The sequence below is a fragment of the Dendrobates tinctorius genome, unplaced genomic scaffold (assembly GCF_039654945.1).
Source record: "Dendrobates tinctorius isolate UK_male_01 unplaced genomic scaffold, ASM3965494v1 ptg000060l, whole genome shotgun sequence".
Classification (NCBI taxonomy): domain Eukaryota; kingdom Metazoa; phylum Chordata; class Amphibia; order Anura; family Dendrobatidae; genus Dendrobates; species Dendrobates tinctorius.
Genome location: NW_027361728.1, coordinates 62,803,392 through 62,947,570, shown reverse-complemented (window position 1 = coordinate 62,947,570; position 144,179 = coordinate 62,803,392). Strand labels below are relative to the sequence as shown.

Sequence of the window (144,179 nt, the reverse complement as noted above, 5' to 3'; positions counted from 1 at the left end):
TGAAGGGGTTAAAGACTCTTTGCAGAAACTTGACGTCTGATTTCATGTGCTTATTCCAAACTCTTTAGTGAATTAATCTGGTCACTTTACTTTTAAAACTACTTAAACTACTATTCTAAAAATGCCTAATGCCTTTTGGTTCATTCTATCACGTACTCTGGTCCTCAACTAATGCTCTACTACAGCCAAGACAGGTTTTGCTTCTGCCTCTGATTCAGACACAAAGTTTGAAAAGCAATTAAATTCTGGACTGTAAGGTTTGTGGGAATCTCTTCTAATTGATAGACTGGAATGAATATGGTCCTTAAGAGACATGCTGAGTACCTAAAATGGAAATTAACACCAATTTTGTTCAAGTGTGTTCATCCTCTTTCTTCTATTAGTTACTCTTCAGGGAGGGGTCCTAAAGGAAGGGGGACACATCTTTCTTGGCTGGGACGAGCTGCACTTTATTCCCTTATGGGTGCAATCTTGTGCTGTGCTCCACACTGGGTTTTCCAAGTTGCCCAGGTTGTCTCAGTGACATTATCTCTTCAGGCCTCTTAAGGCCCAGTAGGACACACCCTTGTGTCTGATTGTAAGACAGTACTGTGTTCAGCTGCTGGCTGTTTGGACTCTGTCAAAATTCAACTTCTATTGCTTCTATTTCATCAGACTTCTGTGATTCTGCATTTAGCACCTTTTTATCCACAATACCAGCTAGTTAACCCAGTGTGTGCAGTAAGCACAATGAGCTGACATTTAATGACTAATACTTATGCTGCATTTTATCTTGGCAAACTCCTGTGATTTCTGCAAACCCTCAGATATGTTTCTTAACCCTCTCCTTTTGTTTGCTGTGAACATCACAAACTGCTATTACATTTAGCAATTCTGACACTTAAATTTGTGCACTGCTTCAGACCTGCCATTATCATCTTTGACCCGGTGCTAACATTACTGGTACGGCCGGTGTCGGACTGGGGTGCCAAGGGCCCACCAGTAACATTGACTTTGGGGGCCCACTATTCATCTGCATACAAATATTACTCGACCCTCGTTCACAAATGTACCTATATCTCTACATAATCATAAAGTGGGTAGTTTGGGTAATAAATGATGATATGCTGCTTTTTTCTGAACAGAGTGAATCAAGTGAATTATGACAAGTACTGCCCATACAGTAAGGTTGGGGGCCCTGATTTGCACAGGGGCCCACCGGGGGATTCCCCTGTTCCCCTATGGGCCAGTCTGAGCCTGAGTACAGCGCTGCTGCTAGAGGCGAGTATAAGTTTTTCATTTTACTCTGGAGACTTTAAGAAAGGGTTGTCCAAGTAGTGGATAAACAAAACTAATTTTCCACTTCTCTACTCTAACTCCTAATTATCCAGATCATCTGTGATTTATTAATGCCCTCTCTTTTGAAGGTTACCTTAGTCCTCATTCATATTACTTTGTTAAAATGAAACGGAGGCCAGGGGGGTAGTCGTGGCTGAGGGTGGCAGTACTGGCACACCCTGGCTCCCCAACACATTAACACATTGTAGTCCACTTGTAAGTCAGGGTCTGTTGCAAACTGCCGGGGCTTCTTTTCTCTTAGCACCACACAATGATAGTCAGAGTCCAAGATCATTTTCAGCAAAACAATTTTACTCAGCTCGTCCAGTTTAGTCACAGAAACGGCACAAGATTCTACGCAGAATATAACCATTCCGTTCCCTGTACTGTCCCTCACTCCTCCAGGAATATCACATTTCCACACCATATCTGCCGCTACCGCAGCTTCCTGACTGGTCAGACTAACTAGCTTCAGGAGTTCCCCACTCGCTTCTCTCTTTGAAGGTGAAGTTGAAGGATGGCTCTTCCATTCCTTTCCAGGCCGTAGGCCTTCGACGTTGAGGGTTGTTCCCACGAAGATAGCTGCTACCATTCTTATGCTGCCCTGATATTACTCCACCACCGTGTGACTGTCAGCTCTTAGGCCCTGGACCGCTGGGCTCCTCTGCTTAAATGTTCCCCTGGACACGACTGTGCTGTCCTTGCGCAAGGTTCACACTAACTAACTGTTAGGGCTGGCGGAACGAACCAATTTATAAAATAACAGTAGGTGCGTTCGCAGCCCGTGGTCCACCGTTCAGAGGTGGTACACTGCTGCTAGGTAATGGCGGAAGAATAGAGCGGCGTAAAAACAGTCACACGTGGGTTACGTCACCCAATGTGAATGGGTGCAAAATCTGTTAGTGCACAGAGTCGCACAACCGCTGAACGTAGATGCCGGAGCCTGTTTAGCTCACAGAGCCTGGCCAAAAGAGCGCACAGTGTACGGCCACAGAACTCTACCCCAAGGACATGGGGTTAGAGTCCTTCTAGGCCCACTGAGCGCGCGGCGTCGCTACCGCGAGCGTCGCTATAGACGCTGGCTATGAAGTGGAGCACGTGCACTGAGGCGTGCCGAGTCCCTGGTGAGGACTGATGCCTGACTCAACCTCTGTCCTACCTACACCTAAGCCTGGGCGCTAGCAGGCTAGGCTGTGCAACACATGCGTACCAAGGGTAGGGGTTTCTTAATGAGTCATTCACCAGAGACATTCATACGTGCATACATTCCTCACTTCATATAGTCTGTAAATACAGTCTATCCTAGCGCATGGCCGAGCGGCCATGCGAACCTTTTATAGCCGTGAGCTTCCGTGACCTTCCTGGCTTCTCGGATGGGCCAATCCGAACAGGAGCAGGACCTGAGCACGTGACCGTCAATCTCCAATGGGAGATCAATCCACGGGCATGCTCAGTGGCTCAACATGGAGACTTAGTCCCTGGAGAATCTTGCTGCTGAGCAGCATCTATTGCCATAGCTGTGCCAGAGGTGGCAGCAGCAAGCAAACCCACGGAGCTGGTCTGGGCAGAGCGCCTGGACCGACAAGTTTGCTGAGCAACCTCCTCTGCAGCTGGAGAGGAATGGGAGACCGCTGGAAGCAAGGCTCGGGATTCCCGCTGTGCAGCGACAGGAACCCGATGCCTAACACTAACTCTGGGAAGCTCCCCAACTACTCTTTTTTAGCCACTCCTAACCAGACAAATCCTATTTGTCTAACTAATCCCTATCCTATTCTATGGTGCTCCCCTTACTGGTTTAAGTCCTACGCTATCCCTATATCTTTACAACACATAAACATAGGTACAATGCAATACACAATATATCAACATTACATGACATATAGAATATACCACTTTTACCAGGAACATATGCAAGGAGTGCAGGGCATTAAACTAGCATCCTGTACCCCTTAGGCTACTTTCACACATCAGTTTTTTGCAGTCAGGCAGGATCCGGCTATTTTTAGAAAAAAAGGATCCGGCATAAATTTTGGAGAACTGTAGAAACGGATCCGTTTTTCTGCTGGATCCGTCTAGCAGGTTATATCTGTTTCCTGGGGGCTGGCCAATTGGATCTGAGCATGCGCAGACTTAAAAAAACGGATCCGGTGGCTGGATCCGTCTTTTTCTGGATCTGGCGCATTCCGGCGCCCATAGACTTTCATTGTGGCAAAAAGCCGGAAGCGTCGGATCCGGCACTTCCGGCTTTTTCGCCGGAGACAAAAAACGTTACAGTAGCCGTTTTTTCCAGACGCCGGAATGAGACAAGTAGCCGGATCCGGCAAAAAACGGATGAAACGCAATGCCATCCGGCGCGATCCGGCGCTAATGCAAGTCAATGGGGAAAAACTGGATCCGGCATTGCATTTCGCCGGATTCGGTTTTACAAAAAAAAGCCGGATCGCGCCTGACGGCAAAAAACTGATGTGTGAAAGAGGCCTTACAAAAACAAGTACGTGGAAAAAAAAGTACCTGTGTCATCAGTGTTGTGCATAAGTGTGTCTGTTTTTACCAGTGTTTTTATGGATAAAGAAATAAATAAATTACAAAGCTTCTATACTATACTTTGCAATGATAAATTCAGACAGAACACGAATGGCATCCGTGTGCTATACATGTATTCATGCACCCATAGACTTGTACTGGACCTTGTCATCATTGTGAGAAGAGTGTTTTGCACAGACAAATGGTCCATGTAAAAACACAGACATGTGCATGGCATAAGTTTTATTATGTACGTGTGGCATCCGTGAAAAAAAAAAATGGATTCCACACATGCTGGAAACACAGACATGTGAATGAGGCCCTTACACAGACTAGTATCGCTTTCAAAGCAGTGTGGTTACAATATGTGGACAATGTTCTAGAACATGTTGAGCAATGGGAAACAAGCAGTTGTAATTGCTGCCTTCAGTTACTGTCACCTTTAAACCTCTTGTCACATACCAACTCTTAATAGGAAACTACAGAATATATGTGAAGTGAGACCAATGAAGAAAAGTGTCAAGCTGCAACTATCCAGTATCTTTTCATCTCTTGGACGTGTGGATTGCCTTTTTTCATTTTATTTATTTTTTATGATAAATCTGTTGTTATCAAATAATACTGTAGTTAACCTAACAGACCGGACATTCAGCGTCTCCCACTCACACACCACCTCCTCACCTCGCCCCCTATCTGTCGGAGTCCCACAAGGTTCAGTCCTTGGGCCCCTGCTGTTCTCTATTTACACCTTTGGCCTGGGACAGCTCATAGAATCTCATGGCTTTCAGTATCATCTTTACGCTGATGACACACAGATCTACATCTCTGGACCAGATATCACCTCCCTACTAAACAGAATCCCTCAATGTCTGTCCACTATTTCATCCTTCTTCTCCGCTAGATTTCTGAAACTCAACATGGACAAAACAGAATTCATCATCTTTCCCCCATCTCACCTGACCCACCCTACGAACCTATCAGTTACAGTAAATGACTGCCCACTCTCCCCAGTCCCACAAGCTCGCTGCCTCGGAGTAATCCTTGACGCTGATCTCTCCTTCAAACCACATATCCAAGTCTTTACCACTTCCTGCCGACTTCAACTCAAAAATATTTCATGAATCCGTTCATTCCTCACCCAAGAATCTGCAAAAACCCTAGTCCATGCCCTCATCATCTCTCGCCTTGACTACTGCAACCTCATGCTCTGTGGCCTCCCCTCAAACACTCTCGCACCCCTCCAATCTATTCTAAACTCTGCTGCCTGACTAATCCACCTGTCCCCCCGCTATTCCCCAGCTTCTCCCCTCTGTCAATCCCTTCACTGGCTCCCAATTGCCCAGAGACTCCATTACAAAACCCTAACCATGACATACAAAGCCATCCACAACCTGTCTCCTCCATACATCTGTGACCTCGTCTCCCGGTACTTTCCCGCACGCAACCTCCGATCCTCACAAGATCTCCTTCTCTACTCCCCTCTTATCTCCTCTTCCCACAATCGCATACAAGATTTCTCTCGCGCATCACCCCTACTCTGGAACTCTCTACCACAACATATCAGACTCTCACCTACCATCGAAACCTTCAAAAAGAGCCTGAAGACCCACCTCTTCCGACAAGCCTACAACCTGCAGTACCCACCGATCGACCAAACCGCTGCACGACCAGCTCTACCCTCGCCTACTGTATTATCACCCATCCCTTGAAGATTGTGAGCCCTCGCGGGCAGGGTCCTCTCTCCTCCTGTACCAGTTATGACTTGTATTGTTTAAGATTATTGTACTTGTTTTTATGTATACTCCTCCTTACATGTAAAGAGCCATGGAATAAATGGTGCTATAACAATAAATAATAATAATAATAATAATAATAATAATAGTTTCAGTAGACCTCACAGTGGTGACCTATAGATTTTGAGATTCAGCCACAATTTGGTTCTCCTGCAAAATTACGAAGTTACGTCATCATAAGCTTATGTTTTAGGTTTAATTCAGATGTCAGTTTTTCTTGTATCAGTTCTATCAGTGTTTTTCACAGATAGAAGTCTTGCCTAGTACAGTCTATAGAGCTATGTGTATTGATTCAAATTCAATGGTCATCAGAAAGTCAAAGAGAGTCAAATTTTGATCCAAGTTTAAGCTCAAACTCGCCAATGCAAGTCTATGGGTCTGTGAAAAAATAAAATCAAACAACACTCAGATGTCATACGTGTGTTATCTGTTTATTATGGACAGTTTTATTAGAAACTTGGAGATTTTTCATCAGCTTTTGTTTTTTTCCATCCGAGAAAAACTGATAAACCTGACCAAATATTGATGGCAAAAACTGACACTAACCAAACTCTGATGACACTCTGATCAAAAGCAAGGCGCTGATGAAGCACGAAACGTTTTTTGCACCTTAAGGCTTATTCACATCTCAGTGATTTTGCTGACCCAAAACAGAACCAAATTTCATCAGTGTTTTTGATTGGTTTCATCAGAATTTGGTCAATGAGTCAGTTTTTACCATCAGAGTCAGAGTTTCATCAGTTTTTTCCAGGATGAAAAAAAAATTAATGGAGGTTTCTCACGCTTCTACAATCAAACAATCCATGAAAAACAGATGGCATTTGAGTGCTCTCTGTTTTTTTTTTTTAATTTTTCCAGGACGTCCACCTGACAGCACTATGGAGGACGTCCTCCTCCTCCTTACAGGGACAGGAAAGCACACGAGAGGTTAAAAGGCCATGTCCCACCCCCTTTCCCTCAGTGTTTTTCCTGTCCCTGCACGGAGGGACACGCGAGAGCTTACCGGAGGGACCCAGGGGATCGTGCGGCCGGTCCAATCCTTCCCCTGTCAAGAGGTCCCGGGGCCGAAACTTCCCGGTGGGGAGTCCCTCGGCTCCAAAGGCCAGGAGCAGGACGGCGCTCCTGGAGGGAGCCGTTCCTCCCGGTGGGGGGGCTCTCGGCTCCAGGACGGGTCGGCTCCCCGCAGGCGGCTGGCCATGCGGGCACCGACAGAAGTGGGGCGGCGGGCCGAGTACCCGCAGGACAACGCTGACGCTGGGCAGTGGAGGCCGGAGGGCTCGCGCCGAGCGCGGTCGCGCACAGATGCCCGGCAGGAAGTGGAGGCGCGGCTTACCAGCGTCACATCCGGTGACGTCAGACGCCGGTTTCAAATCCAGGGCGCGCGCGCTCCTGGACCAAAGCGTTCTCCAGAGTCGTCACAGGTGGTTCCAGGCTGTGTGACTGCATCGGACGCCAGGGGATGGAAGGCAACACTGCATCTGGTGGAGGGGTAAGTGCGCATAGCGCAGACCACCTCCCCACCCGTCCCCACAGCCCAGATCTGATGAGGTGCCCCTTATATTATCAGGAAAAGGGAACCCCGGCTGAGTCCCCCTCGGGGAAGGACCCGGCGAAAGCCACCGCCAAATCAGTCAGATGTCCGGTGTGCAGAGTAAAGCTGCCAGACACCTATAGCAAGACCCTATGCGGTCCCTGTACCTCCAGGGTCATAGGCGAGGAACAGCCATCTCTGCTTTCCGAAATGAGGTCGCTGATAAGGGAAGAGATTCAGGCCTCTACGTCCCGGCGTCGATCCCCCAGCCCTGGGCCAAGTCGCAAGCGTCCGAGGTGGGAACCAGTCCCAGAATCAGAGGCGAGCCCTAGCGAGGAATCCGATTTCCAGAACTCAGATCAGGAGGAAGAAGGCGAGATCCTGGGGGATAGTCAGGAACAGAACAGAAAGTACCTGTTCAGACTGGAGGATACGGACGAGCTGGTACACGCGGTCAGAAATACCATGCAGATGGAAGAAGTCCCTAAGCCACAGTCCAGACAGGACTTAATGTTTGGAGGACTGGTGTCCCGCAAACAGGTGGTGTTCCCTGTGAGCGAGCACATCAAAGCAATGATCCAGGAGGAGTGGAAAGAAGCAGAGCGTCGGTTGACACTCTCCCGAAACTTTAAAAATAGACTGCCCTTCGATCCCGAGGAAACTCGGGCGTGGGAAGAGGTCCCTAAGATCGACGTCCCGGTTGCCAAGGTTACGAAGAAATCGGCTATCCCAGCCGAGGACTCATCCGGTCTTCGAGACCCAATGGATAGAAAGGCGGACGTCTTGTTAAAAAGAACATGGGAGACGTCGGCGGCCCTGATTAGAGCCAACATAGCAGCCACCTCGGTGGCCAGGTCTATGTTCCTGTGGTTGGGGCAGTTGGAGGAAAACCTAACCAACAAGACCCCGAGGTCAGAGATACTAGCATCTCTTCCTCTTTTGAAATCAGCCACGGCGTTCCTGTCGGATACGTCGGCGGAATCAGTTAGGTTTGCGGCCAGAAACAGCTCCCTCTCTAATGCGGCCCGGAGAGCAGTCTGGCTTAGATCCTGGTCGGGGGATAACCCTTCTAAGGCCAAGTTATGTGCCATCCCTTTCTCGGGTCTGAGGGTGTTTGGTCCAGCCCTGGATAATATCCTTGAGCTGGTGTCTGATAAGAATAAGGGATTCCCGGAAGAAAAGCCCAGGCGGTCCCAGTCCTTTCGGAGAGGCTCCTTCTTCAGAGGACAGTCAGAGTTTAGGGGCCGGGCGAGGTCTAATAGAAGCTCCTACAGAGGCTCCTTCAGCCAAAGTGGGAAGAACAGAGATCCCCCATTTGCATCGACATCTAGGTCGAGGAGACAATGACGCCATAGGCATTGGGGGGAGACTTCGCCACTTTGCAGCAAACTGGTCGCGAGTCACCAACAATCAGTGGGTCCTCAGAACCATCAGAGAAGGTTACAGGATAGAGCTCTATTCTCCTCCCCCCGACAGATATATTGCCCCCACTGTCGTCCAGGAGGACTCCGCAATGTGGTCGGATCTTCAGGACATGTTAGACTCAGGGGTCATAATACCAGTTTCACCATCAGAAAGAGGGAAAGGTCACTACTCTTCCCTGTTTGCAATTACAAAGAAATCCGGCGAGGCCCGCACCATCATAAACCTGAAGCCACTAAATGCTTGGGTCAGATACAGGAGGTTCCGGATGGAGTCAATCCGATCCGCAATTCCTCTGATAGACAGGGACGCAGTTATGTGCACCCTAGACCTAAAAAAGGCATATTATCAGGTTCCTATTCATCCCTCATCCCAAAGCCTACTAAGGTTCGCGATCAGTTCACCAGCCCGGACCTGCCATTTCCAGTTCCAGGGTCTTCCATTCGGGCTGGCCTCAGCTCCCAGGATCTTTACAAAGCTGGTGGTAGAGGTGGTGGCCTACCTGAGAGATCAGGGTATTGTGATTGTGCCGTACCTGGACGACTTCTTACTGGTGGCAAGATCCAAAGAAGCGCTCATCCGAGACAGGATCCGAACAACTACCGTGTTGGAGTTCCTGGGCTGGGTGATCAACTGGGAGAAGTCGGACCTCACTCCAAACACCAGAAAGGTATTCCTGGGAGTCCTCCTAGACTCAGCCGACAGAATATCCTGGCTACCCGAGCAGAAGCAGAAGTCCATTCAGGCCAGAACCAGAGGTCTGTTGAAGCGTCAATGCTCCATAAGGGAAGCAATGGAGGTCCTGGGCCTCATGACGGCCTGCATCCAGTGTGTCCGTTGGGCCCAATTCCACTCGCGGTTGTTACAAAGAGAAATTCTCGCGAGGTGGGACAGGAGTCAGGCGTCGCTAGACAAACCCCTAAGACTCTCAGGACGAGTAAAGGAGTCCCTTCGCTGGTGGTTACAGGCCAGGAACCTTCAGGTGGGCGTGCATTGGACAACCTCTCCATACGTGGTAGTCACCACAGACGCAAGTGCGTGGGGATGGGGAGCCCACATAGAAGGGAAGATCTTCCAGGGGAAGTGGCCAGCAAGCATCAAGGCCAGATCCTCCAATTTCAAGGAACTCTTCGCGGTCTGGGAAGCGTTGCGGAGAAACCGGTCGGTACTAAAGAGTCGTCATGTTCGCATTTTATCCGACAATACAACGACAGTGGCATTCCTGAAACACCAAGGAGGAACCAGGCATCAACCACTACAGGCACTGGCGGAAAAGATATTCACGTGGGCAGAACGGACAGTTCGATCCGTGACCGCGGTACATCTAGAGGGTTCCCAAAACGAAGTGGCGGACTACCTGAGCAGACAACAGATCCACCCGACAGAGTGGGAATTGAACATAGAGATCTTCAACCAGCTTTGTCAGCGCTGGGGGAACCCTAGTATAGATCTCTTCGCAAGCCGCAAGAACTCGAAGGTTCCCAGATTCTACTCCCTAAATCCGATGGACCATCCAGAGGGCGTAGACGCCCTGAGTCAGACTTGGGGAGAATCCCTCTCTTATGCGTTCCCACCACTGGCCCTCATACCGGCAGTGCTCAGAAAGATACGCGAGGACCACGCAAGAGTGATATTGATAGTGCCATACTGGCCGAGGAGAAGCTGGTTTTCCCTTCTGGGAGCCATGGCAGTAGAAGATCCAGTCGAGCTGCCCTTGTGGGAGAACATCATCCACCAGGGCCCGATCCACCACCCGGACCCAGCAAGACTCCATCTATCGGCTTGGATCCTGAGAGGGACATCCTGAAGGCAAAAGGATTGTCGGAGCAGGTCATATCCACCCTACAGGCCAGCAGGAAGCCGGTGACGTCGGCAATTTATCGGAAGATATGGAGGAGATTCTGTCTGGAGGGTGGCAGGTCCGAGCTCGTGGCAGGTACCCCGGATCTCCCTAACATACTAGGGTTCCTGCAGGCAGGTTTTAATAAAGGCCTCAAGCCCAGCACTCTAAAAGTCCAGGTTTCGGCTTTGAGCGCCTTCTTTGATTATCAGTTAGCTGCACATCCCTGGGTGATAAGGTTTATAAAAGCCACACAGCGCCTGCATCCCACGATTAGGCAGCTCACCCCGCCATGGGACCTGGGCCTGGTACTTCGGTTCCTCTGCTCGGACACTTTCGCCCTTAGTGAGAAGATACCCATCCCTGCTCTCACTCGTAAAACGGCCTTTCTAGTAGCCATTACCACGGCCAAAAGAATAGGGGAGATCCAGGCCCTATCCACTAAGGATCCATACCTCCAGATAAGAGAGGATAGTATAATCCTAAGGTTAGACCCGGCATTTACCCCGAAGGTAGCCTCTACAAGAAATCTGAACCAGGAGGTAGTGTTACCCTCTTTCTGTGATAATCCCCGAAATGAGAAGGAGCGGCGGCTCCACTCGCTAGACGTGAGGCGCGCAGTTATAGAATACCTAGAGGCCACCAATAGTTGGCGTATCGACCCGAACCTGTTCGTTCTCTTTGGTGGTAGGAATAAAGGGAAGAAGGCCTCTAAGGCGTCCATAGCGCGTTGGATTACCTCAGTAATCTCGGACGCCTACCAGGCTGAAGGCGCCAGCCCGCCTGATTCCTTAAAAGCCCACTCTACAAGGGCGGTATCGGCCTCATGGGCCGAGCGGGCGGGGGCGTCAGTTGATCAAATTTGTCGAGCGGCAACCTGGGCTAGTCTTAATACATTCTGCAAACACTACAAACTAGATGTGTTAGCTGGCCAACAAACCGCATTCGGGAGAAAAGTTCTCCAAGCAGTAATCCCACCCTGAGGAGGTGCTTTGGTACTCTCCATAGTGCTGTCAGGTGGACGTCCTGGAAAATAGGTATTAGACCTACCGGTAATGATGTTTCCAGGAGTCCATCCTGACAGCACGGGTAGTTCCCTCCCTGTTATGTTATACTATGTTGTATTATGTTATGTCATATGCTGTAATATGACTGTTTCATTAAACTGTTACTAGCATCATCCACCTTGTGGTACTTGTCAAATCACTGAGGGAAAGGGGGTGGGACATGGCCTTTTAACCTCTCGTGTGCTTTCCTGTCCCTGTAAGGAGGAGGAGGACGTCCTCCATAGTGCTGTCAGGATGGACTCCTGGAAACATCATTACCGGTAGGTCTAATACCTATTTTCATACCCATAGACTTCCATTGGCAATTTTGAGCTGACTCACAGGACACGTCTCTGTGCTTTTGTGCAGACCACTCAGTCTGAGGAAAAACAGATTTGTGAACTAATCCACAGACTATCATAGATACTTGCGCAAAACTTGGATAGTACTCATATGAGAAAAAGTGATGTTTGAATAAGCCCTTAGTCTTTATGCTGCCACATTTCACCAGTGAAATAAAGAAACCATATAAGGTTATGAGTAGAGTTGAGCGAAACGGGTCGAAAAATTTCAAAAGTCGCCGACTTTTGGTAAAGTCTGGTTTCATGAAACGAAACCCGACCCTAGGGTGAGGTCGGCCATGAGCTTGGCGACTTTAGTGCCAAAGTCGCGTTTCAAAAGTTTGTTTTCCGCCCTTTTTCAGCCAATCAGGATCCACGGACACTGTGGGCAATGTGATGACATAGGCAGGGGTCACCACCATCTTTGAGAAGGGCATGCAAGTGACTGGCTTGCTTTGGGGGGCGTCACAGGGGGTATAAAAGGGCGTGCACGCCGACCGCCTTGTTACTCATGCTGATCTCAGAATAGGGAGAGCTGCTGCTGCTGATGATGATTCTGTAGGGAGAGCGTTAGGCAGGGAAGAAGACACCAAAAACTGCTTCTGCTGCTAGCGATTTTGCCTGTACAACACACCAGTCACTGTGTGTGCAGTGCAAGTGGAGGCTATATTTTGCTGGATCAGCTGTGTTGGTTGTTAGGCTGCCTTATAAGGCTTCCTGATAGCTGCATTGCTGTTTTCCCACTGCTCTGCAAACTGCTTTTTTAAAAGCAATCAAAATTTTTTTTTTTTAAGGTACTGAGCGTGCATTTTTTCACACCATACAGTGGAGTACGCTCCTCACACAGTACTGTGTAATGGCTGTTATCACGGCCACAGTGAAGCTATCTGTGTGTCACTCTGTAAGAATAAGTCAAGGACATGTTCCGTTCTTACAGACCTACACCTTCTAGTTTTGTCTGCTTTTCAAACAGTTAAGTATATTTGCTGTTTGATCACATTCAAAACTATAGAGAGACAGCGTGTGTCAGTCCGTATTCTTAAAAAACACGGAGCTTGACAATTTTACGGACACCGGACAGCGGTGTACGTGCACGCTCCTCTCTCAGTACCGTGTAACGGCTGTTATCACGGCCACAGCGAAGCTATCTGTGTGTCACTCTGTAAGAATAAGTCGAGGACATGTTCCGTTCTTACAGACCTACACATTCTAGTTTTGTCTGCTTTTCAAACAGTTAAGTATATTTGCTGTTTGATCACATTCAAAACTATAGAGAGACAGTGTGTGTCAGTCCGTATACTTAAAAAACACAGAGCATGACAATTTTACGGACACCGGACAGCGGTGTACGTGCACGCTCCTCTCTCAGTACCGTGTAACGGCTGTTATCACGGCCACAGTGAAGCTATCTGTGTGTCACTCTGTAAGGATAAGTCGAGGACATGTTCCATTCTTACAGACCTACACTCTAGGAAGATTCCTATTCTGCCCAATTCTATATACACCTTGTAGTTTGTCATACACTAGTCAATTTCTGCCTGTGACATAGCGGTGTGATATTCACTGGGCCTCACACAATCCAACAGTGTTCACAAGTGTGTTCAGAAATTCTACATCTCCCCTGTCCTATAGTGACATTTTTCACACCTGCGACATTGAGCCTGTGACATAGCAGTGTGTTATTCACTGGGCCTCACACAATCCAACAGTGTCCACAAGTGTGTTCAGAAATTCTACATCTCCCCTGTCCTATAGTGACATTTTTCACACCTGCGACATTGAGCCTGTGACATAGCGGTGTGATATTAACTGGGCCTCACACAACAGTGTCCACAAGTGTGTTCAGAAATTCTACATCTCCCCTGTCCTATAGTGACATTTTTCACACCTGCGACATTGAGCCTATGACATAGCGGTGTGATACTAACTGGGCTTCACACAACAGTGTCCACAAGTGTGTTCAGAAATTCTACATCTCCCCTGTCCTATAGTGACATTTTTCACACCTGCGACATTGAGCCTGTGACATAGCGGTGTGATATTAACTGGGCCTCACACAATTCAACAGTGTCCACAAGTGTGTTCAGAAATTCGACGTCTCCCCTGTCCTATATACACCTTGTACCTTGTTTTACATTACTATATAGTTTGTGGGATTTTGTGTACATTTTTACCAAAAATGAGGAAGGCTGGAGGAAGAGGCCGTGGAATTGGGCGGGGGTTGCCAGCTGGTAATGATGGTGTTGGTGGTGGATCTGATGGTAGTGGCAAAAGCAAAATAGGACAGAATGCAGGAGGTGTTGAGCCTGCGTCATCGTCTGGCTCCACAAGGCCTCGAAGGCTTAGTTTTCTAGGAGTTGGCAAACCGCTTTTAAAGCCAGAGCATCAGGAAAAAGTTTTGGCTTACATTGCTGACTCAGCCTCCAGCTCTATCGCCTCCTCTTCTGAAGCTGTAAAAAATAAAAGCACTGAGTTGTCATTGGAGGGTCGTGTTCATGAACCACACCTTTCCTTGTGTCCTTCACCCCAACCAAGATTGAAGGATGACACGGGCCATACAACTGATTACTCCATGGAGCTGTTTTCACATACCATGCCTGGGTTATCAAGTGAAATGGTGAATTACCCAGGCCAAGCTGAATCTTACATGGAGTGCACTGATGCACAGCCACTGATAGATGATTCTGCTGGTACATTCAGTCAGAGCACTACATTGTCATCGCAGTGTAATGAGCCAGATTCTGACCCTGATGAGACTCAGGTGCCCCTTCCCGCATACTATACCACCATACACGGTGACACAGAGGAAGGTGCACATGACAATGAAGAGGAGGTGATGGATGACCCAGTTGTTGACCCAGATTGGCATCCATTGGGGGAAGAGGGTGCTGCTTCCAATAGATGAGGAGGAGGAGCATCCACAGCAGACATCGACATCGCAACAGCTGTTATCTGGCAGGCCCAGAGCACTCCAAAGACAGGTTCCAAAAATCAAAAGAGTTGCTGGACAGCTTGTCCAGACGGTCAAAATAGCACAGCGTGCTAGGCCGCAAAATGTCTTCCAAAGTAGGAAGAGTGCAGTGTTGCACTTTTTTGAACAAAATCCTAATGATCAGGCCAAGGTTATCTGTAAGAAGTGCGCAAAGACCTTTAGCCGAGGGAAAAATCTGAAAAATTTGAATACCAGTTGCATGCTTAGACATTTAACCAGCATGCACTTGCAAGCGTGGACACAACACCAAACCTCAAGTACCACATGTGCAACTGATCACAAAGAAGGAAGTCAGCAACGCTACATTGTTTCCCCCACTGTAAGCCCACCAGTTAGCACAGCAGCAAATGTTGAGGTGTCGTTGCAAGGCCAAAGCAGTCAGGGAATCCCATTGTTATATCAACGAAAGACTGAATCTAGGCCATCAGAAAGAACACCAACTCCATCACCATCATCAACCCTCTCTCAGTCCGCCCTGTCCACCACTACTTCCACCATATGCAGCTCTCAAGTCCAGCTCACCCTCCCAGAGACTATGAGTAGGTCAAGAAAGTACTCAGTCTCTCATCCGCGTACACTGGGTTTGAACGCCCACATTGCCAAACTAATCTCGTTAGAGATGATGCCCTATCGGTTGGTGCAAAGCGCAGCTTTCCGCAAACTCACGGCCTATGCAGTGCCACGCTATGACCTACCCAGTCGCCACTTCTTCTCTCGCAAAGCCATCCCAGCCCTCCACCATCATGTGAAACACCGCACTGTCCATGCACTCAAGCAGTCAGTGAGTGGAAAGGTGCACCTCACAACAGATGCATGGTCCAGTCGGCATGGCCAGGGCCATTACGTGTCCATCACTGCGCACTGGGTTAATGCGGTGGATGCAGGGTCCACAGGGGACAGCGGTGGGGGGACAGTGCTGCCTAGCCCACGGTATAGGAAACAGTTGGCTGTAGGCGTTCGACCCTCCTCCTCCTCCTCCTCCAGAAGCGAAAGCTCGTCCACAGAGCGCAGTCGTACGAGCACTCCATCTGCAGCTGCCACTGTTGCACACGAGGTGTCCCCCTATCGAGCAGCTAGTGGAAAGTGTCAGCAGGCTGTGTTGCAGATGATGTGTTTGGGCGACAGACACACCGCGGAGGTGCTGGCCGAGTACTTTCAGCGACAAACTGAGTCATGGCTGGGCAATATACATCTTGAGGCAGGCAAGGTAGTTAGTGATAACGGCAGTAATTTTGTGGCAGCCATAGCCCTTTCAAAACTCAGCCACATACCTTGCTTGGCTCACACCTTGAACCTGGTGGTGCAGTGCTTCCTCAACAATTATCCGTTAACAGCCCTGCTCCAGAAGGTGCGAAGACTGTGCGCGCACATCCGCCGGTCGCCTGTACACTCCATTCTTATGCAGAAGCTGCAGCGATTGCTCCACCTTCCCAACCACCGCCTCATTATTGACATTGCAACAAGGTGGAACTCCACCCTGCACATGGTTGAGCGGCTGTGCGAACAGAGGCAGGCCATAATGCATTTGTGGGAGGATACACGGACAGGGACTTTGAGAGCAGACATGGAGTTGACAGGTGTGCAGTGGTCGAAGCTGAAAGACCTCTGTAAAGTCCTTCAGTGTTTTGAGGAATGCACACGGCTGGTAAGCGCAGACGACGCCATCCTAAGCATGAGCATCCCACTTATGCATCTACTCATGCAAACTTTGACGTACCTTAAGGAGCAGGCGTCTGCAGCCAATGTTGACGAGGAGGAAGAGGAGGAGGGAATCCTTGATGACATTCAGCCATTGTCTGCTCAGGGACCTCTCCTGGATGAGGTGGAGGAAGAATAGGATGAGGAGGATGATGATGGGGATGATTACTTAGGGGAGGAGGATGCATCTCGTGGGGCAAGTGAAAATGTTGGCGTGGCAAGGTCTGGTACAGGGTTTGTGCGTGACTGGAGGGATGTGGATTTGCCATAAAGTGATCCTCCAACCAGCACTCGCAGTGCATCATTGACACCGGGAACATTGGCCCACATGTCAGATTATGCCTTGCAGATCCTAAAAAGGGACCCCCGCATTGCCAAAATGATGAACGATGACGACTACTGGTTGGCCAGCATCCTGGATCCACGCTATAAAGGCAAATTCCAAAACACCATGCCACAGGAGAACCTTGACCTAATATTGGCTAATAAACAAGCAACTCTGGTAAACCGGTTGGTTGAGGCATTCCCAGCACACAGCAGCGGTGATGGTTCTCACACGAGCCGTACGGGCCGGGGGCAGCTTGGCAGAGGTGTTCATGGTGCACACAGCAGAAGTGGCGTTGGAGACAGGGGTTTCATGACAATGTTGTGGACTGATTTTTCAAGTACCGCTCACACAACTGGTAATACTGCATCGATGGAAAGTGACAGGAGACAGCAGTTGTCAACTATGGTTACAAACTACTTTTCCTCCCATATCGATGTTCTCCCGCACAGGTCATTCCCCTTTGACTATTGGGCTGCTAAACTGGACACCTGACCTGAATTGGCACAATATGCCTTACAGGAGCTCGCTTGCCCAGCTACAAGTGTGCTATCGGAAAGAGTCTTCAGTGCAGCTGGATCAATCCTGACAGAAAAAAGGACCCATCTGTCAACCCAAAATGTGGATGATCTAACCTTCATTAAAATGAACCATGCATGGGTTTCCAATGATTTTGTCCCACCTTCCCCTGGTGACAAATAGGGTGACAGAAAAATGGCTTGCTTTGGTCCTCCTCTTCCTGGGACTTGAACAATTTCGCCTTTTGCATCAGCTGAATGTCCAACATCAACATATGCCTCTTTCAAAAACTCCCTAACTGTGCTGCCCCCCCCCATGGCCAGGGTCACCACCTAGCGCATGAAACCGTGCGAGTGCCGTTGCCCTGGACAGGTGGGTAGGCCGACTCTTGGGCGCGTGCACTGGCACAGTGTCCCTCATACTGCAATCAAATGTCTCTGACGGTGGTGGTGCACACCTGCCGTCAGACACACCGCCGTACTATGAGGGGCCCAGTGCCAGTACCGACGCCCACGAGCGGGCCCCCCTTGCTTGGGCAGGGCCCCAGCATTTGCAATCTTTACCTCTCCCTGCTCCTCCTCTGTGTAGTCTGGGCCGTCAAATCCATACTGGGCCTGACACCGTCTGAGCCTGCCTCCTGATCTATAGACATATATTTTGAATGTGTACACTATGCTATCCATACATGTTATCCGGGGATACGGTACCCTTTCTCACCTTTGTGCAATCACGTGTAATCCATACTGGGCCTGACACCGTTTGAGCCTGCCTCCTGATCTATACACATATATTTTGAATGTGTACACTATGCTATCCATACATATTATCTGGGGATACGGTACCCTTTCTCACCTTTGTGCAATCACGTGTAATCCATACTGGGCCTGACACCGTCTGAGCCTGCCTCCTGATCTATAGACATATATTTTGAATTTGTACACCATGCTATCCATACATGTTATCCGGGGATACGGTACCCTTTCTCACCTTTGTGCAATCACGTGTAATCCATACTGGGCCTGACACCGTTTGAGCCTGCCTCCTGATCTATACACATATATTTTGAATGTGTACCCTATGCTATCCATACATGTTATCCGGGGATACGGTACCTTTTCTCACCTTTGTGCAATCACGTGTAATCCATACTGGGCCTGACACCGTCTGAGCCTGCCTCCTGATCTATAGACATATATTTTGAATGTGTACACTATGCTATCCATACATGTTATCCGGGGATACGGTACCCTTTCTCACCTTTGTGCAATCACGTGTAATCCATACTGGGCCTGAGAACGGCTGGCGAGCTGTTAAGCAAGCTACAGCACCTGTGGTTTGCACACGTAAGTTTTTCATTTTTTCAGGAATGACGGTTAGGTCTAATTCCGGAACTGCGGTTGACCTGCACTTACTGGGAAATCATCGTTCGCGGGTAATAATTGTAATCCCAGATCCCCATCACTAACGTTGTTCAGCGGGTTATCTGCACCTGTAAGCGACAAACGCTGGCCTTTTCAGTGTAGCGCACATGCAGCCACGGACATGTAAGGGCATGACACACCAGTTATTGGCCAATCTCACGTGCCAGAGCCTCGCGTGTCCCTCTAGTAAGCCGGACTCGGACCACGGGGCATGACGGTGTCTCGTTCGTTAACGGAATTAAGTTTGCAATGTGTGCATCTTTTTTGTGGCTGGATGGTTGAGGTTGCCCATGTTGAGTCAAATTACGCCGTAGGCTCCACTCCTGGTGGTGCCCTTCTGGACATTCCTTTAAGGTTCAGCTTTGCAACCATACTGCCCACGTAAAACAAACACGTTGCCTTCATGAACGCTGTTTGGAGGGTCATGACTCGTGGGAATAATGCCGCCCAATAAGTTAACCTGCTAGAGAGATCCTTCGTTGCTCCCAAGCATGACATCACACTCCCTAGGAGGAAGGTAATGCCACTGCGGCGACCGTACTCCTGGGGGCGACACAAGTGCACTGATGCCCAGCCACTGCTCGATGAATCTGCTGGTACATTGACCCAGACCACTACATTCCCCTCGCACGCTACACGGCCTGAATCTGACCCTGATGAAACTCAGGTTACCCTTCCCATATACAGTTCCATCTTACACGGTGACAAAGAGGAAGCTGCAGATGAAAGTGCAGGTTCGGCACAAACGCCGTCAGACACACCACCGTACTCTCAGGGGCCATGTGCCACTGCCGTCGCCAACGAGTGGGCCCCCCCTGCTTGCTCAGGATCACAGTACTTGCAAGGTTGAAATACTGTGCAGTGAGATGGAAGATGGGGACGACGAGGAGTCCAGACTAGTACAGGGATTCCCTAGCAAGGAGACTTATTTCATTGTTTTCAATGTTGGGACAGCAATTTTTGGGGAGCACTATACTCTGGAGAATGATAGATGGGGCCCACCATACACTGGAACATTCCAAAGGTGGACATCAGACACTGGAGCAGCATTTACAGGGCCCATTATACACTAGAGGATTAGAAATGGGGCCCATTATGTTTGGAGCATTATTTGGGCCCATAAGACAGTGGAGCTTCATCCATGGGGACCAACATATACTGTAGCATTATGGAGAGCTCATCATATACTGTTTCAAACATTATGTGGGACCAATGATTCTGTATGGAGAAATAGATGGGCCTCGTCATGAGACGTAAAAAGTGAAGTATTTTTCATTGTACTATACCGCTATTTCTCTGCCGTATCGGAGCATCATGAGTTGTGGTATGTGTTAAAGGGGCGCTCTTTTGCCCAGGGCTCATGAAAACCTGGAGCCAGCCCTACCCGACCACAACTTTAGCCAAATAACCCCCATTTTTCAGTGCGTAACTAGTATTATGAAGTTAATTAAGGTTGACAAGCTTAAGTAAGAAGAATTTATGCTTTTGGCATTCAAATGGGCACTGTAGGTGTGTTTCCTGTCCTCATCTCACTGCCCACTTTAATTCCCCATTGACTTACATTGGGTTTCATGTTTCGGTCGGACCCCCGACTTTTCCCTATAGTCGGCCGATTTTGCTCGACCCGACTTTTGGAAATGTCGGGTTTCATGAAACGAAACTCGACCCTAAAAAAACAAAAGTCACTCAACTTTAGTTATGAGTCTTGACAAGTGGTACTTTGCGCTTTTTCACTCCATGCCTCTTGCAATTTTTTAACTCTATTCGTTTAATTTTCCATACGTCATTACCAACAAAAACGTAGAAACAGAAAGAAGCAGCACCAACTTACGTATGAACCCCACAACTATTTCTATAACAGATCTATATAGGAACGTTAACATGACCACAAATTGTTTCTTCTAAACAAATAGAAAATGGATTACAGCACCACTACTGCGCTGAAATCAAAAAATAAAAACCGCTGGAGTGGAGCTTTAGGGTGTGTGCGGATTTGGCCGCTGCGTTACAGTACCATAATATCCTATGGATATTAAAAACCGCAGTGCAGACGGTGCGGATTTTTCCGCGCGGATTTGCTGCGGTTTATAAACCGCAGAAAGAATTGACATGTCAATTCTTTCTGCGGATTCCGCTGCCGTTTACCATCTCCTCCATTATAGAGATGATAAACCGCAGGGCAAATCCGTAAGCTAATCAGCAGGTCTTTTGACCTGCAGATTTACCTGCGGATTTTACAAAATCCGCGTGGCCAAATCCGCAGAGCATTCCGCCACGTGTGCACGTACCCTTAGAAAAAAAAATGCTCCAACCCATCTTTGTGTTTCAGGCTGTACCCAGTGGTTTTCCTTTTGTTCCTTTTTGACACATCGGTGGTTACCAGATCTTTGGTCAGTGATAACACTAGTAACAATGTTAAGGCCCTGTCACACTAAGCGATATCGCCAGCAATATCACTATAACATCACTGGTTTTTTTGACGTTATAGCGATATCGCTAGCGATATCGCTGTCTGATACTTACCTCCGACCTCTCCCCCGCTGGTTATCGCTGATCGCGCGAGAATGTCCTGGACCGTTTCTCGTCGTCAGCTTCCTGCTGGGCTTCCTGTGGCGCCGACGAGGGACGCGGGCGGGAGGACATCAGGATCGCCTAGTGTGACAGGTAAGTAGCGACCCCCGACCCCTGCGATGTCGCTGGTGAGATCTGCCTGTGTGGCAGCTCACTAGCGACCACTTAGCGATGCACCAGCGATCCTGACCGCGTCATATCGCTGGTCGGGATCGCTGGTGCATCGCTAAGTGTGACAGTACCTTTAGAGTTGTCTGTGTGTGTACACTGTGTCAGGAACAGGAAGGATGTTTGTAATCATTTTGTTTCTTTACTTCATACATTTATAGTGCTTATTTTCATTTCTTGTTATGAGAATTTGCAGGCTTATGACTAATGTCAGCAAAATCACTGTTTTTATCTCCCAACGAAAATGAATCCTCCTGACCATGTAGCTCCGATACATCCAACTCTATTCAGTTCCGTTGCATAAATCTCCCATTACCTATCTTAGTAAATAAACACATTTATTAGTGAAATTTCTATTTATTGAAAAGCATGGTTGGCTATAAAAGGTTAGTAAAAAAGGTATGGTATTGCATATCAGCAATATAAATATGGCAAAATGACACTGTTTTGGCATAAAATAGGTACATAAAAGTCCATAAAATCTTTGATGTATGCATTGGTAGGTCCTTCCATCACATAAGGATATGATAAATATTTAACATCTCTACAAACATTTTTCAACATTTTGGAAAATGATTAGGGATGAGAAAGCGTGCTCAGTGATACTCAGATATCACTCGAGTATCTGGTGCTCGGATGTGATCAGCAGTCGCCGAGCATTGTCGGGTTCTCGGATGTATTGCTCGAATCCCCACCCTGCATGTTTAACGCCTGTTACACAGAAAATAAACACGCGTGGATTGCCTACCCGTCACTGTAATTCCGTAGCCATCTTGGTAGTGCCAATACTTTGATTGGCTGGCTGCCTTACCTCATCAGAGATTATAAAAGGATAAAAAGTAAGGCGCCGCCGTGTTCGGCACACTGACACCATTGCACAGCTCAGGGATCCCCTGTATTGGCGGGAGAGAGTGCTTGTCCAGGGCTGTGTGTGCACAGTTGAATTAATCAGAGTGCTCTAGTGTTGATACTGGTGCTAACAGCCCTTCTAAGGGCTAATCCAGTGCCTTTCTGTTTGTATCAGATACATTCTGCATTTAGCCTAGGGACAGTTGCAGGAGCAGGGAGAGTGGTAAACTAAAGGCTCTAGGCATGGCTGAGGGATTCACAGTCCATTGCAAAAATATGTAGCAGCTGCATGTGACCAGATTGGTTTTTTTTGGGGAGGGGGGATTTACTATATTATGACCCATATAGTAACGTGATTTGTCTTACAATTTTGTGTTATAAAACACTCCAAAAAAGCATAGATAAATGTGTCTGGAATCAATTATTCATCCATATAGTATTATGTGTAATGGATCATCAATAGATGCTACTGCAAAATCACAGCAGGTGCCAACTTGGTGGAGAGAAATTTTTTTTCCTCTGCCAAAATGCACAGTAGAATCTATCGCGTTCCGAATTCCGGTGCCATTTTGACGAAGAATTTTTTTTTCTAAAGAAATTTATATAACTAAATAAAATCAAAATATAGATATTATAGATCCAATCGTGCCACAGCACAGGTACCGCCGCCTGCATGATGAATGTAATCTTTTTTTCAAAACAATAAGATATACGGTATGTGAAATAGGGGTCGGGTCACTGAGGGATCAGTGAACTGTCAGAAGCAATACAAATATGTAATCAGAGCACCACATGAAGATCCATCATAGCTGCCCAAAGTACGAGCATATCATTAATTGAAAATTGAAAATAAAGATTAAACAATAGCCACAAGACGGATTTCATCAACCAAGGTATCATTTTGATCAGTAAAACGGCGCCAACCTGACACTGTCTGTAGGTTACTGTGCACAATTCTGCTGACAGGTTCCCTTTAAGCATGAGCAATGACCAATTTAATATGAAAAACAACAATAGACAGAATAAAGGGAATGTATACAAATGGATGATGGTAATATACGGTATATAATGAATAGGGTTGGAAACAGTAGAATTTAGATATGGTACTGTAGATAGAACTAGAGGTTTAATAAAAAATAATGTGCAATCAATGTGCAAAAAAGTGAGCCAAGTGATAATACATGTGAAAAATATACATGATGTATAATAAATATATATACATATAAAATATATTAAAATATTGAACAAAAACATGAATAATTAAAAATGAAGAGCCAGGAAAAGCAGCATGGGCTAGTCTTCATGAAAGGTCTCACATACATGGTACCTTACACTAATGGATTCAAATCAAAGTTGCAAACTCCGAAGAAAAAAGAAAGTACGGTAAGTCCACACAAGCCAATTACTATTTGTAAAAAAAAAAAAAAACAGTGAAGAGGAACTCTTCATTCATTAGAGTGAGAGAATCCAAAATTTAAATCCTTTTGAACTCATATTAGAATAATTTAGGTGCAATATTAACACTCCTGAGTTACTGGTGGTTGGGCTATAGGTTATCCATACCAACATCTATAGACTTACCTTGGTGCGCGTCGAGAAAATATGAAATCAGAGGGATGAGAGTCTTTCCTTTTTGTAGATAACTTCTCACCTGGACAGTGTTAGAAATGCGCTGCTGTATTCCTCTACAGAATTATTGCATGGTTTCACCTACATAAACCAAGAGACAGTTGCAGGTAAATGTGTAAACCACATTGCTTGTTTGACAGTTCATGTATGACAGTGAAAGTATGGCCAGTAACGGAAAAATAAAATGATCAAGATTTTTTGGTGCAGTCAATAAAGGGAAAATAGTACAACCACCTATATGAAAAGAACCATGTAATTTAATACCTTTCTCAATATTTTGAGTGGGTCATCTCGCATGGCTATTAGAAAAGGAATCCTTGACAATCTGAGACAATATTCTGTAGTCTTGGTTCACTCAAAAGGATTTTCCACTTTGTGTAAAAATTGAATGTCCCTCTAAAGGTGGTAATGAAGTTAATTACAGGATGTTCTTTTTAAGGTCTCAGTTTTAATAGTTCCCTTCAGTTCCTGCCCAAAGACTGTTGCAAATGTGTCGCCCCTGAGGGTTCAGTCGCCACAGAGGTACTGCACCTCCTCCTGAGGTGTGGTACCCCACCATCCAGGTAAGGTGGAGACACCTGACCACACTCCAACACCTGCATCCCACACAACATAGTAGTGTAGCAAAGCACCCTTTGGTGGCTCCCTGCTTGGAACACGAAGCGTGCTGGGAGGCGGGTGGAGTTTAGTCTGCACTAAAAGAGCGGGAAGAGTGTAGGATTTAGTCAGTTTTGTCACAGGAGTCTGACGAGGTCAGTCTGTGTGAGAAGATCCCCTGAGTGGGATGGATGAAGGAAGTGCTGCAGCCGACCTCAGTGACCTGGGTCCGCTGGCACAGGAAAGGAACATTGATAGAGAGCCTGACTCTCCATAAGAAGGAAAGGATTAGTACGGATCATGAGAAGAGAACCAAGGATTAGGGTTAGAGGAGAACCCTTCCCAAGTTCCAAGCACAAGGCCGGGGTCCGGTCCCCGAGGTTGTATGGATACTAATCGTCCTGCAGCAGACAGCAGAGGAATAGACGTTGTCACCACTTTATTCCCACACAAGACTTGGGGGCACAACAGCAACATGAGTGAGCCGGGACTTGGTAGCAGGGAGTCCCCGAAGCAGGCTACAGCTGTCTGTCGTAAAAGTAGAGTTGATAGGAACATCTGACAGGAGGAGCTCCAGTGTAACTCAGTACTGTGAGTACTTCACTAAAGGTGCTAAGAGGGAGACGTTCAGAAAAGGCACATACATTGGTGGAGTGTTGGAAAGGAGTACCTCATCTAGTCTGGAAGTTGGCTGAGCTCCTGACCCAGAGGACACTGCACGGATGCGGGCTCTTGTACCACTACAGACTGTGTGCAAAGCTTTGGAACTACATGCCCTGGTGTCCTCTACTTATTCCTGCGTCAACCTGCCCGGCACTGCTACATCCCCTGCGCCAGACACTACACCATCTACGTGTCACTTCACCTCACTGCCCTGGGACTACAGACCTGCCTGTGGAGGGCTATATCATCATTGCTGCACCACACCATCTGTCCCAGAGGATCTGTCTGCCGCGTCGGCTTAACATCTTCATTGCCGAACACCACAGGTGGCGTCACGGCTCATTCATTCATAAACTTTAATCATCATAAGCACACCGAACATTCCCCTTTGTTACAATGGGTGCCCAGGGCCACGGGCCGGGTCCCAGCTGCCGTGACATCTCCCAGTGAAGCTCATCGTGCCCGGTACCGAGTACCCCGCAGCCCTGGGAGGGCGACCCACAAAGCCTTCACTATAATTATGTGAGGATATCTCGGGGCCTTGAACCTTCCCGAGCCTGAAGCCAAAAATCATTATCAGTACTGAAGTACATCTCAAATGGAAGAAATGACTTTTAGGAGTACTGTTACATAGGTGACCTGGATGAAAACTGGATGTAATAGCGATGTAGACTTTTAACAGGCCATAGCTTTGTGAAAATGAATAGTATTAAGCCAGTCTTTTGTAATATAGAAGAAGTCGAAGATGAAGATGAAAAATGAGAGGAGATGTACAATTCCAAGGATTGGTGTTCAAATAAGAAATGAAAATCAATTAGACTCTGTACTCTTTCAGAAAAACAGGATGTCATCAATATAGCAAAACCATTTCATGACATGACTTTGAAATCGAGGCAATGTGTACACATACTGTATGATTCCTCCCACTAAACCAAAAAAATGTTGGTGTGGGAGGGAGTGCAATGATTAATGTACATGATGTCCCCGTTCTACATCAGCTGGACCCCCATTTTCCATCAAGTGCTCTAAAATGCACAAGAGGCCCTTAATAGACTAATCCCTCCAATTAAAAAAATATAAAGTAATCAAAACCTATCCATGCCGATAAAGAAGCTGCTATATAATATCACCACAAAGGCTGGCTGACAAAGATAGAGCTTAATGATAGGAGTACTTACTTAGATAAACAAGACAGGTTTGTTAACAGGATATATACCTTTAGGTTTGGGCCACTGTTTTTTTTTAAGACCTGTTAGGTTAATTCTTGTGCATTTTAGGAAATTCTTGACCAATCAAGGGTTCAGCTGATCTGTCTACCTTAACTAGGGGGCCAACCCCTATGGCTCAGGCAGTGAATGTAACTACCTAGGGCCTACTAGGGACTTTCTAGATGTTTTTCTTTTTTGGATTAGCTAAAACAAAAGAAAGGACTTACTGGAATCCATTCTCAAGTTTGACGCAGGAAAAATTAGATGCTGAAATGTTTTCAACATGAATAAGTAGAAAATCAATTTTGTAATTAGAAATGTAATGCTGTAAATGGACCGGTTAATGCTTTTGTGAATGTGAAGAGCGGACATATAATTACAGTTTTACGATAACATTACAGATCCCAGGGCAGACATCTGTCTTTTCTCCAGTGTTGTAGATTTACACTCATGTTCCATTTATTAGCTTTTGCAACTCCATCTTCATGAGATGTTTTGACAGTGACCTATAAAATACATGGCATGTTTTAGAAGCCATGCTCTGGTAAGGACTCTGGGTATGAAATGTCAGTTTGAACCGGCTAAAAGAGCAGATTTGACCTCAAACCAAAAGAATGCATTGTAATTCTTCACAGCCCAGAGACCTCTTTTATGTGACAATATTAACCCTCCGTACATAGGACCAATATTGTTTCTGTTGAAGAGATGTACAGACACAACGTTTTTGTGTATGGACAAATAAATGGACTCTATAATTATACGTTAGGAGGACTGTAATGACATTATATTATCTGCAGCTTTCAGAAAACTACAATAAATACTTTAGACTTTAGGCATTTTTCCTACACATGGGGGTTTTAAAGTGATTCAAGATAGAAATCTAAATAAATTCTTGCTCTCTTCCATTCCAGGTACCACATAGCCCTGTATAAAGCTGACCATACTATTAAGATGGCTGAGCGATTCTTTTGGACTCCACCATAAACATGCATGGTTATTTTAAAAGGGAGAATAGGAAAATGGAGATGCCAGACCCCTTTTTCAGACTCGGTCTATTGTACACTTACTTCTTGTTCTATTGTGCACTTACTTCTTGTTCTTTCAGGAAATCCACATGTACTGTTCATTCGCAACAATAAACTGACTAAAATATTATTTTTTGTACTAAAGCGTTAAATGAGAGTGTGCAAAGGTCATTATGAAGGGAGATACAGATATGAAAAATATGATATGAAAAATAAAAACTGCAAAAAATTTTAAAAATACATTCTATACAAAGACATTATTTAAAGTAATTTTTTGAGAATTCATTCCCTTTAGTGTAGGGTTTTAATTAAGGGAAACAAATATATGCTTATAATCACTTCATAGGAAACTTTCTTTGTGCACTACAATAGTTTTTGTGAACCTCTTAAATGCTGCTGTCAAGCTTTGATAGTGATTGTTAAGGTGCGCGGTTCCTGGGGCGCACTATTCTGAGGCTGCTGAAGACCCTCATGGTTGCCCTGTTGGTATTCCTGGGAATCCCAGTCATTGGTTATGTGTTAGAACAGTGCTGACGCCCCTGCACAAGTCCTCTTCCTCCTCTGAGCAGGGAGTGTTCACTTACCCTCCCGCGCTGCTCTGGACCCTGCAGCGTCTGCTTCCCTCCAGGACCTGCGCATGGCTCCCTGCCTCTTAACGGGGAAGTTCATGCACTTCTGAAAGTGTACCGAGCCAATAGCTGGGACACATCTGATATTTAAGGCACCCTCCCCTACTGAGAGGTGCCTTAGCAACATTAAAGGGGTTGTCTGGGCTTTTCACATAATCTCAGTGCATATCTGGGCTGCAGAATGCTGACAATAAGTAATTTACCTTCTGTGGCCAGTTTGCAGCATTTGCTAGATATCATCTCTTGCTTGTAAGAAAAACATTCAGGGGGGGGTGTTCTGGCATTGAAATGAGAACTGGTCATTTCCTCCTCACTAGTTTCACTTTCCATAGATCACTGTTCAGTGTGTGTCTGGGGGAGGAGCAGCTGCTCTCTGCACTGAGGCTGCTAGAGGGGGAGGTGTTGTGAGTTCATTCTCTGGTTCGCCAGTTGTGATTTCCCCTTCCAGACTCCCTCTGGTGGTAACAGGAGGTAGAGAGGCTGATTTGATCGGTGGAGATCTGCCACCTGAGAATGAGGATGACGATTGGATCTCAGGAGTCTCAGATTGGATTTAAGACAGCTGACACCCTATTCAATTGCTAGTGATTAATTCTGGCTTGTCAGCTCTTGCTTTTCAGCTCTGTTCCAGTCATCTAAAGCTAAGTTTTTCTGCTAATGTTCACACTTGATTTTGTTGGTCTATTCAGTTTTTTGATGTGGTCAGCCAGCTCCTGCTGGGGGCTGTGCTGAATTTCCACTCTTATTTATCAGTATTTTGCCAATTGGCTTTTTGTCCCTTACTAGTTCGGTCTCTTTTTGCTCTGTCTCAGAATATTTCAGAGTGCTGATATAGTGGGAGAAGTCTAGTGACTTCAGGGTTAATTTTGCTATCAGAAGTGTTGGACATGATTTTTGTAGGGTTTTTTGCAGGTTGCAGTGTCTTTCCTTTCCTTTCCTGTCTAGTTAGTTTGGGCCCCATCATTTGCTCAGCCTATTTTCCTGCCTGTGTTTGTGCCTTCATCTTGTTTCACTGTCAATACATGTGTGGGGGCTATCTATTCCTTTGGGGTCTGCTCTGGGGCAGTTAGTTTTCCCTTTTCTTGCCTTAGGCTTCTTTAGTCCTCCGGCCATGACGAGGCATCTAGGAACATCGTAGGCACGCTCCACGGCTACTGCTAGTTGTGTGGTAAGATCAGGAATCTGCAATCTGCATAGTTACCAACCTCTCTGGTTGTCTGACTTAGCTTGTTTTGCTTTTTTCTCCTCGGTGACCCATTCATAACAGAATCACCAGCCATACCGCAGATTCTAGGGTACTCAAAAGCAGGAAAACGTTTAAAAAAAAAAGGTCAGATTTTTTTTTATTTTTATATTTTTTCCTCTTTTTTCTTTGGGGCCGTAGGAGGATTTTTTTTTCTTTTTCCTAATGGAGATTAAGCAATTGTCTGATCGTGTGGAGCAGCTGGCTGTTGAAGTGCAGGGAATTTCCACCTACCTCATTCAGTTACATGCTGCTGAACCTAAGATCCCTACTCCTGATGTGTTTTCTGGGGATCGGTCTAAATTTCTGAATTTTAAGAATAATTGCAAATTATTTCTGGCCTTGAAGCCTAACTCATCGGGGAGCTCTGTGCAGCAGGTTAAAATTGTCATTTCCTTGCTGCGCGGCGATCCCCAGGATTGGGCTTTTTCTCTGACACCTGAAAATCCTATTCTGACTAATGTGGATGCATTTTTTCAAGCCTTGGGGTTGTTGTATGATGAACCTAATGCTGTTGATCAAGCTGAGAGAACCCTGTTGGCATTAAACCAGGGTCAGGATTCTGCAGAGTTATACTATCAAAAATTCCAAAAGTGGGCCGTCCTTACTACATGGAATGATAGTGCATTGGCAGCTCTCTTTCGGAAGGGTTTATCAGACACCATAAAAGATGTTATGGTGGGATTTCCTGTTCCCTCTGGTCTGGATGATTCTATGTCATTAGCCATTCAAGTTGATGGGCGTTTGCATGAATGTAAAACTACACGGGAGGCGCTGCCACCTTCTGAACAAATGTCTGAACTAGAGTTGAGCGAAACAGGTCGAAAAATTTCAAAAGTCGCCGACTTTTGGTAAAGTCGGGTTTCATGAAACGAAACCCGACCCTAGGGTGAGGTCAGCCACGAGCTCGGCGACTTTAGTGCCAAAGTCGCGTTTCAAAAGTTTGTTTTCCGCCCTTTTTCAGCCAATCAGGATCCACGGACACTGTGGGCAGCGTGATGACATAGGCAGGGGTCACCACCATCTTTGAGAAGGGCATGCAAGTGATTGGCTTGCTTTGGGGGGCGTCACAGGAGGTATAAAAGGGCGTGCACGCCGAACGCCATGCTACTCATGCTGATCTCAGAATAGGGAGAGCTGCTGCTGCTGCTGATTCTGTAGGGAGAGCATTAGGCAGGGAAGAAGACACCAAAAACTGCTTCTGCTGCTAGCGATTTTGCCTGTACAACACACCAGTCACTGTGTGTGCAGTGCAAGTGGAGGCTATATTTTGCTGGATCAGCTGTGTCGCTTGTTAGGCTGCCTTATAAGGCTTCCTGATAGCTGCATTGCTGTTTTCCCACTGCTCTGCAAACTGCTTTTTTAAAAGCAATTTTTTTTTTGTCCTGGTGAGGTACTGAGCGTGCATTTTTTCACACCATACAGCGGTGTACGCTCCTCACACAGTACCGTGTAACGGCTGTTATCACGGCCACAGCGAAGCTATCTGTGTGTCACTCTGTAAGAATAAGTCGAGGACATATTCCGTTCTTACAGACCTACACCTTCTAGTTTTGTCTGCTTTTCAAACAGTTAAGTATATTTGCTGTTTGATCACATTCAAAACTATAGAGAGACAGCATGTGTCAGTCCGTATACTTAAAAAACACGGAGCTTGACAATTTTACGGACACCGGACAGCGGTGTACATGCACGCTCCTCTCTCAGTACCGTGTAACGGCTGTTATCACGGCCACAGTGAAGCTATCTGTGTGTCACTCTGTAAGGATAAGTCGAGGACATGTTCCGTTCTTACAGACCTACACTCTAGGGAGATTCCTATTCTGCCCAATTCTATATACACCTTGTAGTTTGTCATACACTAGCCAATTTCTGCCTGTGACATAGCGATGTGATATTCACTGGGCCTCACACAACAGTGTCCACAAGTGTGTTCAGAAATTCTACATCTCCCCTGTCCTATAGTGACATTTTTCACACCTGCGACATTGAGCCTGTGACATAGCGGTGTGATATTAACTGGGCCTCACACAACAGTGTCCACAAGTGTGTTCAGAAATTCTACATCTCCCCGTCCTATAGTGACATTTTTCACACCTGCGACATTGAGCCTGTGACATAGCGGTGTGATATTAACTGGGCCTCACACAACAGTGTCCACAAGTGTGTTCAGAATTTCTACATCTCCCCTGTCCTATAGTGACATTTTTGACACCTGCGACATTAAGCCTGTGACATAGCGGTGTGATATTAACTGGGCCTCACACAACAGTGTCCACAAGTGTGTTAAGAAATTCTACATCTCCCCTGTCCTATAGTGACATTTTTCACACCTGCGACATTGAGCCTGTGACATAGCGGTGTGATATTAACTGGGCCTCACACAACAGTGTCCACAAGTGTGTTCAGAAATTCGACGTCTCCCCTGTCCTATATACACCTTGTACCTTGTTTTACATTACTATATAGTTTGTGGGATTTTGTGTACATTTTTACCAAAAATGAGGAAAGCTGGTGGAAGAGGCCATGGAATTGGGTGGGGGTTGCCAGCTGGTAATGATGGTGCTGGTGGTGGATCTGATGGTAGTGGCAAAAGCAAAATAGGACAGAATGCAGGAGGTGTTGAGCCTGCGTCATCATCTGGCTCCACAAGGCCTCAAAGGCTTAGTTTTCTAGGAGTTGGCAAACCGCTTTTAAAGCCAGAGCATCAGGAAAAAAGTTTTGGCTTACATTGCTGACTCAGCCTCCAGCTCTATCGCCTGCTCTTCTGAAGTTGTAAAAAATAAAAGCACTGAGTCGTCATTGGAGGGTCATGTTCATGAACCACACCTTTCCTTGTGTCCTTCACCCCAACCAAGATTGAAAGATGACTCCATGGAGCTGTTTTCACATACCATGCCTGGGTTATCAAGTGAAATGGTGAATTACCCAGGCCAAGATGAATCTGACATGGAGTGCACTGATGCACAGCCACTGATAGATGATTCTGCTGGTACATTCAGTCAGAGCACTACATTGTCATCGCAGTGTAATGAGCCAGATTCTGACCCTGATGAGACTCAGGTGCCCCTTCCCGCATACTATACCACCATACACGGTGACACAGAGGAAGGTGCACATGACATTGAAGAGGAGGTGATGGATGACCCAGTTGTTGACCCAGATTGGCATCCATTGGGGGAAGAGGGTGCTGCTTCCAATAGCTCAGATGAGGAGGAGGAGCATCCACAGCAGACATCGACATCGCAACAGCTGTTATCTGGCAGGCCCGGAGCACTCCAAAGACAGGTTCCAAAAATCAAAAGAGTTGCTGGACAGCTTGTCCAGACGGTCAAAATAGCACAGCGTGCTAGGCCGCAAAATGTCTTCCAAAGTAGGAAGAGTGCAGTGTGGCACTTTTTTGAACAAAATCCTCATGATCAGGCCAAGGTTATCTGTAAGAAGTGCGCAAAGACCTTTAGCCGAGGGAAAAATCTGAAAAATTTGAATACCAGTTGCATGCTTAGACGTTTAACCAGCATGCACTTGCAAGCGTGGACACAACACCAAACCTCAAGTATCACATGTGCAATTGATCACAAAGAAGGTAGTCAGCAACGCTACATTGTTTCCCCCACTGTAAGCCCACCAGTTAGCACAGCAGCAAATGTTGAGGTGTCGTTGCAAGGCCAAAGCAGTCAGGGAATCCCACTGTTATATCAACGAAAGACTGAATCTAGGCCATCAGAAAGAACACCAACTCCATCACCATCATCAACCCTCTCTCAGTCCGCCCTGTCCACCACTACTTCCACCATATGTAGCTCTCAAGTCCAGCTCACCCTCCCAGAGACTATGAGTAGGTCAAGAAAGTACTCAGTCTCTCATCCGCGTACACTGGGTTTGAACGCCCACATTGTCAAACTAATCTCGTTAGAGATGATGCCCTATCGGTTGGTGGAAAGCGCAGCTTTCCGCGAACTCATGGCCTATGCAGTACCACGATATGACCTACCCAGTCGCCACTTCTTCTCTCGCAAAGCCATCCCAGCCCTCCACCATCATGTGAAAGACCGCATTGTCCATGCACTCAAGCAGTCAGTGAGTGGAAAGGTGCACCTCACAACAGATGCATGGTCCAGTCGGCATGGCCAGGGCCGTTACGTGTCCATCACTGCGCAGTGGGTTAATGTGGTGGATGCAGGGTCCACAGGGGACAGCGGTGGTGGGACAGTGCTGCCTAGCCCACGTTATAGGAAACAGTTGGCTGTAGGCGTTCGACCCTCCTCCTCCTCCAGAAGCGAAAGCTCGTCCACAGAGCGCAGTCGTACGAGCACTCCATCTGCAGCTGCCACTGTTGCACACGAGGTGTCCCCCTATCGAGCAGCTAGTGGAAAGCGTCAGCAGGCTGTGTTGCAGATGATGTGTTTGGGCGACAGACACACCGCGGAGGTGATGGCCGAGTACTTTCAGCGACAAACTGAGTCATGGCTGGGCAGTATACATCTTGAGGCAGGCAAGGCAGTTAGTGATAACGACCGTAATTTTGTGGCAGCCATAGCCCTTTCAAAACTCAGCCACATACCTTGCTTGGCTCACACCTTGAACCTGGTGGTGCAGTGCTTCCTCAACAATTATCCGGAGTTAACAGCCCTGCTCTAGAAGATGCGAAGACTGTCGCCTGTACACTCCATTCGTATGCAGAAGCTGCAGCGATTGCTCCACCTTCCCAACCACCGCCTCATTATCGACATTGCAACAAGGTGGGACTCCACCCTGCACATGGTTGAGCGGCTGTGTGAACAGAGGCAGGCCATAATGCATTTGTGGGAGGATACACGGCCAGGCACTTTGAGAGCAGACATGGAGTTGATAGGTGTGCAGTGGTCGAAGCTGAAAGACCTTTGTAAAGTCCTTCAGTGTTTTGAGGAATGCACACGGCTGGTAAGCGCAGATGACGCCTTCCTATGCATGAGCACCCCACTTATGCGTCTGCTCATGCAAACTTTGACGCACCTTAAGGAGCAGGCATCTGCAGCCAATGTTGACGAGGAGGAAGAGGATGAGGGAATCCTTGATGACATTCAGCCATTGTCTGCTCAGGGACCTCTCCTGGATGAGGTGGAGGAAGAAGAGGATGAGGAGGATGATGATGGGGATGATTACTTAGGGGAGGAGGATGCATCTCGTGGGGCAAGTGAAAATGTTGGCGTGGCAAGGTCTGGTACAGGGTTTGTGCGTGACTGGAGGGATGTGGATTTGCCAGAAAGTGCTCCTCCAACCAGCACTCGCAGTGCATCATTGACACCGGGAACATTGGCCCACATGTCAGATTATGCCTTGCAGATCCTAAAAAGGGACCCCCGCATTGCCAAAATGATGAACAATGACGACTACTGGTTGGCCAGCATCCTGTATCCACGCTATAAAGGCAAATTACAAAACATCAAGCCACACGAGAACCTTGACCTAATATTGGCTAATAAACAAGCAACTCTGGTAAACCAGTTGGTTGAGGCATTCCCAGCACACAGCAGCGGTGATGGTTCTCACACGAGCCATACGGGCCAGGGGCAGCTTGGCAGAGGTGTTCGTGGTGCACACAGCAGAAGTGGCGTTGGAGACAGGGGTTTCATGACAATGTTGTGGACTGATTTATCAAGTACCGCTCACACAACTGGTAATACTGCATCGATGGAAAGTGACAGGAGACAGCAGTTGTCAACTATGGTTACAAACTACTTTTCCTCCCATATCGATGTTCTCCCGCACAGGTCATTCCCCTTTGACTATTGGGCCGCTAAACTGGACACCTGGCCTGAATTGGCACAATATGCCTTACAGGAGCTCGCTTGCCCAGCTGCAAGTGTGCTATCGGAAAGAGTCTTCAGTGCAGCTGGATCAATCCTGACAGAAAAAAGGACCCGTCTGTCAACCCAAAATGTGGATGATCTAACCTTCATTAAAATGACCAATGCATGGGTTTCCAATGATTTTGTCCCACCTTCCCCTGATGACACATAGGGTGACAGAAAAATGGCTTGCTTTGGTCCTCCTCTTCCTGGGACTTGAACAATTTCGCCTTTTGCATGAGCTGAATGTCCAACATCAACATATGCCACTTTCTAAAACTCCCTAACTGTGCTGCCTCCCCCCCATGGCCGGGGTCACCACCTAGCGCACAAAACCGTGCGAGTGCCGTTGCCCTGGACAGGTGGGTAGGCTGACTCTTGGGCGCGGGCACTGGCACAGGGTCCCTCATAGTGCAATCAAGTATCTCTGACGGTGGTGGTGCACTCCTGCCGTCAGACACACCACCATACTATGAGGGGCCTAGTGCCAGTACCGACGCCCATGAGTGGGCCCCCCTTGCTTGGGCAGGGCCCCAGCATTTGCAATCTTTACCTCTCCCTGCTCCTCCGCTGTGTAGTCTGGGCCGTCAAATCCATACTGGGCCTGACACCGTCTGAGCCTGCCTCCTGATCTGTAGACATATATTTTGAATGTGTACACTATGCTATCCATACATGTTATCCGGGGATATGGTACCCTTTCTCACCTTTGTGCAATCACGTGTAATCCATACTGGACCTGACACCGTTTGAGCCTGCCTCCTGATCTATACACATATATTTTGAATGTGTACACTATGCTATCCATACATGTTATCCGGGGATACGGTACCCTTTCTCACCTTTGTGCAATCACGTGTAATCCATACTGGGCCTGACACCGTCTGAGCCTGCCTCCTGATCTATAGACATATATTTTGAATGTGTACACTATGCTATCCATACATGTTATCCGGGGATACGGTACCATTTCTCACCTTTGTGCAATCACGTGTAATCCATACTGGGCCTGACACCATCTGAGCCTGCCTCCTGATCTATAAACATATATTTTGAAAGTGTACACTATGCTATCCATACATGTTATCCGGGGATACGGTACCATTTCTCACCTTTGTGCAATCACGTGTAATCCATACTGGGCCTGAGAACAGCTGGCGAGCTGTTAAGCAAGCTACAGCACCTGTGGTTTGCACACGTAAGTTTTTCATTTTTACAGGAATGACGATTAGGCCTAATTCCGGAACTGCGGTTGACCTGCACTTACTGGGAAATCATCGTTCGCGGGTAATAATTGTAATCCCAGATCCCCATCACAAACGTTGTTCAGCGGGTTATCTGCACCTGTAAGCGACAAACGCTGGCCTTTTCAGTGTAGCACACATGCAGCCACGGACATGTAAGGGCATGACACACCAGTTATTGGCCAATCTCACGTGCCAGAGCCTCGCGTGTCCCACTAGTAAGCCGGACTCGGACCGCGGGGCATGGCGGAGTCTCGTTCGTTAACGGAATTAAGCTTGCAATGTGTGCATCTTTTTTGTGGCTGGATGGTTGAGGTTGCCCATGTTGAGTCAAATTACGCCGTAGGCTCCACTCCTGGTGGTGCCCTTCTGGACATTCCTTTAAGGTTCAGCTTTGCAACCATAGTGCCCACGTAAAACAAACACTTTGCCTTCATGAACGCTGTTTGGAGGGTCGTGACTCGTGGGAATAACGCCGCCCAATAAGTTAACCTGCTAGAGAGATCCTTCGTTGCTCCCAAGCATGACATCACACTCCCTAGGAGGAAGGTAATGCAGACCACTACATTCCCCTCGCACGCTACACGGCCAGAATCTGACCCTGATGAAACTCAGGTTACCCTTCCCATATACAGTTCCATCTTACACGGTGACAAAGAGGAAGCTGCAGATGAAAGTGCAGGTTCGGCCCACCCGCCATCAGACACACCACCGTACTATCAGGGGCAGTGAGATGGAAGATGGGGACGACAAGGAGTCCAGACTAGTACAGGGATTCCCTAGTGAGGAGACTTATTTCATTGTTTTCAATGTTGGAACAGCAATTTTTGGGGAGCACTATACTCTGGAGAATGATAGATGGGGCCCACCATACGCTGGGTTTCAGGAAGTATCGCCCCAGCAGTTCGCCCCCAGCAGTTCGCCCCCCAGGTACACCTCGCCCCCGAACATTTCGCCCCCAGCATTTTGCCCCCAGGTTGTTTCGCCCCCGCACATTTCGCCCCCGCACATTTCGCCCCCAGCAGTTCGCCCCCAGATGTTTTGCCCCCAGCAGTGTTCGCCCCCAGCAGTTCGCCCCCGTATGTTTCCCCCCCAGATATTTCGCCCCCAGCAGTTTGCCCCCGGATGTTTCGCCCCCAGCAGTTCACCCCCGGATGTTTCGCCCCCAGCAGTTCGCCCCCAGCAGTTCGCCCCGGATGTTTCGCCCCCAGCAGTTCGTCCCCTGATGTTTCGCCCCCAGCAGTTCGCCCCCAGCAGTTTGCCCCCAGATGTTTCGCCCCCAGCAGTTCGCCCCAGCAGTTCGCCCCCGGATATTTCGCCCCCAGCAGTTCGCCCCCAGCAGTTCGCCCCCGGATGTTTCGCCCCAGATGTTTCACCCCCGGATGTTTCACCCCCTGCAGTTCGCCCCCGGATGTTTCGCCCCCAGATGTTTCGGCCCCAAATTAGGCAGGGAATTTCGGCCTTGTGTTTTAGCCCTAAGACCGCTTTCACAGTAGCCACTTTCCCAAGTGCTAAGCACTGGAAAATCGCTAAAAAGATTGCCAATTTTGAATATACTAGATGGTGGCCCAATTCTAACGTATCGGGTATTCTAGAAGGCACAGCCACGTGGTATGTTGCACAGGTTATGTAGTATATTGGACAGTCCACGTAGTACATTGCACAGGCCACGTAGTAAATTGCACAGCGCATGTAGTAAATTGCACAGTTCATGTAGTAAATTGCACAGTGCACGTAGTATATTGGCCAGCCAACGTAGTATATTGCACTGGTCACGTAGTATATTGCACTGTCCACGTAGTCTAGGAATGTGGGCACTATATTCGTGTTTAAAAAAAAAAAAATAAAGATATACTCACCTCAGCCACGGGCCCTAAAGTCCTCGCGCCTCTCTGCAGTGCTGGCGGTGGCTTCGGTCTGAGCGTAGGACCTGCGATGACATCACGGTCACATGACCGTGACATCATCACAGGTCCTGGACGCATACCATCGTTCGGACCGGAAGGCACGGCTTGCATCAGAGAGAGGCGCGGAGGACAGCGCGACGTTGGAGGGGGTGAGAATAACATTTTTGTATTATTATTATTATTTTTAACATTACATCTTTTCACTATTGATGCTGCATAGGCACCATCAATAGTGAAAAGTTGGTCACACAGGGTTAATAGCAGCGTTAACGGAGTGCGGTACACCGCGATCCTTAACGCTGGCATTAACCCTGTGTGAGCGGTCAGCGGTGAGTGCAGGGCAGTGAAGCAGCGGCCATTTTTATGGCAGACTGTGACCGTCGCTGATTGGTCGTGGGCGTTTTGCCACGACCAATCAGCGACTTGGATTTACATGACAGACAGACGCCGCGACCAATGAATATACGAATAAAACGTTACAGACAGAAAGACGAAAGTGACCCTTAGAGAATTATATAGTAGATAAGTCAATGGCTAGAAAAGCGAGGTGTTGTTTCGGCCAGCTCTTTTTATTTTATTACAGGAGCTATTTTTGAGCACTTAGCGTTCATCAATAGCCTGTATCTTATGGGTCATTCCCGAGAGCGCTCACAAAAGTGCTCTGAAAAATGCCAGTAAAGCACGTGCTTTGGAGTTCTAAAACAGTGGCAGCATAAGGGTGCTTTCACACTTCCGCTACATATGCACTACATGCCGCCCGTTCGCTTCTGTAATGCTGCATTCCGCTAACCTGCAGCGGAACGAAAAGAAGAAAATGCTCTTCTTTTTGTTCTGACACTGATAGCGGAATGCGGCATTCCGAAAGCGAACGGGCGGCTGCAGATCGCGGAACCCAGCCATTCACTTCTATGGGCAATGCAAGCGGAATGCCAGCATTCAGCCAGCATTGCCCCGGGGTCAGCTGGATGTCAGATCCAGAGCGGATCGACCTCTGGCGGGCACAAACACAAGTGTGAAACCACTCTAAAATTACAGTGTGCAAGAGGCCTAAAATCTAAACAATTTTGAACTTTTACCTGACCCAGCACTGACCTGCTTTGTTGCAAGTTTTGTTGCAGATGTAACAAGTAGCAGGTCACATGTCCTGCAAGTTACATTAGACTAGCTTTGATTCCATCTGTACATCAGAATATAGCAGTGTCTGAAATCTCCACAAAGAGAGACGTGTACTGCCACAAAAAATCAGTCAGCTTCCACAGCAATTCACTTTCTACAACTATGAATTCAGTTCTGTCCAAACGTGGAAGGAGGAAGTTGGTCCATGAGAATCACATTTACTTATTTTCCAAACGAACCGCTGATGATGTTCATTCCATCTGGGTATGTGAAAAACGGTCGACTTGCAAGGGACGTGTTTGGACCAATGAAGAATCTGGCGAAGTTGTGAAAATAGTCAATCTTCACAATCACACAGCACAAGCTGCAAGACCTGAAGCAATCCGACTTGTTAATGAGGCTGTGACCAGGGCAAGGACAACACAGGAGACACCACAACAGATTCTCACAGACGTCGTTTCAGGAGCCCATTCTAATGTTGCAGCACTTCTCCCAAGGAAAGCATCACTGAAGAGGACAATACGATTAGCAAGGCAACTTGGCAATATCCCAAGGTTACCTCAAACCCTTGATCAACTTGTTATCCCCCTGGAGTTCCAGGAGATCAGTATTGATGGTGTCCAGCAGCAGTTCCTTCTGCATGACTCTGGTAAGCTACTTAACCATTTAACATTGTATTAAAACAATTCCATTATGCATAATTATTGCAAAGTTTATTTTGCACAAATGTGAAAAATGCTACACTATAAGGTGCTGATATAAAATGCTATGTGATTTTTGCCTTCAAGGGAAACTTTGAGGGTAATATAATGTAGTGAGGCCCACTGATTCCAACTAGTGTTGGCCGATCACTGGAAAGATAGGATCAGATCGGGCTGATCATACCGAAAGATTGGAATTAATTCAGATCCAATCTCCAGAGCTAGATGTAGATATATACATATATATATATATATATATATATGCACTAGGGTTACCGGATCTCATATGGGGGGGAAAAAATGTCAGAATCTTGTTCGTCTGGACCCCACAAAACGATTCCCCTTTCCAGATATTGAGAGAGCCAAAATTTGAGCTCGATCAAACGACGTTAACCCGTGCTGCTCGTCGCTCAAAGTTTAAAAAAATCCAAATTGAGGTATTTTAAGATTTAGGTATTTTGCATAGTCTGTTAGACTATAAAGAATGTGACAACAACATTGCAGAAATAGCCCTGACCAAATTTTCGAACCATTTGTGGTATTTGAATGCAGAGTTGGTGGGATTATCGTTTTTTGATCCCACCATTACAGACAATGAAAAGTTGTTAATGGCTAATAAATTACTCAGTAGCACAGATGAACCATCAGAGCACGCTAACCTACATGAGTTGATAATTTTACATAGTTATCTAATCTATTCTAGAGCTTTTGTTAAAGTAGTTTTTGAAACGTCAGAATATAATGCTCGGCATTTGCTTACAACTTGCAGGACATATTGCTTTTGTTCTTCATCTTTTGTCAGAAGGTCGTTAAAGTCGGTTACTTCCTACCTCTTTTAATTTTTCTTTCCTAACTTTTGGATTTACAACCCTAGCGTGCTGTGATGGTTCATCTGTGCTACTGAGCAATTTATTAGCCATTAACAACTTTTCATTGTCTGTAATGGTGGGATCAAAAAACGATAATCCCACCAACTCTGCATTCAAATACCACAAATGGTTCGAACATTTGGTCAGGGCTATTTCTGCAATGTTGTTGTCACATTCTTTATAGTCTAACAGACTATGCAAAATACCTAAATCTTAAAATACCTCAATTTGGATTTTTTAAAACTTTGAGCGATGAGCGGCACGGGTTAACGTCGTTTGATCGAGCTCAAATTTTGGCTATCTCAATATCTGGAAAGGGGAATCGTTTTGTGGGATCCAGAAGGACAAAATTCCGACATTGATTTTTTGCGGTCACCCTAATATGCACACTGTACGCCCGAACAGTGTGTGTGTATATACAGTATATGTATATATGTGTGTGGGTGATGGTGGTCTGGCACTTTTGGAACTTTGAAATGCAATAAAGGATTTGTATAGGACTTCAGCAGCGCGGAGGTCTTTCTTCATGGATGCATGTTAAGTACGGGCGGAAGCCAACCCCTGCTCTAGCAGCACACTGAGTCCTCAGCAACAATCTCAGTTGAGCCACTCTTCTTCCAGCTTTCTTGCATATATATAATGGCCCCAAGCTGCGCTGTTAAAAACTAAACAAACCCAGTTATTCAACTCTCTCTCCAGTGTCCAGCGCTGTCTCCGGCGATGCAGGGAATTCTGAAATCCCAACGCTATGCATTCTGAGTTGTGGATCACCACCTCTGCACATGTGCCGGTCTGTTCTGTGACGTGATGTGGTGCTTTCCCTGGACCGTCTAGTGAGCGGTCCTGGGATCACTCTCCACTGTAGTTATAGTACGGCAGGCACAGAGGCGGCGATGCGCCACCCGGATTTCGGGATTCCCTGCACTGCTGGGCTAGGAGCCGGAGCCAGTACTGGACACTGGAGAAAGAGGTGAGTAACTGGGTTTGTTTATTTTTTAACAGCGCGCCTGGAGCCATTTACTAAAGCTAAATATGCACACACGCTGTACACCCGTATAGTGTGAGTGTGTGTGTGTGTGTGTATATGTACGCACACTGTTCGGGCGTGTATGCCCGGACAGTGTTTTCAGATTACGGAGGATTCCGATTTCTAATTCAGATCATCATCATGATCTGGCTTCAAATCAGATCGTAATTTAAAATAACGATCAGCCTGAAAATCGTAATAAATTACGATCTTCAGGGATCGGACCGGCCAACACTAATTCCAAATATGCAGCATTGTACTGGCCATACCTGTCCTGGATGCTGCCCCGGAGTTCAGCCTCGCCTGTCTGCGGCATGCACGGGCTGAACTGCCATCGCCGGCTGATTCCTCGGCTCTCGTAGTTCAGTCCTGCAGATCCGTGGACAGGTCGGGCTGAACTCCGGAGCTCAGGTGAGATACGCCAGGATTTGCAGATGCGTTTTGCCTGCTGCTTCCAAGCACTTTTTAAGCACTTTGCAAGCGCTTTGGCAAAACGCTTCTGCAAATAGGGGACGTGGCCAAGCTCTGCTATGGGCGTGGCCATGCCCTGCTATGGCCTAAACCGAGCGTATTTGGCGTGGTTTGCAGGCATTTTTCGGGAGGTTTCCCTCTTGCCCATTCCCATTCCTTCCGGGATCCGCCGGAAAATAGCTTTGAAGCTATTTTCTGGTGGGGCGTTTTCCGGCCCCGGACGGAATCCGCCCGTAACCTGCACCATAGACATGAAAGGGCGGGTTTCAGGCAGGAAACACAGCACAGAATACGCCTGTAAATCCAGCTTGTCTGGATAAAGCCTGAGGCCTCGTGCCCACGGACGGAAGGGGATTGCGGAGCGGCATCTCCGCAGCGGCTGTAATTGCGGTAGCAATTGCAGATCCCACAGGAATCTATTTGTGCCTGCAATTGTGGCCACTATTGTCGTACCCTAATTCTGTATCAAAATCTTCACTTAACTCTATGGATTTAGATGCAGGTTTTAGTGCAGGATTTCAGCCCCTTGTCTGAATGGCTGGAATTTTGTTTGTATAATGGCAGCATACATTGACATGCTGCACTGCATGGTTTTTTTTTGTAAACAAAATTTTTTCATCAGCATGTGGATGGGGATTTACACATTAATGCTGCATATGACCCCAGCCTAATGGACCATTCAGTTATACCTTAGGCCAAAAGCACACTGGTGATTTTACTGGTGTTTTTTGCGTCCTGCACAATCCTCTCAATGAGACAGCATAGGCAGCGCGGACGTCTCAAACGTCCGCGCTGCCCACCCGACTAGCGCGCCCATCCGCCTGAATGGAATGCCCCATTCAGGCGGGCGGCCCGCCCAGTCGTTCATTCAGACGTCCAGCCACACGCCGCGTCTGGATGCGGCTGTCAAGTAGACGGCCGTCCAGCATGGTGGCGATCGGCCGTGCTGAACGGCCGTCTAGTTGAAGGGTCTAAAGGTACCCTAAAAATGTGACCTATTTCAAGTTTGGAAGTAATTTTAATTTTAAACAAAAATATATAATTTTCCACTGGGACAATATATGTTGTAAAAAACTATTGGTTGGCCCCTTCACACTAGATTTTGCTTTAGTTTTTTTATTATGAAATCAGAAAATCTGGAGCAAAATGTGAGTATTTAATGTGAGATATGAACAGAGGCTTCTGATTAGGATATTTTTTTTGTGAATTTATCCCAAAAGTCTGTCTGCTGCTTGTTACACTTTTTCTGTTATTTCCTCTACTAATACTTTCATTTTAAATTAGGAAAAGGACACAGCCGTATGTTGATATTTGGAACAAGAGACAATCTCCATCTACTGGCACAAAGTAAAGTGTGGTTTGCTGATGGCATGTTTTTCACTACACCAGCCTTGTTTAAGCAACTTTACACAATCCATGTAGTCCACAGCGGCCTTGTTGTTCCGGTAGTGTACACCTTGCTAACAGACAAGAGCCGTTCTACATACCAGAGGTTGCTGCCAGAGCTGAAGAACTTGCAGCCTGGACTGCAGCCAGACAACCTGATGTTGGATTTTGAACTAGCTGCAATACAGGCATTTGAAAGTGAATTCCCCAATCTTGTGAAGACTGGTTGCTTTTTCCACCTATCACAGTCGGTTTGGTGTAAAGTTCAAAATGAAGGACTCAAGATGCAATACCAAGGTGACCATGAATTTGCCCGTTGGATACACATGATACCTGCCCTGGCCTTTCTACCACCACAGAATGTTGTGCAATCATTTGAAGAATTGGTGGAAGATCCTGACTTTCCACAAGAAGCAATACCTATTGCCAACTATTTTGAAGACAGCTATATCGGTCGAATGAATCGCAGAGGACGTCAAGCACCTTTGTTTCCAGTTCAATTCTGGAATGTGTATGAACGAACATTGAATGATCAACAGCGAACAAATAATGATGTCGAAGGATGGCACCGTAGCTTTTGAGAAACATGTGGTACTCTTTTCCAAAATATATACCAGTTCATTAACTGTCTGAAACATCAGCAAGAGCTCCATAGTTTTGAAATTATTCAGATAATAGCAGGAAATCCCATCGCTGCAAGAAACAAAAAGTATGCTGCAATTTCAGCAAGGGTTAAACGTATCGTGCAAGATTTCGATAATAGAAGCTTGATGGATTATCTGAGAGGCATTGCCTACAGCTTTGATTTTTAGTTCATGGTCACATATTGTATGTTTTGAGAGCAGTGTTTTTAGCTGTAAAATAATTCAAGCATTATAACCTGCAATTTGTATTTTCTCTTTTTCTCTAATCCTTCCCCTCTATACCTTTTTATGTTTCTTGTTAAAACAGTTTTGATATATACAGTTAAAGCATAACTCTACAAAAAACATGTTATGTTATAGTACCTGTGCCCATGATATTCATTTCCAAAGGAGACCTTCCAGCAGCTTCACTTCTGTGTGAAAAGTCTCATCCAAGTTAAAGCTCCATGTGCTGCAGGATTTCAGTGGTTGCTAAGGAGGTTGCTTCTCCTTAGTAGCAGTACTTGTGGATGGATTCTAGAGGGCGAGGCTGCACAGGAGCATGCTGCTAAAAAATTTATTCCTTATGATGTATAAAGGGCTGCTGGTCTACAGCCCTCTGCAAAGCCCCCCCTATGTGTTCCGTCCTGTAACGGCTTTACACAGGCAGGGGGGAGCCCTCCTCTTGTCCAGGACAGAGCACATGAGCGGAGGGTGAAGGAGAGCTTTGCAGAGGGCTGTGAACAAGCAGCCCTGAAGGTATCATAGGGAGCCAGGATCCGTTCTGCTCCCAAGGGGGCACGACCTCCTTAGTAACCAATGAAATCCTACTATTTTCCTGTCTATTTGTAAAATTACTCATCTAGAAAACAAAGTTTGAGAATAAAAAAACTAATTTGATCAGAATTCTATATCTTGGACTCATATGGTGTATTATTAGTGATAAGCAAACCTGCCAATGTTCAGTTCAGGCAGGTCTTTCCCGGATGCGAAAGATCCAGGAGCAAATTGCTAGAGGCAAAACATCCAGGGATGAACTGCTGGGGCGAAACATCTGGGGGCGAAACATCCGGGGGCGAACTGCTGGGGGCTAAACATCCGAGGGCAAACTGCTGGGGGCGAAACATCCAGGGGCGAACTGCGGGGGGCGAACTGCTGGGGGCGAAACATCCGGGGGCGAAATGTGCGTGTTATGATTGAGTCACCGTAGGAGGCAAAAACAGAAATGCTAGCTAAGTCCTGAAAACCAGAGAAGTTGGCAACTATCAGATTGCAGACCCCTGAACCTATCAACACAACTAGCAGTAGCCGTGGGAGGTTCCTACGATGACCTAGACCCCTCGATCACAGCCGGAGAGATACATAGACCTAAAGAAGGAAAGGGGAAATCTAACTGCCCCAGAGCAGACCCCAAAGCAATAGGCAGCCCCCCACATATAATGACGGTGAAGCAAGATGAAAACACTTAGACAGAAAGACAGGCTGAGCAAAGACGGGGCCCAAAAACTACCTAGATAGGAACGGATAGGAAGGCTTCTGTCTGCAATCTGCCAAAACCCTATCAGAGACAAAAGCCAACAAGCTGATATAAAAATGGCCCTGAAGCAACTAAGCTTCAAAAACTAAATCAGCACTCAGGTACATTCAGAAGACAGAGCTCAAGGAACACTGCACACTCCAGCAGGGAGTGGCAGAATCCAAAAAGCAAGAAAAACAAAAACAAATCTTAGATGCAAAAGGCAAAACAGAAAACTTAGCTTTAGGAGAGCAGGAATCAGACTGGTGTCCAAGAGTCCACAGAGAAATCACCCGTAGGGCAGAAAGGGCGTCGGCTGCCTTAAATCCAGTCAGTGACTCCACTCAGCCAATCGTCTTCATTAGTCCCAGGTGCCTGATAATCAGGCTCACTACCTTCCTTCACTAGAATAGGGAGTTCACCAGGCCTCAGTGACGGAGGGGAAAATGAACTCACAACAGTACCCCCCCCTTGAGGAGGGGTCACCGAACCCTCAACAACGCTACCAGGGCGATCAGGGTGAGCCCGATGAAAGGCACGCACCAATCTTTTGGCATGAATATAAGAGGCAGAGACCCAGGAATTATCCTCCTGACCATAACCCTTCCAATTAACCAAATACTGGAGTCTCCGTCTAGCCAGACGGGAATCCAGAATTTTCTCTACCTCATATTCCAAGTTACCTTCAACCAATACAGGGTCCGGAGGTGCCACCTCAGGCACAACTGGCTCAACAAACCTCTTCAACAAGGACTTATGGAACACATTATGGATCTTAAATGTGACAGGAAGAGCCAAACGAAAAGAGAGCGGATTAATAATCTCCAAAATCTTGTAAGGTCCAATAAATCTAGGCTTAAACTTAGGAGAAGCCACCTTCATAGCAATATTTTTTGATGATAACCACACCATATCACCAATCTTAAACTGGGGACCAATGGTCCTATGTCGATTGGAAAACCGCTGGGCCTTTTCCTGGAAGAGAGATAACTTATCCACCACTTGGTCCCTGATCTGGTGCATTCTCTCCACCACAGTGTCAACACCTGGGCAGGCAGAAGGCTCCACCTGCCCTGAAGAAAATCGAGGGTGAAAACCAAAGTTACAAAAAAAAGGTGACATCAAAGTGGCAGAACTAGCTCTATTATTTAAAGCAAATTCGGCCAAGGGCAAAAATGAAACCCAATCATCCTGATCAGCGGAAATAAAACATCTCAAATACGACTCCAAGGTCTGGTTTGTTCTCTCTGTCTGCCCATTGGTCTGCGGGTGAAAAGGAGAGGAGAAGGACAACTGAATTCCCAACTTGGAACAGAACGTCCTCCAAAATTTAGACACAAATTGAACTCTTCTGTCAGATACAATGTTCTCAGGAATCCCGTGCAAGCGAACCACCTGTTGCAAAAACAGAGGCACCAACTCAGAGGAAGATGGCAACTTAGGGAGTGGTACAAGATGAACCATCTTAGAGAACCTATCACAAATCACCCAAATAACAGTCATTCTTTGAGAGACCGGCATATCAGAGATGAAATCCATTGAAATATGGGTCCATGGCCTCCTGGGGACCGGCAAAGGCATCAACAACCCACTAGAGCGAGAACAAGATTTAGACCGGGAGCAAGTCCCACAGGACTGCACAAAATTCCTGACATCATGAGACAAGGTGGGCCACCAAAAAGAGTGACTCACCAGATCTCTAGTACCAAAAATACCTGGATGACCAGCCAATGCAGAGCAATGAACTTCAGACATCACTCTCTTCTTCCACTGGTCAGGAACATACAACTTTCCACTGGGGCAATGCTCAGGTTTGTCCTCCTGGAACTCTTGCAGAGCAAGTCTCAAATCGGGCGAGATGGCAGAAAGAACTACCCCTTCGCCTAAGATGGTGGCAGGCTTGGTCACCACAGGAGAATCAGCAAAGAAACTCCTAGAGAGGGCGTCTGCCTTGACATTCTTAGTTCCAGGAAGGAAAGAGACCACAAAATCAAAACGTGTAAAAAACAAGGCCCACCTAGCCTGTCTAGGGTTCAAGTGTTTAGCCGACTCTAGGTAAATCAAATTTTTGTGGTCGGTGAGGACCACAACTTGATGTTTGGCTCCCTCCAACCAATGTCTCCACTCCTCAAATGCCCATTTCATGGCCAACAGTTCCCGATTCCCCACATCATAGTTACGTTCAGATGAAGAGAACTTACGGGAAAAGAAAGCACAGGGATTCATTTTAGATGTTACCGGATCCTTTTGGGACAACACCGCTCCTGCACCAATCTCAGAAGCATCCACCTCTACCTGGAACGGGAGTGAGACATCAGGTTGCCGCAGAACCGGGGCGGAGGTAAATCTACGCTTCAGCTCCTGAAAGGAAGCAACCGCCTCCGGAGACCAATTCAACTCATCTGCACCCTTCCTGGTTAGGTCAGTCAATGGTTTGGCAATACTAGAAAATTTTGCTATAAATTTCCGATAAAAATTAGCAAAACCCAAAAACTTCTGGAGGGCCTTCAAAGAAGTGGGCTGAACCCAATCATAAATGGCCTGTACCTTGGCCGGGTCCATTTCAATAGCTGACGGAGACAAAATAAATCCCAAAAAAGAAATTCTCTGTACTCCAAAAAGGCATTTTGATCCTTTGACATGCAGAGAATTCTCTCTCAAGATCCGGAACACAGTCCGAATATGTTCCACATGAGAATCCCAATCCTTGGAGAAGATCAAAATATCATCCAGATAGATAATCAAAAATTTATCGACAAAGTCTCCGAAAATATCGTTCATGAAGCACTGGAAGACAGAAGGGGCATTAGTGAGCCCAAAAGGCATCACCAGGTACTCAAAATGTCCCTCCGGAGTATTAAACGCCGTCTTCCATTCATCCCCCTGCTTAATGCGGATAAGATTATACGCCCCCCTGAGGTCAAGCTTGGTAAACCAGTAAGCACCTCTGACTCTAGAGAATAGATCCGAAATCAGGGGTAACGGATACTGATATTTAATAGTAATTTTATTGAGGGCACGATAATCAATACAAGACCTTAAAGAACCATCCTTCTTGGCCACAAAAAAAAACCGGCACCTAAGGGTGAAGAGGATGGTCTAATATGACCCTTCTCCAACGCCTCCTTAATATAGGACCGCATAGCCTCGTGCTCGGGTACAGATAAATTGAAGAGCCGACCCTTAGGAAATTTACACCCCGGGTTTAGTTCAATTGCACAGTCATAACTCCTATGAGGAGGCAAGGACGCAGACTCATTCTCACTAAATACATCATAGTAGTCCGCCAAATAGTCAGGAACCTCATGCGACTGAGGAGAGGTGGAAAAAACCGGAGACTCACTAAAGGTACACCGGCAACCCCAACTCACCACAGACACAGACTTCCAATCCAAAATTGGATTATGAATCTGCAACCAGGGAAACCCCAGAACAACGGCATCATGCAGACCATGCAACACCAAAAATCTGCAATTTTCTTGGTGGTCTGGGGCGACCCGCATGACCAACTGGGTCAAAAACTGAGGTTTATTTTTAGCCAGAGGGGTAGCATCAATCCCCCTCAAAGGGATAGGCGTCTGCAGAGGTGTCAACGGAAATCCACAACGTTTAGCAAAATCCAAGTCCATTAGGTTTAGCGCTGCTCCCGAATCCACAAAAGCCTTGGGGGAAAATGTGGACAGGGAACAGAGCAGAGTAATCACCAAAAGAAACTTAGGCTGAACCCCACCAACAGAAAACGTGTGTGCAAAGCGTTTCTCACGTTTAGGACAAACAGAAATAACATGTGAGGCATCTCTACAGAAAAAACACAGCTTATTACGCCTTCTGAACTCCTGACGCTGAGCCCTAGACAAAACTCCATCACATTGCATAGGTTCAGACGTCTGTTCAACCGGTGGCAACACCTCTAGTGTAATCCTGCGTTCACGTAAACGCCGATCAACCTGAATGGCTAAAGACATAGAATCGTCCAGACCAGAGGGAACAGGAACTCCCACCATAGTATCTTTTACGGCTTCTGACAAACCCTTCCGAAAGAGAGCAGCCAAGGCACTATCATTCCAGGTAGTAAGGACCGCCCACTTTCGGAACTTTTGACAGTACAACTCTGCAGATTCTTGACCCTGGTTCAATGCTAACAGGGTCTTTTCAGCCTGATCAATAGCATTAGGTTCGTCGTACAGCAACCCCAAGGCTTGAAAAAATGCGTTCACATTAGTCAGAATAGGGTCATCTGGTTTCAAAGAAAACGCCCAATCCTGGGGATCGCCGCGCAGCAAAGAGATGACAATTTTAACCTGCTGCGCGGGGCTCCCTGACGAGTTAGGCTTGAAAGCAAAAAATAATTTACAATTATTTTTGAAACTCAAAAATTTAGATCGATCCCCAAAAAATACATCAGGTGTGGGGATCTTTGGTTCAACAGCATGTGAACGAGCAAGATAGGCGGAAATTCCTCGCACTTCAGCAGCGAGCTGCTCCACACGATCAGACACTTGCTTTATCTCCATTGAGAGAAAAAAAAATTCCCCCTACGGCCTCAGAGATATAGAGGAAAGAATATACACACACCTTTTTTTTTTTTTTTTTTTTTTAAACACAATTCTTTCCTGCTATTGAGTACCCCAGGATCTGCGGTTGGGTGGGTGATTCTGTTATGATTGAGTCACCGTAGGAGGCAAAAACAGAAATGCTAGCTAAGTCCTGAAAACCAGAGAAGTTGGCAACTATCAGATTGCAGACCCCTGAACCTATCAACACAACTAGCAGTAGCTGTGGGAGGTTCCTACGATGACCTAGACCCCTCGGTCACAGCCGGAGAGATACATAGGCCTAAAGAAGGAAAGGGGAAATCTAACTGCCCCAGAGCAGACCCCAAAGCAATAGGCAGCCCCCCACATATAATGACGGTGAAGCAAGATGAAAACACTTACACAGACAGAAAGACAGGCTGAGCAAAGACGGGGCCCAAAAACTACCTAGATAGGAACGGATAGGAAGGCTGCTGTCTGCAATCTGCCAAAACCCTATCAGAGACAAAAGCCAACAAGCTGATATAAAAATGGCCCTGAAGCAACTAAGCTTCAAAAACTAAATCAGCCCTCAGGTACATTCAGAAGACAGAGCTCACTGAACACTGCACACTCCAGCAGGGAGTGGCAGAATCCAAAAAGCAAGAAAAACAAAAACAAATCTTAGATGCAAAAGGCAAAACAGAAAACTTAGCTTTAGGAGAGCAGGAATCAGACTGGTGTCCAAGAGTCCACAGAGAAATCACCCGCAGGGCAGAAAGGGCGTCGGCTGCCTTAAATCCAGTCAGTGACTCCACTCAGCCAATCGTCTTCATTAGTCCCAGGTGCCTGATAATCAGGCTCACTACCTTCCTTCACTAGAATAGGGAGTTCACCAGGCCTCAGTGACGGAGGGGAAAATGAACTCACAACAGTGCGTGGGCGAAACAACCTGGGGGCGAAATGCTGGGGGCGAAATGTTCAGGGGCAAAGTGTACCTGGGGGCGAACTGCTGGGGGCGAAATGCTGGGGGCGAACTGCTGGGGGCAAAACTTCCAACTCCCGTGTATTTTACTGTGGGGACTTTTGTGGAAGTCATTATACTGTGTTTTAATCATAGAATCATAGAATCGTAGAGTTGGAAGGGACCTCCTGGGCCATCTGGTCCAACCCCCTGCTCAAAGCAGGATTCGCTAAATCATCCCAGTCAGATGTCTGTCCAGCCTCTGTTTGAAGACTTCCATTGAAGGAGACCTCACCACTTCTCGTGGCAGCCTGTTCCACTCATTGATCACTCTGTCAAAAAGTTTTTTCTAATATCTAATCTGTGTCTCCTCCCATTCAGTTTCATCCCATTGCTTTTAGTCTTTCCTTGTGCAAATGAGAATAAAGATGATCCTTCTACAATGTGACAGCCCTTTAGATATTTGTAGACAGCTATTAAGTCTCCTCTCAGTCTTCTCTTTTGCAAACTAAACATTCCCAAATCCTGCAACTTTTCCTCATAAGACAGGGTTTGCAGACCGGTCACCATTCTGGTCGCTCTTTTCTGAACTTGCTCCAGTTTGTTGATGTCTTTTTTAAAATGTGGTGCCCAAAACTGGACACAATATTCCAGATGAGGTCTGACCAAAGAGGAGTAGAGGGAAATAATGACTTCACGTGATCTAGACTGTATGCTTCTGTTAATACATCCTAGAATTGCATTTGCCTTTTTTGCTGCTGCATCACACTGTTGACTCATATTCAGTCTGTGATCTATTAGTATACCCAAATCTTTTTCACATGTGCTGTTGCTTAGCCCTATTCCTCCCATTCTGTATATGCTTTTTTTATTTTTATTGCCCAGATGTAGTACTTTGCATTTTTCCCTGTTAAAAACCATTCTGTTAGTTGCTGTCCACTGCTCCAGTTTATTTATATATTTTTGAATCCTCTCTCTCTCTTCTCTAGTATTAGCTATCCCTCCTGGCTTTGTGTCATCAGCAAATTTAATCAGTCTACCCTCAATTCCTTCATCTAAATCATTTTTAAAGATGTTGAACAATACAGGGCCCAGGACAGAGCCCTGTCGTGCCACACTTGAGACATTCTTCCAACTGGATGTGCAGCCATTTACAACCACTCTTTGGGTCCGATCACTAAGCCAGTTATGAATCCACCTAACAGTTGCCTTGTCCATTCCATACTTAGTCATTTTTTCAATAAGGATTGCATGAGACACTTTGTCAAATGCTTTGCTGAAGTCAAGATATACTATATCTACAGCATTTCCTTGATCCACCCAATCAGTGATTCCGTCATAGAAGGAAATTAAGTTAGTCTGACATGACTTATTAGTTACAAACCCATGCTGACTCTGTTTAATCACTTCATTCTTATCCAGGTACTGACATACATGTTGTTTAATAATTTGTTCAAAGATCTTTCCTGGTATAAAAGTCAGACTCACTGGCCTATAGTTGCCTGGGTCCACGTTCTTCCCCTTTTTGAAGATAGGAACAACATTTGCTCTACTCCAGTCTTCTGGGATTCTCCTGTTCTCCAAGAATTTTCAAAGATTATGGAGAGGGCTTCAAAAATTTCTTCTGCTATCTCCTTCAGTACTCTGGGGAGTAATTCATCTGGACCTGGAGACTTGAATTCATTTAGGTTAGCTAAGTGTTTCCTCACTATCTTTCTGTTTATAGATATCCTGGATTCTTCTGTTCCCTTAATAGGACAGTGAAGAACAGTTGATGTTACATTTCCTTTCTGAGAGAAAACAGATGCAAAATAGGAATTTAAAAGTTCGGCCTTCTCAACATCCTGTTTTACCATTTCATCATTTTCATCCTGTAAAAATCCTATTGCATCTTTGACTTTTCTTTTACATTTGACATATCCCCAAAATCCTTTATTATTGCTTTTGACATCTCTTGCAAGCCTCAATTCATTGTCAGCTTTAGTAATCTGATTTGTGCCCTGCAGGTTCTGCAGACAGCATTATATTCTTCTTTAGATATGCCTCCCTCTTTCCATTTTATAAGCATTTTTTTCTTCTTTTTTAGCATGTGCTTAAGTTCTGTGTTCATCCATCCTGGTTTCCTTAAATGCTTCCTATTCTTCCCTCTTTTCGGAATTGTTAACAATTGTGCTTTGAGAATTTCATTTTTCAAGATTTCCCATCCTTCCTGGACATTTTTGTCTTTAAGGATATCCAGCCATTGGATCCCTCCAATTCTCTTTCTGAATCCCTTAAAATCTGCCTTTCTGAAATCTAACCTTGATGTCTGAGTCTTCACAGGTCTTCCTCCTCTAGTTATCCAAAATTCTAAAATAGCATGGTCGCTACCTCCTAGGGTCCCAGCCACTTTTACCTCCTCAACCATTTCCTCCCTGTTTATAAGGATTAGATCCAAGTTAGCAGTTCCCCTTGTTTTCTCCCCTACCTTTTGGAAGATAAAGTTGTCAGCAAGAGAGGATAAGAATTTCCTTGACCTGTTAGTTTTGCCTGAGAGAGATTCCCAACAAATGTCTGGATAGTTGAAATCTCCCATGACAACTATGTCATATTTTTTGGAGAACTTGGCCATTTGATGCATAAAGAGTTCATCCATATCTTCAGCTTGCACAGGCGGCCTGTAGTAAATGCCTACAATGGTGTCCTTTCCATTGTTCTGTCCTTGTATTCTTACCCAAACAGTTTCCACAGAACTCCCAATCTCTGAAGCTTCAATCTCTGTGCAGATATACGCGTTTCTAACATACAATGCGACACCTCCTCCTCGTTTATCAAGTCTGTTTCTTGCAAATAAGTTGTATCCTTCTAGTCTTGTATTCCAATCATGTGTATTGTCCCACCAAGTTTTAGTAATTCCAATGACATCATATTTCTTTTCCTGTGTTAGTAGTTCCAATTCTCCTTGTTTGTTGCCCATGCTTTGTGCATTAGTATAGAAACATTTTAGTTTGTGATTGGTTTCTCTTTCTCCAATATTTTTATTATTTAGATTCTTTTGTCTTTGTCCTTCCTTTCCACTTCTAATAGCAGTGTTCTCAATAGCATTTGTCAGGTGTTTGGCTTGTTCTGGTCTTTTGCTTCTCTTCCCATGTTGTTCTAGTTTAAAGCTCTCCTTACAAGTGTAGCAAGGCGACTTCCAAATACATGTTTTCCAGTCTTCATAAGGTGCACCCCATCTCTAGCAAGTAGTCCATCGTATAGGTAATTCACTCCGTGATCCAGAAATCCAAATCGTTGCTGATGGCACCATCGACGTAGCCAGTTGTTCACCTGCAGAATCTTATTCTACCTCCTTGTTCCATGGCCATCCACTGGGAGGATGGAAGAGAAGACCACCTGCGCTCCCAGTTATTTCACTTTCTTGCCTACGTTTTCAAAGTCTCTGCAGATGGTTTCCAGGTCTTTCTTGCGGTGTCATTTGTCCCCACATGTAGTAGCAGGAATGGGTAGTCATCTGTAGGTCTGAAGAGCACATTTCTCTTGAAGGTATATCCGGTCTGCAGATAGCGGCCTCTGTTCCTCTCAACAGGGAATCCCCCATGACCACCAATCTTCGTTTCTTCTTCACAACATTTCTCTTTCTCCATCCAGGAGGATTCTGAAGGCGTACAAGGTTGCTGTTTGTTGGCAAAGTCTTATCCTGATGTATTTCTTCATCGTTTTCCTGCGTGAGAGCCTGGTACTGGTTCCTGAGAAGTGTGGGTGCTGACTGCCTCCTGATCCTCCTGCTTCTCTGGGTCACATGTTTCCATTCTTCTGTTTCTTCAGGTGCACTTCGAATTTCTTCTCTTTCTGTAACATGAAGAGATAATTTTGCTCTGTCTAAGAACTCTTCACCTTCCTTAATGATCTTCAACGTAGCTAACCTCTCCGAGATTTTGCAACATTTCCTCCAACAGGGACACAAGCTTGCATTTGTGGCATGTGAAGTTTGGCTTTTACACTGGTAAGTCTGTGAACATGTAGCAAGAAATGCAGCTCACCAAATGGCTCCAAAATTCGTGCTCCTATCGGCGCGCAGTTTTCCAATTTCCTCTTTTCAGCTGCAACGGCCAAAACCCAGTGATCGTTGAGCTAGCAGAGACTCTTCACTTATCCCAGAAGGCATTGGGAATATGCAAATGATCTCCTCAGGACTCTTCCCCTGGTTTTCCAATTTCCTCTTTTCAGCTGCAACGGCCAAAACCCAGTGATCGCTGAGCTCGCGGAGACTCTTCACTTATCCCAGAAGGCTCTGGGAATATGCAAATGATCTCCTCAGGACTCTTCCCCTGGTTTTACGATTTCCTCTTTTCAGCTGCAACGGCCAAAACCCAGTGATCGTTGAGCTTGCGGAGACTCTTCATTTATCCCAGAAGGCACTGGGAATATGCAAATGATCTCCTCAGGATTCTTCCCCTGGCTTTATGGGAGCAGTGGGGCATTACACTGTGTATAGTGGAGCTGTGGGCCCATCATACGGTGTAATAGGGGAGGTGTACATTGGGGGACTCAGTGGACATTATTAAATGTTAAGTGGGCACTTAAGAAGCATTTTTGTTATAGGGGCACTAAGATTATTGTGGTCATCAAAGGGGTAAAATGTAGACACGGTTTTCTACGGCATTAAAATTATATAATGGTCAATTTTACCAGCTAGAGGGCTCAATGGAAGCATTATTATCATGTAAGGGGCACAGTGGTGGGCATTATTATGTGGGGCACTAAGAGGAGCACTGTTGTGCCAAACACCAGGTGCAGTAATAGGGACACATATGGCAGCAGTGGCTCAGATGAGACGTTTGGGCAAGTTGGCAATAGATGGAGACAGTATGAGAGATATGAGATGTCAAATGTGTCTTTCCTGTAATCTCTGCAGATGAGTATTGTCCGGAGAAGCTGCCTTGTTGGTCTGAGGCAAATGAGATGTGAAAAATGAACAAATCCATCAGTAAGAATGTCACATGTGTAAATCACTATATATAACTGTTGTGCAATCACTTGTATGTTCAGCAGGACTGGTATGTCATCATAGGGCGGTAATATCACTGTGCCACCATAGTTGTAATCAGGGTTACTGGTTAGGAGCCAATTCAGATATTTTGATGGCCCTGGGCTGACCCCCCCCCTTGCTACAACTTTGTGTAGAGTTAATAAGGATAGGAGAAGGATGATCCAAGCAGTGTGACAAGTTGGGGTCAGACGGACCATTGGTGCACCCTGTGCTGCCGCACAGAGACCCAAAAAATAAGAGGCCCACTTCCACCTAAAAAGCAGCAAGCAGCTTTTGTTACAGACTCAAACAGGGGCTCATTTACGGTTCTTGCACAGGGGCCCTCTTCTGTTGGTCTGAGACCCTATGAAAAGGTGTGCTGAATAGTTTTCAATATGATTTCCTATAGTCCCTGTGAGCGGGGTTATCATTATATACATATAGTGGCTCTTGTGTACACGGTTCCTATGTTATCATCCAGTTCTGAAGAGGAAGGGTAGCATATGACCAGCAGACAGTTCATTATGATTAGTAATGCCACGCTTGGGTGACTTCTGGGTGACTTCATGTACAATATACCATGTCTGTGACGAGAATTCCCTGCAACTCTGGTATTACTCAGGAGAATAGGCAGAAAATGGCCATAACATGGATGAAACGTTAATGCTGATAGCATTGATATTCTGTAATTAGTCATACCCTATGGGTAATATATATGGAGTGTTGTCGAATTGTAGTCTATGCCGCTACGGTGACAAATGCACAGACATTGTGTCTACATATCCATGTTGTCTAATTGTATTTGGGAGCTCGAAGGAGATGTCCCCTGGAGATTATATGGTTGCCAGGATTCACGTAAACCGGAGCGAGATGACCTTTCTGACTATGTGTCAGCCCTGCAGCTGAGTGCTAGTCGGTGACCTTGTACCACACAGAGGAGCTGCTGAGGCAAGTTGGTTACAGAGAAGGATGTGACTGCAGTTCTCACACTGAGTACTAACCGTGTGAGGAAGACATCAGAGCTGTGCAGTTCCCAGTACAATGGCTTGCCTAATGCCAGTATTACTGAGTCATTGTGAATTTAAGAAGGAACTTCCAGTGTTATGTGACTAATGTACATCCGACAGCGCACTAGCAGCAGATCTGCAGGCCTTTCACCCACATGGACTGCCTATTTTTAACAAGTTAGTTATATCCTAAAGCAGAGATGTACAATGTTTTCCGGTCTGGCTGCCACATTGTCATACTAAACCAACCACCAGGCATATTACTATCTGAGACATTTGTGGAACATCGAAAAATATGCCATAAATGTCTGATAGGTGTCTTTTCAATTTTTAGGCATGTTAGGAGAATAGGGGTCTCCATCACCTTGATCCTCAGTTGCACTCCAGAGTAGAAGAGAGCCTCATGAATGAAATGGTCTCCACTGTAGTTTATCTGAACTTACTAAAACAGACGAGCATTTCACTACCACCATAAACCACAATGCAGATGCGGCATTCATCGACTTCTTTTTAGGATATGTGCACACAATGAATTTTTCGGGTGGGTCTGTTCTAATGCAGGCATTTCTGCATCAAGAATGTGTCTCTTGGTAGGAAAAATGCTGTATAAAAAATGTATATTTGTGAAGCATTTAAATGTGTTTTTCACTCATTAGAATGGGTGAAAAAGGCAAAAATGCTGTACGTATTAGCATACATATACATAGATATATATATAGTGACAGGGTCACTGACATGGTGTGTGAGGGGAGATATGTGTCATGGAGATTGCTTTCCTCCGTGATCTAGAAACCCCTAATTTTCTTTTCAGCATGCAATGTGCTGAAGGAGTTAAGCAGCCATGTTATGGATGGGTTTTTTATGTGAGTAGGTAAAGATGGGTGGGATGCCTACTCACCATATCTCCACCTCAAAGGTGTGGCTGAGGAAATAAATATCCAGCCAGTTTTTTTTTCTCTGTGTGTGTGGAAGTTGGAAGCCTCCTGGACTGCTAGCTCCTGCAAGAGCTGACATATGTGTTGTCCCAGAGGGACTGGGCAGGACTGTGGATGAACTTTTTATTTTCATTTGAGCCTGACAAGCTGTTTTTCTGTTACCATTTTGGGTTTATGATACAATTAACCACCCATAGACTTTAACCCCACGTGTGCCTGTGTCTACCTCAAGGAGCAGCTAAGTGAGCTGACCTTCCACACTATATATATATATATATATATATATATATATATATATATATATATGAATATAGCTTCATTATTTCACAATTAAAATGTAAACCGTTATACTTTACGTTTCAGTTATTCACTATTTTCAAGATCTGCCATTGTCTTCAGTGAATGGAAACACTTGTTCGCCTTAAAGTGTTTGGCTGCAAGCAGGCAAGCGTATAATGTCCGATGCGATATGCTAATGATCCCTATGATTGGCTGCAGCATTTTATGTGACCGGAACAGGATGTTACCAGATGCTGTCTTGTTCCAGTCACCTGACCACTGCAGACAATAAGAGACCTCAGTAGTCAGGTGACTAAATAGCAGGACATCATTGTATCCAGTCCTAGGTGAGACCACCAGAGCAGCCTACACCAGAGTGAGGGGGTTACAGCAGGTGAATGTAGCTAAAAATCGAACACACAAGTCTTGTTTTCACAGCTGAGAGTCCTCTTAGTTTGCTCTTGTTCAGATGAGCATATATTCTGTCTGTGTGTGTTTCTTACTGCACACAGAAAGTACATGGACCCATTATGGCCTGCGCAGACCACGACAATGCATGTAAAGTAAAGGCAGCTCCACCACTCATCCACAATTTGGATAGGATATCAGAAGTTGACCCTATGATCAGCTGAATGGAGGGGCAGCCACATCCCCTTCATTAGTTACAGAGGTGGGAGTCCGAGACCCAGTCAGCACCCTCACTGGTTGATTGTAGCTCTGGCAGCATGTGAACACTGAGTGAACTAGAACAGCATGGCCTCGTTCACTGAGCAGTCTGTTGCTGAGACTTGCAGCTCAGCTCCTATCCACTTGAATAGAAAGAAAATCTTGCTGGTACAGTCAACCAGACTCCAGAAAAACACTTTGGAGAAATCCTAAAGAAAACACATTTTGGGTTTGTGCACACAACATATTATGACACAGATTCTGTTTGGAAAAGCTCCAAAAATGCAAAAAAGAAATAACGCATGTACAGCAATGTCAAAACAACTTGCTGCGCATACAGTACAGACCAAAAGTTTGGTCACACCTTCTCATTCAAAGGGTTTTCTTTATTTTCATGACTATGAAAATTGTAGATTCACTCTGAAGGCATCAAAACTATGAATTAACACATGTGGAATTATATAATTAACAAAAAAGAGTGAAACTGAAAATATGTCTTATATTCTAGGTTCTTCAAAATAGCCACCTTTTGCTTTGATTACTGCTTTGCACACTCTTGGTGGGTATACGTTATCGGAGAGATTTTGTTGCATGACTGTTGCGCAAGTGCTTTCCATATGGTCATGCGAGTGTGATTTTTTTCTCAGCTAACATCAGTGTAACATCTGTGTGGTGTCCATGTGCAAAGCAATTTTAACATGGTCTTTCCCATGCTGTATAAAGTTCGAAAAGAGAAGACACACAGATAGGATAGATACAGTGGGTACAGAAAGTATTCACACCCCTTTAAATTTTTATAATAAATTTTATTTCTATAGCGCCGACATATTCTGTAGCACTTTACATTTCGGAGGGGATTTGTACAGACAATAGACATTACAGCATAACAATAATCACATAGATTATAACAAATACCAAGAGGAATGAGGGCCCGGCTCACAAGCTTACAGTCTATGAGGAAAGAGGTTGACACGAAAGGTGGGTGGTAACAGTTGCCCTGATTGCATGGGCCAGCCATAATGTTAAGTGTGTAACAGTACAGACACAGAGGGTTAATGGATGCATAAAGCATGTGGGAACATGATGCGGGCAACCTGGTTATGGAAAAACATTTGGCTGTGCCACACAGGGATAGATTAGGTTAATGTGTTGAGGCAGTAGGACAGGCTGAATAAATGCGTTTTCAGGGCACGCTTAAAATTGTGGGGATTGGGGACTAATCGTATTGACCTGGGAAGTGCATTCCAAAGAATTGGTGCAGCACGTGTAAAGTCTTGGAGACGGGAGTGGGAGGTTCTGATTATTGAGGATGCTAACCTCAGGTCATCAGCAGAACGGAGGGCACGGGTAGAGTGGTATACTGAAACAAGGGAGGAGATGTAGGGTGGTGCTGAGCCATGGAGGGCTTTGTGGGTGAGGGTAATAAGTTTATACAGAAATCTGGAGTGGATGGGTAGCCAGTGTAATGACTGGCACAAGGTAGAGGCATCGATGTAACGATTGGTGAGGAATATGATCCTGGCTGCAGCATTCAAGACAGATTGGAGAGGGGAGAGTTTGGTAAGAAGGAGACCGATTAGAAGAGAGTTACAATAGTTGAGGCGAGAATGAATAAGAGAAACAGTAAGAGTTTTTGCAGAGTCAAAAGTAAGAAAAGGTCGAATTCTAGAAATGTTTTTGAGGTGCAGATGACAAGAGCGAGCCAGTGATCGAATGTGGGGGGCAAAGGAAAGCTCGGAATCAAGTATGACCCCAAGACAGAGGGCATGTTGCTGGGGAGTAATAGGGGAGCCACACACAGAAATGGCAATGTCGGGTATAGGTACATTAGCAGCAGGAGGAAACACATGGAGTTCAGTCTTTGACAGGTTTAGTTTCAGATATAGTGAGGACATGATGTTAGACACAGTGTTTAGACAATCGCCGGTGTTTTCTAGAAAGGCTGGCATGATGTCAGGAGAAAAAGCGTATAATTGTGTGTCATCAGCATAGAGATGGTACTGGAAACCAAATCTATTGATTGTTTGACCAATAGGGGCAGTGTACAAGGAGAAGAGGAGGGAGCCTAGAACCGATCCTTGAGGAACCCCAACAGTAAGGGGAAGGTGAGAGGAGGAGGAACTGGCAAAAGATACAGTAAAGGAGCGGTCAGAGAGATATGAGGAGAACCAGGAGAGAACGGTGTCCTTGAGGCCAATGGAACAGAGCATAGTGAGGAGGAGCGGATGATCCACAGTGTCGAATGCTGCAGTGCGATCCAAGAGAATTAGCATGGAGTAATGACAATTTGATTTAGCTGTCAGTAGATCATTAGAGACTTTAGTGAGGGCAGTTTCAGTAGAGTGTAAGGAGCGGAAACCGGATTGGAGAGGGTCGAGAAGAGAGCTATCAGAGAGATAGCGGATAAGACGGGAGTGGACCAGGCATTCCTGGAGTTTAGAGATGAAGAGAAGACTAGAGACAGGTCTATAGTTAGCAGCACAGTTTTGGTCGAGGGATGGTTTTTTAAGTAGTGGATGTATTATAGCATGCTTAAATGAGGGGGGGAAAGATACCAAAAGAGAGAGAGAGGTTAAATATTTTAGTTAGGTGAGGGGTGACAGCAGGGGAAAGGGACTGGAGGAGATGTGACGGAAATGGGTCACTGATGCAAGTGGTTGGGCAAGAAGATGCAAGGAGCCTGCTTACTTCTTCTTCTGTGACTGGTTCAAAATCAGAGCGTGAGCTAGATGCAGTGGGGGAGGGAGGACAGTGCATGGTATGAGGTGATTGGGAGATAATTTCCTGTCGAATCTGGTCAATTTATTCTTTGAATTAATTGGCCAGATCGTCAGCTCTGAGCTCCGTGGTTGGGGCCTGTACTTTTGGCTTGAGTAGAGAATGAAAAGTGTCAAAGAGACATTTTGGGTTATTGGACAGTGAGGTGATGAGGGTGTTGAAATAGGTTTTTTGGAGAGGTGAAGGGCAGTGTTGTATGTTCTAAGCATAAACTTATAATGGATGAAATCTTCGTGTAGATTGGATTTTCTCCACAGACGTTCGGCGCACCTGGAGCACCGCTGCAGGAAACGTGTTTGCAGGGTGTGCCAGGGTTGTCGCCATCTGTGTTGTGGTGTTCTATTTATAGGGGGTGCAAATTCATCCAGGGCACTTTGAAGTGTTTCATTGTAATGCTTCAGTGCAGAATCAAGACATGAGAGGGAGGAGATAGGGGCCAATGAAGACTGCAAGTTCTTCATATGTTTCTGGGTGTTAATGGCCTGTATGTTTCTATAAGTATGGACAGTGGGAGTGAGCTGAGCAGCCTGGCAGTTCTTGATAGAGAATGAAAGAAGATTGTGGTCAGAGAGCAGGAGAGGGGAGTTTGCAAAATCATCCACTGCACAAAGCCGAGAGAAGACCAAGTCGAGGGAGTTTCCGTCTTCATGCGTTGGAGAATTAGTAAGCTGCAAAAGACCAAACAAGGAGGTTAGAGATAAAAGGTGAGTAGCAGATGGGGAGAGGGGAAGAGCAATGGGGATGTTGAAATTTTTCACTCTGTTTCATTGCAGCCATTTGGTAAATTCAAAAAAGTTCATTTATTTCTCATTAATGTAGACTCTGCACCCCATCATGACTGAAAAAAAATCAGAAACGTAGAAATTTTTGCAAATTTATTAAAAAGAGAAATTGAAATATCACATGGTAATAAGTATTCAGACCCTTTGCTCAGACATTCATATTTAAGTCACATGCTGTCCATTTCCTTGTGATCCTCATTGAGATGGTTCTACTCCTTCATTAGAGTCCCGCTGTGTTCAATTACTGATAGGACTTGGTTTGTAAAGGCACACACCTGTCTAATGTATATAAAACCTCACAGCTCACAGTGCATGTCAGATCAAATGAGAATCATGAGGTCAAAGGAACTGGCCAAGGAGCTCAGATCCAGAGGCTGTGTAGATCTAGTGGTGCTTAATTTAGGAAAGGATTTTCTAGACATTTTCCCTTTAAAGGGAATCTGTCACCCTTTTTTTGGCCTATTAGCTGCTGGCATAGACATCAGGGGCTTAGCTACAGCATTCTGTAATGCTGTAGATAAGCCCCAGATGTAACCTGAAAGAGAAGAAAAACACGTTATATTATACTCACCGATGTGGGCGGTCTGGTCCGATGGGTGTTGAAGTCGAGTCCGGCGCCCCCCTTCTTTATGCGATGACACCCTCTTCTCCCGTCCTGAAATGGCTCCGGCGCAGGCGCATTGCTCTGCCCTGTTGAGGGCAGAATCAAATCTATTGATTGTTTGCCCTCCTGTTGAGGGCAGAGCAGAGTCCTGCAGTGCGCAGGCGTCGGGAGAGGTCTGGCGCCTGCGCACTGCAGAATTCTGCGCTGCCCTCAACAGGGCAGAGGAATGCGCGTGGGTCAGAGCCATTTCAGGACTGGAGAAGAGAGCCTCATCGCATGAAGAAGGGAGGCGCCGGACCGGACCGCAACACCCATCGGACCGGACCTCCCACCTCGGTGAGTATAATATAACGTGTTTTTCTTCTCTTTCAGGTTACATTGGGGGCTCATCTACAGCATTACAGAATGCTCTAGATAAGCTCCCAATGTCTGCCGGCAGCTAATAGGCCAAAAAAAAGGTGACAGATTCCCTTTAAGACAGCTATTGCACTTCATCATTTTACTACACTGGTTGATTTCAGTACGATTTGCAAGTTGAGCTAGCTTCCTTACTGCTTCTGGATCTCTGTGCCCGAAACGTCTGTGTCATACATGGATACAGTTCTTATGCAATGTCTAGCACTGTACACTCTTTCTTTGCATTTTAGCTGATAATGTTCATCTTGGATTTTTCCTTCTGGAAGAGTGTGACCCTTCTTTAAGATGATGCAGCTGTTATCTTTAAACGTAACTACATTCCCCTTTTGCGTGAGCTTCTTTACTGACCGAAGGTTGCTTTCAAGATTGGGAACATAGAGAACATCCTTTACTGGGATCTTTCTGCTTTGTGCTGAGTAGAGATGAGCGACTTTGCCTTTTTTAGGGTCAAGTCGGGTTTCATGAAACCCGACTTTCACAAAAGTCGGGTCGAACGAAATCAGCTGACTATAGGGAAAAGTCGGAGGCCGACTGAAACACGAAACCCAATGCAAGTCAATGGGGAAGCAAAGTTGGCAGGGAGTGGAGGACAGTAAACACACCTACAGTGCCCATTTCAATGCCAAAAACATCAATTCTTATACTGAAACTTGTCAATCTTAATTTACTTCATAATAATAGTTACGCATTGAAAAATGGGGGTTATTTGGCTAAAGTTGTGGGGGGGGTAGGGCTGGCTCCTGGTTTTCGTGTGCCCTGGGCCAAAGAGTTCGCCCCTTTAACACATACCACAACTCATGATGCTCGGATACAGCACAGAAATATAGATATAGTACAATGACAAATACTTCACTGCTTACATGACATGACTGATCTATTTTAAATTGTACAATAGCTCAAAAAAAGGACAGTATATTACTCCATACATTATTATGGCCACCACATTGTGCACCATACAGAATAATGAGCCCCATATATTTTTCCATACAGAATAATTGGCCACATATAATGTTCCATACAGTATATGATGAGCTCCACATAATGCTACAGTATATGATGGTCCCCATGGACGATACACTGCACCAGTGTATGATGGGTCCAAATAATGCTCCAGTGTATAATGAGCCCGGTAAATGCTGCTCCAGTGTCTGATCTGCCCCAGTATATGAGAGGCCTCATGGATGATGCTCCAGTGTATGATGGGCCCTAATAATGCTCCATATATAATGGGCTCCATTTCTAATGCTCCACTGTATAATGGGCCCCATAAATGCTGCTCCAGTGTCTGATGTCCCCCATTTGGAATGCTCCAGTATATGATGGGCCCCATTTTTAATTAACCCAGGCATGGTATGTGAAAAGAGCTCCATGGAGTAATCTGAAGTGTGTGCTGCCGCATCCTTCACTTTTGGTGTGGGTGAAGGACACAAGGAAAGGGGTTGGTCCTGACCAGAAGCCTGCACTGTTAGGCATCGGATGCCTGCAGTTGCACAGCAGGAATCCAGAGCCATACATCCAGCAGTCTCCCATTCCTTTCCGACCACTCAGGGACCTGCACAGCAATGTCAGCGATCCAGGCGCCCTGCTCAGACCAGCTCTCTGGGTCTGGATGTTGCTGCCGCCTCTGTACCAGCAATGGTAGCGCAACCTGCTTTGCAGGAAACCACTCCAGAGGCTAAGTCCTCTCGCCGCGCTAGTGGGCATGCCCACGAGACGATCTCCCAGTGGAGATCGGGGGTCACGTGCTCAGGTCCTTCTCCTGATCTGATTGGCCCACCTCAGAGGTCTGAATGGTCCCGGAAGCGCATGGCTATAAAAGGCCCGCATGGCCGCTCGGCCATGCGCTTGTATAGACTATACTTCCTATGTGTGAATGGTGATGGATGTATGATTCTGGTGACTGTCTCATTTGAAACCCCTTCCCTCTGATATTACGTATGTGGTTAGTAATTTAGAGTTATAGTCAGCGCCAGTCAGTGGCAAGCCATACGCCACAGTGCATACCGCACCGCTACACTAGCGTCCGATAGTGATATGCCTCACGGCACTGTCGTACAGCGGCAGTAGTTAATGCCGCGCTGCAGTTAGCAGCACTTATCGGCATCCGCGGTAGTGACTCCGCACGCACGGTAGGTCAAGACGGACACCAACCTCTGCATTGGGCCGTGTCCTGTGACCATATACCATGTGTGCACGCCAGCTGAGACCTGTGAAGCTAACAGGCTCTGCGTTTATGCTTTATTTATACTAAAAGCGCCTCTGTGAGTTAAACTGAGTCCGCTCTGCGCACCTCGGGTGACGTTTAACCCGAGCGCAGTATACCGCCATATAGCAAGTCTGCCATTACTCAGCAGCGGTTGTTACAACTACTGCACGGTAGACCCTGGGCGGCGAATGCACTTCCTATTATTTATATTTAGTGTGTTCCGCCATCCCTAACCTGCACTGACGACTCAGTGCTTGCATTTTTTTAAACTTCAGAAGAGGATGTGATAGAGCTGGAGGCTGTTTCAGCAATGTAAGCTAAAAACAGTTACTAATGCTCCGGCTTTAAAAGCAGTCTGCCTACTCCCAGAAAAGGGAACCTTACAGGCCTTCCAGAGCTACACCATGACGCAGGCTCAACACCTCCTGCCTTAGCTGCTATTGTGTTTTTGGCACTACCAGCAGATGCCCCACCACCACCTTCAGTACCAGGTGGCCCCCCACGCCCACGTCCACGTCCTCTTCCACCATACTTCCTCATGTTTTGGAAAATGGACCTAAAATACCAGCAGATATATGGTACTGTATCAGAAGCGTACAGCTCTATACAGTCTAGGGATAACACTAAATCTCCGTATATATTTCATGAGTCATACACAGACGCTCACAGGCTCAGTATGGATTACACAATAAAATAAAAAGTTGAAAAAGGGTACAGTATCACCAGATACAAGGTATATATAGTATAGTGTAAACATTATGAATCTCCGTATATATTTCAGGAGGCAGACACAAACGCTCTCAGGCCCAGTATGGATTACACAAGAATATGAAAAGCTGTAAATGGGTAATGTAACACAGGCGTACAGCTGTATACAGACACTCACAGGCTCACTATGTATTACACCAGAATTTAAAAAGTAGAAAAAGGTATTCGAAGCGTACAACAGTATACAGTGCTGTGGTACTTTTAAAATCTTCGTACATATTTCCATCTCAGTAAGCCAGTCTAGAATCTCCGCTACTGGAAACTACATGGATACAAGTACAGATGGAAAGTCGAGTGTTAGTCGAAATTTGGGAATTAAAAATCGCGGGAAAACCTCCCGGTAGATGTTGCAGAGGCGATGCAGACCCTCAATTACTGTGTCTGTGGAAACAGTGAAAACAGTTCTTTGTGAAGAAAGGATTGCTTTATCGCAGTAGCGTGGATCACATCACCGTTACTCATCTCCATCAAATTGTGACCACAGGAAGAGATGTAGACATGGTCCTCACTGCCTATCATGATGTGTCTGGTCATTTTGGAGTGCAAAACACAGAAGCCACAGGCCGTAGGCGATTCTATTGGATTGAGAGGAGACATTTGAAAAATGGTGGCAGGAATGTCACACTGTGACTATCACAACTGTGAAAGGTGATCATAAAGCAACACTGCATCCGCTTGTAAGTTGACGTCCATTACAAATGGTAGCCATTGATCATCTGAAAGTAGAGGCCAGCAGGACAGGCCATAGCTACATCTTAACCATCATCGATCAATACACCAAATTTCTAGTGGCCGTCCCTGTGAAGGATTTAACTGCTCAGACTACACAGGGGTGGAGCAGGGAGAGGGAAGTGTTGCAACTTGCAAGTGCTGTGGCCATGACCAAGCAGGGGGGCACACTCATGGGCGATGGTACTGGCACAGGGCCCCTCATAGTACGCTGGTGTGTCTGACGGCAAGTGGGCCCCCCCACCGTCAGAGACACTGTATTGTACTATGAGGGGCCCTGTGCCAGTGCCGTCAGCCATCAGTGGGCCCATCCACCTGTTCAGAGCAACGGCACTTGCCCGGGTGCACCAGGTGTTGACCCCAGCCCTTGGGGGGGTGGGCAGCCCAGTTACGGAGGTTTAAAAAAAGGCATATGTTGATGTGTTGGCTGGACATTTAGCTGCTGCAAATGGTGGAATTGGGCAAGTCCGAGGAAGACTAGGACAAAAGCGAGGCAGTTTTTACTGGCAACCTATGTGTCATCAGGGGAAGGTGGGACAAAATATTTTGAAACTCATGCATGGTTCATTTTAATGAAGGTTAGATCATCAACATTTTGGGTCAACAGACGGGTCCTTTTTTCTGTCAGGATTGATCCAGCAGCACTGAAGACTCTTTCAGATAACACACTAGCAGCAGGGCAAGCAAGCTCCTGTAAGGCATAGTGTGCCAATTCAGGCCAGGGGTCCAGGTTAGAGGTCCAATAGTCAAAGGAGAATGACTTGTGAGAGAGAACATCGATATGGGAGGAGAAGTAGTTTGTAACCATAGGTGACAACTGCTGTCTCCTGTCACTTGTAATCGATGCAGTATTAGCAGTCGTGGGAGCGGTACTTGAGAAATCATTCCACAACATGGTCATTAAACCCCTGTCTCCAACGCCACTTCGGCTGTGTGCACCACGAACACCTCTTCCATTGTGCCCACTACGGCTCGTGGGAGAACCAGCACCGCTGCTGTGTGCTGGGAAAGCCTCAAACAAACGGTTTACCAGAGTTGCTTGTTTGTTAGCCAATATTGTTTCTCCTGTGGCATGATGTTGTGTAATTTGCCTTTGTAGCTTGGATTGAGGATGCTGGCCAGCCAGTAGTCTTCGTCCTTCATCATTTTGGCAATGCGGTGGTCCCTTTTTAGGATCCGCAAGGCATAATCACACATGTGGGCCAATGTTCCAGGTGTCAATAATGCTGGGTGGAGGAGCACTTTCTGGCAAATCCATAACCCTACAGTCACGCACAAACACTGTACCTGACCTTGGAACGCCAACATTTTCTCTTGCCCCCTGAGAAGCATCCTCCTGCCCAAAATAATCATCCCCCTCATCCTCCTCCTCTTCCTCCTCTTCCTCTTCTTCCTCCACCTCGTCCAGAACAGTTCCCTGACCAGACATTGGCTGACTGTCAGCAAGGCTTCCCTCCTCCTCCTGTTCCTCTCCGCTGCAGACGCCAGATCCTTAATGTGCGTCAAACTTTGCCTGAGCAGACGCATAAGTGGGATGCTCATGCTTATGATGGCGTCATCTGCGCTTACCAGCCATGTGCATTCCTCAAAACACTGAAGGACTTTACAGAGGTCTTTCAGCTTTGACCATGCACACCCGACAATTCCACGTCTTCACTCAAACTGCCTGCCCGTGTATCCTCCCACAAATGCATTACAGCCTGCCTCTGTTCACACAGCCTCTCAACCATGTGCAGGGTGGAGTTCCACCTTGTTGCAACGTCTATGATTAGGAGGTGCTTGGGGAGGTGGAGCAATCGCTGCAGCTTCTGCATACGACCGGAGTGGACGTTTGAGCGACGGATGTGCGAGCACAGTCTTCGCACCTTATGGAGCAGGGATGTTAACTCTGGATAATTATTAAGGAAGCACTGCACCACCAGGTTCAAAGTGTGAGCCAGGCAAGGTATGTGTGTGAGTTTTGCACAGGCTATGGATGCCACAAAATTACGGCCGTTATCACTGACTACCTTGCCTGGCTCAAGATGTAGACTGCCCAGCCATGACTCAGTTTGTCGCTGCAAGTAGTCAGCCAGTAACTCTGCGGTGTGTCTATTGTCACCCAAAGACATCATCTTTAACACAGCCTGCTGATGCTTACCACTAGCTATTCGATAGTGGGACACCTTGTGTGCAACACTGCCAGCTGCGGATGGAGTACTCGTGCGACAGCGCTCTGTGGACGAGCTTTTGCTTATGGAGAAGGAAGAGGGTCGAAAGCCTACAGCCAACTGTTTCCTATACGGTGGGCTAGGCAGCACTGATCCACTGCTGCTGTCCCCTGTGGAGCCTGCATCCACCACATTAAACCAGTGCGCAGTGATGGACACGTAACGGCCCTGGCCATGCCTACTGGTCCATGCATCTGTTGTGAGATGCACCTTTCCACTCACTGATTGCTTGAGTGCATGGACAATGTGGTCTTTTACATGCAGGTGGAGGGCTGGGATGGCTTTTCGAGAAAAGAAGTGCCGACTGGGTAGGTCATAGCGTGGGACTGCGTAGGCCATGAGCTCGTGGAAAGCTTCGCTTTCAACCAAACGGTAGGGCATCATCTCTAATGAGATTAGTTTGGCAATGGAGGCGTTCAAACACAGTCTACTCAGATGAGAGGATAAGTACTTTCTTGTCCTACTCAGAGTGTCTGGTAGGGTGAGTTGGACTGGAGAGCTGCATATGGGGGAAATAGCGGTGGACCGGACGGAGTGAGAGGGGGTTGGTGATAGTATTGGTGGTGATAGCCTAGATTCAGTGTTGTGTTGCAAAACAATTGTGATTCCCTGAGTGCTTTGGCCTTGCGATGACACCTCAACATTTAGTGCTGGTGGTGTGCTTAATGGTGGCGGTGGTCTTACAGTGGGGGAAGCGATGGAGCGTTGCTGTCTACCTTCAGTCGGAGCAGGTGCACATGTGCTACCTGAGGTTTTGTAGTCCGTCGAATCTTGCAAGAGCATGCTGATTAAATGTCTAAGCATGCAACTGGTATTCAAATTTCTGAGTTTATCTCGGCTAAAGGTCCTTCCACACTTCTTACAGGTAACCTTTGCCTCATCAGTAGGATTTTGGACAAAGAAGTGCCATACTGCACTCTTCCTACTATGGTATACATTTTCTGGCCTTGCACGCTGTGCTAAGTTGACCATCTGGCCAAGCTGTCCTGCAACTATTTTAGTTTTTGATCCACGTTTTTAGACAGCTACGGGCCTGCCACATAACTGCTGCTGCGATGTCAATGCCTGCTGCGGATCCTTCTCCTTATCTGAACTATTGCCAGCGCCACCCTCCTCCCCCAATGAATGCCAATCTGGGTCAAGAACTGGGTCATCCATCACCTCCTCTTCAAAGTCATCTGCACCTTCCTCTTTACCTTCCTCTGTGTCACCGTGTAAGGTGGTATAGTATGCGGGAAGGGGCACCTGAGTTTCATCAGGGTCAGATTCTGGCTCAGTAGACTGCGAGGGCAATGTAGTGCTCTGGGTCAATGTACCAGCAGAATCATCTAGCAGTGGCTGTGCATCAGTGCACTCCATGTCAGATTCATCTTGGACTGGGGAATTCAGGATTTGACTGGATAACCCAGGCATGGTATGTGAAAAGAGCTCCATAGAGTAATCTGAAGTGTGTATATAGCAAATTGGTATGGAGATAAATGTATACTTATATTAAAACTTAGCTTTTAATCTTATATTAAAATCTGTAATTAAAAATTAAGGTGCCAAAAAAAAAACATAAAGTGATAGTGTCTGTGCAACCGTGCCCATAAAATAAGACTGAATTGAGACGCTTCCTATTGTCCAAATATGAGCGGATTACAATCCTCTTTATTGTCTAAATATGGCCAGGTATTAATAATACCAAACACTAGCCATAGACCATCTCAGTATATGCACCAAAGCACTTTTTAGAGGTTATCTTAAATAATTATATCGTTAATCCTATACTCATTTCCAATATTTATGAACAATTATCATTAGATTGCGAATCATAAACATATAAGATATCTATTTCTCCAAAATCAGATATCTATTGCATTGGCATATTTTACAGGTCAGAAAAAACAATATATCGCATCCATGGAGTCCAGTATAGTGTAGTGCCTATATTCCACAAAAATACTGCATATTAAATACTCTCATGATGCGTTATTAATATGTCCTTATACTCATCTCATGTGTATTAGTCCTATATACTGATGCCTGTATATGCGCTCTTGTGAATAAGGCCCCCAGTCTTATAAGAACTTCATGTCTGCATTCATCCGGGCTGCCTTAGTCCAACACCGTTCTCCCAACGCGTTTCATCTAGTCAGGACTCATCAGGGGAGTTTATGGAGTTCAAATAGACACTACATATTAATAACGCATCATGAGAGTATTTAATATGCAGTATTTTTGTGGAATATAGGCACTACACTATACTGGACTCCATGGATGCGATATATTGTTTTTTCTGACCTGTAAAATATGCCAATGCAATAGATATCTGATTTTGGAGAAATAGATATCTTATATGTTTATGATTCGCAATCTAATGATAATTGTTCATAAATATTGGAAATGAGTATAGGATTAACGATATAATTATTTAAGATAACCTCTAAAAAGTGCTTTGGTGCATATACTGAGATGGTCTATGGCTAGTGTTTGGTATTATTAATACCTGGCCATATTTAGACAATAAAGAGGATTGTAATCCGCTCATATTTGGACAATAGGAAGCGTCTCAATTCAATCTTATTTTATGGGCACGGTTGCACAGACACTATCACTTTATGTTTTTTTTTTGGCACCTTAATTTTTAATTACAGTTTTTAATATAAGATTAAAAGCTAAGTTTTAATATAAGTATACATTTATCTCCATACCAATTTGCTATATACATTATTGATCGGTATTGGTAAAGTAGACCCCCGCTTATACTAATCTGAAGTGTGGGCTGCCGCATCCTTAACTTTTGGTGGGGGTGAAGGACACAAGGAAAGGTGTTTTTCCTGACCAGAATCCTGCACTGATGACTCTGTGCTTGCAGGTTTCGAACGTTCAGAAGAGGAGGCAATAGAGCTGGTGGCTGTTTCGGCAATGTACGCCAAAACCTATTCCTGATGTTCCGGCTTTAAAAGCGGTTTTCCTACTCCAAGAAAAGGTAACCTTACAGGCCTTCTTGGGCCAGACGATGACGCAGGCTCAACACCTCCTGCCTTAGCTGCTATTGTGTTTTTGCCAGAACCAGCCGATGCACCACCACCATCAGTACCAGCCGCGCCCCCCTGCCCACGTCCGCGGCCTCTTCCACCATACTTCCTCATGTTTGGGAAAATGTACCAAAAATACCAGCAGAGAGATGGTACTGTATGAGGAGCGTCCAGCTGTGTAAGGTGTATTAAAAAAATTAAATCTACGTATATATTTTGTTAGTCACAGACGCTCTCCCAGTATGTATTTGACCGTAATCCAACAAGCAGATATACGGTACTGTATCAGAAGTGTACAGCTCTACACATTTTTTGTGCAACTAACAATCTCTGTATATGTATTTATGGAGTGTCACACACAGACGCTGACTCTGTATAGATGTGACTGTAATGCGAAAGGCAGATATACAATACTGTTTGAGAATCGGACAGCTCTATACGGTGACTGTATAGAAAATTGTCAATCTCCACCTATTTTTATATGGAGTGACACACGCAGTCTCTGTATAGTTTTGAGCAGAATCAAACAGCAGATATACGGAACTGTTTGAAAAGCGGACAGCTCTATAAGGTGTAGGTTTGAAAAATGGAAAATCTCCTCAGTTTGTTTTTCCAGAGTCACACACAGATAGCTTGTATTTGTCCGTGATACCAGCCGGTACATGGTAGTGTGTGAGGAGCGTACACCGCTATACGGTGTCTGTATGGAAAATTGCTAATAACCGCTATACGGTGTGTGAAAAAATGAACGCTCGGTAACTGACCAGAACAGAATAATAAAAGTTGGAGTGCTTTGAAAAAAGCAGTTTGAACAGCAGTGTGCACACAGCAATGCAGCTGTCAGGTAGCCTTAAAAGGCAGCCTAATCACCACCAGCGCTGCTGCACACAACAAATATCCTCCCCTTTCACTGCACACTAACTGTACAGTGAAAAGCGCTATCCGCAGAAGCAATTTTTTTGTTCTTCTTCCCTGCCTAACGCTCTCCCTTATTCAGAATCAGCAGCAGCACCTCTCCCTATTCTAAGATCGTCATAAGTAAGATGGCGATCGCCGGTCACGGCCTTTTATAGCCACTGTGATGCCATACAAAGCCAGCCAATCACTTCAATGCTCGTCTCTAAGATGGCGGTGGCCGCTGCCCATGTCATCGCGTTGCCCACAGTGTGCGTCCTCCATCATTGGCTGAGAAAAGGCGCTAGAAGCATTATTTGAAATGCGACTTTGGCGCTCGGCTTGGCGACCTCATGGCCGACCTCACGCTATGGTCGGGTTTTGATCGGCGAAACCCGACTTTTGCTAAAGTCGGTGATTTTTTAATTTGACCAACCTGTTTCGCTCAACACTAGTGCTGAAGAAACTGGACAGTGGAGATAGCAATCTCCTACTCCTTCTGAAGTCATATAGTGACCATTAGCTAATATGACCTTTTCTGACTTGCTTTCATTAAGGTCAGTGAAGAAATCCTTGTTATTTGTCATATGACTCCTTGCACCAGAGTCTATACACCATATATGCTTTGCAGATGGGCCTGTACTGGCATTAAAGGCAGCTTCAACACATGCAGAATCTTCCTTTACAGCCATTTTAACCCTTTGATGACTGTTCTGCTTTTTAAGCTGACTCGTTCTTGCTTTCCAAATTCAGCAGTCTACTTTAAGGTGGCTGAGCTTTTTACAGACAATACATTCACGAGTTTCTCTTAGATTGCTCTTATATTTAGGGAAATCCTGTGTCTTCAATACTGTTTCTGCTCTAGATTCATTACTGCTGCTTACGTGCTGTGTTTTTCTCTTGAATGCATCCAAAAGTTTGCCTTTAACATACTCTAGTGTCAGCTCATCATCTGGCCGTGCATCATGTTTGCATATTGTCAGTGCATTCCGGGATAAGTGAAGAGTCTTCGCGAGCTCTAAGAACACTGGATTTTGGCCATTGCAGCTGAAAGGAGGACATCGGTAAACCAGGGGAGGAGTCTTGCGGAGAGAATTTGCATATTCCCAGTGCATTTTGGGATAAGTGAAGAGTCTCCGCCAGCTCAAAGAACACTGGATTTTGGCCGTTGCAGCTGAAAGGAGGACACCGGTAAACCGCGCGCCAGAATTTTGGCACATTTTTCACCGCTTTGATATCTCATTAACAGAAAGAACATGGAAGAGGCCAGGAGTCATTTGGTGAGCTGCATTTATTGCAACATGTTCACAGACTTACCAGTGGAAAAGCCAAACTTTACATGCCACAAATGCAAGCTTGAGTCCCTGTTGGAGGAAAAGTTTCAAAATCTAGAAGAGAGGTTAGCTACATTGAAAATCATTAAGGAAGATGAAGAGTTCTTAGACAGAGCAGAATTATCTCTTCATGTTACAGAAATAGAAGAAATTCAAAGTGCACCTGAAGAAACAGAGAAATGGAAGCATGTGACACAGAGAAGCAGGAGGATCATGAGGCAGTCAGCACCCATTCTGCTCAGGAACCAGTACCAGGATCTCACGCAGGAGAACAATGAAGAAATACATCAAGATAAGACTTTACCCACAAAGAACAACCTTGCACACCCTTAGAGTCCTCCTCGATGGAGAAAGAAAAATGTTGTAAAGAAGAAACGGAGAGTTGTGGTCATGGGGGATTCCCTGTTGAGAGGAACAGAGGCCGCTATCTGCAGACCGGATATTACCTCAAGAGAAATGTGCTGTCTTCCAGGTGCAAAAATTAAAGATGTGTCTGACAGGATATCAGGACTCTTCAGACCTACAGATGACTGCATTCCTGATAATACATGTGGGGACAAATGGCACCGCAAGAAAGGACCTGGAAACCATCTGCACTGACTTTGAAAACTTAGGTAAGAAAGTGAAAGAGCTGGGAGCGCAGGTGGTCTTCTCATCCATCCTCCCAGTGGATGGCCATGGAACAAGGAGGTGGAATAAGATTCTGCAGGCGAACAACTGGCTACGTCGATGGTGCCGTCAGCAAGGATTTGGTTTCTGGATCACGAAGTGAGTTAATTATATATGATGGACTACTTGCTAGAGATGAGGTGCACCTTACAAAGAAGACTGGAAAACATGTATTTGGAAGTTGCCTTGCTACACTCATCAGGAGAGCTTTAAACTAAAACAATGTGGGAAGGGACGCAAAAGGCCAGAAAAAGCCATACACCTGACAAATACTATTGAGAACTCTGCTATTAGAAGTGTAAAAGAAGAACAAAGTAAAAAAAATCTAAATAATAAAAATATTGGAGAAACAGAAACCAATCACAAACTAAAATGTTTCTATACAAATGCTCAAAGCATGGGCAACAAACAAGGAGAATTGGAGCTTCTAGCACAGGAAAAGAAATATGATGTCATTAGAATCACTGAGACTTGGTGGGACGATACACATGATTGGAATACAAGGCTGGAAGGATACAACTATTTGCAAGAAACAGACTTGATAAACGAGGAGGAGGTGTTGCATTGTATATTAGAAAAGCGTACAGTTAGGTCCATATATATTTGGACAGAGAAAACATTTTTGTAATTTTGGTTCTAGACATTACCAAAATGAATTTTAAACAAAACAATTCAGATGCAGTTGAAGTTCAGACTTTTAGCTTTCATTTGAGGGTATCCACATTAAAATTGGATGAAGGGTTTAGGAGTTTCAGCTCCTTAACATGTGCCACCCTGTTTTTAAAGGGACCAAAAGTAATTGGACAGATTAAATAATTGTAAATAAAATGTTCATTTCTAGTACTTGGTTGAAAACCCTTTGTTGGCAATGACTGCCTGAAGTCTTGAACTCATGGACATCACCAGACGCTGTGTTTCCTCCTTTTTGATGCTCTGCCAGGCCTTCACTGCGGTGGTTTTCAGTTGCTGTTTGTTTGTAGGCCTTTCTGTCTGAAGTTTAGTCTTTAACAAGTGAAATGCATGCTCAATTGGGTTGAGATCAGGTGATTGACTTGGCCATTCAAGAATATTCCTCTTCTTTGCTTTAATAAACTCCTGGGTTGCTTTGGCTTTATGTTTTGGGTCATTGTCCATCTGTAGTATGAAACGACGACCAATCAGTTTGGTTGCATATGGCTGGATCTGAGCACACAGTATGGCGCTGAATACCTCAGAATTCATTTCATAGAATCATAGAATCATAGCATCGTAGAGTTGGAAGGGACCTCCTGGGCCATCTGGTCCAACCCCCTGCTCAAAGCAGGATTCGCTAAATCATCCCAGTCAGATGTCTGTCCAGCCTCTGTTTGAAGACTTCCATTGAAGGAGAACTCACCACTTCTCGTGGCAGCCTGTTCCACTCATTGATCACTCTGTCAAAAAATGTTTTCGAATATCTAATCTGTGTTTCCTCCCATTCAGTTTCATCCCATTGCTTCTAGTCTTTCCTTGTGCAAATGAGAATAAAGTTGATCCTTCTACAATGTGACAGCCCTTTAGATATTTGTAGACAGCTATTAAGTCTCCTCTCAGTCTTCTCTTTTGCAAACTAAACATTCCCAAACACTTGGCTGCTTCTGTCCTGTGTCACATCATCAATAAACACTAGTGACCCAGTGCCACTGGCAGCCATGCATGCCCAAGCCATCACACTGCCTCAGTGTGTTTTACAGATGATGTGGTATGCTTTGGATCATGAGCTGCACCACGTCTTCGCCATACTTTTCTCTTTCCATCATTGTGGTAGAGGTTGATCTTGGTTTCATCTGTCCAACGAATGTTCTTCCAGAACTGTGCTGGCTTTTTTAGATATTATTTTTAGCAAAGTCCAGTCTAGCCTTTTTATTCTTGATGCTTATAAGTGGCTTGCACCGTGCAGGGAACCCTCTGTATTTACTTTCATGCAGTCTTCTCTTTATGGTAGATTTGGATATTGATACGCCTACCTCCTGGAGTGTGTTGTTCACTTGGTTGGCTGTTGTGAAGGGGTTCTCTTCACCATGGAGACTATTCTGCGATCATCTACCACTGTTGTCTTCCGTGGGCGCCCAGGTCTTTTTGCATTGATAAGTTCACCAGTGCTTTCTTTCTTTCTCAGGATGTACCAAACTGTAGATTTTGCCACTCCTATTGTTGTAGCAATTTCTCGGATGGGTTTTTTCTGTTTTTGCAGCTTAAGGATGGCTTGTTTCACCTGCATGGAGAGCTCCTTTGACCGCATGTTTCCTTCACAGCAAAACCTTCCAAATACAAGCACCACACCTCAAATCAACTCCAGGCCTTTTATCTGCTTAATTGAGAGTGACATAACAAAGAGATTGCCCACACCTGTCCATGAAATAGCCTTGGAGTCAATTGTCCAATTACTTTAGTCCCTTTAAAAACAGAGTGGCACATGTTAAGGAGCTGAAACTCCTAAACCCTTCATCCAATTTTAATGTGGTTACCCTCAAATGAAAGCTGGAAGTCTGAACTTCAACTGCATCTGAATTATTTTTTTTAAAATTCATTGTGGCAATGTCTAGAACCAAAATTAGAAAAATGTTGTCTCTGTCTAAATACATATGGACCTAACTGTATGTCTGCCCTGAGATTGAAGCTTCAGAGACTGGGAGTTCTGTGGAAACTGTTTGGGTTAGAATACAAGGCGAGAGCAACAGAAAGGACACCATTGTCAGCATTTACTACAGACCGCATGTGCAAGTTGAAGATATGGATGAACTCTTTATGCATCAAATGGCCAAGTTCTCCAAAAAATATGACATAGTGGTCATGGGAGATTTCAACTATCCAGACATTTGTTGGTAATCTCTCTCAGGCAAAACTAACAGGTCAAGCAAATTCTTATCCTCTCTTGCTGACAACTTTATCTTCCAAAAGGTAGGGGAGAAAACTAGGGGATCTGCTACTTTGGATCTAATCCTTATAAACAGGGAAGAAATGGTTGAGGAAGTAAGAGTGGCTGGGATCATAGGAGGTAGCGATCATGCTATTTTAGAATTTTGGATAACTAGAGGAGGAAGACCTATGAAGACTCAGACGTCAAGGTTAGATTTCAGAAAGGCAGATTTTAATGGACTCACAAAGAGAATCGGAGGGATCCAATGGATATCCTTAAGGACAAAAATGTCCAGGAAGGATGGGAAATCTTGAAAAATGAGATTCTCAAAGCACAATTGTTAACAATTCCAAAAAGAGGGAAGAATACAAAGCATTTAAGGAAACCAGGATGTATGAAAACAGAATTTAAAAACATGCTAAAAAGGAAGAAATAAATGTTTATCAATTGGAAAGAGGGAGGCATATCTAAAGAAGAATATAATGCTGTCTGCAGAACCTGCAGGACACGAATCAGATTAACTAAAGATGGCAATGAATTATGGCTTGCAAGAGACGTCAAAAGCAATAAAAAAGGATTTTGGGGATATGTCAAATGTAAAAGAAAAGTCAAAGATGCTATAGGATTTTTACAGGATGAAAATGATGAAATGGTAAGAGAGGATGTTGAGAAGGCCAAACTTTTAAATTCCTATTTAGCATCTGCTTTCTATCAAAAAGGAAATGTAACATCAACTGATCTTCAATGTCCTATTAAAGGAATAGAAGAATCCAGGATATCTACAAACAGAAAGATAGTGAGAAAACACTTAGCTAACAAATTAATTCAAGTCTCCAGGTTCAGATGAATTACACTGCAGAGTACTGAAGGAAATAGCAGAAGAAATTTTTGATCCACTATTCATAATCTTTGAAAATTCTTGGAGATCAGGAGATGACCCTGAAGACTGGAGAAGAGCAAATGCTGTTCCTATCTTCAAAAAGGGGAAGAAGGTGGACCCAGGGAACTGTAGGCCAGTGAGTCTGACTTTTATACCAGGAAAGATCTTTGAACAAATTATTAAACAACATGTATGCAAGTACCTGGATAAGAATGAAGTGATTAACCAGAGTCAGCATGGGTTTGTAACTAATAAGTCATGTCAGACTAACTTAATTTCCTTCTATGACAAAATCACTGACTGGGTAGATCAGGGAAATGCTGTAGATGTAGTATATCTTTACTTCATTTATTGAAAAAATGACTAAGTATGGAATGGACAAGGCAACTGTTAGGTGGATTCGTAACTGGCTTAGTGATCGGACCCAAAGAGTGGTCGTAAATGGCTGCACATTCAGTTGGAAGAATGTCTCAAGTGGGGTACCACAGGGCTCAGTTCTGGGCCATGTGTGGTTCAACATCTTTATTAATGATTTATATGAAGGAATTGAGGGTACACTGATTAAATTTGCTGATGACAAAAAGCTAGGAGGGATAGCTAATACTAGATGAGGAGCAGTGGGCAGCAACTAACGGAATGGTTTTTAACAAGGAAAAATGCAAAGTACTACATCAGGAATGTAAAAATGAAAAAAGCATGTACAGAATGGGAGGAATAGGGCTAAGCAACAGCACATGTGAAAAAGACGGGTATACTAATAGATCATAAACTGAACATGAGTCAACAGTGTGATGCAGCAGCAAAAAAGGCAAATGCAATTTTGGGATGTATTAACAGAAGCATACAGTCTAGATCATGTGACGTCATTATTGTCCTCTACTCCTCTTTAGTCAGACCTTTTCGGGAATACTATGTCCAGTTTTGAACACCACATTTTAAAAAAGACATCAACAAACTGGAGCAAGTTCAGAGAAGCGCAACCAAAATGGTGACCGGCCTGCAAACCATGTCCTATGAGGAATGGTTACAGGATTTGGGAATGTTTAGGTTGCAAAAAAGAAGACTGAGAGGAGACTTAAAAGCTGTCTACAAATATCTCAAGGGCTGTCACATTATTGAAGAATCATCTTTATTCTCATTTGCACAAGGAAAGACTAGAAGCAATGGGATAGAACTGAATGGGAGGAGACACAGATTAGATATTAGAAAAAAACTTTTTGACAGGGTGATCAATGAGTGAAACAGGCTGCCACGAGAGGTGGTGAGTTCTCCTTCCATGAAAGTCTTCAAACAGAGGCTGGACAGACATCTGTCTGGGATGATTTAGTGAATCCTGCTTTGAGCAGGGGGTTGGACCAGATGACCCAGGAGGTCACTTCCAACTCTACCATTCTATGAGTCTATGATTCTAGGACCAAACTAGAGCATGGTTCATTTTTTTCACAGGGTCTTGAGGTACATGTGGAAAATAGCCCATATGAAGTAGTACATGGCACATGGACCTAATATTAAACTGTTCTCCACACGAACAGCACATAGTCTTGAAATACATTTGTCTATACATACCTTAGTGGAGTCATTTTTGGGTGAGTTGCTTGAGACTATTATTGTACCTCACTAGAGAACAGCACACAAAATTAAGCAAATTTAAGACCGTTCAATAAAATGGAGAGTAGTTTTGCTCTAAATGGCATAAGGTGGAATAGAAAGGACAGTGGCAATTATTGGTTACAAAATATGGTACAGTGTCTCTGGTTGGCATAGATGCTTGTCAGTTAGTGTATTGGCACAGATGCTTCATTATCACTGGTCACAGCCTATAGGCATATACAGTTGTGCTGAAAGGTTTACATACCCTGGCAGAAGTTTTACTTTCTTGGCTTTTTTTCAGAGAATATGAATGATAACACCAAACTCATGGTTAGTGGTTGGGTGAAGCCATTTATAGTCAAACTACTGTTTGTTTTTTTCTCTTTTTAAATCAAAATGACAACCCAAGACATCCAAATGACCCTGATCAAAAGTTCACATACCCCATTTCTTAATACCATGTATTGCCCCCTCTAATATCAATGAAATATTGAAGTATTTTGTAGTAGTTGTGGATGAGGTTCTTTATTTTCTCAGAAGGTAAAGCTGCCCACTGTTTTTGGCAAAAAGCCTCCAGTTCCTGTAAATTCCTGTGCTGTCTAGCATGAACTGCACGCTTGAGATCTCCCCAGAGTGGCTCAATTATACTGAGGTCAGGAGACTGAGATGGCCACTCAAGTAATTTACGAAAACTAACACATGCTGGGCTGCTGAAAGCTCGGTTCGTACTTTGCAACTGTCCCAATGGTGGGAGAATGGGTCTTCAAGAATGAGGCTCTGGAATCCCAAAACCAGAGCTATGAAAAGCTCTGTATTTAATGGAGGAAAGTTGTGTATGCTTGACCTCTGCTTCATTCACTTTGTATGGGACTGTAGTAGAAAACTGAGTATGGCCCTCAGCTGTTTCCAGCTGTTCCATTGACAATAACTGTGGGTCCCAGTAGCAGGATCCCCAGTAATTAACAAGTTTTCCCTTTCATATCAGTAGAGGGTAATTTGCAATTTTGAAAGATTTAACAGGCACATAACACATTTTGCTTTTAAAGTTAACAGATCACAGAAATGGGTGTACGGGTCACATTGTGCATTGGCATAACAATTCATAATGATTTTGCTTTCATCTTAACCTCAAAGGTGCCAATTAACAGTATTACGGCACATAAACATGAATGTGATGCATGTACAACTCCTGCACATATCTTCTGTCCCATGTAAAACCTCACTTAAGATATTGCGATTATACTGAGTGGAGATGAGTTAAATGACTCAATACGGGAAAACACAACATTATGTATGAAATTAGAACGAACTAAAAAAACTTGGTGGCTTATTACGAATCTATATTACCGTTTTGTGACTCCTGTGTTGAGGTTCCACACCCGAGAGATTGTTAGAGAAGTGGTTGAATATGTGCTTACTGCTTATCCCTCCATTGTAGGTTAGTCTTCCACATTGGCTGACATCCAACTCCCACCAATTAGAAGCCTGAAAAGTTAATGAAAGGTCAAATTTTTCTTAAAGTATACTTTTGCTATTTAGATAAAACAACCCACATTGACAAACTATGCTCATGCAATGTAAAAGCAAATTAAAACTGTCTCGTGTTTGTCTGTCTCAATCCCCAGTTCCTTAGCACTATACTGTAGAGACGTGAATGCCGAAGACGTGAGAACCACATACAAAAGCCATTCATCTTTGCTCTATTATTGCTTCACTGATCCATAGTGAAGTGGTCAGGACTAGTCATTCCTCTTTCTTGCCCACCCACATACTTCTTACTCTATTGAATTGAGATGCATGGTAAATCTTTTCTCAATAGGCAGGTTTTCTTTTCATTATTCTAAGCCAACCTTAGTGTTGGGAACCTCCATAAGAAAGTGCCCACACAGCAATGCTGGATACCATTATGACCGTACTTGGCTGTGTTTTCTCCTGACTCTAAACCCTTGGATGCTGTTAAGTATGCTTTGTAGCATACTATTGTTTCTAGTGAATTTGAACTTAAGAAAAAATAGGAAACATCCATTTCCTAATAAAATGCTATTCGTGAAATGCCTCTTTTCTTAACTGTCATTCACACATACTTATAACATTCATGACTGCCTGTTGTCCCTTTCAGTGAACCGATTATGGTACTACTATATTTAGTTCAGATCATACTGAATAGGTCACATTCTTGTCTGCCATTCCCCTAGTGGTGGTAATAAGCAGCCAACGTTTCTATGAGTATTACACTACATAATAACAGTGTAGCTATGAAAACTACAGTTGTATGCAGTATTAACAGAGCTGTCTCATGAATGCATCCCTTGTCAATATTTCCTACTCAATCATATGGACTAAACAACAGAGATCTCCTGCACCACGCTGGAAACTCTGAGCTTTTCTTGGGGTGACACTAAAGTCAGTTGTCAGTATAGTGCACAGAAGGGAAATTCCAAGGCACCAGAGCTACTCCAAGTAGATTTCGGCCACAAATGGGCTACGTGAAACCAAAGTAAGAAAAGAGCTTGTTATTCATAGTTTTGGTTTTCACATAGGCTGTCTCTGCAACATTGCTTAATAAGCCTTATTGTTGATTCTGAGCGAATAAAAATTGACTTGGAGCTAATTTGGTGTCTTGGAATTTACCTACTTAGGGCTGTAACGAGCCGTGTGGTGGAACCAATGTGCTGTGGACCAAGGAAAGCCTGGAGGGGTGTAATTAGGTGCCTCACCAAGTCTGACCTCTGATACATGGTGGCTGACAATACCGTGATCTGAGGAGAGACGAAGGAAGTGGTACCAGGTGCTACACCAGGACTGTCCTTGGGTTGGTGGTAGCTAACCTCCAAGGGGCTGGAGGCAGGGATGGTGGACTAGGCAAGTATTGACTGGTGCAGTGGCTGGCATGACAGACATACAGGCTGGTACAGGCAGACGCAACAGATATCCTGGTTGGCAAGTGCAGGCCGGCATGGCTGACCGACAGGCAGGCGGGCATGGCTGTAGGACAGGACTAGTGTTCTAGGACCTGATAACTAGCAAGTGTGTTAGAACATACAATGTTGCTAAGACACCACTATGCTGGAGGAGGTACCTCAAATAGTAAGAGTCCTCCAGCTATTGACTGAGGACACTGTAGGAGGACACGCACGGCCCCTTTTAAGAGAGAAGAGTGCCCCCTAACACAACACCCAGGGATCTGCGCAAAGTGCACCCCAGGCATCTCCATAGATCAGTATTAGAGTGGAGCAAAAAAAAATTGTGAGGACCCAAGCCCAGCTGACACTTTGAATCTCCTTCTCCCTGTGGTATCCACTGCACCTCTTCTTATAAGTAGGCCACACAACGTCCTCCATGGTGACCTACTAAAAGGAGGCACTGGAGATAGTAGGAGGAGGTTCACAGTGCATTGTTCTGGCGCCAACAAAAAGCTACTGCTCAACTGGGATAGCGTTCTTGTGATATGCCATCACAAACTCACTGCTGGTAAAATGTATTGTACATTTTAAGACTATGTACATGCCTATAATAATTCTATGAAAGGATGATCTTATGGTGTTATATCCTTTGGAAACATGCCAGTGTTGCACTAACTGCAAATAATAGCTAAAAGGAAGATAAAATAGGAAATCCCGAAAAGTCTGACAAAGCTTATTATATGCAGTGTTGTATTAACTCCTTATAAAGTATTCACTTCACAGATCAGATTGAGCTGCAGATGTTTAGTACATGATGCAGACACTGCACACTTCTGCTGTACGCTGTGCCCTGGGCAGTACCTTCAACAATGGAGTTTTCTTAGAATTTGGCCAATATACGCAAAGCACTGAGACAATAAATAAAACATAAGTGGGAAATGAGATGCTTTGTGGTAGGAGTCAGAGTCATTATCACATGTGCTGCGTTTTGGCTAAACCGTGTCTGTGGGTTTTAGACCCAAATTGCATGTACACAAGTGCCAACTCCTCTTACAAAAAACAACCATGTAAAAAGTAAAAATGTAGACATTATTTAAATACAAAATTAAATACCACAGTTGTGCCCCTAAAGGCTATAGAAGTCTTTTACATAGTAAAATGATTTTTACATTTCAATAGTTAGCTTGAATTAAAAACGTTGCACTAAGTTCAAACTGCGATCTTCATTCCTTTAATTCATTTTGTAACCTCCAAATATGCAATTTGTACTTGACATTTGTATAAAACCACTATGCCTAGACTTCTCTCAAAAGAGCTTATCCTCCCCATTAAAACATTTTGCATATGGACAAGGCCTATTTTGGCCCAAAATAAAATCCCTATTCCATTTAGTTTCAGGCAAACACTCTAAACTGTCAACATTCCCAGTATAAAGGGAATTCTAATAGACCCATTAGGAACATTATCCCCAATAACAGATAACCGAAAATTCCCATCCGTTGTCTCCTCAAGCCTTTTTCTGGGTAGCTCCAAGAAAAACCTGAAACAACCCTGCCGGCATCACTGCATGGCCTCCCATCCCCCACCAGCCTTACTCACTACTACGGGCCATGCTGTGAGTTCTGTCTGCTGCTGACTGCTTGCTCTATGTCTCTTGCCTCCTGCCTGCTCTCTGCATACTTCCTGGCTGTGTGCATAGGGGGCGGCGCCGGCACTCTGGTTCTTATAGAATCAGTGTGCACCTGCCTATGGTGTTCCCAGCCCATTTCCAAGAGGCCTCAGATATTTAAGACCGCTCCACATGGTGTAAGCTGCCTGAGCAATGCCTTTACTCGGTGTCTTGCTGCTGAATTGCCAGGTCCTGTCCTTGCCTGCGCTGGGGGCATTATACCCAGATCTGTTTCCATGTGCTTTGTGTCATGTTTTCCGCCCACCAGGAGGAAGAATATCCTGGTCTCTGTATCCCTGTCTCTGTGCCTTGTGCATTTCTCGCTCCGCCCACCAGGAGGCAGAATATCCTGGTTTGTGTCCTTGTTCCTGTGCATTGACTCATACCTTGCCTTGTCTGAACTCCGTCCTATACCTGTGTCCGTCTTACCCCTGTCTCTGTGCCTTGCCCTGTACTTTGCCTAGTCTGAACTCTGTCCTATACACTCTGTCCTATACCTGTGTCTGTTTTATCCCAGTCTGGGGCCTTTCCTTCCCTGCTCTGGGTACTCTTGTCTTTACTCCCTCTGTCTTGCTGCTACTGCAGCTCCGCTCCGCTCTGCTCCGCTTTTGCTGCTGCAGAACCTCTTACTGCAGCTTCTCTCCGCATCCCTTGCGGTTTCGCCTTACTTTGGTCTTGCTGTTGCAGAACCTCTAGCTGCAGCTTCTCTCTGCATACCTTGCTGTTCCGCCTTGCTTTGTTCTTGCTGCTGCAGATCCTCTTGCTGCAGTTCCTCTCCGCATACCTGCGGTTCCGCTCTGCTCTCCTTCTCTGTGGCACCTGTTGCTGCAGAACCTCTTGCTGCAAACTGCAGTTTCTCTCTGCACACCTGCAGTTCTGCTCTGCTCTCCTTTTCTGTGGCACCTGCTGCTACAGAACCTCTTGCTGAAGACTGCAGCTCCTCTCCACAGCCTTGCAGTTCTATCCTGCTCCACTCCTTGTGGTTCTACCCTGCTCCATTCCTTGCATTTCTTGTCTGCTCCGCAATCCAGCGGTTCTGCTCCGTTTCTGTTCTGTATCCTGTGGATCCTTATCCTACCCGTCTGTACTGGTTCCTGCATCTTCTGTGTGACCAGTTCTCTACCTGTTCCCTCACACCATTTATATCTATGTTCTGTCCTTCTCGAACCAATTCCTGCACCTCCAGTGTGAACAGCCCCTACCTGTTCACACATCCTACTCGTCCCAGTCCGTGTCTCTGTCCTCTCACTACCGAGTCAGTTCCTGCCTGCCAGTGCCTCTGCCGTGCCCGCCTGCCAGTGCCTCTGCCGTGCCCGCCTGCCAGTGTCTCTGCTGTGCCCACCTGCCTGTCTTAGCTTTACCCGCCTGCCTGCCAGTATCTCAAGCCGTGCCCGCTATAGTACCTGTCATGTCCATTTGTACTAGCCCACATCTGCTCGCGGTATCCGGTCCCTCAGTGGGATCAGCAGCCACAGCCAGACACCACCCTGGAGTGGCACCTGGCAGCTACCTGCCACACAAGCCTGACCTCACCATCAGAGGCTCCAGTAAACACCAAGGTAGCTGCTTAGTTACGCCCCTTCCAGGGTAGTCTGGTTTGTAGTCCAGTGGGGCCACACCCCCCACGCTCACGCCAACCAGTCAGGGTGCGAGCATTACAAAACCCCTTGCATCTTTATTATGTGGCCCCTGAGGGTGTATTGCTTCCCCTCTCAGCTATTCTAGGTGATCATCCAGAAAGCGAGATATATTTTTTTTCTCTACATTTGCCAATCATTTAGAATGGGTGCGCTCGCTTTTTTCGTTTGAATCCCTTTGAATGGCTGCCACTAATCCTGCGCATGCAATTTCTGATATCTACGAGCTTCTATTAGATAGTGATCTGGATATGCTTCCCCCTTTTTGTAAGGCATGGGAAAAGGAGATCCATCAAACCTTTACAAGAGAACAAAGGTATAAATGTTTCCATCTCTCCTCATAAATTTAATGTAGCCACTAAAGCTCAGGAGACTAATTATAAATTAGTATCTAGATGGGATTGTGTTCCTTCAGTCTTACATAAATGGTTCCCAGGAGTTTCCAACTTGTGCTGGCTATGTGGGGCCAATATAGGTTCAATGTCGCATGTATGGTGGGCGTGCCAGGCCTTGGCGGCCTTCTGGGAGGGTGTTCTTAAAGCAATTAAAAAAAATGACGGGGGTGTCGATCCCTAAAAGCCTAGAAGCAATTCTACTATTTATGTTTCCCATGCCTAAGAATGCTTTTAAGAAATTGTTATTGAGGCACCTTCTTCAGGCTGCTAAGGTGGTAATTCCACGACACTGGAAGTCCTTAGACCCGCCTTTGCTAGAGGAATGGTTTGGGGAGGTGTCTAGAGTTCACCGGATGGAATCCCTCTTGGCCCATACACAAGGCCGAACTTTTAAATTCCTATTTTGCATCAGATCTCATACTTTGCACTGACGAGAGCCAACAGCTCGAAACACCGTGTCTGCAAATTGAGATTCTGATTTGGCTTGTATCCTAAGTCATACTACAAGACTCGTTAAAGGGTTGATTGTGACTTGTAGGATCGCTACTACCAATAGGTGGCGCTGTAGAGTAAAAGTCCTCTTTCTTTCTGAAGAGGCAATTTGCATATTATTTTCCCAGAGGAGCATTGTACGGCGAATAAGTCTCCTTACCTTGACAAGCCACAGCTGGCATGTCACTCTCCGCAAGGAGAAACCTTACTTCTTAGACCCTAGTCCAGAGCCTCTCACCTTGCCAAATCAGATCTCATACTTTGCACTGACGAGAGCCAACAGCTCGAAACACCGTGTCTGCAAATTGAGATTCTGATTTGGCTTGTATCCTAAGTCATACTACAAGACTCGTTAAAGGGTTGATTGTGACTTGTAGGATCGCTACTACCAATAGGTGGCGCTGTAGAGTAAAAGTCCTCTTTCTTTCTGAAGAGGCAATTTGCATATTATTTTCCCAGAGGAGCATTGTACGGCGAATAAGTCTCCTTACCTTGACAAGCCACAGCTGGCATGTCACTCTCCGCAAGGAGAAACCTTACTTCTTAGACCCTAGTCCAGAGCCTCTCACCTTGCCAAATCAGATCTCATACTTTGCACTGACGAGAGCCAACAGCTCGAAACACCGTGTCTGCAAATTGAGATTCTGATTTGGCTTGTATCCTAAGTCATACTACAAGACTCGTTAAAGGGTTGATTGTGACTTGTAGGATCGCTACTACCAATAGGTGGCGCTGTAGAGTAAAAGTCCTCTTTCTTTCTGAAGAGGCAATTTGCATATTATTTTGCATCTGTTTTCTCTCAGAAAGGAAATTTAACATCAACTATTCTTCACTGTCCTATTAAGGGAATAAAAGAATCCAGGATATCTATCAACAGAAACATAGTGAGGAAACACTTAGCTAACCTAAATGAATTCAAGTCTCCAGGTCCAGATGAATTACACCCCAGAGTACTAAAGGAGATAGCAGAAGAAATGTTTGTTCGTGGAGAACAGGAAAAGTCCCAGAAGACTGGAAAAGAGCAAATGTTGTTCATATCTTCAAAAAGGGGAAGAAGGTGGACCCAGGCAACTATAGGCCGGTGAGTCTGACTTCTATACCAGGAAAGATCTTTGAACAAATTATTAAACAACATGTATGTCAGTACGTGGATAAGAATGAAGTGATTAAACAGAGTCAGCATGGGTTTGTAACTAATAAGTCATGTCAGACTAACTTAATTTCCTTCTATGACAGAATCACTGATTGGGTGGATCAGGGAAATGCTGTAGATATAGTATATCTTGACTTCAGCAAAGCATTTGACAAAGTATCTCACACAACCCTTATTGAAAAAATGACTATGTATGGAATGGACATGGCAACTGTTAGGTGGATTCCATAACTGGCTTAGTGATCGGACCCAAAGAATGGTCGTAAATGGCTGCACATCCAGTTGGAAGAATGTCTCAAGTGGGGTACCACAGGGCTCTGTCCTGGGCCCTGAATTGTTCAACATCTTTATCAACGATTTAGATGAAGGAATTGAGGGTAAACTGATTAAATTTGCTGATGACGCAAAGCTAGGAGGGATAGCTAATACTAGAGAAGAAAGAGAGAAGATTCAAAAAGATATAAATAAACTGGAGCAGTGGGCAGCAACTAACAGAATGGTTTTTAACAGGGAAAAATGCAAAGTACTACATCTGGGCAATAAAAATGAAACAAAGCATATACAGAATGGGAGGAATAGGGCTAAGTGTTATGATGAGTCACCGAAGGAGGAAAAAACAAAATACCAGCTAAGTCCAGAAAAACCAGAGAGGTTGGCCGCTATCGGATTGCAGACCCCTGAACCTATCCACAACAACTAGCAGTAGCCGTGGGGGGTTCCTACGGTGCCCTAGACCCCTCGATCACAGCCGGAGAACTACATAGCCTAAAGACAGAAAGGGGAAAAACTAAACTGCCCCAGAGCAGACCCCAAAGCAATAGGCAGCCCGCAACATATAATGACGGTGAAGCAAGATGAAAACACTAACACAGATAGAAAGATAGGTTGAGCAAATGATGGGGCCCAAGCTAACTACATAGGACAGGATAGGAAAGCTGCTGTCTGCCATCCGCAAAAAGCCTATCAAAATGAGCAAACCGACTGATAGGAAAACAGGCCCTGAAGTCGCTAGGCTTCAAAAGACTATATCAGCACTCAGGTATATTCTGAAGACAGACCAAAAGATCGACAGATCAGAGACAAAAATGGATTTCAGCTCACCCCCGGCCGGGGATGGCAGAACTCCCAAAAAACAAGGCAAAATAAAAACAAAACTGAAGAGTACAAAGCAGAGCAGAAAAACTTAGCTTTGAGATGCAGGAATCAGACTGGTCTCCAAGAATCCAGCAGGAAAATCACCAGCCAGGAAGAAGGGCGTCGGCAGCCTTATATCCAGTCCTCAATTCCAGCCACCCAGTCATCATCTAGCTGCCCAGGTGTTTGGTAATCAGTCTCACTACCTTCCTTCACTAGAGGAGGGAGTTCATCAGACCTCAATGGTGAAGGGAAAAATGAACTCACAACAGCTAAGCAACAGCACATGTGAAAAAGACTTGGGTATACTAATAGATCACAGACTGAATATGAGTCAACAGTGTGATGCAGCAGCAAAAAAGGCAAATGCAATTCTAGGATGTATTAACAGAAGCATACAATCTAGATCACGTGAAGTCATTATTGCCCTCTACTCCTCTTTGGTCAGACCTCATCTGGAATACTGTGTCCAGTTTTGGGCACCACATTTTAAAAAAGACACCAATAAACTGGAGCAAGTTCAGAAAAGAGCGACCAGAATGGTGACCGGTCTGCAAACCCTGTCTTATGAGGAAAGGTTACAGGATTTGGGAATGTTTAGCTTGCAAAAGAGAAGACTGAGAGGAGACTTAATAACTGTCTACAAATATCTAAAGGGCTGTCACATTGCAGAAGGATCATCTTTATTCTCATTTGCACAAGGAAAGACTAGAAGCAATGGGATGAAACTGATTGTGAGGAAACACAGATTAGATATTAGAAAAAACTTTTTGACAGAGTGATCAATGAGTGGAACAGGCTGCCACGAGAGGTGGTGAGTTCTCCTTCAATAGAAGTCTTCAAACAGAGGCTGGACAGATATCTGTCTGGGATGATTTAGCGAATCCTGCTTTGAGCAGGGGGTTGGACCAGATGGCCCAGGAGCTCCCTTCCAACTCTACCATTCTATGATTCTATGATTAAAACACAGTATAATGACTTCCACAAAAGTCCCCACAGTAAAATACACACCATATAATAGCCTCCACAGTAGTACCCCACTAGCTGGTGTGTTCGTTTGAACCTGTTGATATGTATGTTTTAGTTGTGTATTGTATTATAAAACAATAAAAAATTTAAATAAGAAAAAAACATGTTGCATGTGGGTCCCTGACTCGAGGATGCCACCTTTATCTGCTCTCATGAACTAGCATAGTTTTATGTACAGTTAGGTCCATATATATTTGGACAGAGACAACATTTTTCTAATTTTGGTTCTAGACATTACCACAATGAATTTTAAGCAAAACAATTCAGATGCAGTAGAAGTTCAGACTTTCAGCTTTCATTTGAGGGTATCCACATTAAAATTGGATGAAGGGTTTAGGAGTTTCAGCTCCTTAACATGTGCCACCCTGTTTTTAAAGGGACCAAAAGTAATTGGACAGATTAAATAATTGTAAATAAAATGTTCATTTCTAGTACTTGGTTGAAAACCCTTTGTTGGTAATGACTGCCTGAAGTCTTGAACTCATGGACATCACCAGACGCTGTGTTTCCTCCTTTTTGATGCTCTGCCAGGCCTTCACTGTGGTGGTTTTCAGTTGCTGTTTGTTTGTGGGCCTTTCTGTCTGAAGTTTAGTCTTTAACAAGTGAAATGCATGCTCAATTGGGTTGAGATCAGGTGACATGCAGTCTTCTCTTTATGGTAGATTTGGATATTGATACGCCTACCTCCTGGAGAGTGTTGTTCACTTGGTTGGCTGTTGTGAAGGGGTTTCCTAAAATAAGTCATGAAGTCGTTATACATGAAAAAACCGACAAGGAAACTTCACACAAGGTCATATAAAAAATTATATAATCTTTATTAAAGAGAAATATAGACCATGAAAAACCAGGCAGGCACCACAGTTACAGGAGCACACAAAGGTGGGTGACCTGGGAATTAATCCTAACAAGAAAAAATCAATTGTGCTACAAAATTGTGAAAATACTGTATATATGTACATATGTCCGACAATTAGTTCCATACCACCATGCACCGTAAAATGAAGCACTCTGCAGCAATTGGCCTAACAGAGGTCACAAATGTGACAAATCAGAAAAATAAAAAAATTAAAAAAATAAATATATAAAAAAAAATCACCTGCTGTCCGCACTGTGGGGCACATAAATACATATTAATAATGAATAAATACCAAAGTGGTTATACTCAAATGTAAAAAGAAACAGTGACCCAAGTGTCAAACAGCGGATGATACACAATACAATACGTAACATACTGCTGCCAGAGACGATGACATATGTTATAATTCATAAAAAACATACAGTAAATACATATAGAGAGGTATAGTTACCTACGGATCACTCTCGGGGAACCCACCACACCTGACGCGCGTTTCGCACTGAAATGCTTCGTCCATGCGACTCTCTGAAGCTGTCATGTGTACACTCAACGTCATCACCAGCACTTTACAAACCTTGCGCATGCACGGGGCTTCTTTGCCACACTACATTGAGCCTCTGAAACTGAGTGTACACATGACGGCTTCAGAGAGTCGCATTGCGCATGATCAGTAGTTGTCTGCAATCATGCGCAGTGTACACCTGGCTTCAGAAGCTCAATGTAGTGAGGGAAAGAAGCCGCACGCATGCGCAAGGTTTGTATAGTGCTGGTGATGACCCCAGCGCTTGTAAGTCATGTATCGCGACCACAGGGACTATTAGGCAGGGTAGAGCTGTAGATAACACTGCTGTTTGTTCTGGAGGCACAAGAGACCTTACAGGTTCCCTTTAAGTCTCAATGTTTTGCACCATTGGTGACATCACCGCTTCAGCTAATTACTGTTCTCAGCCTTCTTGTGCTATTTACCTTGCTGTACTCTTGACATCCCTGCTGCAGCTAGTCAACAAAGACTGGACGACAAGAGCAGAGAGGCATTGCTGGAGCAGCAGTCAGTGAGTAAAGCTCATTTTGTTACCTATAAACTGTGCAAGCCTGTGATCTAAGAAGGTAAACCTGGAAAAGTCCTTTAATTTTTCATGTAAGATATATTTCCTAATTTTTCCTTAGCAAATGTTTCCCTGCTAGTGGTAAGCGAACATGCTCTGATAATCATCCAAGCGTGGTGTGCTCAAAGAATATGTTCAAGTAGCGCAGCCAGGATTACCAAACAGCTGCAAGACATGCAGGACTCTAACATACACATGTGGTCAAAATTGTTGGCACCCCTCATTTAATGATAGAAAACCCACCATGGTCACAGAAATAACTTGAATTTAACAAAAGTAATAATAAATTAAAAATCTATGAAAATGAACAAATTAGTCAGACATTGCTTTTCAACGATACTTCCACAGAATTAAATAAAAATATAACTCATAAAATAGGCCTGGTCAGCAATGATGGTACCCCTGAAAATAATGCAACAAAAGGGACATGTTAAATCAAGGTGTGTCCACTAATTAGCATCACTGGTGTCTACAACCTTGGAATCAGTGAGTGGGCCAGTATAGAATGCTACAGATACTCACTCACTGTGCTGTTTGGTGACATGGTGTGTATCACACTCAACATGGACCAGAGGAAGTGAAGGAAAGAGTTGTCTCAGGAGATTAGAAAGAAAATTATAGACAAACATGTTAAAGGTAAAAGTTATAAGACCATCTCCAAGCAGCTTGATGTTCCTGTGACTACAATTGCACTTATTATTCAGAAATTTAAGCTCCATGGGACTGTAGCCAACCTCCCTGGACAAGGCAGCAAAAGGAAAATTGATGACAAATCAAACAGATTGATAATACGAATGGTAACAAAAGAGCCCAGAAAAACTTCTAAACAGATTAAAGGTGAACTTCAAGCTCAAGGAACATCAGTGTCAGATCGCACCATGCGTCGTTGTATGAGCCAAAGTGGACTTCATGGGAGATGACCAAGGAGGACACCATTGTTGAAAAAAAAATCATAAAAAAGCCTGACTGGAATTTGCCATACTACATGTTGACAAGCCCAAAAGCTTCTGGGAGAATGTCCTATGGACAGATGAGACAAAAATTGAACTTTTTGGCAAGGCACATCAGCTCTATGTTCACAGATGGAAAAATGAAACATATCAAGAAAACAACACTGTCCCTACTGTGAAACATGGAGGAAGCTCAGGGTGTCTAGAATCTGTGTAGGGTACAATGAAATCTCAAGACTATCAAAATATTTGGAATTGAGAGTCCTCAGTGGTGGATACCTTTTAATGGCTAAAGCCCCCATCACACATAGCGATCTCGCTAGCGAGATCGCTGCTGAGTCACAAGTTTTGTGATGCAGCAGCAATCTCAAAAGCGAGATCGCTGTGTGTGACACTTACCAGCGACCGGCCCCCCTGCCGGTTATCATTGATCGTCCTGGAATGGCCAGGACATTTTTTTGATCACTGGTCTCCCGCTGGCCAGCACGCATCGCTGCATGTGACAGGTGGGAGACCAGCGATCAGCAAGCAGGAGCTGGTAACTGAGGTACACATCGGGTTTCTAAGCGGCGCGTGGCACTTAGAAACCCAATGTTTACCTTAGTTACCAGCTCCCTGCACCAGCACGCTGGTAACTAAGGTACACATCAGGTTTCTAAGCGCTCCCTGCACCAGCGCGCTGGTAACTAAGGTACACAGTGGGTAACTAAGCGAAGTGCGTCGCTTGTTACCCGCGTGTCGCTGGTGCTGATCGCTGGTGAAGCTGCCTGTTTGGCAGCTCACCAGCGATCATGTAGCGACACACCAGCGATCCTGACAAGGTAATATCGTTGTCGGGATCGCTGGTGCATCGCTATGTGTGACGGGGCCCTAACTGAAAAGATGGTAACAAATTGCAAGCTTTCGAGACTACTCAGATCTCTTCATCAGGCATATAGAATAATACAAAACCTGAAGACTCACATATTTACATGCAACACAGCACAGGAAGAGGAGGAGCAGACCTTGTGGGGGCATCACAGCACAGAACCAGACCCCAAACAGAGGAAAATTAAACTTTCACTCCTTATCTATGAACTGTTGCAATATTTATGAACACAACTGTTTATCACTCTCCCATAATGACAGTTCTGCTTCACATCACTTGTCTTATCTATTGCAGTATTTCATTCTGTGCTGTGTTATATGTAAATGTGATTCTTCAGATTTAGTATTAGTCTATATGCCTGATGAAGAGACCTGAGTAGTCTTAAAAGCTTGCAATTTGTTACCATCTTTTCAGTTAGCCATTAAAAGGTAACAACCACTAAGGACACTCAATTCCAAATATTTTTCTATCTACTGGCTAACACGATACAAAGATATATATCTTTCCTGTATCAAGACTTTCAAGGGATTCTAGAGAAAAATGTGCTGCCCAGTGTCAGAATGCTTGGTCTCAGTCGCAGGTCATGGGTCTTGCAAAAGGATACTGACCCAAACAGCGTCGGACTGGAACACCTTGGGCCCACCAGAGAAAATCATTCTTGGGGCCCACTATGTAGCTGCATAGAGTTAAATACCAGACCACCAATTATGCGGTAAAACACGCTAATATCCGGGTATAAGGTTGTACATGTCTTAATTATGTAGCAGGAGTTGGGGTAGCCCCCTCATAGAATATAAAGCAGCCCCCTCACATAGTATAATGCAGCCATCTCATAGAATATAAGGCAGCCATCTCATAGAATATAATACTGCCCCCTTCATAGGGTATAATACTGCCCCCCTCATAGGGTATAATGCACCCCCTCATAGGGTATAATGCACCCCCTCATAGGGTATAATACTGCCCCCCTCATAGGGTATAATACTGCCCCCTCATAGGGTATAATACTGCCCCCCTCATAGGGAATAATGCACCCCCTCATAGGGAATAATGCACCCCCTCATAGGGAATAATGCACCCCCTCATAGGGAATAATGCACCCCCTCATAGGGTACAATGCTGCCCCCTCATAGGGTATAATACTGCCCCCCTCATAGGGAATAATACTGCCCCCCTCATAGGGAATAATGCACCCCCTCATAGGGTATAATGCTGCCCCCTCATAGGGTATAATACTGCCCCCCTCATAGGGAATAATACTGCCCCCCTCATAGGGAATAATGCACCCCCTCATAGGGTATAATGCTATATAGATATATAGATATAGAGTTAGATAGATATAGATAGAAAGATAGATGTAGAAATAGATAGATATAGAGATAGAAAGTAGATAATGGATAGATATACAGTAGATAGAAAGATTCATAGAGATAGAGATAGATATAAAGATAGATATAGAAAGAAATATAGATAGATAGATCGATAGGTAGATAGATATAGAGATAGATAGAAAATAGATAATGGATAGATAGATAGATAGATAGATATAGAGATAGATGGCTATAGATAGAAAGATATAGGGATAGATAGATATATAGATAATAGATAGAGATAGATAATAGATAGAGATATACAGATATAATAATAATAATAATAATAATAATAATATAGACATATATAGATAGATATAGAGATAAATATATATAGATAGATGGCTATAAATAAAAATAGATATACAGATATATAGAGATAGATAGATATAGAGATAATAGATATAGAGATAGATATAGATATAGAGACAGATAGATATAGAAAGATAGATATAGAGATAGATATAGAGATAATAGCTAGATATAGAGATATGTATAGAGATAGATAGATATAGAGTTAGAAAGATAGATATAGAGAGATATAGAGATAGATAGAGATAGCTAGATAGATAGATGGATAGATAGATATAGATAATAGAGATAATAGATAGATATAATAGATAGATATAGAGATAGATATAGAGATAGATGGATAGATCAATAGATAGATAGATAAAGAGCGAGAGATAGAGATAGAGATTGATAGATAATGAGATATAGAGATAGATATAGAGATATAGTGTTAGATAGAAAGATAGATATAGAGATAGATAGATATAGAGATAGATATGGATATAGAGATAACAGATATAGAGATAGATAGATATAGAGATAGATAGATAGATAGATAGATATAGAGATAATATATAGATAGATAGATATAGAGATAATATATAGATAGCTATAGAGAGAGAGATATAGAGATAGATATAGAGAGAAACAGATATATATATAGAGATAGATATAGAGATAGATAGGTAGATAGATATAGAGATAATAGATATAGAGATAGATAGATATAGATAGAGATAGAGAGAGCGGTAGATAGAGAGAGAGATAGATATAGAGAGAGATAGATACAGAGATCGATAAATAGATAGAGAGATAGATATAGATAATAGATAGAGATAGATAGATAAAGATAGATAATAAATATAGAGATAACAGATAGATATAGAGATAGAGTAAGATAGAAAGATATAGAGATAGGTAGATATAGATAATAGAGATAGCTAGATAGATAGACATAATAGATAGATATAGATATAGATAGATATAGATAGAAAGATACATATAGAGATAGATGTAGAGATAGAAAGATAGATATAGAGATAGAGCGATAGATAGAGATAGATATAGATAATAGATAGAGATAAATAGATAGATAGAGAAAGATAGATAGATATAGAGATAGATATAGAGATAGAAAGATAGATAGATATACAGAGAGATAGATATAGAGATAGAGATAAATAGATAGATATAGAGAGAGATATAGAGAGAAATAGATATAGATATAGAGATAATAGATATATATATAGAGATAATAGATATATATAGAGATAGATATAGATATAGAGAGAGATAGATACAGAAAAAAGATATAGAGATAAATAGATAAAGATAGATATATAGATATAGAGATAGAAAGATAGATATAGAGATAGAGCGATAGATAGATATACAGAGAGATAGATATAGAGATAGATAGAGATATATAGATAGATAGCTATAGAGATATAGAGATAGATATAGAGAGAAATAGAGATAGATATAGAGATAGATAGATAGATAGATAGATAGATAGATAGATAGAGATAGATTTATAGATATAGATATAAAGATAGATATAGAGATAGATATAGATATAGAGATAGAGCGATAGATAGCGAGAGATATAGATATAGAGATAGATAGATACAGAGAAAAGATATAGAGATAGATAACGGATAAATAGATAGATAGGTATAGAGATAGATAGATATAGATATTAGATAGAGATATATATAGATAAAGATAGATAGATATAGATGGTAGCTAGATAGATAATAAATATAGAGATAATAGATATAGAGATAGATAGATATAGAGATAGATAGATAGACATAATAGATAGATATAGAGATATATATAGATAGATATAGAGATAGATAGATATAGAGATAGATGTAGAGATAGAAAGATAGATATAAAGATAGAGCGATAGATATAGATATAGATAGATATAGATAATAGATAGAGATAGATATAGAAATAGATAGATATAGATAATAGATAGAGATAGATATAGAGATAGATAGATATAGATAATAGATAGAGATAGAAAGATAGATATAAGAGAGATAGAGAGAGAGATATATAGAGAAATAGAGATAGATAGATAGAGAGAGACAGATAGAGAGAGCGAGAGATATAAAAAAAAAAAACAAAACACAATACTCACCTCTCCTCCTCGCTCCCACGCTGATCCCGGCTTCAGTGTCAGGAGCTGCCCCCTCTGCCAGACACACAGCGGGTGCGCGATGTAGTGACGTCATCGCGCACTGGCTGTGAGCCAGGAGCAGAGAGGACTGAGGGCGGCGCCGGCCCTGATTTACAGCTGTAGTCTGCAGAGCAGCTTACTGGGCTGGGGGCGGGGCCTCTGGGGGTGGAGACCTGAAATGATATTCACTGCTTCGCAGTGAATATTCATTTCTCTTTAGCAGCGGGGACAGGGGCTCCTGCCTCCTGACACCCGCTGCTGCTCTGCTGGCAGGGGCCCCCATAGCAGCTGCATGGTGTGCGACACACCACTGGCTGGGGGCCCCTGGAGCAGCGGGGGCCCTAGGCAACTGCTGGCCCTGTATGCCAGCAGGTGCCAGGGCCCACCAGATGCCAGGGCCCACCGGAGAATCCTCCGGTTCCCCGGTGGGCCAGTCCGACGCTGGACCCAAAACACACAGCTAAAAACACCTATGAATGGCTGAGAGGAAACCATTGGACTATTCTGAAGCGGCCTTCTATGAGCCCTGACCTAAATCCTATTCAGCATCTTTGGAAAGAACTGAAACATGCCATCTGGAAAAAGCAACCTACAAACATGAGACAACTGGAGCAGTTTGCGCTTGAGGAGTGGGCCAAAATACCTGTCGAGAGGTGCAGAAGTCTCATTGACAGTTACACGAATCGTTTGATTGCAGAGATTGCCTCAAAAGGTTGTGCAACAAAATATTAAAAACACATGAGATATGCACAAAAGTGAACAAGTCGGTAGGACAGTGTTCACACCACCCAAAGACTGAAACACAGAAAAAAACAGTATAACAAACGTGCAAAAATACTCTGTTGTAAAAAAAATATATAACAGTAAACAGCAAGTGCTAGTGAAAAGATGAAAACAAAAATAGGGTATTTAGTAGATAAGTTTTTTGAAAAAAATGTATACTAAGCCACTTCACCAACATCACGGTATACCCATCTCGGAGCAGCCCTATCTAATGTATTTAAAACCTGATCATGTGAACAGTACCTATATGAGCAGGATTCAAAAAAGCGCTGCCCGATGTGGACACGCTGTGCAAGGCAGCTTTTTATGTGGATGTCTCACAAGAGAGGGGTGGGAATCTCCCAAAACTTGCATAAGCAAGAAACTAATAGATTAAAAACACATGAAACATGCACAAAAGTGATCAAGTCAGTAGGACAGTGTTCACACCACCCGAAGACTGAAACACAGAAAAAACACAGTATAATAAACACACAAAAATATATGTAACAGTAAACAGAAAGTGCTAGTGAAAAGATAACAAAAATAGTGTATTTAGTTAATACATTTTTTGCAAAAAATGTATACTAAGCCACTTCACCAACGTCACGGTATACCCATCTCGGAGCAGTCCTATCTTATGTATTTAAAACCTGATCATGTGAACAGTACCTATATGAGCAGGATTCAGAAAGGCGCTGCCCGATTTGGACACCTTAAGGGTACCATCATTTCTGTCCAGGCCTATTTCATGAGTTTTATTTTTTTTTAAATTCTGTGGAAGCATGGTTGAAAAGCAATGTCTGACTTTCATTTGTTCATTTTCATAGATTTTTGATTTATTATTTTGCCAGATTCAAGTTATTTCAGTCACCATTGTGGGTTTTTCTATCATTAAACGAGGGGTACCAACAATTTTGACCACGTGTCTATTTTTCTAGCACGCCAAAGACACTCAGTTAGCACACAAGCATGCTCGCTTAACACCTTATCCGAGCACGTTGGCTCATCACTATTCCCTACTCCTTTGTTTCAAGCTACAATGTCCTTTTGTAAAATAAAGGGGTCTTAGATCCTTTTGACAGGTAATTACATTTTGAAACATAATATTTTCTAACATTGAATATCACTTTGTGACACAAAATTTTTCATTTTTCTGAGGAACTTAAAGAGGTACTCTGGGTACATAAAAAATGTTGTACTGTCCTTGCCCTCAAACTATAAAGATGAGATGGTCAGTGCATTTCTATTATCTTTAGAACTCTTGTAATTCAGTGTGGCAGGAGCTGGTCTGCACTGTTGGACCTTCACAATACGTCACACAGCTGTGTGATGTTCCCCATCATAACCTGCCCCCCTAACTCCTTCAGCATTTGGACCCCTGATAATATCTCCTTGACTGCAGGGCTATTAGCAGAGAGCAGGCCTCACCCCCTTCACACACCCTCACCTCAGACTGCAGACAAGGAGACATTATCAAGGTGCCTGCCTGTCAGGAGCTGCTCTTCACTCCTCCCCCCTCCCATCTGGAACATTATATCAGTCTGCAGCTCCATGCTATTACTATCAGCCAGTCTTCTGATAATAGTTGTTTCTCTACAAAGAACAAGGGGGCGTGGCCACACACCCTCTTCTCAGTCTTCCTCACAGTGGGGAGCTGCACACTGGTGTGTGACATATTATCTTAGACAGAAGGGTGGAGCAGTGAGGAGCAGCTGCTGTAACACTGAATTACAAGTGTTCTAAAGATAATAGAATGGCACTTGGCATCTCATCTTTATAGTTTATAAGAGCAGGGACAGTACAACATTTTTTATACCCCTTTAAAAAAAATCTGTCACCAATTTTTTGCTGCCCCATCTGATAGCAGCATAATGTAGGAGCAGAAATTATGATTCCATCAGTGTGTCACTTGCTTGCTGCAGTTTTGATGAAATGACTGTTTTAACTGCAACTGATCTACCAGTTCTCTGAATGCTGAGCTCTGTATAACCCCACCCACACCATTGATAGGCAGCTTTCTATGTACACTGTGCAAAGCTGCCAAACAGTGGATGGGATGGGGTTATACAGAGCTCATGAATATGGACGACTACATGGCAGCAGGTTTACTAGTCCTGTAGTGATAAAATCACTGTTTTTTCAGCAGGAAATTAATAAAACTACAGCAAGCAGCCAAATAAATGACACATCACTGAAATGAGGGTCTCTGTCTCTACATCATGCTACTCACAGAATATGTGGCAAAAACATGGTGACAGATTCCCTTTAATTTTGTGTAATTTGTGTTCAAATGTTCTCTTACAGAAATGTACTGTTTACAAATGACTCCCCATAAAAATGATCACATTTCTTTGTGACTTCTATAAAACAAGCAATGTCTAGTTCATTCCAGGCAGGCCTTTGTTGAGAGGGTTGTCTAGTTGTAGCTTTCTGCAAATTGGATGCATAATTGATCATTCTTAGTAAAGCTCGGTGTTCTTATTATATTACCAGAGTTCAAACTCAGGTTACATTAATTACAGAAAAAAAGAAAAAAAAGATACAACACTTTTTTGCTTCAGGCTTAAAATACCAAGTGTCGTTTTGCAGTGTGAGTCCTCACAGGTGAACTCTCTTCAATGTGTCTCAGCAGTTTTCTCATTCTAGCAGTAATCGCTAAAGAATTTGCCCCCAGCTTCTTGCTGTTATTGTCCTAATGTGGGGTAAGAGAAGAAAACTGCAGGTCTGTAGTGAGGAAGGGTTAACCTGTCAGTAAGACTTATCTTTAAAGGTTAAATATACTTATAATATAAGTTTGGCTATTTCTGCAAAAGCATCACCCCACCACCATCAAAGATATCATCATCCTATAGAAATATTATGATATGTAGTTAAAAGCCGTATTCAGCCATGTTTTAGTTAGATCTGTTCATGGGAAAGCTTATGAAAGTCTATTTTGACTGCCAGTGTATTGTGTAAGAGAGCCGTCACCCAGCTGCCGAGTCCCTGTATGGCGTCTGCCTAGATATGCTTCAACACACAGTGCCGAATTGTCAACCAGCTGCCTAGTCCCTGTATGGCATCTGCCTAGTAATGCTTCAACACACAGTGTCAGATTGTCATCCAGCTGCCTAGTCCCTGTATGGCGTCTGCCTAGTTATGCTTCAACACACAGTGTCGAATTGTCAACCAGCTGCCTAGTCCCTGTATGGCATCTGCCTAGTAATGCTTCAACACACAGTGTCAGATTGTCACCCAGCTGCCTAGTCCCTGTATGACGTCTGCCTAGTTATGCTTCCACACACAGTGCCGAATTGTCAACCAGCTGCTTAGTTCCTGTATGGCATCTGCCTAGTAATGCTTGAACACACAGTGTCAGATTGTCACCCAGCTGCCTAGTCCCTGTATGGCATCTGCCTAGTTATGCTTCAACACACAGTGCCGAATTGTCACCCAGCTGCCAAGTCCCTGTATGGCATCTGCCTAGTTATGCTTCAACACACAGAGCCGGATTAAACCCTTTGGAGGCCCCTGTGCAGTCAAAAAATTTGCACCCCCCAATAAGTTACTTACTAACTTACTAATGCATTTTGTAACTTACTAACAACAATTTTAATGCACAATTGAAATTATATCAAAAAGAACAAAAAATTAACTTTATCAAACTTCTCTATAACCCAGAAAAGGTAATTAACTTACATTGACCTAAGGTCTAGGTCCATATATACTCATCTGAATTCCCGAAGCTTCTACTCATGACTGTTCTATTGTGATCTAGTGTAGACGAGAACTTGCAGGCACTTACCTCTTTCCCACTCCCACACAGTTGCCACATACCCGACATAGCCTAAAAATCATTTCACTGCTGCTTGCTGTAAAGTTCACATTTGAGTTTCTTTGCTCCAGCTTGTCTCCGATGTCAGCGGGCAAGGCTGGCACACTATTTGTATATTTCTTTCAATATTATTTTTCATTCATTACATAGGCACCCCATAATACTTGAGTCCACTAGACCGGCACCTACTATGCCTAATTAGAAATCCAGCACTGTCAACACATGATTAGGACATTGTCATGATCCATACCGGATTTTGAGTTCTGTCTTTCTATGCTCCCGGTCTGGTCTTTTCAGGGGTTAACTTTTTTCAGCCTCAGTCTGGTCTCAGGTTTGCTATTTAGCTCCGCTGCATCCTGCAGGTGGTGTCAGCTATAGTTCTGCCTTCGGTGTGTGTATTTGACTCTGGTATACCCTAATTTGTCCTGCTGTGATCTGTGACTTGCCCTGTGTCTGTTTATTCCCTCTGTCTGTCCTGTCTCATTGTTTCCCTGTAAGTTTGTTGACTCCCTGATTTTGACTTGGCTTGCATTCATACCTGCTTCTGTCTTTTGTTTTTGTCTTATCCGCTTCCGATCGTTACTGATTCCCTGGCTTGTTTCTGACCACGTGTACTGCTGTGACCTCTGGTACTTCTGCTCCTGTTTCTGACTCTGCTCATTTGACCACTCTTTCGCCACCTGGTGGTGTTTATGCCGCTGCTCAGTGTTGCTACGCTGTGTGTGCAACCTCTCTTTCCTCACCAGCACCCCCTGGTGGAGGTTGTGCTATACTGCTCTGCAGTAGAATGACAGACATATTTAGTATCACTGCCAAAGTAGACAATTTTACCATAAAAATGTACTCATAAAAATGGTCGTAATGCACCACCCATAATAATTGAGATTGAGACTATGTATGGTACCCACCCTAGGGAGCGTAAATGTGGTGCCCCCAGGAGTATGGTCACCACAGTGGCATTACCTTCCTCCTAGGGAGTGTGATGTCATGCTTGGAAGCAATGAAGGATCTCTCTGGCAGTTAACCACAGCACACAACACAGCTCCCACCCCAAGCCAGCAGAGGGAGCTCTGAACCCAAAACTGGGGGAAGAGCTGTTCTCTTGGGGGCCAGGAAGGGGAAATTAGGACTTCGTGTGAGGAGGGCAATGTGTGTGGACGTGAGGAGAAGAGCTGGGGGATGAAGCAGAGAGTTCAGGCTCATTCCCAGCTATAGCGCATGATCTGGAGCCCGGTATCCAAGGCTGTATGGACACTGATGGTCCTGCGACAGAAACCGGAGGAATAGGAAGCTGTAAATGCTCTATTCCCACATAAGACTCGGAGGCACAACAGCTACGTGTGAGCCAGAAGAGAAAGGCTACAGCTGTCTGCCATACGAGGGAGTTCTAAAGAGAATAAGCAAGTGGAACTTCAGTGTAACGCAGTACTGCAAGTACATAAAACTAAGCGCTAGGAAGGAGACTACACAACCCATCTGCCTAGAGAGATTCCTAAGTTGCTTCCAGGCTAGCCAGCTCCTGTGCTATCTGCAATCTGGACCCTAGACTGCATTTGCCAAGCAAAGTAAAGGTAAAGAAACTGCACCCTGTTGTGTCCTTGCCTTCTTCCTGCAAACTCTCCAGCACTGCTACATCTCTGTGCCAAACACTACACCCTCTTCCTCAACACCTACCCTCTCATCTACTCTGCCCTGGGACTACAGGCCTGCATGTGGAGGGCTACACCATCATTGCTGCACCCCACCATCTGTCCCAGAGGATCTGTCTGCAGCGTCGGCTTAACATCTTCATTGCCGAACACCACAGGTGGCGTCACGAATCATTCACTCATAATCTTTATTCCATCACTTAATCCCTTTTACATGGGCACCCAGGGCCACGGACCGGGTCACCGCTACTGTGACACTTCCCTCTGAGATACCGGCCCGGTACCGAGTACCCCACAGCCCTGGGAGGGTGACCCATAGACACTCCATGCCCTTTGATAAACGGATAACTAATAGTTCGATACGAGCATACAGTCCCTAGAGCTCTTTATTACGGACCAACAGTCTCAAAGTGTAACCATATGGTGCGTCCAAGGGAAGAATACATGCTTGCTACATTATCTGACGGAGCACGTCACAATTGTTTATGTCGTGTCTGACTCAAAGGCACATTGGCATACAGCCATATGTATGAGGCTTTTGAAACAGATGAATGGACATTTGCTAAAAGAAGTAATTGTCTTAAATTTAATGGTGACTTTTTTAATTTTATGGAAAATCTTATTAACACACAACTTGTATATGGTGAGAATCCCGTTTACAGAGCAGAAATTGCAGACACTAGTGAGTGACACTACCAGACACGTCAGTGCCTGATCGTTGAGAAACCTGTTGACGTGGTAGAATATTTACTTGTCACTTGTCAGAGGATAAATCATTTACACCATTTACCAGCTAATATGACAAGACTATGGGCTTTATCCAAAGCATGGGGCAATTACATTAGGCATTGTCACAAAATAATATGATTTAATATACAACTTTTAATCTGAAGGTTTGTGACCGAACGATGGCTAAATTATGCAGAATTTATTAAAAGCAATGCTGTTTTTCCAGGAAGCTAAAAAAAAAATTAAATGTCACAAACGCATAGATGGCCCAAGATGTGTCAGTTGTAAATTTGCACACAATTAAAATGGATTTATGCCCATCTTTTACGTTTGTAAAGAAACAGGAATTAGTGGCACGTGAAGAATATTGACGACCAAAGCCTGAAAGGAAAATACCAATCAAAAATTAATTCTGAATGTGTTTTCTACGGGCCTATTTCATATGCTTTGTATGCTGCTGAAGTAAGATGGTTGAATTAGGCACATCTTGTTCATCTAGATGGCCAACAAACTGTATATAAGGAGCTGTGAGGACACCATATATAGGGAGCTGTTGGGGTTATCATACTCTAGAGAGCCTTGGGGGTCATCATACTGCGGATAAGTAACTGTGAGGACTACTGCATATAGTGGGGCTGTTCTGATATCATACTGTATATAAGGAGCTGTCGGAACACTGTACTCTATATAGGGACCATCATACTCTAGGGAACCTTGGGGGTCATCATACTGTGGATAAGGAACTGTGAGGACTACTGCATACAGTGGGGCTGTTCTGATATCATACTGTATATAAGGAGCTGTGGGAACACTATACTCTATATAGGGACCTGTAGGGACCATCATACTCTAGGGAGCCTTGGGGGTCATCATACTGCGTATAAGGAACTGAGAAGACTACTGCATATAGTGGGGCTGTCCTGATATCACACTGTATATAGGGTGCAGTGGGGACCATCATACTGTATATACAGGGGCTGTGGGCCATTATATTGTGTATAGGGAGGTTGCAGGGACATCATATTGTATATATGAAGCATGTGGAGGCTATCATACTATATATAGAGGTGTGTAGCTGCCATCATACTGTGTATAGTGGGGCTGTGGCACAATAAAATGTGTATAGGGGTTCTGTTGAAATCATACTGTATTGTTAAAGCATCAAAGTTTTCTGGGGTTACCATACTGTGTGTTACGGGCTGGTGAAACGCACCAAATAATAAAGATGGTATTTAGGTGCGTTCGCAGCCCGGGGTCCACCATGCAGAGGTGTTAACTGCCGCTCGGTAATGGCAGACGTGATGTGGCAATATAATAACGGAACACATGGGGTTAACCTCACCCAATGTGTACAAAGGCGGACTCTGTTATCTCACAGAGCCGTACAACCGCCAAATAATAAATGCCGTAGCCTATTATTGCTCACAGAGCTCGGCAGTGTGAGTGCTAGCGTATGGTCACAGAACTCAGCCCTTAGACCGCAGGACTGAAGTCCCTTTAGACCACTAGCGCTCGGCGCAGCGACTGCGATGACAACAAGGGTTAAATAAATAACACGTGCAAGTGTGCACAGCGCCGCTAAGGTGGACGCAACAAATCGCCCTGGGTTGGGCCAGATAAGAGTAAAGGTTGCGCAAGGCTTTCCACCGGCGTGGCTGTCACTTGCCGCAGTTCGATAGTGCCCTGCAGTGGGCGACACCATCGGACGCTAGTGTGCAGATGGCTGGTATGCACTGTGGCATATAGATTAGCTACTGACAGGCGCTGACTCGGACTCTAAACCCTACCAACATACGTGTCAAAGGGAAGGGATTTCATAATGAGTCAGTCACCAGATACATGTGGGTCGCCCTCCCAGGGCTGTGGGGTACTCGGTACCGGGCCGGTATCAGCGGGATGTGTCACAGCAGCGGTGACCCGGTCCGTGGCCCTGCGCGCCCAAGTAATGGGGGAGATTGAAATGGTGGAATGTAGTTGATTAAATTAATAGTTTGTGACGCCACCTGTAGTATTCGGCAAGTGAGATGTTAAGCCGACGCTGCATGCAGATCCTCTGGGACTGGTGGTGTGTTGCAGCCAAGATGGTGAAGCTCCCCACAGGTGGAGCTGTAGTCCCAGGGAAGTGTAGATGTAGGGGTAGAGGCACAGGCGGTGTAGAAGCTGGTACCCCGATGTAGTGGTACAGGGTGTGTTAGCACAGGAATAATTGGAGGACACCAGGGCATGTAGTTCCAAAGCTTTACACACGGTCTGAAGTACACACAGGTGCGTGCCTCCGTACTGTGTCCTCAGGGACTCAGTCAACCTCCAGGTGAGATGAAATGCTCCCTTCCAACACTCCGCCAACATGTGCCTTTCTGAACGTCTCCTCTTATAGCGCCTTTGGTGTGAAGTACTCCTAGTACTGAGTTACACTGGAGTTCCTCCGGACAGATGTTCCCAAGAACTATACTTGTACGGCAGACAGCTGTAGCCTGCTTCGGGGACTCCTTACTCCTAAGTCCTGGCTCACTATACAAGTTGCTGTTGTGCCCTCAAGTCTTAGAAGGGAGTAGTGCATTTACAGCTCACTACTCCACCGGTGTCTGCTGTAGGACCATTAGTATCCATACAACCTCGGGCACCGGGCCCTGGCCTTGCGCTTAGAACTTCTAGACAGGGTACTCTCCTAACCCACATCCTCTGTTCCCTTTTACTCCTACGTTCCGTACTAGTCTCTCCTTCTTATGGAAGATCAGGTTACTGTTCAATGTCTTTCTCCTTCTTTCCTTTCCCGTGCCAGCAGACCCAGGTCACTGAGATCTGCTGCAGCACCTCCTTCCTCCATCCCTCTCCCAGGGATCTTCTCTCTTCACTCCTCTCTCTTTCTCCGACTCTGAACTGAACTGCCCTCAAATCCTAAACCTTCCCGCTCTTTTATGTATTCTAACTCCATCCGCCTCCCAGCATGTTTCGTGTTCCAAGCAGGGAGCCACCAAAGGTGCTCTGCTACAATCCAAGCAGGGAGCCGCAATGTGGCTTTGCTGAACTACTGTGTTGTGTGGAATGCAAGTGTTGGAGCGTGGTCAGGAGCCTCCAACTTACCGGGATGGTGGGGTACCATATATATATATATGCACACACACATATTACTACATGCAGGCAGCGCACACATGCACAATCCTCAGGTTGTATAACTTTCAACTGGTCCAAACATTTCTCTCATAAGGCTTAGAAAGAAATGTGGCAGGAATAAAGTACACCTCATAGTAACTTATGTGTGAGGCAGAGGTGACAAGACCCGCCATCTCGTGCCCACCTTACTAGAGGTGCCCACTGCCCACATATAACAAAGTTGATGGAAACAGACGACTTCCACTATGATGATGGGTTACCGGCCGTCTGTGTATGGACACCTTCCCAGAGAAAGGGTTAAATCCTGGCTACAATGTAACAATGTTACAACCCCTTAGTGTCACTGACTACTACTGACCCAAGGACCTCAACCACCACCCACTATGGAGATAACTGGACTCCCTGTATAATGCTATTCCACACTGAGGTACCTCCATAACTCGGCTGAGATACACCCTAGAAGAGTAGTATTGCAAGAAGTATCCCAGCCTGAAGTGAGTGAACTTGCAGCTACCGCCCCCCTGAGCAGCACGGAGCAGCAAGGTCTTACCTGCACCCCCGGCAGGCCGGGCGGCCCCAGGGACTGACTCATCCTGCTGTACACCGGATCCCTCTGCACAGTCCAGGCCTTGCGCTCCACACAGAGGCGGGGATCCCTCCTGCACACCTGGGCGCCCCTCTCCGTGCCAGTCTGGGAGCAGCAGAGATTTCAGAGGGCAGAGAGTTTGGCAGCAGGAAGAGATTTGCTGTATTACTGAGCTTGTGATGATGATTCCCGGCTGCGGAGAGGACATGTATGACAGCTAGTCCTGGCTGCCGCTCGCTGTCATCTCTGCATGCTGCTCGATCACACAAAACTAGACCAGGAAACAAGGAGAGAGTTAGGCTATGTGCACACGTGCGGATTTTTCACAGAATTTTCCGCGGCAATTCCGCAACTCCCTGCCGCGGGAAATACGCAAAAAATTTGCATGCTGATTGACAGGTTGGTCACACTTGTCAAACATAGTGTTTGACAAGTGTGACCAACTTTTTTACTATTGAGGCTGCCTATGCGGCATCAGTAATAAAAGATATATAATGTTAATAATACAAAAAAAAATCATGATATTCTCACCTTCTGGCGTCCCCCGCAGCGTTCCCGATCACCGCGATGCTCCTGGCAGCTCCCGGTCACAGTGATGCCTTGCGCGACAATGACCTCTGATGACGTAGCATCATGTGAGACCACTACGTCATCACAGGTCATTGTCGTGCAAGGCATCACTGGGAACCGGAGCTGCCGGGAGCAGCGCTGAGGCCTGTGGAATGCCATTGAATACAATGGCTTGCTTATTTTATGCGTTTAGTTTTCGCAGCGAAAAAATGCGGCAAAAATGCATAAAATACGCTGGAATTTCGGATGTGTGAACACAGCCTAAAGAAACATTAGGCAGCTACTCCCCGCCTGCTCACTGCCTCTTCCCCTCTCATAGCTCCTCCTGGTAACTGCCTGCACCCATGGCCCTGCTGTTATATGCTGGGGGTTACATGGGGGGACATAGGACATCCATTATACTTTGTACACTCTAGCTGACTTTCTGCCACAGCTGACAGGACACAGCGAGACTAATGGCTGCCACCAATTGCAGGGGCCCAGGGTTGGCCGCAGCATCTGTAAACCCCCCACCCACGGGGGCGGACCTTGCACCTCATGCACCTCTGCAGGGCGCAGACAGGGTGCCCAGCGGTGCCTAGGTGAGTGCATGTGCTGCGTGGCCGTGGCTGCCACTGCTCTCTCCATACCTCCTGCATGCACACTCTTCGGGGTGCCCGGCACAGAGCTACCAACCTAATGGGCAGCTGTCTGCAGGCCTGGGAGCCTGAATGTGTCCGGAGCAATGCACCAGTGCAACCCCTGCATCCTGCAACTGGTCAGAGGATGAGAGGTGTGCACCCGACCCACCGATATGGTTGTCTTCGATGTGCTCAATCAGCTCGGCCAGGGTGGTAAAGTGGAGTCCACAGCCTCCAAAGTGGCAGGCATTGGAGAAGAAGGAGGCAGCAGCAATGCCTGTCAATCAGTCGCGTAACTACAAAGTTATGGGCCCCGGTGCGAACTTTCAAATGGGGCCCCCATGCCAAAATAAACGCACATCTCCGCTCCGTACACATCGTACACACACGGCTCCACTCCGTACACCTCGTACACACGTGGCTCCTCTCCGTACACCTCATACACGCACGGTACACCTAGTACACACGTGGCACCGCTAAGTACACACGTGGCACCACTCCGTACACCTCGTACATGCACGGCTCCGCTCCGTACACCTTGAACACACATGGCTCCTCTCCGTACACCTTGTACAGACGCAGCTCCCCTCAGTACACCTCGTACACACATGGTTCCTCTCTGTACTCCTTGTACACAAGCAGCTCCTCTCCGTACACCTCGTACACATGCGGTTCCTCTCCGTACACCTCGTATACACGCGGCTCCACTCCGTACACCTCGTACACACGCGGCTCCTCTCTGTATACCTCGTACACGCGGCTCCGCTCCGTACACCTCCTACACACGCGGCTCCGCTCCGTACACCTCCTAAACACATGTCTCAGCTCCATACACCTCGTACACACACAGCTCTGCTCCGTACACCTCGTACACACACGGCTCTGCTACATCCAAAATTGTACACACATAGCTATGCTACATCCACCCTGTAAACCTCTCCTGACCTCACAACAGAAACTTCCCTCATCCAGCATCATGACGATCAGCACAGCAGAGTTCTGCACACGAGGCCCCTGATCATGTGACCCTTGACTCCTCCCCTCCTGTGACCTCATCACAGGTCCTGTGCTTACAGAAGATAACAGCCTGCGCCCATGCCTGTCATCATGGTGTGGTCATTGAGGTCCTGGTCCAGTGGGGCTGAGAGTGGGGAGCTGGACAGAGATAAAGGGAGAGAAGAGGATGGCAGCCAATGCTGGAGGAGGGAGAGATGGAGAGGCGGAGGAGGCAGCACAGGCGTCGGGAGCGGAGGAGCCGGCTGTATGGAGCAGCTGAGAGGAGGGGGCAGCCGGGACAGAGGAGGGACCCGAGCAACCTCCACAGCTGGACGGACAGCTCCAGGGTCCAGACCAGTGGCGGATTATAATTGGGCAATTGATCCTGGGCTGGTGACCCCCCCACACCACTGGGCCCTGGGCTACCGCCCAGATTGACTTCATTATAATCCGCCACTGCATGTGACCTCGAATCTCCAATGAGAGGTCATCCCACGGGCATGCTCAGTGGACTGAAAGGAGGACTTAGTCCCTGGAGTAGCGCGCTGCTGGCCAGCATGCGTTGCTATAGATGTACCAGAGGTGGCAGCAGCAGCAACTAAACCTACAGAGCTGGTCTGAGTAGAGCGCCTGGATCAACGAGTCTGCTGAGCAGCCTCCTCTGCGGCTGGAGAGGAATGGGAGACTGTTGAATGCAAGGCTCTGGATTCCTGCTGTGCAGCGGCAGGAACCTGACTCCTAACATTACCCCCCCTGAGCCTCGCTATGCTCAAATGCTGCAATGAGAAGCGGAGTGTGGATGTTCTCCACTGGCTCTCAGATCTGAGCCTCTGGACCATGACCCTTCCAGTCCACCAAATAAAACTTTTTACCGCGCACCATCTTGCATCCCACAATGGCATTGACCTCAAACTCATCTGAAGACAGGTCTGATGTCCCGGCAGATGACTCGGAGAACCGAGACATGTGAACAGGCTTAAGGAGGGACACGTTGAAGCTGTCAGCAATAGCCAAGTGTGGTGGAAGGGCCAGACGGTAGACCACAGGGTTGATCTGCTCAAGGACCTTGAAGGGGCCAATGTAGCAAGGTGCGAACTTAGCGGACTCAACCCGCAGCCTGATGTTTCGGGCAGAGAGCCAAACTAAGTAGCCAGGTGCAAAGGTTGGAGCAGGGCGCCGGTGAGCATCAGCGGAGATCCTCATTCTCTCCTTTGAGGCCCAAATAGCATCCTGAGTGCGATCCCAAATGTCACGTGTCTCCACCGCCCTGTCTGCCACCCTAGAGTCGGTGGATGACATGGGCATGGGCACCGGGATGCGCGGATGCTGGCCGTAATTTAGGAGGAATGGGGTCTGACCGGTGGAGTGGGCCACAGCATTGTTCAGAGCGAACTCCGCCCATGACAGCATGGATGCCCAGTCATCCTGCCTGGCCAAGACAAAATGTCCTAGATATGTGACAAGGGTCTGGTTGTCTCTCTCTACCAACCCGTTCATCTCGGGATGATAGGCCAAGGCGAGATTTAGCTCAAAGCTGAGCAGGGAAAAGAGCTCTCTCCAAAACCGAGACGCAAACTGAGGACCCCGGTCACTAACAATCTTATCTGGCATGCCATGCAGGCGGAAAACGTGCTTAATAAACAACGCTGCCAGGCCCTGTGCAGAAGGTAGCCGAGAGAGTGGTACCAGATGCACCATCTTGGAGAAATGGTCAGTGACAACCCAAATGACGGTGCTGCCACTGGACTTGGGCAGTCCCACCACAAAGTCCATACCGACCATCTCCCAGGGCCTGTCTACTACCGGCAGGGGGTAGAGTAGCCCAGCGGGCCACTGCCGAGAGGACCGATTCTGGGTGCAAGAGACGCACGACTGAATATAGTCCCTGACGTCACGGGCCATATGCGTCCACCAGTACGTCCTCGCCAGAAGCTCAGAGGTCCGTTTGGTCCAAAATGTCCACCCACCCTGGATGAATGAGCCCAAGAGAGGACCTCCGGTCGCAGACGGGCAGGCACAAAAGTCTTGATCGGAGGTACAGGCTCAAGGCGACCGGAACCACGGTCCTCAGGCTCTCAGATGCGACTATCAGCCGAGGTTCCTCCTCCGATGACACCACGGAGCGGGAGAGACCATCGGCCCGGACGTTCTTCTCCCCGGAGAGAAAATGCAGGGTGAAGTGGAATCGGGAGAACAAGCACCATCTGGCCTGGCGAGAATTCAGCCGCTGGGCTGTTTGTAAATAAACCAAGTTCTTGTGGTCGGTGAACACCTGGAAAGGGTGGCGAGCCCCCTCCAGGAGGTGTCTCCACTCTGAAAAGGCCAACTTCATTGCTAGCAACTCCCTGTCCCCGATGGAATAATTCCTCTCCACTGGTGTGAAGGTCTTGGAGAGGAAGAAGCATGGGTGCTTCCGACCTTGCAAGTCCTTCTGGAACAGGACCGCTCCAGCACCAACGGAAGAGGCATCCACCTCCAGAATGAAGGGTTTATCCACATCAAGGCGATGTAGAATGGGAGGGCTAGCGAAATGGGATTTAATAGAGGAAATGGCCTTGGAGACAGGTTCCAACCACAACTTGGGGTTTGCACCCTTCTTGGTGAGGGCTACCAAGGGCACTACCAAAGTCGAGAAGAGGGGGATGAATTGGCGATAGTAATTTATGAACCCCAAAAAGCGCTGCACCGCTTTGAGAGAATGGGGTTCCTGCCAATTCATCACCACCTGTAGCTTGGTAGGATCCATGGCCAAACCCTGGGCATAGATGATATAGCCCAGGAAAGGCAAGGACTCCTGCTCAAACACACACTTCTCCAACTTGGCATAGAGGGAGTTTGCCCGCAGGAGGTCGAAAACTTTGCAAACATCTCTCCGGTGGGAGTCAGTATCTGGAGAGTAGATGAGGATATCATCCAGATAGACTACTACCGAGGTAGTAAGCATATCCCGGAAGATATCGTTCACAAAGTTTTGGAAGACGGCCGGGGCATTACAGAGCCCGAAGAGCATCACCAGGTATTCATAGTGCCCTTCCCTGGTGTTAAAAGCCGTCTTCTATTCATCCCCATCACGGATGCGAATCAGATTGTAAGCCCCCCGCAGATTAAGTTTGGTAAACACTCTCGCTCCCCGAAGCCTATCAAACAACTCTGATATCAGGGGCAGAGGATACTTATTCTTAACTGTGATGGCTGTAGGACCCCTGTAATCGATGCCAGGACGTAGTTCCCCACTCTTCTTCTGGACGAAGAAGAATCCCGCCCCAGCTGGTGACACTGACTTCCTAATGAATCCTCTTGCCAGATTCTCCCTGATGTATTGAGACATGGCCTCTGTCTCCGGGAGAGATAGGGGATAGACTCGACCCCGGGGAGGCTCAGCACCAGGCAAGAGGTTAATAGGACAGTCACAGGGGCGATGCGGTGGAAGGGTCTCCGCCGCCTTTTTGGAGAACACGTCCATATACTGTCGATAGTGTTTGGGAAGCGAGGAAAGATCTGCGGGGACCTCGGTGGAGGCAACCTGGACGCACACTCCCTCAGACATCTACCCTCACATGACTTACTCCAACCAAGGATTCTCCCCGAGGACCACTCTATATGGGGAGAGTGATACTGCAACCAGGGGACCCCTAGAAGGACCTGGTCGATTCCCTCGGGCATGACGAGGAGGGAAGAATCAAACCCAAGTTTCCCCTTAAAGGACAACTTGGAGGAAAACGCCGCAGATTCTAGTGAGCCGCCTCCTACGGCCACTAGGCACGAGCGTCTTCCCAGCCGCTGTGGGCAACGGTTGGCAAAGTGACCAGACTACCGGCAACCATGACAGATCACAGGGGCTCGAGCGGGCCGGGGCCTGGATCCCTCATGGGAAGCCCCCTGACGCTCGGACGCCCGATCGGGAGATTCCACAGGTTTAGCAATACTGGGTGCCAACCTAAACCTCTGCCTACACTGGGACCACTCCAACCTTCGCTCAGCAAAGCGAAGGTCTATACAGATGTAGACGGTGATAAGCTCCTCTAGTGTAACGGGAATCTCACTGGTGGCCAGAGCGTCCTTCAAATGGCCAGCCAAACCTCTCCAGAATGCCGGAATGAGGACCTTTTCTGGCCACCCTAACTCCGAGGCCAGCGTCCGGAACAGGATGCCAAAGTGGCTGACCATGGACGAGCCCTGTGACAATGCCAGCAGCCAGAGCGCGGTGGTTTGGGTGACTCACGGTCACAGGAAGACCTGCTTCAGAGTGTCCAAGAACCGTGAGGCACTCTGCACCACATGATCACCATGCTCCCACAGCGGTGTGGTGCACTCCAAAGCCCTGCCAGACAAGAGGGAATTAATAAATCCCATTTTAGCCCGCTCGGAGGGGAATCGTGCTGCCAGCAGCTCCAGCTGTATAGAGCACTGGCTCCCGAAACCCCTACAAGAAGCACTATCGCCCGAGAACTTCTCGGGCAGCGGGAGGCGGGACAAAGTCGGGGCTGGGATGGCAGTGGTCACACGGTAGACAGCCTCTGTGGCTGCCTGAACAGCGACCGCATTAACATCCACAGCTGAGGCTGAACGCTCGAGAGCCGCCAACCTGCCCTGCAGCTGCCGGAAGTGCTGCAGCAGTCGCTGTTCGTCCGCCATTACTAGCCAGACCCTGGCGCTAGTATAATGTTACGGGCTGGCGGAACGCACCAAATAATAAAGAAGGTATTTAGGTGCGTTTGCAGCCTGGGGTCCACTGTGCAGAGGTGTTAACTGCTGCTCGGTAATGGCGGACGTGATATGGCGGTATAATAATGGAACACACGGGGTTAACCTCACTCAATGTGTACAGAGGCGGACTCTGTTATCTCACAGAGCCGCACAAATGCCAAATAATAAATGCCATAGCCTGTTATTGCTCACAGAGCTCGGCAGTGTGAGTGCTAGCGTATGGTCACAGAACTTAGCCCTTAGACCGCAGGACTGAAGTCCCTCTAGACCGCTAGCGCTCGGCGCCGCGACTGCGATGACAGCAAGGGTTAAATAAATAACGCGTGCAAGTGTGCACAGCGCCGCTCAGGTGGACGCCACTAATCGCCCTGGGTTGGGCCAGATAAGCGCACAGGTTGCGCAAGGCATTGCACCAGCGTGGCTGTCAATTGCCACGGTTTGATAGTGCCCTGCAGTGGGCGTCATCATCGGACGCTAGTGTGCAGATGGCTGGTATGCACTGTGGCATATAGACTAGCCACTGACAGGCGCTGACTCAGTGGACTGAAAGGAGGACAAAGGGTGTGTGCACACGCTGCGGATTTTGCTGCGGATCTGCAGCGTTTCTGGCCCTGCGGATCTGCAGCAGAATCTGCTGCGTTGTACAGTACCATTTTACTCTATATTTCCACGCGGTTTTGCTGAGGTTTCAAATCCGCAGAAAGAAATTACATGTCACTTATTTTCTGCAGATTCCGCTGCGGTTTACCATCTCCTCCATTGTAGAGGTGATAAACCGCAGGGCAAAACCGCAGCCTAATCCGCAGGTAAACCGCACGTCCCTTGGATACCCGATGTGTACGTTAGTTACCAGCTCCCTGCATCAGCGCGCTGGTAACTAACGAACACAGCGACACTGCGCGCTCGGCGTCGCTGTGCTGATCGCTGGTGAAGCTGTCTGTTTGACAGCTCACCAGCGATCATGTAGCGATTCACCAGCGATCCTGACCCGTTGATATCGTTGTCGGGATCGCTGGTGAGTCGCTATGTGTGACGGGGCCCTTACACCATTAACTGATGTAGATTGTTTTGTAAATGTGGGAAAGTGATTTGATGCATAAAATCAAGTCTTAATTTATAGTTGTGTGAAAAAGTGTTTGCCCCCTCCTGATTTCCTATTCTTTTGCATGCTTGTCACACTTAAATGTTTCAGATCAAGAAACAAATGTAAATATTAGACAAAGATAACACAAGTAAACACGAAATGCAGTTTTTAAATGAAGGTCTTTATTTTTAAGGGAAAAAGAAATCCAAACCTACAGAGCCCTGTGTGAAAAAGTGACTGCCCCCCTAAACCTAATAACGGGTTGGGCCACATTTAGCAACAACAACTGCAATCAAATGTTTGTGATAACTGGGACTGAGTCTTTTACAATGCTCTGGAGGAATTTTGGCTCACTCACATTTGCAGAATTTTTGTAATTCAGCCACACTGGTAGGTTTCCGAGCATGAACCACCTTTTTAAGGTCATACCACAGCATCTCAATCAGATTAAGGTCAGGGCTTTGACTATGCCACTCCAGTCTTAATTTTGTTTTTCTCAAGCCATTCATAAGCCATTCGGAGATGGACTTGCTGGTGTATTTTGGATCATTGTCCTGCTGCATAACTTATGTGCGCTTTAGCTTGAGGTCACGAACAGATGGATGGGCATTCTCCTTCAGGATTTTTTGGTAAACATCAGAATTCATGGTTCCATTTACCACAGCAAGTCTTCCAGGCCCTGAAGCAGCAAAACAGCACCAGACCATCACACTATCACCACCATATTTTATTGTTGGTATGATGTTCCTTTTCTGAAATGCTGTGCTATTTCTACGCCAGATGTAATGGGACATACACCTTCCAAAACGTTCAACTTTTGTCTCATCAGTCCACAGAGTATTCTCACAAAAGTCTTGGGGATTATCAAGATGTTTTCTGTCAAAATTGAGAGGAGCTTTTGTGTTCTTATTGCTGAGCAGTGGTCTCTGTTTTGGAACTCTGCCATGCAGGCCATTTTTACCCAGTCTTTTTGTTATGGTGGAGTTATGAACACTAACCCTAACTGAGGCAAGAGAGGCCTGCTGTTTTTTGGATGTTGTTGTGGGGACTTTTGTGACCTCTTGGATGAGTCATCGCTGCTCTCTTGGGGTAGTTTTGGTCAACCGGCCATTCCTTGAAAGGTTCACCACTGCTCCATATTTTCACCATTTGTGGAAAATGGCTCTCACTGGAATTCGTTGGAATCCTAAAGCTTTAGAAATGGCTTTATCACGTTTTTCTGACTGATCAATCTGAATTACTTTGTTTTTCATTTGTTCCAGAATTTCTTTGGATTTAGGCATGATGTCTAGCTTTTGGGGTTCTTTTGGTTTACTTCACTTTGTCAGGCAGGTCCTGTTTAACTGATTTTTTGATTGAGAACAGGTATGGCAGTAAGCAGACCTGCGTGTGACTAGAACATGTAAACTCAGCTTCCCAAAGATGTGATAAACCACAGTTAATTTATGTTTTAAGGATGGGGGGGTAATCACTTTTACACACAGGACCCTGTAGGTTTGGATTTCTGTTGCCCTTAATAATAAAGACCTTCATTTAAAAACTGCATTTTATGTTTACTTGTGTTATCTTTGTCCAATATTTAAATTTGGTGATTTGAAACATTTAAGTGTGATAAACATGCAAAAGAATAGATAATCAGGAAGGGGGCAAACACTTGTACACAACTGTATATGTCTTAGGTTAAATGATTGTGAAACGCAAAAGTCCTGACTTGAACTCAGTAAAGATGTTGTGACAAGAACTGAAATAAGAAGTCCAGGCACAGAAACCTGAATGACAGCAGTTTTTCTGTGAGGAAACATTCCTTAGTATTAGTATGGAAGCCTCATATTAAAACACTGGAGCTATTGGTTGCACTGACTGAGATACCAGACAAAGTCAGTGTTGTACATTGGCTTTCTCTGGTATCTTATGCACTCGTTCTGTATTTTCTAACTCCAAAAATAATGTTGCTTTTGCATATGGTTAAAATACATATTAACTTGGTTAGAAAAGCCGCAATAATTACAAACCCGTACTTACTCATATCCTTGTCTACTATTGGATTTGTATAAAGATAAAAATATAATAATAATTGATAACCGTGAATAAAAATAGTTTGTCATCTTATCAAGACATGTTTCTGACAAAATTCATAAAGAGATCCAATTCTTGCTCCTTTTATTGACCTTAGGTTTCGTTCATAAGACCGTATGTCCGATCCATATACTGTCAGTCGAAAAAAACTGAAATCCCATGGACAGTGGAAGTACCAATCTTATTGAATAGGGCTGTTCAGATTACTTTCTTTTTTACATGGACCAAAAGTTCACACACAAAAATTTTGTAGCATGCACTATTCTCTTCCGTATTTCCGATGAGACTCGCCTATATACATTAAATCAAAACTAAAAGTATGTGATCCCTATTTCTCATTTTTTCTTTTTTTTTATGTTTTTTGTAATATCAAGAGTGATGACAAGTTCGCTTAAAGGGTCCCTGCTGATTGTCCATATTCTGAATGTATTATGCCGTCCTATGATCTACATGTCATTTCTTTACAGAGTGCTTCGCACATTCACGAGTCAATCTGTGGACGCTATTCTTAGCGAGAGCTGTTAAATTCCATTAGCTTAGTTGTCATGGGAGCAAATGTTTTATTTTTTTAGCGGCCAAGATGAAGTCCATTAATTAGAACCTTGTCTTCCCTGGCTGTCTTCTTCGAGTTTACACAAGAGAAAGCTTTCTTTTCTTCTATTGATACTATAAACATGACTTTTCTTATCATCTGATGTGTTAAACTTATGGTTGTAAAAGATCTCAGTTTCAGGGATTCACAAGGTATCGGGCTGTGAAAATGTTGTTATTTTTTACAATTATAGTTCACTCTAGTGTCATGAAGCACATGGGGGTAAATACATGACTACAACAGTAAGCTGATATTATAAGAGGATTTGTAGGGGATTGCAATCTATGGTTAATAATGAGCCCACTTACTGATTGCAATCTATTAAAAATAGTCATTTTCGCTAAGAAAAAAATGCCTGCAGCTACTTATACGCATTGTGCATGCAGAGCAGCTCTTAATCTGTGAGCACATACATTGTTTTAATGTACTATGCTAGCATTCTTCTATGGTCCCCATAGGGTGCTTTTGTAAGGAGGTGGCGGAGAACCCCATTGCTTCCCCTTTCTCCTATGTTCTGGTCCCGTGCATTTTACTGTATTTATGTTATGTACCTGTAATGTTCCTGTATTCCCCCATTGTATGTACTGTTGTAGAGTTAGGGATATTAGGCGTTAACTTTATGGGTGGGGCGAGCAGCCTCAAGGGAGCAGGAAGCTCCTGTTTCCAGAGCAGAGCCCAGGCACCTTTGCCCAGGGCACATGCTCGGCTGCAACTGGGAGTCTTGCCAGACCCCGGGAGGGAAAAGGGTGCCGCCCCGGACCTTTGGACAGCAAAACGGGCACCAGGACTATGTGGGTGCCTCACCGAAGGGACTTCAAGTGTCTAGATTCCTGCATATGGGCTACCTCCTCTTTCGGTCGCCGTGGTTGCTGTTGGTACGGTCGTGGACGTCGTTAGGGAGAGAGCTGGAAGTTAATGTTGCACTTTATTCATCTCTTTTATTAAACTGTTCCCCTGTTGGACTGCAGCTGTGCCTGGGAATGCATCTTTCCTGTCTATTTCTGTATGAGGTGCCGGGGTGTACACTGACTGTGGCTTAGTTGACTCAGCTGGGACTACCACCCCGGCCACCTCGTTACACTTTCACATTGTGCTTTTCTCTATGATTATGGGTCTTATCAGGGCTTATCTCCAAACCCCCCCCATAAAACGAAATTTGGAGATATGCGCTGGCGTCACCATGGACTATAATAGTGCTGGCAGAGTGAACGTGCGCACACCCAGATGTAGTAGACTTCTTCCATTAGGCGTACATGACTGCTCACACACAGACTTTGGCGATTTGGCTCATTATTACATTTTTGCAAACCAAAGAGCTGAGCAGCAAAACAAACAGATGGCGTTGTGGCTGCTGCTATCAGTCAGTTGGCACATGGAACAACACAATAGAAAATCCACCTCATGGCAGCTGGTTATGGGGGGAACATGTTTTTGTGTCACAATATGTTATCAGATGTTCTACTTGGACAGTAAGTGACCATTTGCAGTAATGTATAGATCCAGGCAGACAGAAGCTGTTACAGCCAGCTGAGTGGAGCCTTTCACTGCGCAACTTGCTTGTCAAAAGTTATTGCATAATGGTCACATTTCCAATACCGGACTGTGCTGCATGGTGTAATAGAGGATCCTGCAGAACAAGTGCTCATCCGGAAAGCAGGCTAGAACTGGCAGCCCACGGCTTGTGCACAACACAGAAGGGCATTTCTCTATTAACTAACAGAAGAAAAGAACATGTAGCAATAATTACTACTTGAAAATGGTAATTACTGCATGTTTTGTGTCAGCGGCCTCAGAGCTGCAAAGTATGTTCTCAATCACTATTGTGCTGAAATGCAGAAATTGTATTCCCATAAGGAGATTTCTTTTCAATTCTTATAGTTATTAGGTTGTGAGTCTGATTTGGGCCTTGTCCTGACTTAACACATGAAAAGTTAAAAATTGATTGTTCTTATTAATTGGGTCACACAGAGTTACCAGAAGAGAATAGTCAGCACATATAACTGATCCAGTCAGTTTTGTACATTTTTGCTGCTGATTCTCCACAGATTTCACATGGTATGGTCGACACAGTAAAGAAAAAAAAAAATCACATTTCCACACAAGAATGGGCATTCTAAAGATTTAAAATCCTGCATTGTTCATTGAATTCTGCTTGTTCCCCTCCCCCCCTAAATGTAGATGAGGCTTTTATACACAAACCACATGTGTAGAAAGGCAGTACTGGGACCCTAGCTTTAACCCCGTAATGACCAAGTCAATTTTTACAATTCTGACCACTGTCACTTTATGTGGTAATAACTCTGGAACGCTTCCATGGATCCCACTGATTCTGATAATGTTTTTTCGTGACATATTGTACTTCATGATAGTGGTAAAATTTATTCAATATGACTCTTGTTTATTTGTGGAAAAAGCGGAAATTTGGCAAAAAATTTTAAAATTTCACAATTTTCAGACTTTTAATTCTTATGCCCTCAAATCATTATATATATATATATATATATACATACATATACACTGCTCAAAAAATAAAGAGACCACTTAAACAACAGAATATAACTCCAAGTAAATCAAATTCTGTGAAATCAAACTGTCCACTTAGGAAGCAACACTGATTGACAATCAATTTCACATGCTGTTGTGCAAATGGAATAGACAACAGATGGAAATTATTGGCAATTATCAAGACACCCTCAATAAAGGAGTGGTTTTGCAGGTGGGGACTACAGACCACATCTCAGTACCAATGATTTCTTGCTGATATTTTGGTCACTTTTGAATGTTGGTTGTGCTTTCACACTCATGGTAGCATGAGATGGACTCTACAACCCACACAAGTGGCTCAGGTAATGCAGCTCATCCAGGATGGTACATCAATGTGAGCTGTGGCAAGAAGATTTGCTGTGTCTGTCAGCGTAGTGTCCAGAGGCACTACCAGGAGACAGGCCAGTGCACCAGGAGACGTGAAGGGAGCCGTAGGAGGGCAACAACCTAGCAGCAGAACCGCTACCTCAGCCTTTGTGCAAGGAGGAACAGGAGGAGCACTGCCAGAGCCCTGCAAAATGACCTCCAGCAGGCCACAAATGTGCATGTGTCTGCACAAACGGTTAGAAATCGACTCCATGAGGATGGTCTGAGTGCCCGACGTCCACAGACTGTATGTACATAATTCTGCTCATTATTATTTTATGACTTAATATTGAGCAGAATTAAATTAGTTGGCTAACCGCTACTGCTAATACATATTACGATAGGGCTTATTGTAACATGTATTCTCACTTGTCGCAGATCACAAAAACCATATAACTTACTGCGTTTTACAAAATGTATAACTTACTGCTCTTAATATCCAGTCTTAAGAATATTTCAAAAGTATAGATGCACCTTAATTAACAGCTCCCCAACACACAGTATAATGGAGAACCCGCAGCCTCCCACACACAGTATGATGGTATCAACAGATCCCTACACAAAGTATGACAGACCCCATAGTATAATACCCCTCCCCCAAAAAATGGCCATGCACAGTATGATTTTCCAACAACAATTCTCCTCATTATTATGGCCACCACACATGGTAATGGCCCCTACATCTTACCACACAGTATTATCGCCACCACACAGTGTAATGGCCCCTACAGTCTTCCCACACAGTATTATCGCCACCACACAGTGTATTGGCCTCTAAAGTCTTCTCACACACTATTATCGCCACCACACAGTGTAATGGCCCCTACAGTTTTCTCACACAGTATTATGGCTCCCACACAGTATAATGGCCGCGACAGCCCCCCAAGTATTATATCACACATAGTATGATTCACCAGTCCCCCAAAATAGTATGATGTTCCATTTCCCCTACTCAAATACTGATCGGTAACTAGAACAAAAAGAAAATACTCACCTATTTGCTCTCACCCGCTGCTGTGGTGCAGCAACAGCAAGAGAAAACTAGTTATGCCATCACTCCTGAGGTGCTGAGAGGCAAGATGCAGAGGCTGAATGATGGAACTAGGAGCCAGTGGCTCCCTCTGCCATTATTTTATTCACTGGTCTCTGCGTCCTGAGGACACAGACACGGGTGAAACTGAGACGTTGCACAGGGTTGTAAGGCGGCCAGGGTGGTAGTCGTGGCAACTGGCTGTACTGTTCCCACACCCTGGCACCCCACAGATGAGATATAATGTCTTTCCCACTGCATGTGAGCATGCGCAACAGAACACTGACATTCACTGCCAGAGTCCTCTCAGCTGCAATCACTCTGGTCCCGCATCCATGAACTTCCCAAACCACCTCAGAGTCAATGTCTTTTTCTAACGGTTTTTACTGAGCAGTAGGGTATCCATCACACATGCAGCACAATCTACACAGAGTGGCATTTCCCCAGCTTTCCCTGGTTCTCTTGTAGTCTCTTCTTCCAGCAATCCCTTGTTTTGAGACAATCTCTGTCCCACTCCTGGACAATCCTTGTCCCGCTTCTGGACAATCCCTGTGCCATTCGTGCTCCAGGCCCATCAGCTTCCTACCACTCTCTGGTCCGGCTTCAATAGGAAAAGATGCCTAGTTCACTATCTCAGCTTCACCTGCCAAGTTCATAGACCCCAGATCCTCTTCGGGTTGGTCTCTGTTCTAGCTGATAACCACCTGCACGTTCCTCAGCCTGGGGCCCCTTCCTGCTGTAGCAGCTTTATCCCCACAGCTGGTAGACTGTCCTTTCTCACTTTTCACTGCTCCAACCTGACTGCACTGAGCACTAACCAGGAAGTGCCCTCCAATATCTCACTGCTATGTGTTGTCCTGCTCTGTAGCCCCTCCCAACAGGAAAACCCCTACCCTAGCTAATCCTAAGCTAGTAATCCTATCTTCTATCTGTAATGTGCCCCCAATAATCTACCACCACTATTATCCTATATAACCTCTATACTATCCCTGCTTCTACACATATTAAATACATCCCAATACAATACATAAATAATACAGCACATTACAGTAAAGCCCCTGCCACACATAGCGACACACCAGCAATCCCGACAACGATATGAACTTGTCAGGATCGCTGGTGTGTCGCTACATGATCGCTGGTGAGCTGCCAAACAGGCAGATCTCACCAGCGATCAGGACCAGCGATGGTAAGGGTAACAAGCGCGCGCGGCACTTAGTTACCCACTGTTTACCTTGGATACTAGCTCCCAGCGCCAGCACGCTGGTATCCAAGGTACACAGCGGGTAACTAAGCGACTCGCGTGCTTACCTTGGATACCAGCTCCAGCTCGCTGATCGATGGTCTCCGGCTGCCACACGCAACAATGCGTGCTGGCCAGCGGTAGACCAATGATCAAAAAAATGTCCAGGGCATTCAAGCACGATCAGCGATACCCGGCGGGGGGGCCGGTCACTGATACATGTCACACACAGCAAGATCGCTGGTGAGATCACTGTTGCCTCACAAAATTTGTGACTCAGCAGCGATCTCGATGTGTGTGACGGGGGCTTTACATTAGCAAATGACAGGGTGCCGCACGTAAGACAGGTGTACAGTATCCACGGGGGGGAGACACCTGACGGACCCTGTCATCTCCTTACAGGGGGTGGCAACGAGGTCCAGTAAATAACTATATGCAGACTTTTTCCTGTCTTGGTCAGCGGGTCGCACCAGAACAGCAAAAGGCCTGCATGTAGCCCGCGAGCTGCACTTTGTCCAGGCTTGGTCTAATGTGCATGGGGGCCTTAAGGTATACAACATAAATGTCCCTTTGGTAGTTTTTTTTGTTTTGAAAAGAAGGTAATTATGTGCATGGAATTGACATGTAGCAAGATACACATTTTGACAAATGACAGTAACTGCTCAGTCTTTTAAGGTGTTTTAATAAAATGAATTAGAAAATTGCATTTAATAGACAGCCAGTCTACAGTCAGTGTATGCGAACTCACACAGCTTTTAAGCAGTCGTGAAGCTACGGCCTTCTACTCAAGGATAGACCACTTTTGTCCATTATTGAATGGTTTCCTAGATACACTGGAGAATGCACTGAAAAGTAGTACAGTTCTTGGAAGAAAGAGAAGATGACCTCCTTGTACAGAATGAGGAAATCCCAGGACACTGCACCTGCTATAAAAGTTCAAGGATGCTTCCAAACTGCTGTCATGAGCATGATGAGGGACGTTCAAAGAAATAAGGAGTGTGGGGCTGAGAGCTGCATGGAGGGATTTAATAGTTCAGGATATCATCCTCGAGTCTAGTTCATAGGAAATCAGATACTTCCTGACCAAACTGGGGAGCCTGCATTGGACGGGTTGTCAGACTGGTATCACTTGTCACAGCTGTAGGGGAAGTGGACCTACCTATGGACCTGTCTGCAGAGGAAGGGTTAATGTACAATGTGCTGGACATGAACTGCTGTATATGAAGGTGGGAGACAGCTGGAGATAGTGAGGGATGTTGAAGTACTGGGTTTTTGCCACTAGGGGGAGACCAAGGACAGCAGAAATGGAGGAAGGTGTAGTACTGAAGTTTGGCCACAAGATGGGAACAGGGAGCAGTGAGGACAGGGCTTAACAGCAGCTTAGGGCTACGAAACCGCAAAGTCATGGGGGGTGGGGTTACAGGAGCTCTAGAGGGGGAATTCCCAGGGAGGGGATATATATAGTTGGAGAGCAAGTTCCAGAGTCAGTCCAGGGAGAGGAGCTGAAGAGTGAAGAAGACTGAAGGGAGAGGCAGGACAAGAAGAAGCTCCAGGAAGGACTGGTGAGAGAGACGGTCAGGGGGGTGGCCCTGACAGGAGAGCCGCAGGACAGGGAGAGCCCGGGAGGTACCAGAGACGGACAGACTCGGACGGGTGAAGCGCTGTGGTGGTAGGCCTAGGGCAGCCACAGTGAAAGAGCCGCGAGGAACGTCATTCAGGAAGACAGAAGAAAGGGAAAGGTACCTGGACCTGTGTGCGGAGCTCGTTGTGCAGCAGCTGTGTGGTGCTGCGGTCATTGAGAGGACGGCCAATAAAGGAGGACCTGTTGGAGGCACATCAGTCTCTGTCTCAGTCTGTTCGTGGCAAAGAAAGGGGCCACCCCCGGTCGGCAAACGAACCTACACAGCCATCCATAATGAAAGGTTCAAAATGTATAGATGCAACTGATCTAGGTTACGGTAAGTTACACAGCTAGAATATTGCTGATGAGTTATAATTTTATGTGCAAAACAAAATGGCTGGAGTGCAAGTTTAATACAATGGCATGTCAACATTTGGGTGCCCCTGGTCACAACTACTGTTATTGTGAACAGTTGAGCAAGTTTAAAGATTAAATGATCTCTAAAAGGCCTATATATATATATATATATATATATATATATATATATATATATATATATATACAGTATATGAAATAAAAAAATAGGCAGCACTCCAAATTAAATGTGAAAAAATTAAATAATCTCTAAAAGGCCTAAATATATATATATATATATATATATATATATATATATATATATATACAGTATATGAAATAAAAAAATAGGCAGCACTCCAAATTAAATGTGAAAAAAGTGGATACTTTACTGATCCTCAGGTGGCGACGTTTCAACGGTGACCCATCTTTATCAAGCCGTTGAAACGTCGCCACCTGAGGATCAGTAAAGTATCCACTTTTTTCACATTTAATTTGGAGTGCTGCCTATTTTTTTATTTCATATACTGTATTTATTTTATTAACTCGGTTGTTTGGACACTGCTGAATAGGTTTTGCACCAATTGTATAATTTTGGTCGTGCTGCCCTTTTTTTTTTACTTATATACAGTATATATAGTAAGGATTGTTCTCAGGTGCATAGGCGGAAACAGGAGGCATATTCTCTTAAACGTTCATGTGGGTTTATCTAATAAATAAAGCTCAATGTGGGTGTGTATGTATGTAGGTATGTCCAGGATTGGCACCTGCACCGTCACAGCTACAGCCACCAAATTTGGCACAGTCACACGTCTGGACCCCGAGAGCGTCATAGGCTATGCTGTGAGGTGAAATTTTAACCCCTCGCGTTCCAATTCACCAAACAATTTTGCCCCTATCTACATAATGGGGAAAAAGTGAAAGGAAAAGTGTTGGAGGCAAATTGACAGCTGCCAGATGTGAACAAGGGGGACTTAAAGAATGAGAGCGATGGCACCAAAGAGTATATACCATACAGTTGCTAAGGTGGGGCCCTGACATGGGATACTCACCACACACGGGGATATGAACACACACACAAAATGCGCCACACACTACTACGTGCTTCACTACATATACCACCCTCAGCACACATTTCACCACACATATATCAACCTCGCCACATAAAAGTCGAAACACAAAAGTCGCCACTCAAAACTCACCACGCTGTCCCAGAGCTGTTTAAAAGATGAAAAATGAGCTGTGATTGGTTGCTATCAGCAACAGTTTTCTTTGTAGACAGTTGTGGTAACTGAGGCCTATTATTCTTATCATTTCTATGGTGTTATCGTCCTTCTGTAAAGCTGGAAATAACACAATTTATTACCATGCCAACACAGACCACCCTCTGACACAGACTGCAGGGGGAGCCCAGTATCACACAGGCTAGGATTAGATACACGGCTCAGCAGTCAGTATCACACAGGAGAGGATTAGACACATGGCTCAACAGGCAGTATCACGCAGGATAGGATTAGATACACAGCTCAGCAGTCAGTATCACACAGGAGAGGATTAGACACATGGCTCAGCAGGCAGTATCACACAGGATAGGCTTAGATACACAGCTCAGCAGTCAGTATCACACAGGATAGGATTAGATGCACGGTTTTTATGTGCAATATAATCATTATAATTTGTTATAACTAACCACAGTTGGTTACTATGCCCAGGCAACGCCGGGCTCTTCAGCTAGTTTACTTCATAAATCATCAAGTCAGCAACAAGGAGATAAACAGTCTTTACATCAGGCAGACACAGCATCAATGTCCATAGCAGAGCTCTGCTCTCCCAGGCCGGTGGGTACACAGGCTGTGCAATGTCCAGCACTCAGGCTCTATCTGGAGCCACAGACACGTGAAGGCTTCTCCCTCTCAAGACACAGACCACTCTTTAATGTCCAGCCTTGACACATGGAAGTCTGTCCACACTGGCAGACTCCCAAACACTCACTCCCATGTGCTAAACACGCCTCGATTACATAGCTTGTAACCACACCCACAAGTGAGGTATGGATCACATGGGCTGGTCACATGGTCATGACCTCCCTGCAGGTCCTGAAACTCACACCCACACATAGGGAAAATGGGGTACTGTGAGCACCCTCACTTAAAGATGAGGTAATATGGGTAGCCAGACCTTCCCATCTCTCATAGCTACCCGCAACCCGGACCCAGGTGCACCAAATGACATATTAGTGCTCATGGGCACTAAAGACAAAAGAGAGCATCCATCTCTGTGACATATACCTCCCATCAACCACACGGCCACCATTCACACTACAATATATATATATATATATATATATTGCATCTTTTACGTTTTAAAAATTACCAAAATGAAAATGAGCCAATGCAAAAGTTTTAGCACCCTTAGAGAATTGTGTGTTCAGATAACTTTGACCAAGGTTTCATACATTGATTAGTCAGTTAGGATTGATTATGTTTTGTTCTCTATCATCACCTCTGTTTTTTTCCTGAAATACAAAGGAATTGTGTGATCCTTGACTTTTGGTCTTTTAGAGATCATTTCATCTTCAACTTGCTTAACTGTTCACTATAACAGTAATTTTGATCAGCGGTGCCCAAACTTTTACATGCCACTGTAGTACCAATTGGTAGAAGTCAAACGACCCCCTTGAGATCACAACATTCTGGATGCAGCAGATGCACGATATTTAGGAATAAGCATTTCAGGAAATTCATCTTATGTATGATATAGATCTTGAGACCTTTATGCGACAACCAAGTTAAACTCACCATACACATTGGATAGGTGTCAGCTGAATGATCGTCCAGTGGACAGCTACCTCTCTGAAAAATGTTTGGCCAAGCATTCCTGTGTTCTCTATGAAGGTATTGCTGCCAAGTCATATCCCAGCAGTAGAGTTGAGCGACTTTGGTCGGATCGGGTTTCATGAAACAAAATTTGTTTCAGATGAAACTGGTCCGACTAGGGCAAAAAAAGTCAGAGTTTCATCCGAAACACGACCCCAATGCAAGTCAATGGGGAATAAAAGTCGGCATTGAGTGGATGAATGTCACACACCACGATTAAAAAATCGGTCCGATTTTTACTGACCGAAATCGCACAAAGGTTTCTTGACTATGGATCCGTCTGTGATCCAAATTTCTAGCGATGATCCGATTTTATTCCCATCTAAGCATCCGTTTGACATCCGTCTGGCGATTTTTTTATCGGAGCCTTGCAAAATGGACAAATAACGGTTTTTAGGCCTGAAACTAATTTAAATAATCATCCCGCCCTATATTTATGGGCTCTCCAACAGGTGTGAGCCTGCTACCTTTGCCATAGAGTCAGTGGTTGGATTTTGTTATCTCTGCTTTGTGCTAAAAATGACAGACAAGCTGACTTTTAACACCACTAAGTGTGTTCTTTTCTATTGGGTTATATCCCGACGTTTTGTTGAGCAATACCCTGTGATTGTGGATCCGAGGAGGCATAGACGAATGTGGGTCCATCCACTTTTGGTGCGCAGGATATCTAAAGGCCATTTCCACTGTCTCTATACATCTCTGCATAGCTATCCAGAGAAGTTCTTTCACTATTGTCGGATGAGCCTTGCTACATTTGATATTTTGCTGGAGATTGTGCGCCCTGGTATCACGTTTCAGGACACGAGGATGCGCAAAGCTATTTCTGCAGAGGAGCGGCTTCTCCTCACCTTACGGTACATCTTAAAGCAATATGTTGATGATGTGTGAAGCAGCATATTTCATTTCCAGACGTTGAATATTATAGATTTTAGCCATGTAATATTATATATTTACAAGCACATTTCCCAAGAAACATTATATGGTTGTGTATTACTGAACCAAGCCATGGCATGTAATTTAATGTTGATCATGCATACTTTAGAATTGATAAACTCTAAATGTGATTTAAGCTTTATCTGTTGTTTGTTGGGCTGTGTACTCATGGTTTTTTTTTTGCTTCCTTTCAACTGGCCTTTCCTATGCTGGTCTGCATTTAGAATTTTTAATCAGGAAATCAACAATCTCTGGCATTGTCCGGTCTACATGCTCCGAAATCTGGTCCAGACTCCATCATGTGGTAATGCCGGAGCCCAAAATGACAGACTGGTTGCGTATCTCCCGTGGATTTGAGGCCACGTGCCAGTTTCCATAATGTATTGGAGCCCTGGATGGGAAGCACATCTGTGTGCATAAGCCGCCGAACTCAGGGGCCCAATTCCATAATTATAAACCATATTTTTTGTAGTATTGTTGGCCCTGGTCGACACTCACTACAGGTTTAAAATTGTAGATATTGGAGCCTATGGAAGAACTGGAGACTCCAGAGTCTTCAATTCTTCCATTATGGATTGGCGGCTGCGTAATAATCTGCTGTACCTACCACCACCACGTCAGCTTCCAGACTCAAATCTGGAACCGGTGCCTTATGTTCTTGTAGCAGATGAGGCGCTTCAATTGACCAGACATGTCATGAGGCCATATCCACGATGAACCCTTGACCTCCGGCGTAGAATATTTAACTTGCGCCTATCACGTGCTCGGCGACTGGTGGAGTGCGCCTTTGGTATTCTTTCGGCCAAATGGAGGGTCCTACAGTCCGCCATTCAGCTGAGTGAAGCTAATGTCAATGAAGTTATTAAAGCCTGTGTGGTCCTACATAACTTCACATGAATTCATGATTGCCCCTCACATGATGATGCTGAAGTTGAGTCTGCAAATGTGTCTAGGCCTAGGACACATGTAATCCCACCCCGTCGTCCAATCTCGGGACTCAAAATACGTGATGTGTTCACTACTTATTTTCTTACACCTCAGTGTGCTACTCCCTGGCAAGATGATGCCTTATCTATGTAGTGGTTTGGTTGTGTTGTGTTCTCATAAAGATTTTTGCTTGCCCTTTTGTGTGTTTTTGTGACTACTTAAATGTTTTAGATGTATCTAACACATTAGAGAACATGTCTAAACATGAACAGGCACACATTGTGAATTTTAACAAGTTTATTACTTGTTTTTCTTTTTTTTGAATGCCGAAAGAATATAACCATATTAGTACCATATGGCATAATGTTAGCAGCACATTATTAGGTAACATTCGGACACAAAAAATATACATACTGTATAAAACCCAAACCAAAAAAAAAGTCCCAAAGGAAAACCTACAAGTCATGGTAGGTTGGGGGTGGTGAAGGTGGGGGTCCTGTTTGGACATTTGGCCTTGGTTGCTGGGCCACATCTCTGTCCCCCTGTGCGCTGCCAGTTGGCTCTGGCATCTTTTGCATCCTGGCAGGATCAATTTGGGGGTTTGGGTATGGGTAATTTGGAAATTGCTGGGGGTAGTCCTGGTAGGGCTGGCCAAATTGCCCATTTCCCCCAATATGGCCATGTCTAACATACCCATGTTGGGGCCACCCTCCAACATTGGGTAAGTAAAAGTGGCCATATTGTGCATGTGCGCCCTGGCCCATATACTGGACCTGTGGAGCCACATTCTGTATGTGTGCAGGCTGAGGCGGAGGTGTTGGCACCCGTGGTGGAGGTGTTGGCACCCGTGCCGGAGGAGGAGGAGGAAGAGGTTCCAAGGATGGTTGACTTGTCACATCAAGTCCAGCCAGCCTATCTATTTGATTTTCCTCCGACAGCTGCCACCTTTCCAAAAACTGAAGCACAGTGCGAGGATTATTGGGTGGTGTGCTGGCATCCAAAATGATTTGTAGAGCCCCTCTGGTACGCAGCCTGTACCCACGGGGAATTGCCCTCAAGTACTGTGCCAGACTGCGCCCATCAGCCTCCTCCCCATCATCATGAGCAGCTGTGGACAAGTAGTCCAAGACACCTCGGTCAACCTGCCTCCTTGTTCCCGAAGCTGCTCCTTCTCTCCTGCGCCGGCCTCGTTGTGGTAGGGCAGAAGGCTGTGGAGAGGTATCCAGTGGCATGATGGGGCTGCTACTGTTGCCCTGGTTGTTATGTTGTGCTGCCTGGCTACCAGATTCTGGTGGTGGTGATCTTGGTGGTGGGGGTGTGGCTCTGGGAAGTTCTGCAGATGGGCCTGACCCTGCCGCAACATCAGACACTGGATCTATCACCACCTCACAGTCGGAACCCGTCTCCCTCTCTGTGAGGTTTGATATCAAAGAAATAATTTTCAGATTAACCGTGCGCTGCTAGACAAAACGACTCCTTTCCAGATTGTGTACTTGTATACTTTTATTTTCCCAACGCGTTTCGAAGTTTCAAACTTCTTCCTCAGGGGATGATTATCCCCTGAGGAAGAAGTTTGAAACTTCGAAACGCGTTGGGAAAATAAAAGTATACAAGTACACAATCTGGAAAGGAGTCGTTTTGTCTGGCAGCGCACGGTTAATCCGAAAATTATTTCTTTGATATCTGATGATTTATGGTCACGGCGTGGCCATTTGGATGTGCAGCAGCTTTGACTTCTATTCCTTTATGCCTCCAACTCTCCTGCTATTGGTGAGTATAATAGCTTGAACTATATCTCTTTTACCTGGGTAAGACCCTATTGCGCTCTTTCTCTTTTAGTTTTAACCACTCTCTGTGAGGTTTGACTCGGTGCTACAATGTAAAAGACAAAAAAAAAATAATATTTTGCATTGAGAAAATACAAAGTACAAAATTAAACCCTGCCCTTACAGTCTCAGATCCATCACAGGAGCAAGGAAATGTAGGCGTCGAAGTAGAGGTATTTCCTCTTGGTGGTTCCGGCCGCTCCACTACGGGCCCTCAGCTGTCTCTCCCTCCTTTATGTGTCCCTACAGCTGTGCCAACGCCTCATCACATCAGTCACTACAATGTAAAACAAAACACAGGATTTAAGAACACACATAACTATGTTATCAACGGTTTACATATGGCACTATAATGGTAAATAATAATAATAATATGCTTAGGCACCCATTTTTAAACTTAAATGAATTCGATTTCTGATGGCTCTACACCAATACTCCAAAAATGAGTAACAGGTTGAGGCCTACTACCAAAGACCTTCTAACCAATCTACTTTAAAACAAAATGTAGAAAAACCTGGTGTAATGATGTATGGATGCGAACATCTGTTATATTTTGATTTTAAAAAAAAGATATATACTGGCTAAGATATGGACCAAAAAACAAGGAGAGCACTGCATTTGGTGGAAGAACAATTAGCTAAGGATTGCAATTTTTGTCCGAAAATAGTAATGGAGCCACCAGTCAGGGAGGTGTAATTTAGATGTTGAAAATATGCAGACATTAATGGCGTAGTAATTTGGTAAAGATATTTGAGCTAGGAGGCCACATATTGTAACTTACATTGAACATATTACATTTGCTTTTTTATTATGTGTCCACATTTTTACAGTCAAATCAATTTTTGGGGGGAATATTTAACTTACTAATTTGCTCCTGCTCCTTCCGAGGTCTGGCCGCATAACCACAGAACATCTGGGAACAGATTCTTCTCCACGCTGCCTCTTGCGTGCCCGGTCACCATAGTGGGGATCTCTCTGGTCCCATAGTTCTGGCCTCTCCTGGACCAGAACTATCAGCATTTCGACATACATTGGCGTGGATATGATGGAGGACTCCATGGAGGCGTTCTTCCTATTTTTTTTTTTTATGCTGCAAGTGAAATTTGCATCCCAAAGCTTCCTGCCAATCCCTGATGCTATTTCCTGTTGACCTGGAGAAGTCTTGCGATTTTATCGCAAGTCACACTTGTGGTCTGTTTATAATCCGATTTTTTCATCGCACCCATAGACTTGCATTGGCGAATCCGATCCGAAAATCGATGACAATCGCAGCATGCTGCAATTGTCTCGGTCCAAGGAAAAGATCCGACAAAAAATCGGATGATGGGAGCAAAACCACAGAATAACATTGGGACGAATGCAATGTGATTTTTATCGCATTGCATTCGTCCGATTTATTCACTAGTGTGACTTCAGCCTAACACTTCAGCTGGTTGGTGAAAAAAAAGGGAAGGTATTATCACAAAATGACATTTTGTTTAAAGCAGGTTTTTGTGTTGCATGCATTTAAAAAAGCATATTTTTTATATTAGTCTATGTTCACACGTTGCGTTTTTGATTAATTTTTTTCTGCTTTCTCGGCATTAGAAGCTGCTTAGCTTACAAAAAGCAGTTTTTGCTGCATTTTTTGCTGCATATTGCTGCGTTTTTTTACTGTGTTTTTATTAGGTACATTTGTCACTTGTGAATTCTGATACAGTTTTAGTCTATGTGTGAAAAAAACACTGAAAGAAGTGATATGCGGCAACTTTCAAAAACAGCAGTTTTCCAACTCAGTCAGGAAAAAAAGTGTGTGCATGAGATTTTTGAAATATAGCTTTCGTAGGTACTGTAAAGCGCAACTTAAAATTTACATTAAGAAATGCAGCAATAACGCACCGTGTGAACATAGCTTTACAATCTTTGTTAAAAAATAAGATTATTATTACCGCAATTTTTGCGCTGTTCAATAGGGGCTTTGTCAAACTCCCACTTCTTGTTTTTTTTTCTTCAGGAAGAGTTTTCACCAAGGCTCCATAGCATGAGAGATAGGATTATAATGACAGATGGCACCTCTATACACAGCTGATAACACAGGATCCACCAATCACAGTAGGTGATGTCACAGCTCCTCTGCTCCTCCTTCCTTCACAGTGACCTTTGCATAGGCTCATTTGACACTCTGCTACAAAGGATAAGGTCAGGGGTCTGACCATGGTTGCTAAGCATGTATTTTCTGAAACAATAGGAAGATAAAGTATAAAAAAGCTCCAGCAGCCAGTTTGAAAATGGCAAGAATTCTTTTTTATTAATCCAGATTGTGACGTGTAAAAAAAACACATTGCCAGAAAGTTTGAAAAAATACATTTAACAGAAAAAAATATTTAAACAATGGGTCATTTTCTGGTGATATATTAATTTGAAGACATAGAACATACACTGTACTCTTGTGAACCTCTGCTATAATGCAATGTTTACTCGAGTGAAGCCTTTTAAAAGGAATCCTCATAAATAACCTATTGTTTAAATCATATATTATATATATTTTTTCATATTACAATCTTTATTGTAAAAATAATAATAATTAGTAATCTTGCAACATTCACACTGGCAGCAGTTGACCTTTGCACTCACTAATTGGACACTTCAATAAAAAAATATGGTCGGAGTCTGCCCATGGTGGCTATGTACTTGTGTCATTTCCATAAACAATAGAAGCTTAGAGTATAAAATTATCCATAGTAGTCAAGGTGAAAATTGCAATATTTCTCTTTTATTATTATTTTTAATACAGATTGTGACAGTTAAAAAAAACAAATTGCCAAAAAGTTTGTAAAAATACATTTAAGACAAAAATCTGATTTAAAAAAATAGGTCATGGCTGGGGATCAGCGAGCATATTCGTGGGTACTTGTTACTCGGCGAGTATTGCGGTATTCGCGGTACTTGGAAAATAGCGAGTATTTCACTACTCGCCTCGCTCTTCGGTTCTCCCCCCCCCAGCAGTTGCCAATCACAGTAATGCCGCACCCTTCTTGGTTGTGGGCGGCATTACTATGATTGGCTGGCCGCCCAGCATGCTATGAGTCATCATAGCCTGGCACTAAGCCCTGCCGCCGCCATTTTCTGCACATTGCATGCAGAACACAGCTAGTGTAGGGAGAGTGTGAGCAGCTGCTAGGGAGAGTTGTGTTTTTTGGTTCAAATCAGCCAGAAATCCTCTGTGAAACCCAAAAGCTCTTTTGAGAGCTGAAAGTATAAGGTCAGGGTGGGACTGAGTAGTGACCGTTTTGCCAGCTTTTTTTTTAGGTCACATTTACTCCTGCGGGGCAGTTTTTTGTGCTGATGCGGTGCTGTGTTCACATAATCATAGCGAATAGTACGCACGCACAGTACTGCACAACTGACACGCAGGCAGCACTGCTGTCTTTTGTGGTGTCTGGGCTGCGTATTCTTGCCTTAAACCTCAGGGCAATTTTTTAGTGGCAGCACCACTGTCTTGTGTGGTTACTGGGGTACTGGGGTGCAAAACATAGTAACATGGATTTTAAGGTTGAAGGGAAGCTTTAAGTCCATCTAGTTCAACCCATATCCTAGCCTAACCTGCCCTAACATGTTGATCCAGAGGAAGGCAAAAAAAACCCATGTGGCAAACAGTAAGCTTCACATTGGGGGAAAAAAATTCCTTCCCGACTCCATATACGGCAATCAGACTAGCTCCCTGGATCAATGCAATATTAAGGAAACTAGTGTATATACCCTGTAATATTATACTTTTCAAGAAAGGCATCCAGTCCCTTCTTAAACCGTACTCTCACCTTAAACCTCAGGGCAAATTCTGCTGCTGCGGTGCTGTTTGTAAAACACAAAGCAGTACTAGGCTGTAGTGCTACCTTCCACAAAGCACTAACTGCTCCTTGTTCCCCAATATCAGCATCTAAACATCTGCAACTATGGCAGAAAAATCCAAAATTCCTAAAAAGTGTCATGATCCAGGATGGTCTTTGTCTTTGGCCCATCCTGGTCAGACAGGGGTTAATTGTTTCTGCCTCTCTCTGGCAGAGGGTGGCTATTTAATGCTCACTTGACCTAGGTCCGGTGTCAGTTATACTCCTGCCCTCGGCTGAGATAGTTGACCTCGTGCGTACGTGTGCCTTGTGCCTGATATCTTGCTTGCTTGTTTGGTTTTGACCCGGTTCTGTCCCTTTTACAAGTTCTGCCTGTCCCTCTTGTACTGCGCTCTCTCTCTGTGTATGACCCTCTGCCTGTGACTTGACTATTCTTTGCTCGTCCCTCTGGTACCGCACAGCCCTCTCCGTGTATGAACCCTCGTTGTCATGATCCAATGTGGATCTGACAGTTTAAATGCACAAAGTGAACTTTTTTTCCTTTGGCTTGGTGCCAAAGTGGGTTGATTGCCCCCGGTGGCCATTAGAATTATTACACGTGGTGTTTAATTCTAAGTTGCCCGGTGGTGGTGAGTGGTATCGCACCTTAGTTTTAGGGTTAATGTGCACGCAATTACAAATCAGGTGTTAGGCTCTATAAAAGGGAGCCAGGTGGGTTCAATCACTGTTGGTGATATTGTGTGTTAGTCATTCACAAGGAAGCCAGGGTGAATGAAGGAGCTGAACATGAGTCCTGTGCAGCCCAGCCAGAGGGGACGAGTGGCAGCTAGGTGGTCTGCAAGAAGGGCTGGCATGGCGTGGTGGAGTTATAGTTTATGGTGTCGGCAGGAGGTGTTTGCATGGCTTGGTGGAGTGGCGACGATGGTGAGAGTTGCACTCACCATGCTGGACCTGGTTGCTGAGAGCTGGACTCAAGCATGCTTGACTTTTTGGGCAGAAGCTGAACTCATCATTGGGACTCTGTTACTGTACTGCTGCAATTGGTGGTGGACTCTGCTCCAAGGCTGCACTATGGTGATGGATCCGATTATGTTGATGGATCCGGGTGGAGGAGAAGATGCACACAGGTGGTGGGCTCTGTTGCTAGGAGCGTACGCAACAGAGCAAAGCTAAGTGGTGTTTCCCCTGTTTTGTCATCTTTCCTCATGTGTATTTTAGTGCAGTGGTGGGATTAGTTTCCGCACTGACCAATTCCCTAGTGAGGGTTTAGGTCAGGACGAGCTAGGGTTTTTAGGTTCCTGTTGCGCGCCCGGTGCGGAACCGGCATAGGGAACGTTAGGAGTGCAGGGACACTGGCTCAGGGGAGCTCAGGAGGTCTCCACTTCCCTATTCCCTATTGCAGGGCCCACCATTGTTAATGTTACCCAGGTTCCCCCTTTATTATTTAAATTCGCCTTACTGGAGGCGGGGTTTCCAGACTACTCTATGTATACGTGTAATACCTAAATTCGCCTGTTGGAGGTGGCGTATCCAGCTGCACGTCTTTATTATTTAAATTCGCCCAACTGGAGGCGGTGTATCCAGGGTCACGGGTGTCATATGGGTTCGCCTTGCGGTCCTCGCTGCGTCCAGACACACGTGATCGTGACACTCGCTTGTCTGACCTGCGTTTTCCTCTCCTCCTCTACAGTTTCCCTGCAGTAGGTACATTATATCATCTATACTAAGAGAAAAAAAGAGCCGAAGTGTCTTAAGGAAAATATCAAATATTATTTTATAAAAAAAATTTTCATAATATTTTATCATAAATACACAGATACCAGTTAGAATGCAGAAAAGGAGACTAACCCCAAAGTACCACCGTGCCTCTCACATATGTAACAAACCTAATAAGTAATCAGTATTAGTAAGGTAAGCTAGAACAGGTCAGACCAGATGGTATTAAGTGCACAAAAATCAGAATAAGGATAGCGCTGAACGCACCAAGCGTTCACTATAATAAAGCGCTCAATGAACCATAAATCAATATAGTGAACTAAAGCCAGTCGGACCAGACAATATTGAGTGCAAAAGGATCACAGTAGAGGTAGCGCTGGACGCGCTCAGCGTTCACTAGAATCGAGCACTCAGTAAGCCATGGAACAGGCTGTCAAGCTTACCAGAGAGGGACAGCAGGCCCCGAAGGGAAGGTGTGGGGCTCCCCGACGCGCGTTTCACAGCCAAGCGGATCCGCTTTCTCAAAGGGAAGTGACGGAGGATCCGAACAGGACCTTCAAGTAACCCCATGAACTAGGTCACATGTTTATATGTGACCAATGGCGGTGAACAAAACGGCGCATGCGCAGTGTGCCGAAGGCGCCTCTGCATGCATCAGAGGCGTCATGTACACGGAATCCACCACAGGGATTAACCCTGTGTGAGGTACCCGCAACGTAAAGACGCCCCGACACAGACAGAGCCCTAACGGAAACACTGCCATGCGCACCGTCACCGCCATATAATGGGGACATAAAATAGGAAGTGATATATAAGGAAAGGAAAAAGGAGGAAAGTGTGCTCAGGCTTACATTAATTGCGGGCATCAGACATATGAATAATATCAATACATTACAGAATATCAGCAGTACAGATGCAATGCAATTTAAATAATGTAAAATGGTCACAGACAATAAGAGCTAATACAAATATAAATATTACAATAATCCACAGAGGATCATAAATGAAATGTCTGTATCCTCCGTATAGAAAGATCCGGTATCCTTTATATTCAGATGGTTGATTCAGAGTCTCACCAGGGCTAAATGAATGGAAATGTGGGGACATCAGAATAATCACTTCACTGGTAATAGAGAAAACAATAAAATAAAAACAAGTTAAAAACATAGGATTAAAAAACACTCATACACACACACCCTCGGAATCGGGGATAGATTAGTGTGGGTGGGAAAAAAGGGGCAATGCAAAGGACGCCGCAAGGATTGAGGGAAGCAGATTTTTACAGAAATGGGGCAAAACTTAAAGATTCATTCAAGCCATTGGGTGCGACCGTGTCAAGCATTACAATCCATCTGGCTTCCGTTTGGGTGAGAAGTTTTTTATTATCTCCACCTCTGATCCCAAGGCTGAGGACAGGGTGATGAGTGTGTGCCAGGGGAAGCACTCAGCCGAGTGATTTTGCTCAGAGTTCAGACGCTGGGCAGCTGAGGTCTGCTGGAATGATGCCGCTCTCCACGGTTTGTTCCGTAGAGGCCTGTCTGAACGTCTGAAGGATGCCTTGGCTCTCCACCCTCCACCTGATTCCCTGGAGGACGCTATGACACAAGCCGTCCAAATGGATTGCAGGCTACGGGCAGGGGAGTGATGCAGATTGAAACCCCGTTATTTTCCCAAGGAAGGGGAGCCAGTCCTACATTGGAAACCATGGAGATGGGAACCATCAACATCAAGGAGAAAGAAAAGAGACATCGGCGCTTGAGAAAATGCTGTTTTCACTGTTGTGATTCCGGACATTGGAAAAAGGATTGCCCCTCCTGTCCACTGACCGGCAAGCGACTGAGCCCGGGTGATTGTCGTGGAGGTCACCCAGGCTCTCAGGTACCTTTTTCTCCATTTTCAAAAATGTTGTTGCAAGTGGAACTTTGTTGTGGGAGTGTCTCCACACCCACTTCTGCTTTCGTGGATTGCGGATCGTCGTTGAACTTTATTGACTCTGAATTGGTGTCCAGGTGTAAGTTAGGGACAGTTAGGCTGGAGACTCCTATCCATGTTGTTGCCATTGACAAAACACCACTGGCTAAGAATGACGTCATATTTCTTACAGAGGAGTTTCTCCTTAAAGTGAGTTCCTTGCGCCAGGAACATATTTCATGCTTTGTTATGGACAATCTGCCTGCGGGACAGGTGTTGGGGTTCCCCTGGTTACAATTATATAATCCAGTGATTATTTGGGAATCTCAGGACATTGTTAAATGGGGTCCCTATTGTTCTGAAAAATGTTTTGCTACTGTGTCTGTGTCGTCCGTGGGTCTGGCAGGTATTCCGAAGTACCTAAAAGACTATACAGACGTTTTCTCCGAAAAAGAGGCTGAGGTTTTACCACCACACCGCCCATTTGATTGTGCCATTGACCTGGTTCCAGGTGCTAAATTGCCCAAGGCCCGCTTGTATAACCTTTCGGGTCCTGAACGGGCTGCTATGAAGGAATACATTTCCGAGAGTCTCCATAAGAGACACATTCGTCCTTCTGTCTCTCCCGTGGTGGCGGGGTACTTTTTCGCAAAGAAAAAAGACGGTGGTTTACGCCCATGCCTCGATTTTCGAGAGTTAAATAAGATAACTGTGAGAAATACGTATCCCCTCCCACTTATTCCTGATTTGTACAACCAGTTGTCCGGAGCTAAGTGGTTTTCGAAATTAGATCTACGGAGAGCGAATAACCTTATCCGAGTCCGGGAAGGAGATGAGTGGAAAACTGCTTTTCTCACTACTGAAGGGTTGTTTGAAAATTTGGTCATGCCTTTCAGTCTGACCAATGCTCCAGCGGTCTTCCAAAATGTCATAAATCACGTGTTCTCTGATTTTATTGGATGTTTTATGGTGGTGTATTTGGATGACATACTGATCTACTCTCCTGATAAACAGGCTCACATTGGTCATATTCGAGCAGTCCTCCAAAGGCTTCAGGAGAACTGTCTCTTTGCTAAAGTAGAGAAATGTTTATTTTTTGTACAGGAACTGTCTTTTCTGGGATTCATTGTGTCTGCTGAGGGGTATCGCATGGATCCTAATAAGGTGCAGGCCATTGTCGATTGGGTCCAACCTTGTGATTTAAAAGCCCTGCAGCGTTTCCTAGGATTCACCAATTATTATCGCAAATTTATAAGGGGGTTCTCACAGGTGGTTAAACCCCTCACAGACATGACTCAAAAGGGGGCCGATATCAAGAATTGGTCAGCCGCAGCGATAGCGGCATTTCAGTTTTTTAAAAAAATGTTTCATGTCTGCTCCGGTTCTTATTCAACCGGACCGGCTGAACCATTTATTGTTGAGGTGGACGCCTCAGAGGTGGGGGTAGGGGTGGTATTGTCCCAGGGACCTGCCACTTTGACTAATTTGAGACCTTGCGCCTTTTTCTCAAAGAAATTCTCCCCTGCGGAGAGAAACTATGATGTTGGGAATCGAGAACTTCTGGCCGTGAAGTTGGCCTTTGAAGAATGGAGGCATTTTTTGGAGGGGGCTGTCCATCCTATAACCATAGTTACAGACCACAAGAACCTAGCTTACATTGCGTCAGCTAAAAGGATGACTCCTAGACGAGCTAGATGGTCACTTTTTTTTCCCGATTCCACTTTTCTATCACTTTTCGGCCAGGATCCAAAAATGTCAGAGCTGATGCCTTGTCACGCAGTCTAGATCCGGTTTCCCCCCCCCGAACCTGCATCCTCCATTCTTCAGCCCGGGGTGGTGGTGGCAGGTATTTCTAATATGTTGGAACGGGAGATTCGGGAAGCCCAGTCTCTTGCACCTCTGGCTAAGCTGGTGGGTAAACTTTTCATACCAGCTCAGTTTCGTCTCAAGGTCCTCCAGGAGTTCCATGACTCAGTTCTGGGTGGACATCCAGGGATCTCGGCTACCCAGAAGGCCATTGCTAGAATATTCTGGTGGTCTTCTTTAGCCTCTGATGTTGGGGAATATGTGTCTGCATGTGATGTTTGTGCCCGTGCGAAAACCCCTCATAACCAGCCGGCCGGGGAATTGGTACCACTGCCAATTCCTGAGAGACCATGGACTCATTTGTCCATGGATTTCATCACCAACCTTCTCCCCTCCAAGGGTAATACCGTTGTTTGGGTTGTAGTCGACAGGTTTAGTAAGCAGGCACATTTTGTACCTTTGACAGCTCTACCTCATGCGGAAACGTTGTCCAGATTGTTTGTTGAGCATGTGGTGCGGTTGCATGGGGTACCCTTGAATGTGGTGTCTGAGTACAATTTGTTTCCAGATTTTGGAGGGCATTTTGTTAGAGGTTGGGTATTGGTCTGTCCTTTTCATCCGCTTACCATCCAGAGACTAATGGGCAGACCGAGCGGACCAATCAGTCTCTGGAGCAA

At 45.2% G+C, this 144,179-nt stretch overlaps 1 protein-coding gene across 1 annotated transcript; it reads right to left on the bottom strand.

Moving 5' to 3' along the window:
* Positions 1–60,245: 60,245 nt before the first annotated feature.
* On the bottom strand, positions 60,246–110,122 carry LOC141092780 (uncharacterized). The gene is made up of 3 exons (XM_073579136.1): positions 109,842–110,122; positions 82,524–82,661; positions 60,246–62,863 (listed from the first exon to the last, which is right to left on the bottom strand). The coding sequence occupies exons 1-3, from the start codon at positions 109,881–109,883 to the stop codon at positions 62,102–62,104; spliced, it is 942 nt and encodes a 313-aa protein (XP_073435237.1). The 5' UTR covers positions 109,884–110,122; the 3' UTR covers positions 60,246–62,101.
* Positions 110,123–144,179: the final 34,057 nt, after the last annotated feature.

What these genes read in the sequence shown, in the direction of transcription:
- LOC141092780 (XM_073579136.1), bottom strand. Translation starts at nt 109,883, where the DNA reads ATGAGTCAGTCCCTGGGGCCGCCCGGCCTGCCGGGGGTGCAG. An exon ending in CCGGCCTGCCGGGGGTGCAG is followed by an intron (nt 82,662 to 109,841) that starts GTAAGACCTTGC and finishes TTAACTTTTCAG; the next exon opens with GCTTCTAATTGGTGGGAGTT. An exon ending in AACACAGGAGTCACAAAACG is followed by an intron (nt 62,864 to 82,523) that starts GTAATATAGATT and finishes GGTCTTTTGCAG; the next exon opens with CTTACTAATTCTCCAACGCA.